General features: G+C 43.0%; 1 protein-coding gene across 3 annotated transcripts; it reads right to left on the bottom strand.

The window, feature by feature from the left end:
- Window positions 1-24,744: 24,744 nt before the first annotated feature.
- Window positions 24,745-91,557, bottom strand: RBPJ (recombination signal binding protein for immunoglobulin kappa J region). Of its 3 annotated transcripts, XM_075849487.1 has the most exons (12): window positions 80,394-80,470; window positions 49,811-49,914; window positions 47,565-47,603; window positions 42,052-42,147; window positions 36,263-36,428; window positions 35,767-35,941; window positions 33,590-33,727; window positions 32,327-32,439; window positions 31,851-31,991; window positions 30,460-30,615; window positions 27,327-27,430; window positions 24,745-25,206 (listed from the first exon to the last, which is right to left on the bottom strand). In XM_075849487.1, the coding sequence occupies exons 1-12, from the start codon at window positions 80,406-80,408 to the stop codon at window positions 24,891-24,893; spliced, it is 1,563 nt and encodes a 520-aa protein (XP_075705602.1). In that variant the 5' UTR covers window positions 80,409-80,470; the 3' UTR covers window positions 24,745-24,890. The 3 variants fall into 3 exon arrangements, with proteins under 3 accessions (XP_075705602.1, XP_075705625.1, XP_075705626.1); XM_075849510.1 differs by lacking the exons at window positions 49,811-49,914; window positions 80,394-80,470 and adding an exon at window positions 91,527-91,557; XM_075849511.1 differs by lacking the exon at window positions 49,811-49,914 and having other exon boundaries at window positions 80,394-80,460.
- Window positions 91,558-144,179: the final 52,622 nt, after the last annotated feature.

Raw genomic sequence — 144,179 nt, 5'->3', positions numbered from 1 at the left:
AACGTGTATAGGGCTTTTCCAGTCCTCTCTTGAAGGCAAGTGTCGGAGGAAAGAAGGATCAGGCGCGTTGGATTTTAACAAGCTGATCCTTTGTTCCTGCGGGAGACAAGCTGCTGCCGGACTCCTCCGGCAGCATCTTATTCCCCTCTCCCCATTGAGAACATAGGTGCACTCCGCCGAGCCAAGCGTGCATGTGTATGGCGGAGTCATGTTGGACGTATCACAAGACCTGGAGAGACTGAAGTCATACATGGAAATATCCACCTTCCTCTGCACAGCAAGATGAAGCTAAGGATCTAAGATCGCTTGGAAAAAAGGCCTTGTCATGGTCTTGTCATATTGTAATAAAAATTATTTGATGTTTACCTTGCCTTAGTCCACAGCCCGTGTCCACTGTACAACTCCAGACATAACAAGCCGAGATCTCATCCTCTCCTGCTGGAAGATCTGCAGAGGTCTCATGTTGGATGCCATCAAAGTCTTTAGTATATGGTCATTATTTTCCTATTAGGCCCGGGCTATGCTGAGAGTTTCTGTAGCGCAACTGATTGATTTTGACTCTTGAGTGACAGCTGCAGTCCACAAGATCGCATGCAACTCAATGTATTCATGTGGACTGCAGCTGTCGCTCAATAGTTAAAATCAATCAGTAGCGCTAAAAAAAAGTCTCAGTATAGCCCTGGTTTACCAGACCAACATCAGGTAAGGCCGGGTTTTACAAGGTACAGGTGGTGCTGTTAATAAACCCTATGTAACTATCCAATTGATTCTAACTGTAATTATTTCAAGATTTTTTGGGATAGTCACAAAAAATATAAAAACAAAAAAATATGTTTAGAATAAAAACCTGATTTAAATAATATGTCATCTGATGATACATTCCTTTTAAGCCACCCTATGCAAAAATATGTGACCTAGTACATGCAGAAAGTTGGCAAAGGGAATATATTTGAGAATAGAGGAGGAAAGAGGGTAATTTTTCTATCTCTCTTGTGGGCACCAACAAACTTGGAAAATCCCCTTTAAAAAATATATGGTGTATGTACAGCGCAGTATTATGGTCTAAGGTCAGAATGCACAGGACTATATAACAGATCCCTGTGGTATGGCTCTATAATGCTGCACACAATGGGAAAGAAGTATGAAAACGACTCTGCAGGTGGCTGTACGGAGAAGACTGTAGTCAACTCAGGTCTCATTTACTAACTTTTAATCATATGCATAAAGTATATATAATAGGATGGCTGTACAGAATGGTTATGTCTCCTACATGGGACAGTGTTACTAAATACATTGCCCCCAGCTGTGCCAGGTAATTAGTTCACCAACTAAATGTATGAGCGTGCTAATAATCGCCAGCGCGACATTCTTCAGGAAGCAGAAGTGCTGTAATGGAAGCGGAAGAAAACCACATATTATGTAATAAAATAATTGTGATGAATTTAGAGCTAGATCTATAATAATAGACTCATTGTGCAATTGCTCCTTATTTTGGATGCCAGTCTTGAACTCTAAGGCCTCATGCACACAACCGTAGCCGTGTGCACGGTCCGTGATTACAGCATGGACGGCCCGAGGAGTTTCATCCGCGGGCCGCCCACAATTACGGACCGTGCACAAACAAGATGTGCATTGACTTAAAGGAGTAAAATGACTGTCCTATTTTTTTGCAATCCGGGCAACACACGGACTGTGGAAACCATGGTCATGTGCATTGGCCCATAGGATAGAACGTGTCCTATACGATCAGCAATTGCGGATTGTATGTGGGCCGCAATGCATGGTCATGTGCATGAGGCCTTATGGAAATGCAGTTAGACTGTGTTCACATACAGTGGTAATGGTGCGGCTGAAAGATGCACCACAAAACTGCAGCAGCATGCTAGAAGTGTTTCTATAAGGGTATGTTCACACGCTTAACAAAAAACGGCTGAAAATACGAAGCCATTTTCAATGGAGAACATGTGATTTTCAGCAGTTTTTTAAACAACTAGCGTTTTTTGCGGCCGTTTATGGAGTTGTTTTTCTATTGAGTCAATGAAAAACGTCTCCAAAAACGGCTCAAGAAGTGACACACACTTCTTTTTACGAGGCGTTTTTTTACGCGCCAGTATTTAAAAACAGACACGTAAAAAACACCCCCCGTGGGAACGGAACGCCATTTTTCCCATTGAAATCGATGGGCAGATGTTTTAAGGCATTCAGCACCCGCATTTTTCGAGATGTTTACGGCCCGAAAAACGTCTGAAAATGGCCCGTGTGAACATACCCTTATACTGCATATAAAAAAAATGCATGTAATCCATTAGAAATGACACCAAAGCTGCACTGTGTGAATTCAGCCTTATGGCTCACGTACGTGGGCGTATTATGCCTCTGTTTTGTATGGAGCTATACATAAAGGGTGCATGAGGCCTCTACTGTACCTCTATATAACTCTGATTTCATCATTCATACCAAATCCCCTCCCCCACAAAAGAAATCACAACATGTTCTATTGGATGCTGTATGTATAGAGGTAGAGGGAAGCATTACTTCTAGGGCAGAATATCTCCATACATATGGCACCCCAGTGAACTTGTATGGCAGCACACGGCACATACTAAGTTCCCATACAGCACCGTACAGGCTCCATGCACACGGCTGTGTTTCACATTAGTGTATTTGTAAAATTGCATCAATATTACAATTCTGTAACACTAATGGGCAGGAAAGTGCACTACATAAGACAGCGCGCCTGATGGATGTAATACTGATGACATACGGAAAATATACAGATGACATCTGAATATACATATTCATCCTTATTTTTAGCACTTCTCAACCCCTTCCCTCTGCTCTTGAGTGATAGCTCCAGCAAACAGTACGTTAAGACGCAGGGGGACCGCTAGAGCCGTCACTTAAGAACGGAAGGGAGAAGTTGGGAACAGCCAAGAAGCCAAGACACTACGCTGCCCGCTGAACACTTAGCATACGGCACGTGAGTGACTAAAACGTCATTTTCCTAGTTATGCTTGAAGTATAATCGCCAACATAGGTATATAGCGGTGTTAGCATTTTGGGGGGAGGGGGGGGGTGGTAAAAAAGTGGTGACCCTTTAAAGCATGGATATTTTCTACTCCAGATTTAAAATTCGTCAGTAATTCCTCACTGAGGCCGTAATGTGGTTTCAACACCCTGGCCTGCTGACGGTTTTACTAGACAAAACTTATATCACCCTAGGGTTCTAGGTTCCCGATTATGTGGCTGTAATTCAGACACTAAAATGAGGCCATATTACAGACATGTGCAACCACACCAATTTTTGGTTCAAATGTTGGTGTACATGTACGCCAGCCATAAGGAGTTGCCTGACATATCCATCAAGTTATGCCACAAATATTATACCATGTGTTCCAGTTTAGATAAAGTTGCAGCAATTTGTGCCATTTCACTGACTTCATAAATCTCCCCCTGTATTTGAAGTTACTTTCCATAAAGTATTAGGCCAAGTTCAGATGTAGTGGAATTGCTGAAAATTTGTGGTGCGGATTGCGCCCTGCAAATCTGCAGCAAAATACAATACTTTACATTTCTATGGGATTTTCAAAGTCAACACAGATTTGCCACGTTTTTCAATCCGCACCACAATCTGCTTGTAACATACGATTTAGTCACGGATTTGCTTTGAAATCTGTGATTAAAAAAACAGTCTACAGAATGTCCGCAGCCTTAGGGAAATGCGTAAACTATTGTAATAAATACAAATGTGAAGCATGGCCGCTGATCAAGGACGTAGCTATAGGTGGTGCAGAGGTAGCACTGGGACCCAGAATCTTCACATTCCATCTCTGTAGGAAACGTTAAGTTCCATATGGGCGCTCTGAGTTCCCGTCAGCATTCTAAAATCCACCATTTGCAGCACATGGAATGCAGATTACAGACTGTTGCTAAATACTTTACACCTGGATGACAACATTCCATGGAGAATTTTTATCCAGATCATTCTAGCTGCTCCCTGTACTGAGTTTATTAGTCTAGAAAAAGGCATAAAACAATAAATAGAAATATATTCGGTAATTACCATTTATGCAATTCTTTAATATCCTATCAAAAGAACCTCTAAATTATTGATTCCTTCAAGAACTGAACCCTGTCACAACGGTGGCAAACGGAAACCATCAGCAACGTTTCCTTTACCATTGAGCTCAATGGTGAGGGAAAACGGAAGCTGAGGTTTCTGTTTGCCTTTCCGCTGAGGGGGTTAACCCAATGGAAACCTCTGACGGAACCCCTAAACGGAAGGGCAACGGTGATGTGAACAGGGCGTTAAGCTGTAGAATTACTTTTAGACTCATTTATCAAAGATCAAAAAAGGCACAAATGTACAGCTGCTTATAGAAGGGTTAAAAAGACATTCAAACGTCAGACAATTCCAAATGCACCAGATTGATTAGGATGAATGCGTCTTTGATCAATTTGGTGCAGTTCTCTCCAACTGTCCTCTCCGATTTCATTGGTGTAAAATCCAGAATTATTAACAAACATGGGCCATTGCTTTTTATGTAAAATTGTGTCCTCCTGTCCCAATTTCTAAAACAGGGTTTGTTGCGAAAGCAGCTCACATTGACAATATCGGAGTTATAGCAATTGCAGAAGACGGTATGAAAGGCACTCCAGGCAAAATAATGGAAAGTCAAGCTGTTTTGATGTTCCCTACAGAAGTTGTTATGTGCCATTAGCCTTAGGTCAAAACATACTGAATCCGTCGCTTTCTATGGTAGAGAAAAGCATTAATGTGATTGGTTAGAACCAGAAGATAGACGGCAGAGCTTGTAATAATTGATACACAGTCTTAGGCCTCATTTACACGAACGTAATATACGCGCGTGCGACGCGCGTGCTTTGCACGCATGTCGTACGCACCTATATTAGTCAATGGGGCAGTTTAGACGATGCGTGAATTGCGCTCAGCGCGTGTGCGCAGAAAAAAACTCACGACATGTTCTATAATCGTGCGTTTTTCGCGCACTCACGCACCCATTGAAGTCAATGGGTGCGTGAAAACCACGCATGCCGCACGGAAGCACTTCCGTGCGAACTGCGTGATTCGCGCAAGAGCTGTCAAACTCCTGAATGTAAACAGAAAAGCACCACGTGCTTTTCTGTTTACAAACATCCAAACGGAGTGTCAAATTCGAGATGAGCGCACCGAACTTCACCGGGTTCGGCCAAACTCGTTTTGACCGAAACCGGTAAAAAATGTTCGGGTACGCGACGTCAGGAGACAGTCACTGTCCACGGTGCTGAAAGCGTTAAACTGGTTCAGCACCATGGACAGTGACTTCCGTTCCGAAAATCCATGAACCTGTAAAAAAAAAAAGACGTTCTGACTTACCGATAACTCCGGTCCGACCTCCCGGGATGACAGTTCAGTCCAAGTGACAGCTGCAGCCAATCACAGGCCAAGCACAGGCTGCAGCCAATCACAGGCTGCAGCGGTCTCATGGACTGCGGCGTCATCCTGGGAGGTGGGGCCGGATGACAAGAAAGGGACGCGTCACCAAGGCAACGGCCGGGAGCCCGGACTGGGGGAAGCAGGAAGTTCTTGGTAAGTATGAAAGTCTTTTTTTATTCACAGGTTGGTGTATATTGTGATCGGAACTCACTGTCGAGGGTGCTGAAAGAGTTACTGCCGATCAGTTAGCTCTTTCAGCACCTTGGACAGTGACGGGCGTCGACTAGCCTCATCTCTATGATGGCGGCTGCGCGAAAATCACGCAGCCGCGCATCACACACGGATGACACACGGAGCTGCCAAGTGCCTTTTGCGCGCGCAAAACGCAGCGTTTTTTGCGCGCGCAAAACGCACACGCTCGTGTAAATGAGGCCTTAAGTAGATTATCAGCAGTGAATGTTACTAACAAACCTAAAGTGTCTTGGCTGGAGAATTATCTGTTCTTCTAGTTATTTCCATTCCTAAAGGCAAAACACAATGAAAAAAGAAAAGAAAAACAGATTTATAAAAAACAGTGCAAGGAAAGGGGAGCAGTTGTCCATGGCAGCCAGTCATGTCTGAGTTTTAGTACATTAAAGTGAAAGATGAGAGCAGGAATCTGATTGTTCGGCGCACTCACTAAGGTTAAAGGCTATGTAAACCTTTGAAAGGCAAAAAAATAATAATTCAATAAAAAGGTGTATCAGTGTGTTTTGTGTAACATTGTAAATACTTATTAAAAATTATTCTTACTTTTTTATATACAGCTGCTCTGTATTCTCTATACAGAGCAGCTGTATCTAGCACTATTCACTGAATCGGTCGGTCCCGCGGACATGACGGGTTCAGCCTTGGCGGGTCCTGCATGTTTCTGAAACACAGGATCAACCTGTAATCTATCGCATCTAGAAGGATCCACCTGTAAACTATCGCATCCAGGAGGATCCACCTGCAAACTATCGCATCTAGGAGGATCCACCTGTAAACTATCGCATCCAGGAGGATCCACCTGCAAACTATCGCATCTAGGAGGATCCACCTGCAAACTATCTCATCTAGGAGGATCCACCTGTAAACTATCACATCTAGGAGGATCCACCTGTAAACTATCACATCTGGGAGGATCCACCTGCAAACTATCGTATCTAGGAGGATCCACCTGCAAACTATATCATCTAGGAGGATCCACCTGTAAACTATCGCATCTAGAAGGATCCACCTGCAAACTATCGTATCTAGGAGGATCCACCTGTAAACTATCGCATCTAGAAGGATCCACCTGCAAACTATCGCATCTAGGAGGATCCACCCGCAAACTATCGCATCTAGGAGGATCCACCTGTAAACTATCACATCTGGGAGGATCCACCTGCAAACTATCGCATCTAGGAGGATCCACCTGTAAACTATCACATCTGGGAGGATCCACCTGTAAACTATCACATCTAGGAGGATTGACCTGTAAACTATCGCATCTAGGAGGATCCACCTGTAAACTATTGCATCTAAGAGGATCCACCTGCAAACTATCGCATCTAGGAGGATCCACCTGCAAACTATCGCATCTAGGAGGATCCACCTGTAAACTATCGCATCTAGGAGGATCCACCTGTAAACTATCACATCTGGGAGGATCCACCTGTAAACTATCACATCTGGGAGGATCCACCTGCAAACTATCGCATCTAGGAGGATCCACCTGTAAACTATCACATCTAGGAGGATCCACCTGCAAACTATCGCATCTAGGAGGATCCACCTGTAAACTATCGCATCTAGGAGGATCCACCTGTAAACTATCGCATCTAGGAGGATCCACCTGTAAACTATCACATCTGGGAGGATCCACCTGTAAACTATCACATCTAGGAGGATTGACCTGTAAACTATCGCATCTAGGAGGATCCACCTGTAAACTATTGCATCTAAGAGGATCCACCTGCAAACTATCGCATCTAGAAGGATCCACCTGCAAACTATCGCATCTAGGAGGATCCACCTGCAAGCTATCGCATCTAGGAGGATCCACCTGCAAACTATCGCATCTAGGAGGATCCACCTGTAAACTATCACATCTGGGAGGATCCACCTGTAAACTATCACATCTAGGAGGATCCACCTGTAAACTATCACATCTGGGAGGATCCACCTGCAAACTATCGTATCTAGGAGGATCCACCTGCAAACTATATCATCTAGGAGGATCCACCTGCAAACTATCGCATCTAGGAGGATCCACCTGTAAACTATCGCATCTAGGAGGATCCACCTGTAAACTATCACATCTAGGAGGATCCACCTGTAAACTATCGCATCTAGGAGGATCCACCTGTAAACTATCACATCTGGGAGGATCCACCTGTAAACTATCACATCTGGGAGGATCCACCTGCAAACTATCGCATCTAGGAGGATCCACCTGTAAACTTTCGCATCTAAGAGGATCCACCTGCAAACTATCGCATCTAGGAGGATCCACCTGCAAACTATCGCATCTAGAAGGATCCACCTGCAAACTATCGCATCTAGAAGGAACCACCTGCAAACTATCGCATCTAGGAGGATCCACCTGCAAACTATCGCATCTAGGAGGATCCACCTGCAAACTATCGCATCTAGGAGGATCCACCTGTAAACTATCACATCTAGGAGGATCCACCTGTAAACTATCACATCTGGGAGGATCCACCTGCAAACTATCGTATCTAGGAGGATCCACCTGCAAACTATATCATCTAGGAGGATCCACCTGCAAACTATCGCATCTAGGAGGATCCACCTGTAAACTATCACATCTGGGAGGATCCACCTGTAAACTATCACATCTGGGAGGATCCACCTGTAAACTATCACATCTGGGAGGATCCACCTGCAAACTATCGCATCTAGGAGGATCCACCTGTAAACTATCGCATCTAGGAGGATCCACCTGCAAACTATCGCATCTAGGAGGATCCACCTGCAAACTATCGCATCTAGAAGGATCCACCTGCAAACTATCGCATCTAGAAGGAACCACCTGCAAACTATCGCATCTAGGAGGATCCACCTGCAAACTATCGCATCTAGGAGGATCCACCTGCAAACTATCGCATCTAGGAGGATCCACCTGTAAACTATCACATCTGGGAGGATCCACCTGCAAACTATCGTATCTAGGAGGATCCACCTGCAAACTATATCATCTAGGAGGATCCACCTGTAAAATATCACATCTAGGAGGATAAACCTGTAAACTATCGCATCTAGGAGGATCCACCTGTAAACTATCACATCTAGAAGGATCCACCTGCAAACTATCGCATATAGGAGGATCCACCTGTAAACTATCACATCTAGGAGGATCCAACTGCTAACTATCACATCTAGGAGGATCCACCTGCAAGCTATCGCATCTAGGAGGATCCACCTGTAAACTATCACATCTGGGAGGATCCACCTGCAAACTATCGCATCTAGGAGGATCCACCTGTAAACTATCACATCTAGGAGGATCCACCTGTAAACTATCACATCTGGGAGGATCCACCTGCAAACTATCGTATCTAGGAGGATCCACCTGCAAACTATATCATCTAGGAGGATCCACCTGCAAACTATCGCATCTAGGAGGATCCACCTGTAAACTATCGCATCTAGGAGGATCCACCTGTAAACTATCACATCTAGGAGGATCCACCTGCAAACTATCGCATCTAGGAGGATCCACCTGTAAACTATCACATCTGGGAGGATCCACCTGCAAACTATCGTATCTAGGAGGATCCACCTGCAAACTATATCATCTAGGAGGATCCACCTGCAAACTATCGCATCTAGGAGGATCCACCTGCAAACTATCGCATCTAGGAGGATCCACCTGTAAACTATCACATCTAGGAGGATCCACCTGTAAACTATCGCATCTAGGAGGATCCACCTGTAAACTATCACATCTGGGAGGATCCACCTGTAAACTATCACATCTGGGAGGATCCACCTGCAAACTATCGCATCTAGGAGGATCCACCTGTAAACTATCGCATCTAAGAGGATCCACCTGCAAACTATCGCATCTAGGAGGATCCACCTGCAAACTATCGCATCTAGAAGGATCCACCTGCAAACTATCGCATCTAGAAGGAACCACCTGCAAACTATCGCATCTAGGAGGATCCACCTGCAAACTATCGCATCTAGGAGGATCCACCTGCAAACTATCGCATCTAGGAGGATCCACCTGCAAACTATCGCATCTAGGAGGATCCACCTGTAAACTATCACATCTAGGAGGATCCACCTGTAAACTATCACATCTGGGAGGATCCACCTGCAAACTATCGTATCTAGGAGGATCCACCTGCAAACTATATCATCTAGGAGGATCCACCTGCAAACTATCGCATCTAGGAGGATCCACCTGTAAAATATCACATCTAGGAGGATAAACCTGTAAACTATCGCATATAGGAGGATCCACCTGTAAACTATCACATCTGGGAGGATCCACCTGCAAACTATCGCATCTAGGAGGATCCACCTGTAAACTATCACATCTAGGAGGATCCACCTGTAAACTATCACATCTGGGAGGATCCACCTGCAAACTATCGTATCTAGGAGGATCCACCTGCAAACTATATCATCTAGGAGGATCCACCTGCAAACTATCGCATCTAGGAGGATCCACCTGTAAACTATCGCATCTAGGAGGATCCACCTGTAAACTATCACATCTAGGAGGATCCACCTGCAAACTATCGCATCTAGGAGGATCCACCTGTAAACTATCACATCTAGGAGGATCCACCTGCAAACTATCGCCTCTAGGAGGATCCACCTGCAAACTATCACATCTAGAAGGATCCACCTGCAAACTATCGCATCTAGGAGGATCCACCTGTAAACTATCACATCTAGGAGGATCCACCTGCAAACTATCACATCTAGCAGAATCCACCTGTAAACGATCACATCTAATTTATAAACTTAGATGTGATAGCTTACAGGTGGATCCTGTGTGTCACTGAACGCATCAGGTCCGTTGGACTGACTGATTCAGTGAATAGCGCTAGATACAGCTGCTCTGTATAGGGAATATATAGCAGCTGTATCTTAAAATAAAAAAAATAAAAAGTAACAATTATTTACAAAGTTACACAAAACACACGGAGGCACATTTTGATGAAAAAAAAAAAATTGCCTTTCAAAGGTTTACATAGCCTTTAAAGTTTTAGTCTTTATGACCATGATTTCCAACTTTATCATGTGGGAACCGCTAAAAATAGTTTCCATTCCCAGAGAACCCCACCTTCACATTCCTACTCAACCAATTCCAAAAGTGTCTCCCTTCTCACTAACCTTACATATGAACAGAAAGTGAGTGCCCATTTTATAGTCTTTGAATTGGAAAGCTGGTACAGCCCAGGCGAGTATTCCCACCACTTCATATTGTCTGTCTCCCCGCCCCTTTGTTTTTGAGATACAGCTGATGTGTATCCTGTATACAGAGCAGCTGTATTCTGCACGGAGACCTGAATCCATCAGGTCAGCGGCAGTGACGGGTTCAGTGTCAGCAGGACCTGTGTGTCGCTGATACGCAGGAATCACCTGTTCTCGATCACATCTAAGTTATAAGGAGTACATAGCCTTGAAGGTGCCATAGAAAAGTCATCTGAACCAGTTGATTGCGACAGGAACGGCCAAATATCTAACGCGTATAGGAATCTCCTGGCCTTTCACTTATGATTAACAGGAAAAGAAAGGAGGATCGCCAGCAGGCGACAAGCCCAATTTCCCAACTACCAAAATGATTGAATTAAACGTTATTAGCTACGTATAGCAAGACAGACCACATAAACAATTTTAAAATTATCACTACCAAGGACCGGACAGAAGGTAGTTTGCCTGTAAGGTACATGCATACAGTAGGTACTGGTAAAGAACGTATTCCTAAGTTCAGCAAGTTAGATTTTCAAATTGGCTAGGTAGATAGTAGGTCCGGTCAATGGTAGGTATTAAAATATAATTAGAAGCCCCCCCGACATGTTTCGCTAACAAGTAGCGTCCCCAGGGGTACACGGGGCTAATGGTGGCGCGGCGAAATAGAAGCTCTTAATATGGACAGGTCAGTTGACGTATGGTGGGGGTGTGTCAGAAAGAACGACCAATCGCGCCAGAGAAGACAGATCTGTGGTGTAGAGGAAGAGGATCGACAAATGGAAAGCAAGATAAGGTAAGCCAATAGTGAACGGATTGGAGCGCAGGCGCAGAGGCTCAAGCATGGGACTCAGTGTATACATTGCGTGCCGAGTCCATGCACGCATCCACCGGCGCATGCGCAGATGCACTGTTTTGTGACTTAGACCATGAGTCAAAGAAAACACTAGTAGTAGTCAGCGGTCGTGCTGGCAGGCAATAAAGGAGCAACATTTCCCATCGGATTAACAACAGAAAACGGCGCAGGCGCATCAATCCAGTATGTCGACTTAGAAAAAGGAAAGGGTTCTACACAACAGCCGTAAACAATAGAGACAGAATTTCTGTCATTGATACCACAGAAAGTAACGTAGGCGCACTGATGCAAGGTAAGTATTAAAAATAATACATCCTATATACAAAGACTGACATTTTGAAGAAAATCCCTATCATAGGGATATCTAGTCCATTTAGAGATTCAAGAATTATGATTGTCATCCATATTAATATACATATGCCGCCATATTCATATAGTCAATGTCATGAGATTAGATGTAATTAGCGTATTCAAGACCTTCACATGTTAATGTTCACATGAGAGTTAGTCAATTAAAGGCGTAGGATCATAAAAAAGCACTGAAGGTAAAACCCTCGTTCAGACCTAAGGGGGACATAGTGTTCAGGCGGTAGATCCACCGTGCCTCCTCCTGTAGGAGTCTACGGTCAAGATTACCAGCTCTGTGACCCATTTTGATCTGGGTGACACCCCAGAACTTAAGTAGCCTTGGATTGCCCCCATGATACTCATGGGTGTGTCTTGAGAGGGTTGTATCTTCCTTATGGTTGATGGTACTAATATGTTTAGATACACGTCTTCTCAATTCTTGCACCGTTTTTCCCACATACAGCTTAGGACAGGGGCATCTGGCAATATAGATGACCCCTTTACTCTGGCAGTTGAGAAACTGTCTAATAACATATAGAGTAAAAGGGGTCATCTATATTGCTAGATGCCCCTGTCCTAAGCTGTATGTGGGAAAACCGGTGCAAGAATTGAGAAGACGTGTATCTAAACATCTTAGTACCATCAACCGTAAGGAAGATACAAGACACACCCATGAGTATCATGGGGGCAATGCAAGGCTACTTAAGTTCTGGGGTGTCACCCAGATCAAAATGGGTCCCAGAACTGGTAATCTTGACCGTAGACTTCTACAGGAGGAGGCACGGTGGATCTACCGCCTGAACACTATGTCCCCCTTAGGTCTGAACGAGGGTTTTACCTTCAGTGCTTTTTTATGATCCTACGCCTTTAATTGACTAACGCTCTCGCTAGTAAAATATCGCGGATACATCAAAGCCACTGTGCTTCTTTACTCTATATTTTTCATCTTTTTCCTGCCCTATACCAATTAAATCTCAATATCTTCATTGATCATTTGGATTGATCCTACACATTAACATGTGAAGGTCTTGAATACGCTAATTACATCTAATCTCATGACATTGACTATATGAATATGGCGGCATATGTATATTAATATGGACGACAATCATAATTCTTGAATCTCTAAATGGACAAGATATCCCTATGATAGGGATTTTCTTCAAAATGTCAGTCTTTGTATATAGGATGTATTATTTTTAATACTTACCTTGCATCAGTGCGCCTACGTTACTTTCTGTGGTATCAATGACAGAAATTCTGTCTCTATTGTTTACGGCTGTTGTGTAGAACCCTTTCCTTTTTCTAAGTCGACATACTGGATTGATGCGCCTGCGCCGTTTTCTGTTGTTAATCCGATGGGAAATGTTGCTCCTTTATTGCCTGCCAGCGCGACCGCTGACTACTACTAGTGTTTTCTTTGACTCATGGTCTAAGTCACAAAACAGTGCATCTGCGCATGCGCCGGTGGATGCGTGCATGGACTCGGCACGCAATGTATACACTGAGTCCCATGCTTGAGCCTCTGCGCCTGCGCTCCAATCCGTTCACTATTGGCTTACCTTATCTTGCTTTCCATTTGTCGATCCTCTTCCTCTACACCACAGATCTGTCTTCTCTGGCGCGATTGGTTGTTCTTTCTGACACACCCCCACCATACGTCAACTGACCTGTCCATATTAAGAGCTTCTATTTCGCCACGCCACCATTAGCCCCGTGTACCCCTGAGGACGCTACTTGTTAGCGAAACATGTCGGGGGGGCTTCTAATTATATTTTAATACCTACCATTGACCGGACCTACTATCTACCTAGCCAATTTGAAAATCTAACTTGCTGAACTTAGGAATACGTTCTTTACCAGTACCTACTGTATGCATGTACCTTACAGGCAAACTACCTTCTGTCCGGTCCTTGGTTGTGATCATTTTAAAATTGTTTATGTGGTCTGTCTTGCTATACGTAGCTAATAACGTTTAATTCAATCATTTTGGTAGTTGGGAAATTGGGCTTGTCGCCCACTGGCGATCCTCCTTTCTTTTCCTGTTAATCATTATCGTGCCTGCCAACTACCTTGGCCCCCCCCCCCTTTTTCTTGTGGCCTTTCCCTTATGGCACACGTTGGGGGTAGGAAGAATTGGGAAAGTTGGATTTCAACATGCCCAAATATTCGTTCCCACAGAATATAAGCCTCTTCCATTAAAAAATAAATGTACACCTGGCCGAACCAAGCATGCATGTGTATAGAGGCGTCGGGAGAAATAACTGTTGGCATACAGCTAATGTATGTGTATGGGCAGCTTTGGTTATAGCTTACTTATAAGGATTAACGCTGGCCCTACACATGAAATAACTGCCTGCACAATGATCGCTTGACTGAGAACTATTTCTTTGGACTCCACCATAAACTTCCTGAAAAAGCAAATCGACACGGTAAAACAAGGACTCCCCAGCAATTCTCACCATTTGTGGTGAAATTGAGGCGTACAACGACTTGCTCACAACTTCAATTTTTCCCTATAGGAAAGAAAGTTGAAAGCAATCACATCCGATGTTTTCTATGAAAAACTGCTACTAATCTGCACTTCCATTCATTAGGTACCGTATTTGTGAACGTCTACGAGTTCAGCATGGTGTTATGTACGTGTACTCTAGTGGTTTCAAAGTATTTCTTACTTACACCCTGTCCTTGTTACCATTCGTTTAGGGGAGATATATAAGGTACTATACACAGATCAGATTTTTCATTCTCCATTGTTTTCTATGGTGGCAAATCATCAGTCAATGGAGCATGGGATAACCTTTTACATGTAGCGGCACAAGAAGTGCGTATAAAGAACAGCGGCACACAGAGGTATAGAAAACCCCATGGTATAACCTAAGCACTGTGCTAGGGCTGGGCCCCTACTAGTAGAGGAATAACCCAGTGACGTGAACGGTGCCTAAGTTGTCCATATAATAAACTGCTGTCTGTTTTACTAATGTGCACATAACATGGGTGACTTCTTTCTCCAGAACAGATATGGATGTAGTGACTAGATCGCTTTGCTTTATACATTAAAGGGGGAGGGGAGCAGAAGCCAGCAAGCGCAGTATTCCTATCTTTCCGCAAGCAGCTGTTGTCACTTTTCCAGCCAATAAGAGTGGATCATAGAATTTTCCACTGATTGAACCGCCAGAAATTTATCGGTAGAGGAACCTGGAAGCAAGTTCAATTCCCCTGCAGCGTCACCACAGGAGAAATAGTCTGTGTAATGCAGAGAGGTACAGGGACCTCCAGAACGAGAGCAGCACTTTCCACTCGGGGACAATAAATGAGGGTCCTGACTGGTGTTGACTTTATTGCTTTTTTGGAATACATATATGCATTTACAATTGCTGGGGACACAACAGAGCAACAGCGCCTTTGAAAGCAAGGGGTTTTCAGACGTAATTTGCGCGTTTTCCGCCTCGAATTACGCCTGAAAAACCGGCTCCATTATGCCTACAAACATCTGCCCATTGCTTGCAATGGGTTTTACGATGTTCTGTTCAGACGAGGTGTAATTTTACGCGACGCTGTCAAAAGACGGCGCATAAAAAGACGCCCGCGTCAAAGAAGTGCATGTCACTTCTTTGGACGTTTTTGGAGCCGTTTTTCATTGACTCCATTGAAAAACAGCTCCAATTATGTCTGTAATGGATGCCTCAAAAAACGCACGTACTTGCAAAAACGTCTGAAATTCAGGAGCTGATTTCGCCTGAAAACAGCGCCGTAACTTCAGACGTAATTTGTTAAGACGTGTGAACATCCCCTTAGGGTATGTTCACACGGCCTATTTTCGGGCCGTAAACTCGGAAGCAGAAGCTACAACGGAGCGTTTTTCGCTGCGTTTTTTTACACGTACATGGCCGCGAAAAAAGTGCAGGACACTTCTTGGGACGTTTTTGGAGCTGTGTTCCATAGACTCTAGTGGAAAAAGCTCCAAAACCAACAGTGAAAAATGCCGCGAAAATCGCTAGTGGCGCAAAAAACATCTGAAAATCAGGAGCTGTTTTCTCTTGAAAACAGCTCGGTATTTTGAGACGTTTTTGACTCTGCGTGTGAACATACCCTTACTGTTAGGTTTCAGAATAATTAAGTCACCTTGCTAGGGGGAGCAGCACTTCAGTTCACCTATAAAATAATGTGGTCCCAGATATACACTGTTAGGGGAAGGACTATCGTAGCGTGTTTTTAAAACACATGTAAAAAATAAAATTACACAATGAAGCATTGGTCTGCAGTCTTTACATGGCTTTTTAGCTGGGTCTTTTGTGTAATTCGTTACAAATGATAATATATATATATATATATATATATATATATAAATATATATACACACACATACATACACTATATAATATATATATATATATATATATAATATATATATCACACACACGCTTTTTTTTTGCCCCCAGATAAAAATGAACAGCACTCCAACACCGCTAAATATTAGGCCACATGGACATTACCAGAGGATGAATCCGTTCCCCAACTTGAATATAGGAAGACCTTAGGAAAAAGGAACGGCACCAGGACTTCAATGAAGAAGAAAACCGGCTGACTTATTCACCTCAAGTGAGCGACGTTTCGGTTCACCACAGATCCTCTCTAAACCTAGCTTCAACACAGGCGCAATCCGAGTGCTTTTTTTGCACGAATATGCAACACCCGGACTCCCACGGTTAATTAGAACGGGTGTTAGAGCACCATAGCCTTTTTTGATGCTCTAACTTCCAATCTTACAAACCAAGAGTTCCGGGTCCGTAATATGGGTGCAAAAAAGCACCCACATTAAGCTCATGTGATAGCAGCCTTATCGTCACGGGCAACTGAAGTCTTCCTTTAAGCTGGTTTTAGACAATAGACATTAGGCTGACATGCGAAGACCATTTATAGAATGTAAGCACCAGCATTCTGCATAAAAAGGAATATCACACACATGTCTGTGGAAATAGAGCATTAACAAAATTTAATGTGTAAAATTGTCAAAAATATATACACAAATAAAACAGTTACAAGGATTAGACACAATGGTATAAAAATGTAACCTTGCTGCCAAGGTCTAGGAGAAGAGTGCACCTTGAATCCAGACTAAAGATCCGGCTCACATTAAGCAAAACTAAAATGACGGCAAGCTCTTAACAGCGGTTAGTCACTCTGTATTATGTGGCTGTGCTTTATGTAATCATGATAAAACATATGAAGTAATAACACGCAACCTGTTTGCATTTAACTTTTATTGACACTACCCATATAGCAGGACAAGATTTTCTTTCTTGATGAAAATTAATTTGAGCCGAGTCTTAAAAAATAAAAATAATAGTTGCTAAACTATTTTATTGCTAAACAGGCGCACAGTTGTACAATGTAACTCCTCGTAGACTGGAAATAAAAGTTGGCTTCTTTATAAGACAAGTTTTACAAACTTTGTAGCAGTCTACCCAGCCAACTAGATCACACACAAAGCTAGGGGAAAGAAACAAGACACATTTAGTTCTGAAAGGGTTACCCAGCAACCCCACTCGTATTTAACCCATTAACATTGCCAGAGATGCTGTAAACCGGGAGGATTTCTTTTTCCAGCAAACCAGGGATTTAAAGTGGACCGGTCACTTATGTACAGTGGAGGCGGCAATTTCATACGATTAATAATATTCACGAGAATGTAACAATTCACCAGGAACTAGTAACTTGTGAATATGTATCAAAAATTGCCTTAGGGCTGGTTTACATGGGCAGATTTCTGCCCATAACGTGTGCCAATTGACAATATAACAAGCCGATCGGTGCTCGTTGACAGGCCCTTTTACACAAGCCGATGCTTTTTGTATGGAGATGAGCGATTAGTAATACGATCGTTCGGCCACCATCAGTGTGTCGGCAGAGCATCCCGGGGAGATGTGCTGCCGACAACTATTACTTCATAGACTGCGTAAAAAGTGATCAGCTGACAAGTGAGCGTTTGCTCGTTTGTCAGCTGATCACTGCCCTGTGTACATGGGCCAGTAATCAACAACGCTCGTTTGGCCGATTATTGGACCTTGTAAATGGACTTTAAGGGTTTCATGCACATGGGTTTTACCGAGCCTTAATAAAGCACCCATAGACTTCTATGGGGCCCTACAGCACCTCCATATGTCAGATTTCATACAACTGCATAAAGAGGTTTTTCTTTCTGTTGGATTTCATATAAATCCAACAGAAATAAAATAAAAATCATGCAATGCCCCATTCAGCCGCCATATTCTGGAGATATTCTCCATTGCTTCTACGGGTAAATTTCGCTGTAATACGGAGCTTCAGAGTACCATATGGCAGCACAGAGTCTCTGTACTATGGAGTGGTTTGGACTCTGCGTGCTGCAGTATGGTATATAGTGCATGATGCCTTAGGGTCTTCTTACATGGCCCAACAAAGGCCGTGTAAACGAGCACCGATCTACAAGACAGCTCGTTGATTGGCATGGTTCGCTTCTATCACAAAGGAGCTACCCATGGGAACGATCGTTCGTTACTATGAACATTTCTATAATGTCGGTAGTACATCGCCCTGTTTACACAATGAGATGTGCTGCAGACAACGATAATATTTCTTGTAGCTTAAACGATACAATCAGCAGATGAACGAGGGTTTGCTTGTTCATCGGCTGATCGTCACCCCGTTTACACAGGTCAATGATCAGGAACGAGCGCTCTGTGAATGTTTGTTTGCTCGATAATTGGACCGTGTAAAAGGGCCCTTAGTGATAAATTAGATTTTTATCAAACCAATAGGCTGCATACTCTTGTACATGCCACGCTCCACTGCTTGTGGCAGGTCCTTTCCAGGCCTTATTTACATGACCTTATGTAAGGAAAACCAAACTCAGATATGGTCAGGTAAATGATACCTACAGTCTGCTCGCTGCGCTCATGTAACAAAAGCAGCAGTTTTATTGACCAGGACAATTCACAGCTTATTTTGGCTAGGGCTTAGATGAACTAAGGGCATCCCTGAGGTATGAAGACAATTAGTGGTTCATTCCACGGAGATGCTTCTAGAACAATGTTGGGTTATATTCTCAAATACATTGGGAGACCGAATATCTGGCAAAGAAAAAAAGTTTATACGTTTGTTCATTACATAAAGGAACACACACAAAAGGAAATGAATACAAATCTATCTTAAAAATGAATTATTTGCAAAATTATTTGGTATATATATCAAGCTTCCATAATACAACTGCTTGGGTTTCATACTAGGGACCTGCAGACCTATAGTAGTAAAGAAAAAAAAAACGATTTTCCTTGGCGCTGGAGTGATTGGCAAAACGTACACAGACACGTCTGACGCTTGAACATCGAAGGGTTATTGGTTAAAGGCGTTAAGAAAAGGGAGCTATTGAAGTACATATAACACAAATTGCCCAGTAGCCGAGTAAAACATGGAGAGTACTAACCATCCAGCTTTAAACAAAAAAAAAAAAAATATTTGCGGACTAACTCACATAGAGGACCACACACAATTACAGTGCAGCAGACCATCAAGAGTAAAGTTGCCGGGAACACATTTACCATTATGGAGCACGGGCTACACAACGGAGATATAAAAGAGGACACAAACTATGGAAGACAGCCCTAGAGATACAGCATCATCATAATCTAACATTACACGTCAAGGTCTTGTAGTGTTTGGGTCATATCTGCTGGTGATATATACAAGAGACTTTGAACACAACATAAAGTAATATCTCTGCTGGTCTAATAGTCTAACCTTTAACACAAAGGTTTAAAAGACAAACCCCCCCCCCCCCCTAAAACCCAGATAAAAAAACAAAAACTTTGGTAATTATGATACATCCGTTTAAGTTAATCAAGGAACATTGACGACTTGTAGGGCTGAGTAGAGTTAAATCGGTGCACAGTGAAGACACGAAACACTTCCCCACAAGACTCATTCACATTACTAACGCAAAGGATAGTCCAGACAAGACGCAACATGAATTCCAGTAAACTATTCACAGAAAAGGAAAAGCCAAAAGATAAGGCCACAATGGACTCAGTTCTTGGTCACTGACAGAGATGAGGGCAAGGCAGTTTCTTTCTAGAAGCAACAAGCAAAAAAAACAACAAAACATAAAAATACAAGAAAGGCGAATGCCAAGATCTATTCCTGCAGATCAGACAGAAATTTCTCAGCCGTGAATGTATTTTTTACTTCACCTGCACCAAATATAGGTGGGACGCAAACGCACGACAACATATCCGATTATAATGCTCGTGAAAACATTGGATTTTTTTGCTGGTTAATGTCAGTAAGAAGCACACCAAGAAGGCACGTGATGCTACGGAAATTAGCAAAAAGACAAAAAATTCGGCTTAGTCGTATGACCATATAAAAATGCTTCTTATAATGGGATTTTTTTTTTGTGACAGGCACAGTGATAAGTAACGCAACAGAAGTAATAACAAACTATTTGCATTAATAAGAAAGGGGTAAAGAACCAGGAGGCCCATTAACATCCTGAGACTTCTACCAAAAACATAATGGACAGCCACAAACATGGTCTATTGCGATGTGCAGTCCCCACTGCCTGGAGGACAGATGGACATGTAAAAAGGCATAGTAAATCAGGCTCAACATACTAGGCCAGTGGCCAGGACTAATCTACAAAATCAAAGAGTCATTAAATAGCTTGACCTGCGAAGTATAATATCCTAATGGGACAAAGACAAAAATAGATAAAGAAAAAAAACAACATGTGTCTGTCCAGGATCCGTTATTTTCCAGCTAGAGGAAATTTCTAATGTGAATGTAGTTAAAGCAGCCCAGTCCCCCTCATAGGGAGCCATACTGAGGGGAGAACATAGATTCAGCTGGGCCCATCAATATAGAAGGATCTTGTGACAACACTAAAAAGTCTTCGTAATGTCTCAATTTCGCTGTGAATTGATAGTCTGCATTGTTGTGACTATTAGCGACTGCGCCCTCAGGGTACAACGACTGCGCCCTCAGGGTGCAACGACTGCGCCCTCAGGGTGCAACGACTGCGCCCTCAGGGTGCAACGACTGCGCCCTCAGGGTGCAACGACTGCGCCCTCAGGGTGCAACGACTGCGCCCTCAGGGTACAGGTGATGGGTCAGCTCTATGTAGCAGAAATTAGAACCCCCTCACAATGCTTTTATTCTCAGTATATGACTATTTAGTTAAGAAGTTGTAAAAGATTATACAAACATGGCTGCTGCATTCACTTTAATGATGCGGTGCTGCAATACCAGATACAGCTCATGGAGAAGAGTGGCGCTGTATTTGGAAGTAGCCTTTTTTGTTTTTTAATCGCACACAACCGCTTTCATTTGGCCTCGTTATTTCACTGAAGAGCAACTTCTCAGTGAATGTAACTGGGATCTAGTGCAACAAAAGTGACCTACCGAGTCACCGTGGATACCAAGGCTGGCAGTGAAAGCGTTAACAGCAAATTAGGAAATTGGAACTAGACTTCAAGGGATGATGCAACATTTATCTAAATGGTCTTTATTTACAACCATGCTTTCAATAGTTTTGGTTATCTGTAAAACACTGTCCTCCACCACCTGATTATTGATGGTCAAGGGTATTGTTTCTCAATTCCCATCCCCATGAAACCGTAACGGGTCATGATTTCAGATAGAAGCCGATGCGACTATTAGCTCATCACTCCGGGTCCAGCTTCTCATCACCCCCCCCCCCAGCCCCCCCCCCGCTTCACAAAGAACTTTTGTAGAGGGAAGTCGCGGTCAGATATACATTTCTCCCTGCAGTGGCCATTCCAGGGGAAATGCGGTGTTAGGCCTCATGCACACGACAGTATTCTGGTCAGTATTTTGCTTCAGTATTTGGAAGCTAAAACCAGGAGTGGGTCCAAAACACAGAAGAGGTACAAATCTTTGTATTATAGGTTCTCTCGGTTTACGTTCCACTACTGGTTTTGGCTTCCAAATAATAAAGCAAAATACTGACCAGAATACGGATGTGTGCATGAGACCTTACAAGCCGCAGATCCCCCTCTGACATCTATAATACCTCGGATACTGCACGGGTGATTTAGTATAACCATCAGTACTTGTCACAGTTATTCCCTCTTTGGGAGATCTTGAAAACATGAACGGTTGTTTTTTTTTTTTCTTCGAGACCTGGAATAGAGAAACACGGGTGTACAGGAACGTCACCCACAACACTGAGCATTTCTGCAGGTTCAGGGTGCTAGGCAGAAACCTTGGTCATCACACGGTCTTCGTCATCTACTGTCCGTAGTCATGACCAAAACGGGGTAGTGGAGTAAAGTGCTTGACTAAATAACTATTTAAGTGCTTAACATGGTTGATAAAGACCAGCAAAAATGTTCCTTGGAGTGGACAGCAGAAGTCATTACTCTTTGAAGCAGCCATAAAACACTGACGGTCAGCGATATTTAACCAACCTCACCCACACATGGCACAGTTTAACATCACAGCAAAAGTTTGAGGAAACACTAAAGAAACTATTCATTTGTACTTGTGCGCTACAAGTTGCTAATGCAGTTCCTGTAAAATTAGAAAGGAAACCACCAATATAAAAATAAGAGAAATCTAGTACATAAATGGGGGTCCTTGTAACAGTGTCAACCCTCAGTATAGGGCACATGACCATATGTTGGAAACTTTTGGCACAACAAATATGGAGACGTAGGTGTCCTCCAAATTTTAGCACATGAGTATTCTGAACCTCATGGACTTGTATTGCAACATTAATAGGTCAATTGTTAAAGGCTACGTACCTCTTCTTTTTTTTTTTTTTTTTTTTTTTAATTGTTCTAATGCATCTAAAATGTAAAGCAATGTTACAAAAGGCCTTCATTAAAATAATTCTACCATTTTATCTAAAGCTAATATACGGTCCTATCCGACTACAACATGTACAGTCTGGTTCTGCAGCCATACTCTCAACCATCCTCTACTTCTTGCTTGTGTACATTCTGTAGGTTATCAAGACATAGGGCACAGATAAAAAGAGTATGGCTGCAGGATCAGACTGCACGGTTTGTAGTCTGTTACCATGGAAACATAGGTCTGCATAGGAGCTGTAGGCACAAAACAATGGATTTTTAATTAACTATTTGCAAAGTTGCTTCATTTTAGAAGCATTGAAACAATAAAAATATAATAATTTAATAGATTTAAATAAAACTATTAAATACTGGAGGAAGTATCAATTCAGCCTATCAATTCACGGAAAACAGGGAACGTGACAGAGGGTAGTCCACAGTCAACTGATAGGTGCGATCAGCTTAATACAAGTACAACCTAAAAAATGGCTCCCGAAAACCTAAGAGACAACAACTACTTTCTAACCAGTGCAGAAAGATATTTGGTAACCTGCTGACTTTTCAGCTCCATCCGTTTACTGTACAGGTTTTAAAGTCCCCGAGCCTAGTGCCAATAAGGCAGAAAAACAGCAAAAATAATGCCTTAGGGAGAAAAAAAAAAAAAAGTACTAAGACACTTAATTTACACTTAATACATGTTATGTACAAGATTTAAAAACCTGAACCTCAAAACATAAAATGACTTTTTTTGTTTTTGTTTTTTACATAAAAAGAATTAAATAAAAATATCCATATCTGATGAATGAATGGAGTTGTAAGATATGAAAGTGATTGTTTAAATGCCATGAGTATTTGTCATGTATTTTTTGGGGTATTCTGGACCATAAATAGTCTCTATAAATACACCAGCTTCTTCATCAGAGAGAGTTGTTATAAACTCATAGCAATAAAGAGGCTACAAGAAAGAAATAATATATACAATTACATACATTAAGGGGCGACTACCTAACGTGGGTCTTCAGTTGCTGCCCTACGAACATCAGGCATTAGCAATAGGAGGCGATCCTGTTCAGCAACAACTGGAAAGCCACAGGTTTACCACTCCTGAACTACAATAAAAATGACTGAATAGCGAGTACTATCCATATACACAGTCTGTATCACAGGCAAGGTAGAGGCATCTTTTTAAAGCTTTTGCACAAACTTCATATAATCTTAAAAAAAAAATACAAAAAAATGCTGGCCTTTACAAGGTTTGACATGCTCAAAAACCAATAAAAAAAATAAAAAAATAAAATAAAAATAAAAATAAAAACAAACAAAAAAAACAAAAAAAAAAATAAAACATTCCAGCCATTGACCAAAAATATATATATATATTTTTTCTTTTTGTAACTGGAAGATTATGATAATTAGATTACACGAGTATACCCAAGCTTGGAACCTGAATATACTTTAGAAAAACAAAAAAAATTATCAGAAAAAATAAACTATTTGGTAACAAAAGTGTACTATATGTTGTGATATAAAAAAGGGATGGTGAAAATGTACCTTTCACTAAAGCTTATACAAGTTTCTTGGTCCATAAAACTCTATTCATGCATTCTAGTTGGAGGTTTTACCTCCAAGCCACATTCGCTTTTTCTGGCCATTATTTTTTTATTCTCAAATGAAAATACGGCTAAAAAATAGAATTTCAGCGGTGATTTATATCTACATCATTTTTACCCATTTATTATCGTGGCTTAAAATTTTTAGCTCGGCACTTGCAGTTCAAAAGGTTCAGGCGATATGAACAATTATGGAGAAACAAAATTTCCCATGAAAGCTCAAAATTAAAAAAAAATAATTAAAAAATAAAAGAAAAACAAAAAGTTAATTATACATGTCCTTCCATGTAAAAACTTAAAGTCAGCTGAAGTCCAGGTACAAAAGCTCATGGTTACGACACTACCGCTGCTGCAGATGACGTGACATTGGTAGAATTTGTGCTGACATTTGTGTAACTTCCCTCGCTGTTCGTGCTTGGATCGTTGGTAGTCAGGAGGCTTGAGTTGGCTCGCAGGATTGCTCCAGCTGCGCTACAATGAGGCCGAGGTCCAGGCTCCGGGGTGTATGTGAAAGTAAGGCTGGTTGAATATATTATGCCATCATTCCGGACCAATGTTACTGGCACCTGCACCGGCTGGCGGACCCACCGCCAGCCCTCTCGGAAAGCAGAAATGTCAGGGACGACACATAGCATACTTTCTGCGCACCTGTAGGGAGAATACATAGAATATCATCACTGTAGTAGTTGCAAGATGGAATACTAAAAATGAACAGGCAATATATCATAGGACAACCCTGGGGGATTTACTTAAAACTACCAGCCCCAGCAAACACAATGTCAGGGGTAAAACAGAGGGCGCTCTGCCCCTTTATTTACGTTCATTAGATGCAGGGATCAGTAAGAATTGCAGAATCAACGGGGTTAAACACCTAGGATCTGATCTCAGGCGTTAAAGCAGGAGTGGCCCTGTCAATCAATGCTGGGCTGCCACCATCAACAGGACGTACCATTACATTTTATTGCGACCATATTCTTGCGATATGCCATTAGTTAAAAAAACAGTGATCACCACCTGCCAGTGATACGCTTAGGGTATGTTCACACAGGGCAGATACGCTGCCTAAAAGCACACAGCGTATCCGCAGTGGTGACGTTTTTCGGCCGGAACGTCCACTGTGGAAAACTGCAAGTAAAAAAAAAAAGTTTCCTACTTATCAGTAGCCATGGCGACGCGTCCCTCTCCTGCCCTGCAGCCCGGCGTCCTGGGATTACGTTTCATCCCATGTGACCGCAGCAGCCTGTGATTGGCTACAGCGGTCACATGGGATGAAACGTCATCCCCGAAGTTTAAGATTTTTTTTTCCCCCCGAGTTGCGACTTTTGAGGCAGAATAGAAGCATTTCCGCCGCAAAAACCGCAACATCTATTTGTTGCGGGTTTTGCCTCACCATTGAATTCAACAGGGAATACCCGAAACAGATTAGCAGCGAATACGCAAATACAATTGACATTTTGCGAATTAAAAAAACAAAAACCCACCACAGGTCAATTTGAGCGTTATTTCCGCTGATCATTTGCGCAGCGTGTGGACGCGATTTCTTCCAATCTCATCCACTTTGCCGCCACTGTATTATGCTGCGGAGTTTCTGCAACTAAATCTGCAGAACATCCTCAGTATTTATGCTACGTGTGAACCTGGCCTAAGGCATGGCATACTTGCATTGTATTTCTGCAGTCTAAACCTACGCTGGAGAAAACGTTATAATGTTTGCCTATGGGAAAAAATATTCTGCAATGCAAGAACTAGAGAGATCGGTCTTCCTTGCAGAATATTTTTGCCATGGGCTTACATTGTATTTTTACGCTGCGGAAATAGAATGCAAGTATGCCACGTGTGACACGCTTATATAATAGTTCTATAGTGGCAAAAAAATTTTTTTATAACAAGCGGAAATGCTCTTTAAACCTTTTACTGGCAGGACATGCACAAGTTTCTCTCTTGACATAAAACCTGAAATAAAAAGGAATCATACCAGACCCGCATTCCCATATATTTTATGAAAGTAGACGCCTTACACATTTTAAAAATGCCACCCAGCACTTTACACTTATGGGCGCCTTCATGCAGTTTTGCAAAAAAGTGTATAGGTTTTGACAAAAAGAAAAAAACCAAAAACAATCCAACCATAAATATTCATGTTGGCGGCTAAAAGCCTGACCCGAGGATGCATAACAACTCCCAAAAACAAAAGTTCAAGTTGTGAGGAGTTCATACACGAAACGTATATATTCACGCACAATCACCAAAATTGGAAAACAAAAACCTCAGCAATCGAGACGCCATAAACCCTTGTGTCACGCATGGTCCGATTAGGGGCACGGGGTGACTAGATGTTTAACTGCTCAAAAAAAAAAAAAAGCCTAAATGTGATAGAGCACATATCTTTTGGGGGGGGGGGGGGTGGGGGTGCTGGCGATGACAGTGACAGGCTTTGCTCTTTCTTCCTGCTGTCACTTGCACCTTCCCCCGTCCCACCCCGGCTCTTACAGAGAAACCGAACAAGGAAGTAGAACTTTTCGTCGTACTCCCCGAATTCATGAGTGCTGAAACCCGAATATTGCAAAGATTCTGGTCTTCAATATGATAGAAGATATACTCCTTATGTTAAAAAGTCATGTCCTTGGCAGTGAAAGGTTAAAAGGAAATCATCACAGTACAAAATATATATTTTATAGCATTCTAAAATGAAAGGCTAAAAGGATGTCAAAATGAACAAATGAATGTGTACCAAAAAAAAATCTACAAGAAATAAAAGTAGAACGCACCTATACATAGTCTCTGCCTCCACGTCCCCAAACCAAACTCGCAGATTTGGTGTGAAGTTCTGACCTGTTAGTTCCAACATTGCTACATCTCCACCACCATTCAGCTGAAAACACGGAGGGAAAGAAATGTCATTCCTAATCCTTTACAGACGGCAAACGCTACGTAGACAGAAGGTTGAGAACTTTATACATGGAGACCGTGTGCAGATCTACAAATACATCATTTTTTTAGGGCATTTAAGACTATCCAGCAATGCTCGGCACACAAAACATAAAAGGTCCTCACATGAAAGTGCTATACAGGCGAGGTGCTGGTGGCAGAATAAAGAACTAGATTGTCCAAAATAGGGACATCCCCTTATCAGAGGCGTATTATCTATAATTCGGTTTAATCTCACTCAAAGTGTCGATTTGCCAGCCTATTTAACGACCAAGCCATTTTTTACGTTTTTCCATCGTCGCATTCCAAGAGCTCTAACTTTTTTATTTTTGCGTCGACATAGCTGTATAAGGTCTTGTTTTTTGCGGGACAAGTTGTATTTTTTAATAGCACCATGTTGGGGGACATATTATTTATTGATTAACTTTTATTAACTTTTTTTTGGGGGGGAGGGGGGAGAATAGAAAAAACCCAGAAATTTCGCCACTCTTCTTTGCGTCCTAAATCTAAGCCGTTTACCGTGTGGTATAAATAACACAATAACTTTATTCAGCGGGTTGTTACGATTACAACGATACTAAATTTGTATAGTTTGTGTATGTTTTACTAATTTTACAAAGTAAAAACAAATTTTTTTTCAAAATTATTTGTTTTTGTGTCTCCATATTTGAAGAGCCATAACTTTTTTATTGTTCCGCCGATGCGGTTGTATGAGGGCTTTTTTTTTTTGCGGGACGACTTGTAGTTTTTATCGGTACCATTTTGGAGTAGATGCGACTTTTTGATCACTTTTGATCACATTTTTTTAAAGTCAGGATTCACAGAAAACAGCAATTTTTCCATCGTTTTTTACAGCGTTCACCGTGCGGGTTAAAGAATGTAATAGCTTTATAGTCGGGGTCGTTACGGACGCGGCGATAGCAAATATGTGTAACTTTTTAACTTTATTTTGGTTTTTTAATAGTAAAGCAGTTTGTAAGGTGAAAAAGTGTGTATTTCACTTTTTCTTTTAATTAACTTTGTTAAACTTTTTTTACTAGTCCCACTAGGGGACTTCAATATGCCATCCTCCGATCGCTTTTATAATACACTGCAATACTTCTGTATTGCAGTGTATTACTGCCTGTCCGTTTAAAACGGACAGGCATCTGCTGGGACATGCCACCGGCTGCCATCAGAGACACAGACACTCGGTGATCTTTTCGCTCCCTCCCTCTCTCCAAAATAACTCAGATGCAACGCGCGCTATTGAGCGCCGCATCTGAGGGGTTAAACGGGTAAGATCGATACTTCTATCGATCTCACCTGTTCGAGCAGGGACGCCCCCAGCTACATCTGGCAGCCGAGAGCAGGGAGATTTGACAGCTCCCTGCTCTGTTTATTTATTCTGATGCGGCGCTGTGAAAAGGCGTATGCATCAGAATAAAGCCTGTTAGTGGCCGCCGTGAAAAGGCGTATTGGCGGTCACTAACGGGTAAAAAGGGGTTGGTCGCTTTAGGAAAATCATGTTTCCAAAGCATTTCTTAAGATTTTCCAAAACGTACCGATAGGTCTAATCAGAAGTAATGCACCAATTTCTCTTGTGAGAGTCCTTATCTTCTGACCGTACGCCGTTCCCGTCCATATTATGGCCACAGATTAAGGAGCATCTGACCAGACACGTCACTCTGCATCCTGTATTGTAACACGCTGGGTGCAGGAAAGTAGTGCAGACGCAGTGTATTACAACAGAGGATGCAAGTCCATCTGCAGCCATATTATGGACGGAGGCGGTGTGCAGTTGGAAGATGCGGCTTTCATAACAAGGGTCATGGTTTGTGAACTGGCAAAAATGGTGCATTACTTCTGATAGACATATTAGCACGTTCGTAAGAAATTCATTGGAAACAGGATTTTAACAATTTTCTGAAAGTGACAAGCCCCTTTAAAAAAGGCCATTATTGCCACAAACATGGACACCACAACTTCAAAGCAGGATTATGAAGCCATATATTATTTATACAGTAATAGCCCCAACATCCATCAATGCCATTGTAAAATAAGGTGAATGATGCACAATCCTGTGTAGGGTCATGAATATAGGAAAATAAAGAACTATTCAGGTTAATGACCAAAAATTACCGACCAAAAATGAAAACCCTGAATGCTTATGCGCAGTAAAATAAATGTTATCTGGAATGCACCTGTATATTTATCGCCAGGAATGGGACTGGAACTCATCAGGACAAAGCAGAGAAACCTATTCCAGACTGAAAAAATTCAGGGAAAATTTTCTTGCTTTTCTCAAAGGAATCAGATCCCAACCTTGGCACCAAATATACGTCTCTAGTATGGAGTTGTACTACAGCTGTATGAACTCCGTGGTTTGTCCTCTTCAGTTTCTGAGACAGAAGTCCTGTACTTGATTAAATCTGTATGTGTAGAGTAGTGACCCCCAACCAGTAGTTTGGGGGTCATGTATTACTTCCCCAGCTGTTGGCATCTGCAGATACTATAGCGCTCTAGTGGCACCAGAGAGGTCTTAATACTAGAACCTGGTGCTACGATCTAAAGTTATATCGGTGGATGGTAACAATAGGGCAGAGGCCATATCAATCGGTCATTCCTTTAGAAGGATTTTTCCCTTTTAATGCTCCCTATGGCTTTACTCTCTACAGTAGAGATCCACCATTTTCTATAGGTGGTGATCCACTTTCATATATAAGAGATGCTGTTAAGCATGATCTGCTATCAGCAATGACCAAATATTGAAAGAATTTAACGTGACCATCAGGACATGGCGGACATACCAGAGCCTCCACCATGGCTTTTTGCCTAGAATGTCACAATCCTATTTTCCTGGTTACTTTAATTCAATACTTATATCATTCTAGATGTCCATGTGGTATAAAGGTCAGTGTGGTAGTGGCATTGATCAGCGGTTGTATGTAAGATATATATATACACACAGCACATGTTCCACAGGAGCCTTACCTGAAGACTTTCTACGACAGGCACCGGGGTCACGGGTGCGTGCACGGGTCCCATGCCTTCATAGAACGTGTATTCTGCCTTATCTGTGCTAATGATTGTCCATGAAGCGCCGTCGTTAATCATCTCTTTGTTTTGCTCTTTGGGACATGGAGTGGCCTTTTGTTTAGGGGGAAACAATGACATTTCACATTTAGAGATGTAAGATTTCAGAGTCAAATGGAAATGAGAAGAAAAGAACAGATACGACATCAGATAGACCCTTGGTCCATGGCAGCAGCCTTGGCAATACAAGCTTTCGGGAATCATGGGCACTGGTCTATAGGTTTGGAGATGCAGGATATATAGGATTATTGATTGAATATATCCCATTTGCTGCCACTCTACAACGCTATTGTACATGATGGTTACTGGGAGACGTGTATTTGGAGATGCATGAGATTTTGTATTAATAGATATTTGCGTTGCATTGTTTGAATCTGGGTTTGTAGGTTCAGGAATCCAGGCTACAAAATTCAACTGAAAACAAAGTGTTATCTTCTGACACGTTTCTATATCAAAGGATAATTTGAAAACAGAATTTCCCATTTAAAAGGGGTTATCTGCAAAAAACTTTTTTCTTTAAAAAATAAATAAATAAGCGGGTGTGGCGATCAGATTGAGTTTGGCTTCTCTATCCCCCGGTGATCAGCGGTTATTCTCAGCGAAAGCCCCATATTTCCCCTGAAGTGGCCTACAGCATTACCAGCAGACCATACAAATAAATGGCCGTCCGGAGGCGCATCCAGCGTGGTCCCGAGAATGGGACACCTCCATGATGTCACATGCCATAATAGGGCATATGGACAGGGGGTCGTGTAGCAAGGCAGTATATATATATATATATATATATATATATATATATATATATATATATATAAACCCGCTAACAATATAGAGCGCTTAAGATTGAACATTTTCTTCTTACTTATCGAAGCTCCACAAAGTATTCACTGAGCAGAAAGTGAGAAAGTGAGAAATTGCAATATCGGCATTTCCCCAAGTAATAGAAGATGAATTCTTTCTTTACAAGCAGCAGGTATCCAATAATAAATAACCCAGCAAGAATCTCATATTCCAAATCTTTCCCTGGCAAATACCATCAGCAGAATACAGATGCTATACAAAAGATAGATCTAACTATATAATCTCTACTTGGATATATCTATCTATATAGACCAGTTGCTGAGCCCAAACTACATAGAAAAACTCTATAAAAGAAGTATCCTGGTCACTGGGAGTCTTTACCTTGATTCGTGCCGTCCAGTTATTAGAATAGTTACCAGAGTTGTAAGAAGGGCAGTTACAGGGGAATGAACACAAGGGCTGGGAGGAATTACAAGGCAAACACTCACTTGAAATTGGATTATTCGTTCCTGAGAAAGGCATAAGTACATTCTCTCTGTGTCCTTCAGGTAGAACGCACATTTATGGAGCTGAGAAACCGGATCGTCTGCATCTAACAAAGCCGTCTGTTTATCCACCTTCCGGATAATCTGCAAGGAACAAAATACAGTGATCGACTACCAGAAAAATGAACGTTAGATTTACGAGGTAACCAGAGGAACGACCACAACTCCGCTATAGTTTTCTAAAAAATAATGGATTGGTGGCCAGGGATAACAAAGCGGTTTCTTGTCCCAGACCGTTGATACATGAGGGCTCCATTATGTATACCCATACTAGTCTAATACTAAGAAATGCATACAGGAGGATGGAAACGCCATTTTAATGTGGTATTGATATTGTAATAAATTCCAGATTAAATGAGTTAATCTCTGCAGGTAAAAAAAAAAAAAAAAAAAAAAAAAGAAAGAAAAGGACTACGTACCAGCCTAGGGAGTGCCATGCCAGTGACCGAACATACAAGTTTTACAGTCTGTCCATAATGGATGTAACCATCCCGCACTGTGAATTCCTCTCCTTCTGACTCCTCATCGTCCACTAGAAAAATCAAACAATGATCTTACAGATGTGATGCTTGCGGGGAATTGTAAAAGGTCTTATTCATATCAGCCTATAACTATTATACACTTGTTTATCTTCAATCAATTTTGCATTTCGGCATTACATAACTTAGCACAAGCAAATCTCCATGTGTGCACACTGCCCATGTAACCCAGGAGTAACTGCTGCCAGCATGTATCCGGAGCAACGTGGGTTACAGTTGTCGCAACCAACACCATAGGCAAGATCTGATATCTCACTTATTAATTATTTAGAGAGGATCCGTCACTAGTTTAGTAATGCCCTATCCCCTAGCTAACCTAATAGGCGCTCTCACACTGATAATGCTTGTGAAAAACGTGTCCCAAAATCTTTATTATTTAAAAAAAAGCTTTTTTTCTAAATATGCAAATGAGGCTATACTAGACAAGTGGGAGGTTACAGCGATTCTCCTGAGGTGGAGCTACCTCAATGCCTCTGACGCTGTCCTATCAGGATCAAGCTGCTTCACACAGTATGAGAGACTGAGGCTGGAGGGAAGGGGGATCACTTCAAATAGCCATATCTCTGGCTGTGGACCACCTAGAACAGCGGTTCTGGTGGCATATGAAAGATGAGATTCTATTCTTTCATACGGCACCAGATCTAGCTGTGAAACAAATCGGAGATATCACCAGTAGAGAAAACAGTCGGCAATGGAAGCTGTATACTATATGATCAGGCTGTGTTACCGAGCTGGGGAGAGGAGAAGCTGTATGATGATTGGACAGCGTCATACAGAAAACATTACACCGCCCAGAGTGGAGAGAAAAAAAAAAAATTTAACCTCCCATTTGGCAAGTATAGCCAAATTAGAATATTTAGAAAAATGCTCATAACTTTGTAAATAATAAAAAAAAAAAAGTTTTTTACATTTCACTGTAGTGATCATCAAAGCGCCTATTAGAATAGTTCGGCGATAGGGAATTAATAAACTAGTGACAGATCCTCTAACATACAAGGTGAATGCCAGCACAGGCCCAGGAGCTGCATGGTTATGTAATGACCATGGTCAGTGGTCCACGGTCATAGCTCAAACATATGTAAAGCTTGACTAGTTCTCATTGTGTCAGGATATGCCGTGACCAAAATACAACTCTGTACTTACAAAGATGGATGTAAAACGCTCCCCACTGTTGCGAACTCGCATGAAAATTTCCACCTTCGACGTGCAAATATCTTGTACTGACGGTCTGTGATCGCAGGCGGTTAAATAGTGCCACTTTTGTCCCTGATGCAATACATACTGCAAGAGAATAGTGAATACAACGTAACGAAGAAATATTGCACAGACTAGTAGACTTTAACCCCAAGTCATTTAGCAAATACATTCTTCATAATGAGGTGACCTTTTTGTAGGTTTGAAACATGCAGTGTACAAATTAAATGAATATATACCCTCATGGGTCAGGTTCCCAGGTCACACAAGAAATAATATAATGTTGCGGAATAAAAAAATGTTAAAAAATTGGCCACGTATTAACCAGCACTGCCCAATGTAACATGATAATAGAGAGCTAGGCCTTAGAAAGAGCGGAGTAACTTGAAAACGTTTCTGTGACCAAGCGAAACGTCGCACATTTGAGGTGAATAAATCCACCGTACTTTGTTCCGCGGCGTTGTGCGTGTCTCTCTCTTTATATATATATATATATATATATATATATATATATCTCAAAAGAGAGCAGCACTATAATGTCGTATATACGGGTGCCTGCCTCAGGGCTCCAACCTTCAGCCCTCTCACAGACTGCGTGCCTGCGCGTGTATATATACACACACACACACACACACACACACACAAACACACACACACACACACACACATACATATATCAATCTATCTATATACATATACACATTCAGAGAAATATATATAAAAAATAAATTACAAAAAAGTCTGCTCATAGAAAAAATTTAAAGTATGGAATTAAACTAATCTAGAAGATGTAAAAAAAAAAACAGAACAAAAAACAAAGTAAAAATAGTCGTGATATTCAAAGCGGTTGCAAAGTTATCGTTTAAAGAAGTGCATATCAGAAATGTAAAATTTGACCTGGACACAGGGGCGTCAATGACCCTTGGTCATGAGAGAGTTAAGTTTGCACTGCGCATTTGGGAATACATGACATGCACAGTGCAAATAAGGGAGCTCCGAGCCTACCACATCATGTAGGGGGTGGGGGATGCAAGGAAGAGAAGAGTGCAGGGATTATTTGACCCTTCAATCCTCACTCTCTGGTTCAGCAGCTCAGTCTTTCCTGCCGCTTGCCCCGGCTCGCTGTAAGTACGCAGCAGTGTACGAAGTTTATATTGCTGCCGCTGTGGCGTCTGATCTCGTCCTGTGTATACTATGATTGGAAACTACAAATGCGGCTCTGGAGTGACACGTCATCTGCTCAGACAATATTAATGTGCTCTGACATTTGGCCTCATCATTCAAACAGTTCATTCTTGAAAGTTTAGAACTGGAATAGATGGAGGTTGTGGCAGTGGGAGAGGATGGTCACCGGTGCAGTGTGACCGGTGCCAAGGCCGTTCCCTGGGTATAGTAGAGGCGTGTCTCCTGCCGCAACTTGTCTGACACTGCCGGCGCCGCTTCCTCACTCTACCTTCTGAATGTAATACTCTGGCAGCACAGACCGATGACATCACAGTTCTCTCCCGGAGCTGTAATATAGCGGAGCAGGTTTACAGGCTGGAAAGCGGCACCAACTCCACTTTGGGGAGCGCTAAATATCACAAGGCTGGCTGTATGAATCTGGAGAGTCAAAGAGTTAACACTTCTGTCTTAAAAGTGCCCCTCCATCTTTGAGGTACTTTACATAAACATTAGGGGATGGAATTACTAGGAGCTTCCTAATATATTGTGTTTAACAGAATGTCCCCCAAACATGTCGAAGTACTGCTGCAGGAAAGTTTAGGGAATCCCCCTATATTGTGTCCTCCCATACTGGCCAATGACATTTACCAGAAACACCTCTTCCAATTCTCCATTGCTTTCCTGTCAGCCTCTCTGCGGACTTTAGGCTTTTTTTTTTTTAAACTATAGTCTATGGTTTAAAAGGGTATTTTGAGGACGTGAAGGGGGGCTGCGTGATCTAGGCCTGTAAAAGTTTTGGTTCGTCCGGAATTTTTGTTTGATTTCCAGAAAAATAGGAGGAGGTTGACAACTGTGACACAATGCATGTGATAATGAAACATTGGATGAGGCCCATCCTGCAGGGCAGCTAGAACCACACTTCCTCCAGATGGCGGAGATAAGGGTTAACTAGTCATACTTACAGTCTGCATTTTTCAGCGACTGCTTCTTTTTCGATGGCTTCGAGATGACCTTGATACGTTTGCTTAGGAACACACCAATGTCGTCACTATTCCCATAGAACATTTTTACCGATAACATGAAGTGCTTTCTCTTGTCAGAGTCAGATATGTACAAGGTTTTGGCAGTGCAATAGTTCTGAGGACAAAAATGAGCATATTCACTAATAAATTAACAAAAACTTTAGCATTATACATAAAACAGACACCTCTGATGTTGTAACTAAGATCTCCAGCCAAACAACATTTTGCAGCTTAAATCCTCTGTGTGATAAAACAGCGAGGGTCTGCCAAATGACTTCCTGCCAGCAATATCAGTTCTGTTTTCAGAAGTTTACACCCCATGGTACTTTCACAGCACAATTACAGTGCCTTTGTGTCACCGATACCCCAGAACCCCCTAGGTCGGGTTCCTCACCTGTACGAATGACGTGAATGTCCGAACTCTTACTAGACTCACCTTTCCTTCCAAGTTCAGCTGCTGCATCTCTTGCTCACTGTTCCCGATGCCAATGAAGGCACAAGGCTGAGACTCCTGCTCCGTGCAGCCGTCTCTTTCCATCTGTTCTTTCTTTTTTTTCCATCCACTACCCATGAGATAGACACAAGGGGGAGGGCAAAAGAACCTGCATGGGGTAAATAAGTAGATTACGACATAGAAAAGCAGAGCCGGATCTATTCCATCCACCAGAAATATCATCCTGTGAAAGATACAGAATACAGGACTAGGAGCGATTCTATAGATGACATTTTTATGATGAAGCACCGAACTTCATTGCCCTTCACATAATAATAATCTTTATATAGCGCCAACATATTCCGCAGCACTTTACCATTCAGCGGGTACATTGTTCACATACACATTTGTCCCGGCAGTTTCCACCACCAGGGGGAACCATTCAGTATACGCTGGTCGACAGGAGACTATATCATTTAACCACTATTTACGTTTTATTTTTGGGGCAGGAAAACAAACAAAAAAAACAAAAAATAGCTGTGCCACAATTGTTTTTTGCATTTAAAATTGACACCATTCACCGTGAAGTAACAGGTTACCTTTATCCTTTTGCACAACAAAAACACTTTAGATAAATATAATTTGTTTTTGAAAAGCACCTTTGTACTTCTTCCGTCGATGTCGCCAGATGAGGGCTTGTGCTTCGTGGGACAAGATGTCGTTTTCTTTTGGTACCATTATGGGGGTACATGGCACTTATTGATTAACTTATTTTTATAGGGGATGGAAAAAAAAAAAAAAAAAGCAATTCCATCTTTTTTATCTACAGTGTTCATCATGCGGTTTATAAAGGGTTTATTGGTTTTGTGTTCGGGTCTCTACGTAACGGCGATGGCATAGATGTTTATTTTTTAAGTAAAACCATTTTTCCCATAAGAAATGGTTATTTTATTTTTACTGTACACTTCTGTTTTCATTATTTTATCTATCTATATGGAATACATTTTTTTGTCCCACTAGGGGGATCTTCATCGTATACCAAAGCATTACTGACGGAACGTGTAAAACTGGCGGAAAGCCTATTAGGACGTCTCTGGAAATCTTTAACATCCATCCAAATATTACATCAGAGCGGAATTACAGCCATTACATCATTTCAGCCTCGTCTTTAAATAATTACTATTATTTAGTATATTACATACATTTTTATGTTATAAGTAGTTATTTTTCTTTTTTTTTTTTTTTTTTTGGGGGGGGGGGGGGGTGACCCAAGAACGCTTGACCAAAGGGGAAAGAAAAAAGAAAAGTTAGGATGGAATTCAGGTCAGCAAGTGCCACTTTTATGACCACTAGATGGCACACTTGTTTAAACAATTATCTGTGAACTGGACGAGAAACTTTAGATTGGTAAATTTTGGGAACGAGACAGGGAGATAAGGAGGTTATTTTTACAAGGCTTTATTAGGAGAAGAAGAATGATGATTGCTGGATGTGGGATCCTAAACAGTCAATGACAGCTCGTTATGGAACTTATGATGCATTTCCTACACATTGGGGATAATAAAAAGTTAAAGATTCATCTCGTACTTCTGATGGGTAAAAGGTTTGCCATCTAATATTAGCCCTACACATAGGGACATACTCGACAATTGGGCGTTACCATTTCCCCTGTTAGTAAACACATTCATACTTTTCCAGGAGGAGTAACAGAGGAACCACATAGTGCAGAAAAAGAGAGACGCTCAAGAATTGTTACTTCATGGGAAATACAAGTATTTATAGGTGTCAGGAGAGATAAGCGTTCGGTGTCTCCCATAGCAACGGATTAGATTCCAGCTTTTGTTTTCCCTGAAAACGAATGCAGTCATTTCATTGCTTACAATAAGCAACACTGATACTTTGAGGAAATATTTTTGGACCTCGCACGTTAAAACTATTCAAAGGGGTTTTATAGGCAGCAGAATTTTTGTGAATGTGTAATGCCATAAAACCGTACATTAAGCTGCTTGTTGTATGAAAAAAATACATGGATATACTATCTACAGCCCAAGCTAAAATCACAAATCGCGGGACATGCACATGGCCGCGGCCATTATTTTCAATGAGCCCGGACCGCAGAAGACGGCCGTAATAAGACAGGTCCGTTCTTTCTGCGGCGTGGGCTCCCGGGCCATGCACGGACCGTAAAAACTACGGTCGTGTGCATGGCCCCATAGAAATGAATGGGGCTGCAATTCTCCCGTGGATTTTCGGGGGAATTGCGGCCCGCAAAAGCACGTTCGTGTGCATGGGGCCTAATACTTTCAAAAACTTTCTAATCCAGCGGATGGAAACAAAGCAAAAAAAATAATAGAAAAACTTCCCTCCACGTGACACAGCACTCATTCTTAAAGAGGCTCTGTCACCAGATTTTGCAACCCCTATCTGCTATTGCAGCAGATCGGCGCTGCAATGTAGATAAGAGTAACATTATTTTTTTTTCAAAAACAAGCATTTTTGGCCAAGTTATGACCATTTTTTATATTTATGCAAATGAGCCTTTCTTAAGTACAACTGGGCGTGTTTAACGTTAAGTACAAGTGGGCGTGTCTTGTGTGTGTAACATCTGGGCGTTTTTACTTGTTTTACTAGCTGGGCGTTGGGAATGGGAGTGTATGATGCTGACGAATCAGCATCATCCACTTCTCTTCGTTACCACCCAGCTTCTGGCAGTTCAGACACAGCTTGTCCTCACTCGTCCGACACGATGCAGGACCTGGGGCAGGAAGTGACGTCACAGCGTGATCTCTCGAGAACACTGCCAGAAGCTGGGTGGTAACGAAGAGAAGTGGATGATGCTAATTCGCCTCTTTAAAGTGTCCTACCGTATAATGTCTAAGGCCATGTTCGCATTTTGAATTCTGATGTATACAAAAATTATGTAACAGTCCTAAACCATGAACACAAGTTTCCAAATCACACACAGAGCAGAGGTTTAGCTCTAGCGGAATGTAGTGGCCTCCACGGGCAATCCCTCAAAGGATGACAACTATTCCGCCAGACAATCCCCACATGCAACCGTCTGGTTTTACAATTCAGACACAGAATAAAAAGATGATGAGGGCTCTCGGATCCTCTGCGCTCACAAAACCAGAATTCAATGAGACAAACCTAAACCAAGCGGAGGAATTTACAGCCAGCGACGTCCCTAGAGGTGATGCTATTAAAAAATACTCCACACACAATCCAGTGACAGCTGCAGTCCAGAGCTGCATGCAGAGCATGTTTACATGAATAGTCTTTTGTTGCCGTCGGTTTTTGCAAAAACCACGACCAAAAAACAACAACCCAAAACAAGAACTCGCGCTAACCTACTCTATGCATTACTCTAGTAGCCCAATAGTCCCGCGGCAATAAGGCCGGAGCCAGACGAGCACTTGTCAGTACGGCCATCGCTGGGTATTTCCAGTTTTTTATTTTGTGATACAAGTGATTTTACTTTTGTTCAATTTTCATAGAAGCATTTTTTTGTGTGGGGGGGAGGGGGGGTGTAGAATAAAAAGGTGTTGGTTTCTCCATCTTGATATCTTTAACAGCAAAAAGTTACACTAATAGAAAGTCTTAAAATAGGGTCTCCTCTCCAGTACAGTCATTTTGCTATACGATACATAAATTTATGACTCATCCGGGTGGGGCGAACACTATGGATTGGGCTGCCAAAAGCTTTTTTTTTTTTTAAATATATTTTCGTATAACGGAGCCGCTGCGGCTCTCGTTCTGGAGACATCAGCCTTGCGTACTACTACATTCTATAATGTGGACTGCCGGCAGCTTCCCCATAGATGACATTTGATTGCCAGGGACTCCAGTCGTCTTCAAGGTCTCTTGGACCCATTCATATTAAGACTCCATACAACTTGTACGGATCCATAACACGCCACCCATGGAAGTATATGGGGACATACTGAACCTCCGTACGTCTCCGATTTCAAATGTCTTTTTTTTCTGTCTAATTTTGGAATCCGAAAAAGAAAAAAAAGAAAAAAAAAAGTGACACGCTCCATAGGACTCCATATTACTGGCACAATATCACAGAGATGTTCTACCCTAGAAGCATTGAATCAAGGGTAGATTATCTACATGATATTGTGCCGTGTGGAGGAGCCAGGGAGCTTAAAGAGGCTCTGTCACCAGATTTTGCAACCCCTATCTGCTATTGCAGCAGATCGGCGCTGCAATGTAGATTACAGTAACGTTTTTATTTTTAAAAAACGAGCCTTTTTGGTCAAGTTATGACCATTTTTGTAGTTATGCAAATGAGGCTTGCAAAAGTACAACTGGGCGTGTTTAAAGTAAAAGTCCAACTGGGCGTGTATTATGTGCGTACATCGGGGCGTTTTTAATACTTTTACTAGCTGGGCGTTCTGACGAGAAGTATCATCCACTTCTCTTCAGAACGCCCAGCTTCTGGCAGTGCAGACACACAGCGTGTTCTCGAGAGATCACGCTGTGACGTCACTCACAGGTCCTGCATCGTGTCGGACACATCGGCACCAGAGGCTACAGATGATTCTGCAGCAGCATCAGCGTTTGCAGGTAAGTAGCTACATCGACTTAAAGGGGACAATGCCTCTGCTATATGAGCAGATTGCGGAGTGTCTGGCAGCTAAAATTGTGGGAGGCCGCACAGGAGAAACGCAGTACTACACAATGCCTATTCAAATGCGCAGGCGATCATGTAACACGTGGCCGTACAGGGGCCTCAGGGGCAGGAGCTGCTTTTTGAAGTAGCGATGCGCTCCTGCTAGTAGAGCCGATGACCCCCCTCTATGAATAACAGGGACCAAGGACAGGGGCTATTCCAACGCAACTTGCTCATGAAAAAGCGTGTGTAGCACGAAACGGCCACATCAAACAGACCAAGATCTTTATCAATAAAGAAGTTATTGCGCACACGGTGAGTGCCTCGATCTTTCTATTTTTTACTATTCTCCTGCATTGCTGCTGGGGGATAATATCTCTGTACACTTGGAGTCCTATCCACAGCAGTGCACGACTGATAGCGCCGTACTAAAGCCGCAGTACAGGCTTGTGCCCAGGGCCCTGCTGTGTGCATGAGACCTTACGCTTCTCTGAGCATGCTCCAATATACACGAGCACAAAAAAACTTTTGATACATCTTTAAGAAGTTTGTCGGACTAATGAGAACATTACAAGCTGCATTATAACTACTGTCCAATTATTTTCTGCACATTTTTTCTTAGATGCAACAGGTTTTCTCACCTCAGCACTTTATCCAGAAAAGCCTCCCTTCAATATGGATTTACCTTATAGACATGAAATGTACTATTTTTAGACTGCTTATGTTTATCCCCCCCCCCCCCCCCCTATTGCATTTGGAGTTGCACATAGACACTTATTGGTCGGGCACAGGGCGGCATGCCAGGAGCGGACCTACAGAATTATATAGGCGGAGGATAAACTGGCTGAGCAGTAAGCTTCCACGGAGACCATGACAACCAGGAGAAATGGGCCGAGGAAGAGAAGGACTGAGTGTACGGTCAAAAGCGATGTGCACCTCCAGTGGCCGCAGAAGATAAGAAGTCCCATTCAAAACTAAGTTGGTGGATTTCAGTTGTTTTTGAAAAATTTGTTAAAATTGCCGATTTCAATTAAGTTTGATAAGGTATGAATTTTAATATGATCTTCATAATTAAAAAAAACAACAATTGTCCAGAGACTTTAATGAATCCACAGCACTTTTGATTTTCCGAAAACGTAAAGAAATAAAATAAACAGATGACAATACGAACCTTTTCTCATTGCCATAGGACTTCTGTGCAACTTTAGCATGCAGGATGAGGACGGTCTGATCGCCTCGCTCTTTTAAATAGTTCCGCATTGCTTCCCTGCAACACAGAAACAAAAGCGCTCAATATTAAACAAGCAATGTTTGCTACAAAAGTGCGGTTTTCTGTATCTTTACTCCAGTGTAGTGATCGGCACGCTTGTACTGTGGTTTCTACAACCACCACTTTGTGTTGCTGAAGGCATCCAGGGCACATGCCCAAGTTCTTCTTCTCAGCTTTGTGGCTAAGAAAATTCTCACCTACAGATCGTCTCACATAAACCACCACAAACCAGCCGTGATTCCTCCAGGTAGCAGCTCTACTTCACCGTGGTTATTTGTGAGAAAGCAAATTGTGAGCAGAAAACATTCTGACCTTACAGTGATCACAGATGAGATGACAGGACCTGTATCAAGCGAGCAGTAAAGAAACAGAGTTTACGCTACGCTACAAATTGTTACAATGTCTTAAGGAGAACGAACACGGTCGTTTTTAGGGCCAACAATCTGTGCGGATTCAGGTCTTAATAAATCTTTGTCGTGGTCGTAACAGTTTTTCTAAAACAAAATAACAAAGCTCCAAATCTCCTGCCTTGCCATGAAGTTGAAGGGGTATTCCAGTCAGAAATATGTATCACCTATCCACTGGTGCCGTAGAATTTAAATGGAGGGACAAGGGGCATGCTCAACCGCTGCTCAATTCAAACTCCACCGAGCAGAGGCGGGTGGCTGGGGAAAATGGATGACCAGGGTCACCTGGTTCAAGTCCCCTAGGGGGACTAATTAATGGTGTATTAAAATAAAAAAATAAAAAAAGTTTAGAAAAAGTTAGTAGTGAAATTATTAAAAGTACCACAAAAGAAAACATTTTCCTATTTTTCCTCTAAAGTAAAAAAGAACAACAAAATTGGTATCGCTGCGTCCGTAAAAGTCTGAACTATTACAATATACCATTATTTAACTCGCACAGTGAACGCAGTAAAAAATTAATTAAAAATTAATTAAAAATTCCAAAAATCGCTGTTTTTTTTTTGGTCACCCTAGCTTGCAATATAAATGTATTCAAAAGTGATCAAAAAGTTGTACGTACCCAAAAAATGGTACTAATAAAAACTACAGCTCATCCCGCAAATAAGCCCTCACACTGCTCAATCCATGGAAGAAAAACAAATAAATAAATAAAAAAGTTATGGCTCTCAGAATGTGGTAAAACAAAATTTTTTTTTATTTTTTTTTTTAAAAACAAAATTTAGAAAGGAAAAAAAAAAGTTAATTTTTTTTCAGTTTCCCAGTACATTATATGGTAATTTAAATGGTGTCAATCGAAATGACAAATCTTCCCGCAAACCATAAGCCGTCACACTGGCTCTAGGTCCTTAAGGGGTTAAATTATCAAACTCTAGCAGGAGATTGCAACAGAAGATGACCGGGCCGCAGCTAATTTTCCCTTTCTGCCAGACATCCAATGTACATGGATAAACAGCTTTAGCCCCGCCCCTTCAAGCTGAGGATCGGTGGGGTAGATGATGGCATATTCTCTAGTAAATAAAAAAAACTCATTTAACTCTTTGGCTATGAAAGGGATATGACACACTGCATCAGAAACAGAGAATTTTAGACCTAGACTTAATATTGGTTTCTAAATTTTATTAGCTGGCTCCTACACCGGGTTAAGATTTGTCCAGACCTGCTGAAAGAGAACCTTTCACCTCCCCATACATGTGCAGCTGAGTGCAGCATGTAATGGGGAGGGATGAACAAACCCTGGGGCACTTTACATTTTTTTTCTACCTCCCTCCGTTATTTAGATAGCGGTCCCATTATATTTGGCACCCGATATTTAAATAACCCCCTGAACAGTCAACGGGGCGTGTACTGGCAAGGGGGCGTGTTACTATGGCTGTGGAACTGTCCAATCAGATATGGACAGTGCCAAAGCAAGAGCGAGGAGAGAGAGTGTGCGCGATTGCAGTCTTTTCACCCAAACTGGCAAGGGGCGTGTCACTGCTACGGACAGTGTAAGAGCTGGGGAGCGCTGTCCGTAGCAGACACGCCCCCTTGCCAGTTCGGCAGACAAAACAAGACTGATCTCTTGCAAGAGCTGAAGAGATGAGAACGCGCTATCCTCTGTCCAGCTCTTACACTGTCCGTAGCAGAAGCACTCCCCCTTGCCAGTTCGGCAGAAATCTTGAAAGCTGAAGAGTGAGAGTGTGTGCGTGCTCTATCTCTCTCTCCATCTCTGATTGGACAGTGTCACAGCCATAGTAACACGCCCCCTTTCCAGTACATGCCCCGTTGACTGTTCAGAGGGTTATTTAAATATCGGGCGCCAAATATAACAGCACTGATATCTAAATAACGGAGGGAGGTAGAAAAAAAAAATGTAAACTTCCCCAGGGTTTGTTCAGCCCTGCCCATTACATACTGCACATGTATGGGGAGGTGAAAGGTTCTCTCTAACACCATTTAGAAAGAAAAAAAAATACAATTACAAATGTAAAAAACATGCAGCCAGTTATTGGGAGGTCAGATCCATATCCAGACGTTTACTAGACCTACCCAGGTTAGAGCCTCACATCAGCGCCGGGCTTAAGTTAATCGGTTCTGTTCGACTTTATGTTCAGACAGAAAAGTTGAATGGAAACCATAGCGTCCGTTTTCATTACCATTGATTTTAATGGTAATGCTTCCGTTGTAGTGGGTTTCGGTTCCGTAATGTTGGGTTTTTTTTTCCCGCAGAAACAATAGCATAGTCGACAACGCTATTGTTTCCACTAAAAAAAAAAAAAACATTACGGAATGGAAACCAACGGCAACAAAAGAATTGCCATTCAAATCAATGGTAATGCAAACAGAAGCTATGGTTTCCGCTAGACTTTCCTTTCATTGGTTCCTCCAATGGAAAGGTCAAACAGAACCGATGAGGATGTGGCACCATGGCATATAAAGATTGACAAAAATATCTGTTTAAGATTTAGTTCCCCTATGCAGTTTTATGCCCACTACACTGTTGTACCAGGCAGGACTTGCGAAACAAAATCAATAGGAAATGGCAACCACATACACATAGCAACCAAACAAAGTATTTTTATATATATTTTTGGGAAGTTGGTTTGCTTTATAGAACATCATGCAACTGCCATTGCGAGTGCCCGGTCTATTATTGTTAAACTTAAAAAAATAAAAAAAAATAAAAATATTCTTCAAAATATATACAGTATATTTAAATAGACATATTGCCAGAGTCACGTACTAGTTATTGTAGCGGGTTTCATCAAATGAAAGCATATTAATCAATGTCTGAACAATCCCTACTTGCTGGAAGGGACCCTCGAGAATGAGCAGATCTCAAAATGTCATCCTGCTGGGATCCCCAGCAGTCTGCTGTAATCTATGTGGAAACCTGGCAGTAAATCTTCAATTTACCTGCAGCGCCGCCACAGGGGAAACTAAGCATTACACAGTGCTCATTCATATCAATGGGTTGTCTGTGTAATGCAGGACAGGGCAGGCCCTCCAGAGCGAGAGACACTCATTGTAACCGATTTCCACTCTGGCCAAGAGATGAGGATCCTGAATAGAGGAGACCCCTTTCTATTCACTCAGAATTCCCAAATAGGATATATGGAAATGGGTTTTCTAAACTTTAAAATAAAAAAATCTCCCGAAATGAACACAAAACCCCCCACATAAAAACCACATTTCTTTTCAGACAGGTAGGCATGGTGGAATATCTATATGAACAGTACCTCACAGAAAGTGTGATGTGCATGTGATAAGGTCGATATACCGCCACCACAAAAACTTTCAGTATTATTGTCAATGTCACATATGTCATCACAAGGGTATATGAAAGGAACATCTGGCAGAAGGCAAGGTTTCAGATTGCAAAATGAAGGGGAATGAAAACTACCAGTTCTGAAAATACACACATATAGTTGACACATGAACAGGATTTCCAGGGCTGAACAGATCCAGGTAGTCCACGAGGCAAAAATGTGACACTGGAACCAAACAATTGGGTTGTATTATCTTGCTGCTATAAAAAAAACAAATCAAAAGGGGTTTTCCAGCCAATAAAAATGGATTGCCCATCCTCAGGATAGGCCATCAATAGCTGAGGGGTCGGGGTCAGACTGCCGGGACCCCATCCGATCAGCTGTTTTGAAGGGGACGCAGTGCTCGTACAAACGCTGCTACGCCTTCATTCCAGTCCCTTGCTCACACTGTGAATCACAGACACCGCAGTAGCGACAGTTCACAGTATTTCAACCTTTGAAGTGAATGGGAGAAGGCTGTAATACTGTGAACTGCCACTAAAGGCCGTATCGGTGATTCACAGTGTGAGTACGTGACCGGAATGAAGGGAAAGCAGTACTCGTACGAGCACGGTGGCCCCTTCAAAACCGCAGATCTGCAGGCGTCCTGGGAGTCTGACCCCGACCCATCATTTATTAACGGACTATCCTAGGGATAGGCCATCAATTTAAAATTGGCTGGAAATCCCCTTTACAAACGTACTACTGCTACTAAGAAATAGGCTTTTAGAGTGGTCTAACCAACTTCGAAACACTGCTCTATTTCATTTATCCCCGAATCCTTTACTAGTAACGCTAAGTTCACATCTGCGTCAGGGCTTCGTTCCGACGGAGCCCTGACTGACACAAATGGAAACCATTGATTTCAATGGTGACGGATCCGGTGCCAATGGTTTCAGTTTGTCTCAGTTGTGCAGGGGTTCGGTCGTTTTGACAGAATCAATACTGTAGTAGATACTGTACTCTAAACGACAGAACCCTTGCACAACGGAGACAAACGGAAACCATTGGCACCGGATCCGTCACCACTGAAATCAATCGCGATGTTTGTGTCAGTCAGGGCTCCGTTCTGACGGAAAGCTCAGACGGAACCGAGCCACGACGCAGATGTGAACTAAGCCTAAGACTGGTAGAAAAAGTTCCGGGTAACAGTATCACTTGGGGCCAGCAGAAATACAAGATATATACTATCCGGGCTCAGAAAGTAGGGTTGCAAGGAGACTCTTATATTTTGTGCCGATCCACTGTGAATTACATATATTCTCGGTTCTGACTTTTTGCTATAAAATGCAACACAACTGACAAAACAAGACAAAACATCTTTGAGTATTGTCAAGGTAGGAAGTCAAATTTTGGGAATTCGTAAAAAGTTTAATTTTCCCTCAGCTATAACTCCAGGAAGAGGTAGCCGCCATTTTAGTATTAAGGTGCGGTGCTTTAGTTTGAGGTCAATCTTTCGCACATACCACTGTTTGTTTAGCGGTCATGTTTAATACAAACCACAAATTATGGAGCAGAAAAACAAGGGTGGGAATAGAGCAACGTGTGAAAGTAAAAGTCGCACATTTCGCAGGCATCATCATTCAACCTCAACACCTGTCATCTGATCAAGGTGTCAAATAAGACATCAGACAAATAGGAAACTGCAAATGAGGTTTACCTTGTGAGGCGTTTGGGTTGAGGCCGCTCCCCAAACTTCCTGCAAACAAAACAAACAAATCCATTAATGGCAGAATAAAATATTTTTTTTTATAATATTATATTTAGAATAAAAATTATAATCAGTGTTTCTGGTCTAGTAAAGATCTGAGGAACATTGCACATATCACCTGAAGTCTACACCTGATGTACAAGCACTTATGTGGCGGCTAAAGACGTGCTGGTACTTTGGCCCATCTAACCATTAACAAGCAGTGTTTTCTAACCAGGCACATGGTCGGGGCTCCTCAGTAGGGAGAAGAAGCAAGGGTTAATACTTTTACAGTAGGAATAGTAAACGGTTTTCATCCTGCCCATAGATGCTTGGCAATGAGGCAGACAATACAGTCAGGATCACACCTGTAGTTTTGATGCCGTTTTTGGCCCTGTTTTTTCAGCCAAACACCGGAGCGGAAATAAAAAAGTAGATGCAACTTTTTTTTTTGAACTTTTCCTTTCTTCTGGACCAATTTTTGGCTAATTAAAAACTGTGCGTAATCTGGTCTTAGAATGCTTTTACCTAACCCCCAAAAACTCTGATTTAGGAATGTGAGGGGTAGCATTGGTTTGGTCAACATTTTCAGAGGTCCTCTAATGAGAAGGGTTGGAATCGCAGGCTTATGAGGTGACAACTATACCATCCGGCAGAAAATGAATCTACATTTTCTTGCCTGTTAGATTTCAAAGGAAAAGAATGACAAGAATGGTTATGGTAGTTGAGCGGATGATGAGTGATAACCACCAAGAAGAGGATGTGGGATAGTGTTAGGGTGCTTTGCTGATAACAATGGCTTTTTTTTAGAAATGAACCAGTGTGGCTACCACAAGTCATCTCCATCTGATTGGTACATCATTTTGTTTCAACAGGACTATGACCCAAGGGTGGTGCAAGAACTAATGGACAAAGAAGGAGAGTGATGGAGAGCTGGCCTCAGATGACCAGGCCTTCAGTCATCTGCTCTAAACTTAAAGAAATCTCTTAAGATGAGATGGACTGAAGTAAAGCAGGATATATGGAAAAGTCTTCAAGCCTGATGCAAAAGTATCAACAATGACTACCTAATGAGTACAAAGCGGTGACCAAGACAAAGGATGGGTGCAGAATTCCAGCTGTGTTATGGCATCGTTGTAATATCTTCACATGCTAAAATGTGGCCAACAGCAAGACCAGGTTTAGACGTGTCAGAAAAATCAGCCGCGAATCCGCAGCAAAAGCTGAATGTGCAACATGCGGATTCTGCTCCTGATTTCACAGCATATTAGAGCTCCCCTCTACATTGAAAGGAGTGAAATCCACAGTAGAAATTGACATGCTTCGGATTTGATAATCTGCGCCGCAGGTCAATTTCTTTGTAGAAAAATGTTGCCTCATGTGGATGAGATTTATTCAAATTTCAGACACACACAGGAATCCGCTGCAGATTTTCCATGCACAAAACTACTAAAAACTTGCAGCATTTCCGTTACGTGGGGGACCCAGCCTAAAAGTAAGGAAAAACCTTCCTGTGTGTGGGTCTATGCAGACATGTGACTGATAGGGGTATGTGCACACGATAACGTCAATTACGGCTGAAATTACGGAGCTGTTTTCAGGAGAAAACAGCTCCTGAATTTCAGACGTAATTGCTTGTACTCGCGTTTTGCGGGGCGTCAATTATGGCCGTAAATTGGAGCTGTTCTTCATTGAAGTCAATGAAAAACGGCTCAAATTACGTCCCAAGAAGTGTCCTGCACTTCTTTTGAGGAGGCTGTTATTTTACGCGCCGCATTTTCACAGCGACGCGTAAAATTACAGGTCGTCGGCAGAGTACGTCGGCAAACCCATTGAAATGAATGGGCAGATGTTTGCCGACGTATTTGAGCCGTGTTTTCAGGCGTAATTCGAGGCGTAAAACGCTTGAAAATAGGTCATGTGAACCCAGCCTTGCTGTATATTTGCAGGACCTCAGCTCAAGGCCAAATAAAGACCACTCTGGGGAGGACGGCTCATGGAGGCTTGGCATTACTCCAACCATGGGTGGTATTCACCAGGGTACCAGGCATAGAAGCTGCGCTGGGTCCCAGCACCTAAGGGGTGCAAATAAGTGACTATGGATTATAAAAAGGGCTGTATTTAAAAAAAAAACAACAAATTGATGAGAAATTAAGGAAAGGAAGAAACACAGAGGACACAAGAGACCAAAATAATCAACCCTATCATGTCATGACCTCGCTTGCTGCAGTTGGTGGTTATGGTGGAAAGGAGCGCAAGTTTTGCTTTGGGGCCGCATGGTTACGTCCTTTCTTCTTTTGGCAGGACTTCTCACGGTCATCTTCATGCGATTTTGTTAAAAATAAAGCAATCATTACAGAAAGTTTACATCTCCATAGCACAGCCCACTCCTGCAAGCTACAGACTGAACACATTCTACCCACACATCGAAAATCATTTCTCCCCACATTAATGCATAAAGTCAATGGTAAATAAAGTCCTTGCGTTGACCTCTACTATTGCGTTCTTAAAAACACTCCATAGTAATATTCATTTCTGGGGCAGCTGGATGATAAACTGCCCTCAAGGAGCGTTCAGAAACCCGAGTGACGAATAACCCAACTATGTACTGCTGTAGAACTAGGCAGATATTGCGGTTTAGGACCCTAGAAAAGATGGGTGAATTTTTAGAAGCTAAATAGGGCAGTTCGATGGCAAAGAAAGTAATAGGAGACTATTCTCTGCCACTTAGAAAATTAATTTGTCAACTTCTGGTTAACTGGGTCACAAATACACCACGACTAAGAATAGAAAAAGTAAACAAATCAAAAAACACACAGACCACAAAGCCATTATAAAAATACGCATGTGCCCCAAAATGGAACCAATAAAAATTACAGCTCATTCCACAAAAAACGCACCCTCACACAGCTCCGTCACCGGAAAAAGAACACGTTAGGACTCTCAAAACGCAATATGATGTTAAATGACGGCCCAGACTCATTTTTTTAGGTCCAGTAGAATTTCACTAAATACTCCACATCGTCATTTGCTGGACCCCACAGGTGGACCCCGTAGATGTAGCGGAGATGAGGACACTTTAGGGCCTTGTGCTGCTTATAAGGCTAGTGAAGAAGTCAAAGAGTAGGCAATACTGGAGCGCAGATATTTTGTATAATACCCAAGGATTGGTTCAAAGCGCACCACACCAATCCATGGATTCATTCTCCCCATTATTACATCATCCGATTATGCCCCGATGCACTCCGCGCAGCTTACATATACCCCGATGCACTCCGCGCAGCTTACATATACCCCGATGCACTCCGCGCAGCTTACATATACCCCTATGCACTCCGCGCAGCTTACATATACCCCGATGCACTCCGCGCAGCTTACATATACCCCGATGCACTCCGCGCAGCTTACATATACCCCGATGCACTCCGCGCAGCTTACATATACCCCGATGCACTCCGCGCAGCTTACATATACCCCGATGTACTCCGCGCAGCTTACATATACCCCGATGTACTCCGCGCAGCTTACATATACCCCGATGTACTCCGCGCAGCTTACATATGCCCCGATGTACTCCGCGCAGCTTACATATGCCCCGATGTACTCCGCGCAGCTTACATACGCCCCGATGTACTCCGCCCAGCTTACATATGCCCTGATGTACTCCGCCCAGCTTACATATGCCCTGATGTACTCCGCCCAGCTTACATATACCCTGATGTACTCCGCCCAGATTACATATGCCCCCATATTATAAGATAAAATACCACTAAAGTACCAAGCAAAATCTGCGCTTCAAAAGCCAATTGGTGGTCCAACTGAGCCTGGCAGTGTGCCCAAACGACAATTTATGACCACATATGGGGTATTACTGTATTCTGGAGAACGCGCTTAACAATTTATGGGATGTGTGTCTACGGTGGTACAAGCTGGGCACAACACATTGGGCACTGAAATGGCATAACTGTGGAAAACGGCAATTTTCAATCTGAAACATCTATTGTGTACTCATTTTTGCATAACACTTATTCGGTCAAAATGCTCACTACAACCCTAGATAAATTCTTTGAGGGATCTAGTTTCCAAAATGGGGTAATTTTTCAGGGGTACCACTGTACTGGTACTATAGCTCAATGCAACATGGTGTCAAAAACGAATCTTGTAAAATCTCCACTCCAAATACTAAATGGCGCTCCTTCCCTTTAGAGCCTTGCTGTGTGTCCAAATAGCAGTTTATGACCACGTGTGGGGTATTTCCCTACTCTGAAAATGTTTTAACTAATGCTACATCTTATTGGAAAATAATGTAGTATTTTATTTTCACTGCCCATTTCTAATAAAAATCTATGACACCCATGTGGGGTCAAAATGCTCACTACCCCCATAGATGAATTCCTCAATGGGTGTAGTTTCCCAAATGGAGTCACTTTTTGGTATTTTCCACTGTACTTGTACCTAAGGGGCTTTGCAAATGAGACATGCTGCAGAAAAACCAATCCAGCAAAATCTGCTCTCCAAAAGCCAAATTGCGCTCCTTCCCTTCTGAGCCCTGATGTGTATTCATACAGTGGTTTATTACCACATATGGGGTATTTCCGTACTCTGGAGAAGTTGCTTTATAAATGTTTCCTCCTTTATTTGATGAGAAAATGAAACAATTTGACCTAAAGCTACGTCTTAGTGGAAATTTTTTTTTTTCATGTTTACTGCCCAATTCTAATGAAATCTATGAAATACCTGTGGGGTCAAAATGTTCACTACACCCCTACATGAATTCCTCTAGGGGTGTAGTTTCCCAAATGGAGTCACTTTTGGGGGGTTTGCTTTGTTTTTGCACCACAAGACCTCTTCTAACCTGACATGGTGCCTGAAATATAATTTAAGAAAAGGAAGGCTGAAAAATCCACTAGGTGCTCCTTTGCTACTGGGGCCTTTGTTTCAGGCCCGTAGCAAACTAGGTAGGGTCACATATGGGATATTTCTAAAAACTGCAGAATCAGGGCAATAAATATTCAGTTGTGTTTCTCTGGTAAAAACCTTCAGTATTACAGGAAAAATTGATTAAAACGGAATTTCTGCAAAAAAAAATAATTAAATTTTCAAATTTCCCTTCCACATTGCTTTAATTCCTGGGAAACGCATAAAGAGTTAAGAAACTTTCTAAATGCTGTTTTGAATACTTTAAGGGGTGCAGTTTTTTTTAAATGGGGTGAGTTGTGGGGGTTCCTAATATATAAGGCCCTCAAAGCCACTTCAATTCTGAACTGTTCCCTAAAAAAATAGGCTTTTGAAATTTTCTGGAAAATGTGAGAAATTGCTTCTAAACTTAGAAGCCATGTAACGTCCTAGAAAAATAAAAGGATGTTCAAAAAAATGATGCAAACATAAAGTAGACATATGGGAAATGTTAACTAGTCACTATTTTGTGTGGTATAACTATCTTTCTTACAAGCAGATACATTTGAATTTAGAAAAATGCAAATTTTTGCAAATTTTCTCTAAATTTTGGTGTTTTTCACAAATAATATTGAACTTATCGACCAAATTTTTTCACTAACATAAAGTACAATATGTCACGAGAAAACAATCTCAGAATCGCTTGGATAGGTAAAAGCATTCTGGAGTTATTACCACATAAAGTGACACGTCAGATTTAAAAAAGGAGGCTCTGTCATTTGGTCCAAACGTGGCTGCGTCCTTAAGGGGTTAAAAAACGAATTAGAATAAATCTAAAATTGCTCATAACTTGCTGAAATGACAGTACTCGCTACATTACAGCGCCGATAATATTATGTAGGAGACAGGGCACTTATAATCTGGTGGCAGAGCCTCTTTAGATGTTCGTGCACGCAGTGTATAATGGAGTATAGATTCTGTTAGCCTGTTTCATGCCGGGAACAGGTTGACAGAAGTTATAATCAATTAGATATACATTTTCCGATAGTATTTCTGATCGAGTATTTGCAGAGGTTAAGAGTTGTGAAGTTACGTACAATTATTATGGTAATATATGTTAAAAAGTTATTTATATAAAGAAAATAATTATTAAATTATCTCTTGCCAATTTTTTTTTCAGTTTAACAGTAATAAGAAAATATAGATTCAAATCGAAAATCGCCCATAGGGTTGAAAAAAATCTAGATTTTATTTTTTGGCAAAATTGCCTAGCCCTAGTGTATAAGCGCTCTCATATTTTACCATAGATGCAAAGCAACATCCGGCCGCATCATTTTTTGGGGGGAAATAAAACCGAAGACGCAAGTAAGGGCCCGTTCACATCAGCATTCGGTTTCTGTTGATGGGTTCCGTCAGATCTTCCCATCAACGGAAAAGGCAAACGGAAACCATAGCTTTCTGTTAGCATTACTATTGATTTCAATGGTAATGCCACATGCGCTAATGGTTTCCGTTTGTCTCCGTCCGTAAGGCTTCCTTTTTTTGACGAAATCAAAAGTGCAGTCGACTGAAAGGTCCGACAGAACCGATCAACAGAAACCGAATGCTGATGTGAACAGGCCCTAAACGCGGTGTGTGAAGCAAGCCTTAAAAACTTGCAGGGAAACGCTTTTAACAGCCTTTTCTAAGTAAAAAAATGAAAAATACAAATTTTAGGTTTCAGTCACCAAAAATGTGTACGTGCTAAAATTTGGAGAGAATTTTTACATTGTTACATAACGAAGTTAAATGTCCCTTTAGTAAGCGTGCAAGCACAACTCCACTTTATTTTTTTGCTTTCAAGATAAAAATGGCTTTGGAGTAAGGGTATGTCCACACGGCAGCCTACGTTACGGCTGAAACTACTGAGCTGTTTTCAGGAGAAAACAGCTCCGGAATTTCAGACGTAATGGCATGTTGCCGGCGTTTTTCGCTGCGTCCATTACGGACGTAATTGGAGCGGTTTTTCCATGGAGTCAATGGAAAACGGCTCCAATTACGTCCCAAGAAGTGACAGGCACTACTTTGATGCGGGCGTCTTTTTTTACGTGCCGTCTTTTGACAGCAGCGCGTAAAAAAAATGACCGTCAGCACAGATCATCGTAAAGCCCATTCAAATGAATAGGCAGATGTTTGCCGGCGCATTGGAGCCGTATTTTCGGACGCAATTCGAGGTTAAAACGCCCGAATTACGTCCGTAAATAGGGTGTGTGAACCCAACCCAGCCTAAGACTGGGTTCACACAGCTTTTTGCAGGCAGAAAATCTGCCTCAAATTTCCGTTTGGAATTTTGAGGCAGATATTGCTCTACCTGCATGCCGATTTTCGCTGCGTTTTTCGCCTGCGGCCATTGAGCGCCGCAGGCAAAAAGCAAAGCGAAATGCGCTTTCTCTGACCTCCCATTGATGTCAATGGGAGGTCAGAGAAGTAAACGCCTGAAGATAGGGCATGGGGAAAAAACGCCTCCGCCTCCCATTGAAATCAATGAGAGGCATTTCCGGCCATTTTTCGGCGCATTTTTCAACGTGGTGAACTTATCCTAAAACTTCCTTACTGATGACAGGAAAAATAAAACGAAAATCCAGAATAAAAGCCTCATACTATGACAAAGAATAAATTCAAACACTAAAAGGACGGACTCGATCTAGTCCTGGCCATCAACGGAGAAGTGGTCACACACGCATGGTAACTTTTCACAGAAATTGATGCACGCGGTATCACGCACGCAGACGTTTTGTACGGAGCCGTAATAAGACTCCCGGAGAGGTACATATACTGTACCTCTATATGCCTCCAATATCATATAAAGGCAAACTTCGTTTTTTTCCTATTTCATTGTGCTCTGTGTATCCGGAGGTATTCTCTCTTCTAGTGGAGAATAGGTCTATACATACGGCTCCTGACAGAGCTTGTACGCAGTACAGAGAGACCATCAGAACGGTGCCTCGTAAGCTAGAGAAGCCCAAGTCCAGGGTGCTCCCAAACATTTTGGGTGGATTCTCCCTTTAAATTTTTTATACACTAGCAATGGCATACCCACAAGGTGCGACACATGAAAGGCATTTTTGAGTTTATTTTTAACAGAGGAACCAGATCACGTAGTAAAAATCTTCTATTATCCCTTTCAACTTGACTATATACGGTAAATATAAAAGATGCAAAGTCAAGAGAAAATGCCCAGCTTTTAAAGATAAAAAGGAAGCTTTTCAAAATGTTATAATGATATTTTCAGTCATTTCCTTTCTCCTCAGCTGGCTGGACGACACACACATTATATATATATATATATATATATATATATATATATATATAAAAATGACAAAATGTAAACAATGGAGGAAATATAAAACTTATTTAAGTCAGACCCATAAAACCCAAAAGTGTAGAAATAAAAAAAAAACTTCCTTAGGAACTTAAGGAGCAAGGGACGATTATCAGCCGTAGATAACTGAAGTTTTCGCCTTGGCTTAAAAGTCATAGGAGCAACAAACCCAAGATGGCGATCACTAAAACATAAGTACAAATTCGGATTCATAGAAATGACTGAAACCATTTACAAACATCTGCTGATATATGTGGTCAGGTGGTGGAGGTGGAAACATCTGAAACACTGTATTTCTGGTGTTCAAGAAGCAAGAATTTAAAAAAAAACACATTGAAAACTGATCTAACAGCAATACTAAAAAGTTCAACATTTTTAAATCAGCAATTTGCAGACCGGACAAACACTAAGGATGAATGGAGATTGCCACATTTCTACAGCGGTAGCCAAACCTAGTGAGTCGACAACCAATATTAAGGCCACATTTTTATTATATATATTTTTATTTTTTTAATTACTGACTGATGCCTAATATGTTTTCAAGACGTTAATGATAATATTAACCAGATGGGACAGTCAGGCAGCTTCTACAAGACAATTCAATTATACCCCAATCAGAAACGGCTAGCCGCAACACACAAAAACCCCACCGTAGTCTAGAACTAGAAGTACCAAATTTACTACAAGCTCCTATATATTATCCAACAATCACAAACTACATAGAAACCTAAAACCTCAAGGGCAATTAAAAAAATTAATAAAATCAGAGATGAATATAATAAATAAATACATAAATAATAAAGGTAAAAAAACACTATGAATATACAAGATGATTTGGGAAAAACACACTTGTGTCTCCTACCTGAAGCCATTTCTGACCAGACTATGGAGCCTCCAGTCCATGGTCACCCGCTGTCTGTCCAGCCAGTTCATTTGTGGCGGTCAAATTCAATATCAGTTCAGCTTCACCAGAGCTGCTTGAAATCTAACCACATATCGTAAGTGGAAGCGTTTCCTCTTTACTGAGAATCAAGGCAACTAACCAGACACGACGGAGAGATGAAAGTAAAAAGGTCAAGAACTGCTCATCTTCAGGAGAGGAAGAAAGGATGTGTGTGTGGCAGGTGTCAGCGGGCTCCACAACCACCATCCGTTTTCACTTTGCAAGCAATAATGTACACAAAAACAGTAGATCTGATGAGCTCGTGTACGTCAAGTTTCTATTGCGGCTTTTTATAGTTAAGAAGCATTTGTAGTCACCAAGTAAACGTTAGATTTATGTATTGTAAATACGAGCATCAGTTTGAATATATTTATATTATGTAAAAGCAGAAATAGAGACTATGGTTTACACTAGGCTGCACTATTGATGGGATACACACAAGAAAGCATGAAAAAAAACCCGCCTCCTGAAGGGTCTGTCTACAATATTAGTCCTCATAGGAACACAAAGTGGTAATAAGGAGGAAGGAGGCTCAATAGGCCACAGCAAAGAGACTGTCGCCTAAATAGCTGCTTTAAGGGGAGAATACGACGCCTCACATCCCTCGGGAATGTGCACAAGGCGCATGAAATGGGCATGTCACTAAGGTACTAGATAAAGGTCAACATGTGGTCCAAACGGCCTCTAAAAAGTGAAAGGTGGAATCGGATTGCTTGCTATATGCAACGTCACTACTTTTGTCTTGCACTAGTTCTGATAATTCTTACCCATTGAATGCTGAACAAGAAACTGTGGTCAAAGCATCAAACTATTGGGGGCCTCTTTCTTAACAATTCCTTTTTAAAAGTAAAACCGGCCTACCAATCTACTGATCAACTCCATCCAGTGTCATAAACCCCCAGCGATCAACTCCATCCAGCTTCATAAACCCACAGCGATCAACTCCGTCCAGTTTCATAAACCCCCAGCGATCAATTCCGTCCAGTTTCATAAACCCCCAGCGATCAACTCCGTCCAGTTTCATAAACCCCCAGCGATCAACTCCGTCCAGTTTCATAAACCCCCAGCGATCAACTCCGTCCAGTTTCATAAACCCCCAGCGATCAACTCCGTCCAGTTTCATAAACCCCCAGCGATCAACTCCATCCAGTTTCATAAACCCCCAGCGATCAACTCCGTCCAGCTTCGAAAACCCCCAGGGATCATCTCCGTCCAGCTTCGTAAACCCCCAGGGATCATCTCCTTCCAGCTTCGCAAACCCCCAGCGATCAACTCCTTCCAGCTTCGCAAACTCCCAGCGATCAACTCCTTCCAGCTTCGCAAACCCCCAGCGATCAACTCCGTCCAGCTTCGCAAACCCCCAGCGATCAACTCCGTCCAGCTTCGCAAACCCCCAGCGATCAACTCCGTCCAGCTTCGCAAACCCCCAGCGATCAACTCCGTCCAGCTTCTCAAAACCCCAGAGATCAACTCCGTCCAGCTTCTCAAAACCCCAGCGATCAACTCCGTCCAGCTTCTCAAAACCCCAGCGATCAACTCCGTCCAGCTTCTCAAAACCCCAGCGATCAACTCCGTCCAGCTTCTCAAAACCCCAGCGATCAACTCCGTCCAGCTTCGCAAACCCCCAGCGATCAACTCCGTCCAGCTTCTCAAAACCCCAGCGATCAACTCCGTCCAGCTTCTCAAACCCCCAGCGATCAACTCCATCCAGCTTCGCAAACCCCCAGCGATCAACTCCGTCCAGCTTCGCAAACCCCCAGCGATCAACTCCGTCCAGCTTCGCAAACCCCCAGCGAGCAACACCGTCCAGCTTCGTAAACCCCCAGCGAGCAACTCCGTCCAGCTTCGCAAACCCCCAGCGATCAACTCCGTCCAGCCATACATTTCCCCTGCAGCGGTAATATTACACGCTGGACATTCAAACATAATACATGGACAAGGCAAGAGCCAATGTTTGGCGAGTCTCTCCACTCCTGAGCCCCCCTTATGTCCTAATGAGATACCCCCTTTACAGCTCTGTTCATACTTGCATTATGGTGGGTTAAAGCAATGACTGTGATGAAGGATCTGTTTTTTAATTCAATTTCGACAAACCCTCATAATGTTGCAACAGAGCCCAACAAGTTTCATAGGGTGGTCAATAAAATGTGATTTAAATCTATTAGGAAAATTAATTGAGACACTTAAAATTGTATTGTCTCATCACGTCAAGAATACGGTTTTGCGTTTAACCACAGGCTGGCGTTTCAGCGCTGGAAAGCAGTAAATCACAATATTTACTTATGTCTCAGTTTCTATGCACAAGAAACCCAATGACGTAAAGCCATGTTTCCCAGAGACAAACAAGGGGTCCTGACTACCAACTCGACAATGGAGACAAGCCGGAATCACGGGCCAGGACAGGACTTGCTGCGAGAGTGAACAAACAAGTCCCAGATTACATACAGTAAAGATACCCTGAAATCAATACCAAACCTGAAATCCAGTCACTAGTAATCATTCCAAGCCGCCTTTATAATAATTGGTGTCCTGTAAGTGCATATTAACCCCCTAATGGCGTAGCTCAAATTCTACACCACTCTGCTTTCTGGTGGGTGTAACGCCTGGGGTTTTTATGGAAGAAGTAGTACATACTTTATTAATTTTATTTACCATTTAATTATATATTATATTTTTTAATTTTTTATTTCTTACCACCTTACAACCACTTATTCACCACTAGGGGGAGTGTACTGCATACAGATTTATACAGCTCCCTTGAACTTGAGAAAAGTAGAGATGAAGCTGCACAATGAGAGAACCTTCTCCGGCGAGTGCTATAGCTTCAAGGTAAACGACCACTTCACCTTCTTTACACAACTTCAAACCACAGATGGAAGAAGCAGCACTCCAAGTACATCGGTCAATAAAAATCAAAGCGTTCACGGTAGCAACATTACACCCTCTCAGTGAGAGCATTCTCCCTTGAACTCAATGCTAGCTGTATAAATCCGTATACCACAAGCTCCCCCTAGTGGTGGCTGCTGGCAGAGAATGTTTTAAAGGGATTGTCCACCTATTTAATACCTATTTATTTATTAAATCTCAGACAACCCCTTTAACTAATTGGAGAATTATGGGGGCAGTGTGCCAGGAGAGCCACTAAAGAAAATAAAAAGGTCAGTAATTTGGGGCAGTACAGAGGAGTGATAGAAATGAAGGAGAGGATTTCGGACACAGATGAGGAGCAGGAGGGGAAGCTACAAATTACAGAGTGCAGCCCCCCCCCCCCTCCTGTGGTATCTAAAGAGAAGATGAAAGGAGAATTCTACCTAAGCTTTCTTTTACTTTATTTGGGTCAGTTCACACATAGTTTTTTTTAGCTGATTTTGACACGAAAACCGGGTTGGAATTAGCGCCAAAAAGTCCGAACACGCACTCGATTTCAATGGGAGGCAGAGGCGTTTTTCTTTGTTTGGCCGCTCGCAGGAAAAGTGGCCTGCCCTTTCTCGTTTCTGATCATTTTTTGCGGCTTTTTTTGCCCACAGTCCTTGCATTAGCTTCGAATGGACGCAGGAAAAAAAATGCAGGCAGTTCAAAATCTGCCTTAAAATTCCTGAAGGAATTCGGAGGCAGATTTTTTTTCTGCCTGCAAAAAAACCTCTGTGTGAACAGGGCCTTTCAGCTCCTTTTCCCTCAGCGTTTGCGGAGAGGAGGGTGTGAAAGGAAAATACATTTTACTCAGAAATTGTGTCTAATCTGCTAAGTCACATTATCTATTAACCATTTGCACCCTGCACGTCAGTTACTGCTCCACCCTGGAAAAAAGTTCCATCTCTGCTCCACACAGACCCAGGAGTAATATTAGTCAATGTGAAAGCTAAATTCGGGGTGACAAATTTATCAAAACGGGGACACTCGTGAATTTGTCACTACATACAATAAAACGTGTTTACCTTCAACTTAGACATTGGCTAAAATAACGCCACTTTTGATAAATCTGGGCCATAGACTATATTTTCTGACTGTCAAGACAGTTCAAAATGTGCCAAATTTATTAACCCATGAAGGACGCAGCTATTCTGGGCCTTGGGGACGCAGCACTTTTTGGTTTTATCACCACCTCGTTCTGAAGGTCAAAACTTTTTTATTTTTCCGTCGACATAGCCGTACGAGGGACGAGCGGTATTTTTTAATAGCACCATTTTTGGGTGTATATATTAAATTAACTTTTACAAAAAAAATTGTGGGTAGGGAATGGAATAAAACAGTTATTCCAGTAATGTTTTTCACGCTTTAAATTGACACCGTTCACTATGCAGGGTAAGTCACATGGTACATTTATTCTGCGGGTCAGTACGATGATGTCGATACCACATGTATAGGTTTTTGTAGTTTTACTAAATTTGCACAATAAAAACCCTTTTAAACAACAATAATGAGTTTTTACATCGCTGCACTCCAGGAGTTGTAACATTCTCATTTTTCCATTAATGCAGCCACATGTGGGCTTGTTTTTTGCAACACGGGGTGCAGTTTTCATCGTTACTATTTTAAGGTACATAGGACTTATCTATTTACTTATTATATTTGGGGGGGGGGTGTGGAAGAGAAGCAATTTCACAACTTATTTTTTTTTTTTTACGGCGCTCACCATGCGGTTTGATGTGTTAACTTTATTTTTTCTGTCGTTACCATCGCGGCAATACCATATATGTGTACTTTTGTTTTTTACACTTATGGAAAAAAAAAAATCTTTTATTTTTACTGTTCATATTTGTATTATTTTTTCCATAAACGTTATTTAACAGTTTTAAATCTTTTTTTTTTTAGTCCCACAATACGATCTGATCACCAAAGCATTACTGCCTGTTAGTGTAAAACTGACAAGCAATCCATTAGGTCATATCCTCTGGCACGGTCTAATAGGCATAAAGCCAGTGCAGGTCTGGGGGCCTTCGTTAGATTGTCGGTCAGCCCCCTCCCTCTGTCAAATCATTTAAATTCAGCGGTCGCTATTGATCATGGCATATAAGAGGTTAAAAGACTGAGATTGGAGGTTTCTCCAATCTTAACCATTGCAGCGGGAGCCCGGCTATCAGTCACAGCCGGCTCCCGCAGTGATTGCCCGGGCACAGCTTCTGTGGCCACGCAATCACCACCACGTACATGCACGCCATAACGCGGGAAGGTGACCATTCCCATGCACGTGAAAACTTGCAATGGGGTTAAGGGCATGCTTTTTTTTTTAAAAAAATTTTTTTACATAAATAACTCCAACTATCCCATGAGTCTATGTAAACGTGGGCCATCGAGGCACAAATCGCAAATCACTTCTAGCATGAATTAGGATGGACCACGGTCTATAGGAACCCTGACCGATGCTTTCTGTCTTGCTAGTGCCCCCTACTTAGCTACTTAAGGTGGCCATAGATGTTATAAAAGTCGGCCGAATCCACCGATTGTCATGTGTCAACTCACAATTCAGTTCATGAATATTGCTATATTAAAAGCGTTTTCGGAGATCCCCACCCCACCACTGACCGCAGTGAAGGAAGGCGCCCACATAACGAAAAGTCACTAGTGACATGCCGTATACTGGTCTAGAGTGTCGGCTCCTAGACCATGTGATTGCTATACGGTACATGCAACAAACGTGCCGTGAAGAACCGAGAACGGGTGCACTTTCGGAACTGTAAATACATAACTTTGGTGTGGGGCAGAGTATAGAACCAGTGGACATACAAATTCTCAAATCGAAAAACCCCTTCAAGGATCTGTGCATAAACTGAATACTTTAAGGATGGGAAAGGATATAAAGGCTTTCCTGATCTCCCAGGACAATCAGATTCCCTCCTCGCCATGTAACTGTAATACGGACATGTGCATGCGCTACTACCGTCTATTTATATGGTTGTCTGATTTAGAAAACCCATTTACAAATACCCTATGAATGAATTTTAAATCAATGGCTGTGGGTCCTGTGTTCATGACCCTCATCTATGAGTGGAGAGCGACTACAAATAATGTCTAGTCAATACACTACACTGACGGCCTGTTTCTTTCTATGGGAAGTGTGTAAAGCTTCATAGGTCCTGTGTTAGTGCTGCCAGGGAATTGATCACTTCGGGGCCTATTACAAAGCCCGTTATGAGCCGTGAAAATGAGCACAGATCACGCTTTTTTGCTTCTTTCACGAGGAGATATGATGCATGGGACGAGCGATGGATACTACAATCGTTCTTCCCTATACATCTCTATCACGTCAGCAGAACAGCTCCCTGTTTACACAGGCAGATGAGCTGCCGACTACGATAATATTTAATGGTGCAGAAACCAGCAGATCAGCCGACGAACAATCGTTTGCCCAATCATTGGCCCGTGTACAAGGCGCCCTTACTGCCAGGTCCCTCCATAGACTAGATCTGGCTATAATCAGTTTGTTGGTAGAGGACCTTTCCAACAAAAGAGGATTGTTCAAAACAGATCACTTAAAGAGGCTCTGTCACCACATTATAAGTGCCCTATCTCCAACATAAGGAGACCAGCGCTATAATGTAGGTGACAGCAGTGCTTTTTATTTAATAAAACAATCTGTTTTCACCACTTTATTAGCGATTTTAGATTTATGCTAATTTTACTTTAGACCAAGTGGTCGTTGTACAGAGGAGTGTATGACGCTGACCAATCAGCATCATGCACTTATCTCCATTAATTTACTCAGCGCATAGGGATCCTGCTAGATCCTTATGTGCTGTCTTATACTAACACATTAAACAATACTGAAGTGTTTAGACAGTGAATAGACATTCCATGTGATGTCTATTCACAATCCCTGCACTTCGTTACTCTGTCTGTCTGTGGTAGTTACAGCAGAGGACGCGTAATCTCGTTGTAACCTGTAATTTACCGCGTAAACTCGCGAGATTACGCGTCCTCTGCTGTAACTACCACAGACAGAGTAACGAAGTGCAGAGATTGTGAATAGACATCCCGTGGAATGTCTATTCACTGTCTAAACACTTCAGTATTGTTAATGTGTTAGTATAAGACAGCACATAAGGATCTAAAAGGATCCCTATGTGCTGAGGAAATGAATGGAGAGGAGTGCATGATGCTGATTGGTCAGCATCATACACTCCTCTGTACAATGCCCACTTGGTCTAAAGTAAAAACACACCCACTTGGGCATTAAGCAACTCATTAGCATAAATCTAAAATCCCTAATAAAGTGGTGAAAATAGATCGTTTTATTAAATAAAAAGCATTACTGTCACCTACATTATAGCGCCGATCTCCTTATGTAGAAGACAGGGCACTTATAATGTGGTGACAGAGCCTCTAACTATAAACTTGTTCTTACAACTGCTCCTATAGAAAATCAGTCAAAATGGAAATAATGGAACACAAATCCAAAAATAAAGTATGCTCCAGTATACAGAAAAAACAAAACACGCACAGCATCTGTCTTCTGGGGTCAGTACAACGTCAGGCCGGATAGTAAGAGCTTATTCAGACTAACGTAAATATCGTCCATGGATGGGCCGTTGTTTCAACAGCTATCACACAGCTGCATGTATTTTAACGGGGCGGCTCACACGGCCGTTGTTTTAACACACCGTGTGAAGGGCCGTGAAAAAATAGGACAGTTTACACTCGTTTGTCTGAATAAGTCCTAAGGCTTTGTTCTATGATGCCCTGAAAGAAATTTCCAGCTCTGCAAACCATTACACCTCACAATCGTCCTTGTGTCCTATTTTCCTCTGACACATCCACCCCTAAAAGGTCTATAATTTGGCCAAGCAGCCCAACTATTTGAGAGCATATTTATTTATTTTTATCGCACAGGTTAAAGAGGCTGTCACCACATTATAAGTGGCCTATATTGTACATGATGTGATCGGCGCTGTAATGTAGATTACAGCAGTTTTTTTTATTTAGGAAAACGATCATTTGTGACTGAGTTATGACCTATATTAGCTTTATGCTAATGAGTTTCTTAATGGACAACTGGGCGTGTTTTACTTTTTGGCCAACTGGGCGTTGTACAGCGGAGTGTTGACGCTGACCAATCAGTGTCATTCACTTCTCTCCATTCATTTATACAGCACATAGCGATATAGTTATATCGCTATGTGCAGCCACATACACAAACACTAACATTACTGCAGTGTCCTGATAGTGAATATACATTACCTCCAGCCAGGACGTGATGTCTATTCAGAATCCTGACCACTTCTCTGAACTTCTCTGTGATTTATAGCATAGCTGGCAGTCTCGCGAGATTACGCTGTAAACGGTCATTCTCAGCGAGAACTCACTGTGCGATGCTGTAAGTCACAGAGACGTGCAGAGAAGTGGTCAGGGTTCTGAATACACATCACGTCCTGGCTAGAGGTAATGTATATTCATTGTCAGGACACTGCAGTAATTTTATAGTGTGTTTACGTGGCTGCACATAGTGATATAGCTATATCGCTATCTGGAGAGAAGTGTATGACGCCGATTGGTCACGATTGGTCAGCGTCATACACTTCTCTCTACAACGCCCACTTGGTCATATAGTAAAACATGCCCAGTTGTCCATTGAGAAACTCATTAGCATAAAGCTAATATAGGTCATAACTCCGTCAGAAATGGTAGTTTTTCTAAATAAAAAACACTGCCGTAATCTACATTACAGCGCCGATCACATCATGTACAAGATAGGCCACTTATAATGTGGTGACAGAGCCTCTTTAAACTCAAGATTTCCTCACTGAGTGAACCACCAGTTTCTATGTACGACCTAATAATCTATCACTTCCCTTTATGAAAAGGTAACTGCTAACTTACAATGCCGCCCATATCATACCACTGACCCCAGAGACGTACAAGCTGTACAAGTGGAAGGGAAAAAAACAATCCAGTGGAAGAAGAGACAAAACATCCCTGGTGCAGTGTGGGAAAAGCGGACTGTAGGGACCGACCCAGACAGCGAGGGGATTATTCTGGCATTTGTGCAGTCCTGGATGTTGTCAGGCCACAAAGTAGTGGTTGTGGCATGCCGGCCTTTATACACAGTACCCTTCCTAGTAGACAGGTAGAATAGTAGTGGGTGGAAGTGCAAAGAACTGTAAGTGTATGTTCACACGGCAGCATCCGTTACGGCTGAAATTACGGGGCTGTTTTCAGGAGAAAACAGCTCCGTAATTTCAGCCGTCATGGCATGTTGAGGCGCTTTTTCGCTGCGTCAATTATGGATGCAAATGGAGCTGTTTTTCCCTGCAGTCAATGGAAAATGGCTCCATTTAACGTCTGAAGTAGTGACAGGCAGCTATTTGACGCGAGCGTCTATTTACGCCCCGCCTTTTGACAGCGGGGCGTAAAAAAAAAATGACGGAACAGAACATCGTAAGAGCCATTCAAATGAATGGGCAGATGTTTGCCGACGCTATCGAGCCGTATTTTCGGACGTAAATCGAGGCGGAAAACGCCCGAATTACGTCCGTAAATAAGCCATGTGAACATACCCTAAGTCCTTCCCAAACGCCATTATGTGACCCACCAGGCCCTCTGCCAATGCCTGAAAATTCATCCACCACCAAATCAGATACTCAAATAAAAACTGGCATTAGACTATAGCAGAAGGGTTTGGCCTAGTTCACCCAGAATTTTTCAGAAAAAGTAGCCTCAAAAATCCTTCAGGATTTGAGATTTTGAAATCCAAGCATTTTTTTTCCCTGCTTTTCTTCCATTCAGCAAATGCAAAAAGCGTGTCATAAAAACGCACCAAACGAGCAGTTTGTTTGTTTTTTTCCACCTCCCATTGGCATGACTTTTTTTACCTGAGAGGTCAGAACCCGCCCGGGAGAAGGAGAAAATAAATGTCTTAATGTAATCACCTTCACTGCTCCCCCACGGCCTCCCGCAGTAACGGTTTAGACTATTACGTGATGAAGACGTGTCGGCCAAAAGCAGGACATGTCACGTGATTGGCCAGCCCACTGCACATGATTGCAAACAGCAACGTAAACGGATATGACAGGGGACCAGAATAGTCACAGAGGGGGAACAGGGAAGAATTTAAAAAAACGTTCAAAAAATTATTTTATAATACGGGAGTTTTGTACAAGGGGACAGAGGTCGAATTTTCAATAAACACGTACGAGTAAATTGATGTCACTCGTCCAGGACAGTCCTCTGAACAACTAGAAATTAAGATACTACTAACATGTGCTCTGAAATCTCCTAATGCGAATACAAAGACCCCAAAAACCAAATAGGTCAGTGGGGCAAAATACTGACAAGTGTCAAACAACAAATCAGCTCATCTTACCCCCTAGATTACAAGGTGGAGGCGCTTTAGAGAGTGGTTCAGGCACATCGCTGAGCTCCATGACCGCAACAAAACATTAAAAATAAATAAATTTAAAAAAATAAAAAAGGATGTATATTGCACATTGACTATGATTTTAACTTTGACCTGTGGTTTGCCATGAAGCGGACGTCGACCTCACTTATTTCCTGTGGCCAGATAACAAAAAGGAGAAGTGTTGGCAGAAAACAAAGCCATAGGAAGTTCTCCATAGAAACCAATATTGTCTATAAATAATACGATTATAGAAGAGAAGGATTAGTCCTGGCCACAACCAAGTGTAGGAAAATAGTAACAGTATAACAACGTAATAACAGAAAAAATAAAAATGTAAATGCCAAAAAACACCATTAACTATACACAGTCTCTGATATTCCTTCATGAAAGCAGTAAATATACCAGCCCGGCACAAGATCCCCATAAACTACCACAATGGTTTTCAGGAACACTAAAATATAGTCCTCTTCTTGCCATAAGGGAAGCAGTTCATTTTATTTCTCTATTTCATATTTATATAGATATGACATTGTAACCTTTCATTACTTATCGGCGGAATAGATGATAAAATGTTAGATCTGTAGTAAATCAGATCAATGGGGCTACCACCAATCGCAAGAACATGGGACCCCGACCTCTCCTTGCCAGGAGACCGTAGTGCTTAGGAGTTCAATGCAGAAGTGAGTAACTTTGCGCACCTCACATTATGGGAGATACATGCTCAACCTTGGGGGGGGGGGGGGGGGTGCACATAGGAGAGACCACGGCTACTGAACACCAATTTTGGTGGTTGCATATAGGAGAGAGCTGACAACTTCTGCTGTTTTTTTTCCCTTTACAGAGGGGTTACTGAACTTCTACTGATCACCAGGAGAGAGCAACACTTCATTATGCGCTTGGCGACGCTGAACACCATGAGAGTGAGCAGTGCTGCATTGTGTTCAAGCAGTGTCAAACGCAAGGAAGCGCTGCCCTCTCTCCTGGTGATCTGCGCCGCCAAGCACACAACAGCGCTGGACACCGGTGCCACACGTTGCGGACCCCTGGTCTAAGGGGACATGCATAGACCGTGCATATTTGCCCGCGTCATTTACAAATTCTGGAGGGCTAGAAGATAAATATTAAAAACTTTATTGAAGTGATTCTCTGGCCCCAAACACATCTAGTGGGGAGCTTATTAAGATCAGTAGGACATTTTATGTGAAGCTTTTACTTACATCAGATCACGGGGACGCTTAGGAAGGTGAAATCATTCAGCAACTACTAGAGGCTTCAGTACAAGTCATAACGGGGGAAACAACGTGATCTTACAAAATGTGAACCTGCTGCACGTACGTATTGAACATGTGCAGCCGCTAGTAAGGATTGTGGAGAATGGAGCAGAAGTCAAATAGGAAACCGTGAGGAAGATTTATTACTACAGTGCACCAGATTCATCAAAAGGGCATGACCAGTGGACGTTCTTAGCCAACGCCAAATGGGACCTCCCAGTGTTTTCCACTATTGTTCTATGAAGAAACGTGACAAAAGATCCTTATGAACAAGTTGTGCTCAGCAAGACTCTGACACCCTCGCTACAAAGTAGACAGAGCTAGAAAGTTCGGCTTGAATCTATGGGCTGGTAAACCGCTATTAGATGCTGGAGCTGAGCGGTTGTTGGGGTACGTCCACACATAGCATAGACACTGCAGAATTTACGTACGAATTTTCAGTGCAGAAATTCTGCAGCATTTTCGCAAGAGAATTTAACATGCTGCAGATTGACAATCCGCACCGCAGGTCAATTTCCGCACGTCTTCTCTGCTGATATTTCTGGCAGAGTGTGTATAAGATTTTCCGCTTTGCGGCTACTATAATACACTGCGGAATTTCCGGTCGGAAAATCCAAAAGGAAGTTCTGGTCGGAAAATTCAAAAGGAAGTTCCGAAGTGTTTTTACGCTACGTGTGGCCGTACATTTAGACAGGGAAGATTCATCAGACGGTCAGATAATCTGAATCGGGGATGAGTCATATCCCAGCCTCTCAGTATACAGTACAATACTGGACATTACAACCTATGGAGATGGGCAAAGGGTGATCAAAGAAAATAGTAAAACCACTTGGACAACCCTGCGGTGGCACTACAGCAAGATCTGTTATAAAAGAGAGGAAGAAAAGGATGTACCACTAATCCCAATATCATTTAACGTACTATATCTATTTTGGCTTTTAAATAAATCTTCAGTATTCTGAGCCATACATGTTCTTCACAGACAGATCTGATATGTATACATATATATATATATATATATATATATATATATATATATATATATATATATATATATATATATGGTCTGTTCTCATCCAAAACCCACAATATCAATGCATCGGACAAAGAAATCAGGTGAGAAATCAGTCACCAAAGGGAAGGGAGAGGCTGCTTCTTATCACTGGACGATCACGATGTTCTATAACAAGCCATTTGGTGTTCCCAGCTCGTGTGTGTGACCAGATGACATATTTACTGGGAACTAGAAGCGATAAAATGTTCTTTGAGTCCATTTATTACAGCACACAAGCTGTGGTAGTTACTTAGCAGGACCATTGGCGGAATGAAACACGCACATTTCTTGGAAACAATGTCGATATTCGGATTCCCAACGCTACTCACAAAATTGGGAAACGAGAAACTTGACTATATTCCAGGTACAGACATCCAACTGCTCCAAAACAGGACAAAACACACACGGCTTCTTTTACGTGGAGGGAAAGACATCGATTTCAGGGCGAACGGATGAGCTTCAGTAGTCCAGTAACAGTATATAACAAGTCTTTGGAGGAAAAGAAGGTAGAAATAGTTCCCAGCTATGTGGAGCCGTCGGCAAAAATAGCAGGAAAGGAGAAGACCGTAAGTTATGCCTAATAACACTGATTAAGAGGGATGTGGGGAGCCCCGATCTCTGCGTAAAGGGACAAAAAAAAGAAACTACTATAAATCACTGGGGGAACCTGCCGGACTGCACGACTCTCCAGAGACCAACCGTTATCACAGAGAAAATGGGGGGCCAATTTCTTCCTCGGAATACATTGTAAAAAAAAAAAAAAAATTTGTAAAATAACTTCTCTCTATTCCAACCCTAGATCACATATAGAAGTCTTCTCTCTACCAGAAGGATACGACTGGATCGATGTGTTTTGCCACAGGTTTGTGAAAAACGCAGCAAAATTGCAAAATTTTGCCACGATATTCATGAAAAAAAAAACGCATTTTGGCCGCAACGTGAAAACCCAGCCGTCTGATAATGGATAGAACAAGAAAATGAGGTCATTGTCAATGCTCCTAGGGATTTTTTTTTTTTTTATGTGTCTTGTTTTTTTACTTTTAAAAACCATGCAATTAAATTCACGAGTTACACGCAGATTTTCATGTGCAGTCACGGATTTAACCCTTTGCATTGCAATCTTGTCTCATGGGCAAGGTTCTTTGGAAAGCAAACGTCAAAATACCATATAGTCACTTAGCCGGTGTAAACAATGATGGGATTGCGGTGCTCCAACTCCTTCATTCTTCAAATCAATGGGGATCCAGGGAGTTGGACATCAAGTTATTCTAAAGATAGGACATCAAAGTAAACCCCCTTTAAAGGAACAGTGTCATCACAAATTATTTTTTTATATGTTAAAGATGTTAGTGCTTTATTAAAAACGTTTATATTTATTTGTGTGTTTGTGTTTTACTTTTTCTTATTTTTACACTTTTTCTTCCCTATGGGGGCTGCCATTTTTTGTTCCATTTCTGTATGTGTCGATTAACGACACATACAGACATGGAATACGGCAGCCACAGTCCCATAGGGACTGTGAACGGCTCCCGTCCCATTCACTTGTGTGTACGGCGTCTGTGTGGGAACTGCGCATGCGCCGCTCCCACACAGTCCAATTTGAAATTGGCGCCGTCCGGCGCCATTTTCCTGTGGACCGGAAGTCGCGGCCGGACAGTAATATTACTACTTCCGGTCGCGGCTTCCGGACTTGTGCACTTGCACCAGCGGCAGCAGACGGAGCGGACGGGCCGGAGGGAGCCGCGGCGGCAGGAGCAGGTAAGAGATTTAAATGTATGTTCCGTGTTTGTGTGTGTTTACTACTGTATGTAAACCTACTACACTGTGTGTTAGCTCAAAAAATGGCGACACACAGTGTAGGAGGTTACACCGTTCAAACCCCTCGTTTATCCCGGCACTAGCCAGGATAAAGGAGGGGGGGGATGCTGAGAGCTCACTAGAGCGAGGGCTTTTCACCCAATGTTGCAATGCTGCAATTTTGGGAATAGCTCCATCTAGTGACCAGAAATGGGTAATATTATAAATTAGAATTAATTTATAATATTTCCTGACTAGTGAAAAAAATAAAAAAAATTTGAACAATGTTTAATCACCCACACACTACATGTTTAATTTAAAAAAAAAAAAACATGTTTTTCTGGCAACACATTGCCTTTAAGTTGTATTCGCACAGGCCGGTATGTCATGACAGCGTGCCGCGTAAAATTCAGAGTAGCAAAACAAGGTGTGTTCTTTTTGACCGCATGGTGGCCACAAGTAAAATGTGTGTTTCACCTCGAACCATCGCAGAGAAAAAAAAAACGCTGTAACTTACTGTAAAACGCACACCGTGTTGAAATCCAGCATACTAGCGGCGCATAGCGGCACGTGGAAAAATACCTTCTATGCATTCGAGTCAAATATGGAGTCCATGTTTCTGCCACTAGAACTGAAACTGAGAAAGCAGTGGGCACTAATAAAAACACGATCACATGTAACAAAACCGTACCCGATAAGACATCACAACAATTTAGCTTGTTCTGATGGAAATTTAGGATTTAAATAACAAAAAACACCTGCTTAGGATTTTCGGTCTCAAGTTTTGATATAAAAACAAAAAGAAAAAAAGAAAAACACCACGTCACAAAGACAAATACAGAACTACAAGAAAATAAAACATTGTGCGTTTTCGTTCCTTTTTTAAACGCTGCCAAAATAACCGCATTTGTAAAAACACGACTAGCTTTGAATGTGAGGCCCTGTTCACACGGAGTATTTCGACAAGCTTTTTGGAGCGGAAACCGCTCCGCAAAACTCGTCAAAAACCGGCCGAAAATGCCTTCCATTGATTTCAATGGGAGGCGGGGGCGGTTTTCTCCCGTGAGCGGTAATACCACCTCGCGGGAGAAAGGAGGAACATGCCCTATCTTCGCTCGTTTACGCCTCTGACCTCCCATTGACATCAATGGGAGGCAGAGAAAGCGTATTTCGGGGAGTTTTTTGCACGTAGCACTCAATGGGTGCGAGTGAAAAACGCAGCAAAAATCGCAGCAAATGACATGTAGGAAGGAGAAAATCTGCCTCAAAATCCCAAATGGAATTTTGAGGCAGAATTTTTCTCCTGCAAAAAACTCCGTGTGAATGAGGCCTAGGATTACAGCTGAAAAACTGTAAAAATATGCTGGTATTTAAAAAAACAAAAACCAATGCGTTTTGGCAGCGTTTGAAAATGCAACTAAAATGCACAATGTGAAGCGCACACGCTGGATTTGCAAGACAAACCCACATCAAAATCCACAAGATCCTGAGCAGATTTGCTTTCCACTGTGGAATTTGCTGCTGGAGATTTTCCTGTGGATTTCACGGAGGCTGGGTCCACACGTCGCGAATTACCGGAGTTGCAGATTTGATCTCACCCTTTTGCATTGCAAATGGTAAAAATTCCAATGAGAATTTGCAACAAAAAAAAAAAAAGTTTTTTTAAAAATAAGTCTGCGGCTGCGGATCAGCAGGTAAATCGGCAACACTGGATGCCTTGCGTTTTTTTCATCCCCATTGAAGTCATTGGGAAAAATGCACAGCAAATTAGGGTACAATGAACACAATTGACGTGCCAGAATTATTAAAATCTGCACCGCAGGCCAAACTCCGCGCACTGAATTTCCACAGCGTGTTAATAAAATTTTGAAAAAAGGTCATCCACTTGCCTCGTACTGTATTCTGCTGCAGATTTTACCTGCGCAAATCTGCAAGTAAAATCCTCAGAATTTCCACCGTGTGTTACCATTGGGTTCATTCAAATGATGCGGCGAAATTGCAATCCAGCAAAACGCTTTAAAAAACCGCAGCATTTCGCTGCGATTTCACAGTGATAAACCGTGATTTGATTGCACATCTGAACATGCCCGTTCACAGGGGCAGATTGTGGCTTTCTTCTTTTTTTGCAGCAATTTTGTGATAATTGCAGCAAAGAAAAAAAAAAAAAATACCCTAAGGGCTTGTTTAGACGAACATACAAATGGCGTGTGTATCTTTGGGGCTGTTCACAAGCCTGTTGTTTTAACGGACCGTGTGAAGGGCCTGTGAAAAAATAGGACAAGTCCTATTTTTGTCAGATTTCACGGATCCCTCAATAGACAAGTCTATGAAGGATTAATGAGAACGGGCTCCACGCGGGTGCGAATCAGATGGCCGACTTCGCACATGTTCGTCTGAATATAGCCTAAAAGCTCCATTCACACTGTGCTTGCAGAACACGGCATGGACTCCAATGGGCCCAACATATGCCAATAGTGTCCTTTGGCATCAGCTGGGCTGGTAGGGCAGAGTTTGCACGTCACAGATATGTTGCGGATTATCGCAGATTTACCCTTTGCACTGCAAAACTGCGAGATCTTTGTCAAATTCACAACAAAATCCGGGACGTGTAGATCCAGCCTATATGTTTGTATTCTTTTTCTTTTTTGGAGTGAAAAATGCAGATTGCAGAAAAAAAATATAGGCGGCATCCATCAAACAAACGTCTGACAGATGGCATACACCCAGTAACAAGAGAGCCTTAGGCCTCATGCACACGACCGTAGTGTTTTTCTGGTCCGCAAATTCCAGGACCGTGTTCCGTGAAATGTCCTCCGCAGTTCATCCGTATGTAATCCGCAAAATGCGGATGAAAAAAAAAAAGCCTAGGTAAAACAGGACGACGACAGAACTCATTCCCGCTCGTCGCCTAGCAACACTTCCGCAAATCCGCAAACTGCGGATGACACACGGAGGTGTATCCGCAATTTCCACGGGCCCATTGACTTCTATTGGCATGTCCGCATCGAATTTGCGGCCCGTAATAAGACATGTCCTGAGTTTCTGCGGCACGGATGTGCGGACATGCGGAGACCCGTGAAAACACGGATAGTGTGTATGGGCCCATAGAAATGAATGGATCCGCAATTCTCCCGTGGATTTGCGGGAGAATTGCGGACGCAAAAACACAGTCGTGTGTATGAGGCCTTAAGGTCCTCTTACACCGGCCAATTTTGGCTGGCGCAACGACCGCCATTCAACAAGACAGCTCATTGATCGGCGCTCGTTTGCTCCAGTCACAAGGAGCTATGTATGGGGACGAGCGGTTGTTAATGCGATCGCACGTCCCCATACATAATCATGTCGCAGCGCGTCTCCTTGTTTACACTGGTAGATCTGCTGCCGGCAACAATAATATTTTAGTTTTCTAAATGATGCAATCAGCAGATGATCGAGCGTTTCCCCGTTCATCTGCTGATCGTTCCCCTGTTTACACAGGGAAATTATCGACAACAAGCGTTCTACGAACAATCGTTTGCACGATAATTGGCCGGTATAATAGGGCCTTTATACACAGAATTGTGTCCGGCAACGAGTGCGAACAGACCATAAGACGTTGTTCGTTTACATGGAGCATGAGTATGATGCCGAACGGTTGTTAATATGATCGCTAATCCTACAGTTTGCATCTTGTCGGCACCAATTCCCGTTTACACGGTTAGATGTGCCGCAGACAAGGTTCATATTTAGGAAGCAGAAAAGATCCGATCAGTCAACAGACTTGTGTTTGTTCGTTTGCCGGCTGATCGCCGCCATGTTTACACCGGCCAATGATCGGGATAAAAGTGCGCTCATTCGCCAATCATATTTAGTAATAACCTTTTCCACATCAAAAATCTGCTCATTTATAAGCTGCGGACCTTCTCCTGTCCACTAATAAATGCACAGGAGAACAGTCCGCTATACAGCACCCCCATGTGACTAGCCGGCAGGTAGGGAAGTGTTTTTGACGTGACAGTTCTGCGTAGAGAATGAGGTTTTAGTCAGTATGTATTAAACAGAAATAAACCCATTGAATTGTGATTTGCCTACAGGGTCATCAGGTGTGGCCGCAAAAACAACTCCCTGACCTGATGATTCACGGACATCCCAAAACCAGGCTCATTACCAACCAAGAACGTCTGGCACAACGCCCAATAAAAAGTCAGCTTGATAACATCACCAGACCCAAATGACTTCTAACTGCAAGACGATTCTCAAGAGATTGATAAGGCTCACGACAAGCCCGATCCATGTTTTATAAAAGCATGTGGACATTGTTGAGGGGGTCCCGAGCAGGGGTCCCCTATAGAGGTGCCAGAACAGAGAGCCGCCTTGGTGGTCAATATGTGATACTACATTACTTCTAGAAGCAGGTTAGCAAAGCCGATTACTGTGTCAACCCTTTTTAAAAAGAAGCTATCGGCTTTGCATAATCCTTTATGTTAGAAGGATCCCCCAAAAATCTGTGGATTACAAGTTTATCCTACTACTGGAACCCCCAGTGATCAGAACAGAAACCTGGTAGCAAGTGTTAAATTTGTATGCGAGATTCCCTCCCACATTTACAGAAGCTGTGAGTCCGGTTACTTTACCTTATTCACCTTGCTGTAATTCTGGGAAGTGCTCCCTCTGGTGGCCAACATAGGAAAACACGTCAAATTTGTATTTAATTTTGTATACATCCCACCATGTGGAAGAAAAAAAAAAATATAGAAAAAAAACTTAAATATAATAAAAATAACTTGAAGTTAAAAAAAAAAAAGTTCCCTTTAAAATAAAAACATATATAGTTCAATAGTGCAACTGCCGCTAGTTTATTAATTCCCTATCTCCTAACTAATCTAATAGGTTCTTTGATGCTGATAACTACAGTGTCATTTTTTTTCCCCCAAAAACTTTTATTATTTGCAAAGTTCTGAGCATTCTTCTAAATATGCTAATTTGGCTATACTTGTCAAACGGGAGGTTAGGCCCCACGCACACGACCATATTTTTCAGCCGTAATTGCGGATACATTAATTTCTATGGGCTACTGACACCTTTCCGTATATTTATGGATGGGTGTCCGTTCCGTAGAAATGTTCTATATTTTACGGATCATGTCCTATTCTTCTCCGTAATTACGGCACAGTCTCCCCACAGAAGTCTATGGGCGCTTTCGTAATTCCGGACAGCTACGGAAGCGTTGGTAGGCGCCGCCAGGTTTGCAGATGTTGCACATCATTGTTAGGGTATGTTCACACGAGGGCGTCCGTAACGGCTGAAATTACGGGGATGTTTCAGCCTGAAAACATCCCCGTAATTTCAGCTGTAACGGCATGTGCAGGCGCTTGAACGCCGCGTCCATTACGGACGTAATTGGCGCTGCTATTCATTGGAGTCAATAAGTAATGGCTCCAATTACGGCCAAAGAAGTGACAGGTCACTTCTTTGACGCGGGCGTCTATTTACGCGCCGTCATTTGACAGCGGCGCGTAAAATAAGCCTCGTGTGAACAAACGTCTGCCCATTGCTTTCAATGGGCAGATGTTTGTCAGCGCTATTGAGGCGCTATTTTCGGACGTAATTCGGGGCAAAAACGCCCGAATTACGTCCGTAATTAGTGCGTGTGAACATACCCTTAGTTTTGTTTTTGCCAGATCAGTATATACGGATGCACTACAGACCATGTTTGCGGATACCGTTCCGTATATGCGGAAAAGTTGCAGATGACTACGCATCCGTATGTATGGACAGTATTTATGGATAGATGAAAATACGGTCGTGTGCATGGGGCTTAACGCTTTCTTTTTACTGTATGCGGTGTAATGTTTTCTGTATGACGCTGTCCAATCATCATACAGCTTCTCCTCTCCCCAGCTCGGTAACACAGCCTGATCATATAGTATACAGCTTCCATTCCCGACTGTGTAATCAACTGGCGATAACTCTGCTTGTGTCACTGCTAGAACTGCTTAGTCTCCTCTTTCATATGCCAGCGCTGTTCTAGGTGGTCCACAGCCCCAGATATAGCTATTTGAAGTGATCCCCTTCCCTCCAGCCTCAGTCTCTCACACGGTGTGAAGCAGCTTCATGCTGATAGGACAGTGTCAGAGGCTGTGAGGAGGCTCCACCTCAGGAGAATCGCTGGTATTGACACCCATTTGTCAAGACTCATTTGCATATTTAGAAAAAAGCTCAACTTAAAATAATGAACATTTAGGGACACAATTTTCACGGGAATCAGTGTGTCAGAAGATTGGGCATTACTAACTAGTGACAGATCCTCTAACTGTATTAGAACACAATTAAGGCCCTGTTCACATCCGCATTGAAGGCTTCGTTATGGGTCTCTGTCCCAGATTCCGTTGTTTTTGCAGTACAAGATAGCGCAATATGCAGAACTGTTTTGTCCAACAAAATTATGGAAACCCGACAAAACCCAATAAAGTCAATGGGTTCCGTCAGGCGCCGTTGGTTTCATTTATGCGACGGATCCGGAGGTTTTGGTATCCTTGTTCTGCTCCTATGATGGAGCAGAACTGAACCCGGATTGCAGATCTGAACATTTTTTGGACAGAATGGCTGTTTTGTCAGGATGCGCCACCTGGTGGCTGCAGCTCAAAATATACCAGAAGTCATTTTACAAAATATCAGGCAAATTCTTTGATTGGTCCTTCCCAAAATTGTGTGTTCTGTAACTAACATTTAACAAAATATCTTCATTTTACAAAATTCATAAGACAAAAAAAAGTATTGACTGCAAATAGAACTCCATCTACCAGTGGTGCGGGTTGTACTAGTTTTGTGCAAATAAGGCCATGATCTCATGGGACAGAAGAAATAACCGCAATCCGTGGCAATTCTGCATGCGTTACTAGTTTTTCCGTGCTTTTATGGGAATGTGCACATAAATTGGATTAACTCCAGATGATCCACAACAGATTTTGTTGAAGAAAATCCACAGCATATTAAAGTAGCGGCAAAGTGGATAAGATTTGAAAAAATCTCATCCACACGCTGAGAGGGGGGGGGGGGGGGGGGAGAGAAAAAAAGCTCCTTTTTTCTCGACTGTTCTCCATGCAGCCCGACCTCCTTTGATGACATTTCATCCCATGTGAGTGCTGCAACCAATCACAGGAGATCAGGCTGCACAGAGACCAGAGGTGGGGAGCAGGGAGATGTTGCTATGGCAACACCAGTAAAGGGAAGTGTTGACTTTTTTTTTTTATCCACAGTGGCGAGTCCGGCCGAAAACTGCAGCACATTTTGGTGCAATCTTTCAGCCGAAATTCCCAAGGTTCTAGCTAATATGCACTACATACTTTTCTGCAGCGCATCAGACCTGTGTGAACATGCCCTTGCCCATTGATTCACAAAAGGGTGAAATGTGCAGCAATCGCTCTGTTGGGTTGCGTGGACCAGTCCTGTAGTGGATCCTCACTGACTCCTAACTCTCAGATTGACCTCCTAGTCCTGGATAAGATTTGTCCAGCCCTGCAGTAGTGGAGTACTAGTCCCAGATCTGACCTGCAATAATTGTTCAAGGTTACTTGACAGCAAGGACAAGTCCACAAGGGCCGAAAATGCTACAGATTTTTCCATCTGGATTTGTGGATCTAAACTCCGCAGCAGAATGCAGTAGCACGCAAGTGTTAACAAATTACACCTAAGTGTTGCAGAATTTTTGAGCACAAAAATTGACCTGTGGTGGAGATTTTTAAATGGACTTCATGGGGGAAGTTAAAATCCGCAATCAAATCCTATTGATGCAAATTACGTGTGGATCTGCAGCTAAATCCATAAGTGTGGATATGGTTTAAAATAAAAAGTATATTTCCTCACCAATCCCCTGGCGCTCCTGTGGTGACTCTTCCCTGGTCCCACGCCAGCAGTAGTTCGGTAATAGGACAGTCTACAGAACCCAAATAATTGAACGCCAGCAGCAAACGTCACAGCCCATGACTACTGTACTATGGTCACAATGTAGACACAGGGCTGCTTATTTCTAAGAGATTTACCAGATTGCTCTGAATGACTCAATATTCAGTAAACCACAAGCCATAGTCCGGCTGGAGGTGATAAATGTCTTTACTTTATATTCTGCTTGTTGCTGGGTTTACTATGTAGAAGGAGCTGCTGTGGGAATCCAGCAGGTGGTCGGCGCAGAATAACACGATTGATCATTTTCCTATCAACACCTCGATAAGGAGAACATACCATCACTCACACAGCAAAGCAGCAGGTCGTGCCACACAGTCAGCCAGCGCCCGGCACAAACACTGGCCCAACGTCCCCAATACGTACATGGTTTTCTGGTTGTAAAGCTTTATAAAGATTCTTCAACATTCTAATATACTTTGTATTTCAATTGATTGTCGTTTTCAAGATCTCTGTTTGCTGCCAGTGAATAAGGAGGATGCGGAAAACCTGTATATATAGCAGCAGACTGTATTCTGTGCGGAGTTGTAGCAGATTACAACCGCCCCCTTTGTGGTCTCCATTCAAAGAATAAGGATAACGTGATGTGTATCAGTAATACCATTCCCGCGCATCAGAAACTGGGGGTATTTAAACGCATTTGTTTTTACAGTATTTCCAATAATGACAGCCAGAAAAAGTTCCTATTGTATTTACACACAACACTCGTGTGAATATACCCTAGTCTTGTTCTCCAACCCGGCTTTTTAGCTATTGCAAAACTACAACTCCCAGCATGCCCAGTGTACAGATCTATAAAACAAATATGACAGTAAATACCAGTATAGCAACAGGTACCACAAATCCACGGCAAGTCTGCCATATCTAAACGTAACAAATTGCACTCAAAGTTTTAAAGAAATATTTGCCAGGACTAAACATCTGGTTGATTTGGAGCGGTGGAAAGTATAATTATAGACTGGGGATATTGGCGTTTTTGCGTTTTCATTTTCTATGACAGCGCTGTACAAAGCAGGTGCAAACCTTTACAAACCACTACAAAGAACTAAAGGACCACGGTGTGCTGCTTTTTTACCACAAACCCTGGGTGGTTAAAGATGAAGTGGAGGAAAAGAAAATCCCGGTAGAACTCGAAAACGCACAAAATACACTTTTGTGCAGGGGGGGGGGGAATAAATAAATAAAAAATAAATCCACACCTACCCCTGCCGTGGTCATGGCGACATGTCCCTCTGTTGTCGTGCAGTCCAGCCTCCTAGGATGACACTGCAGTTTGTGATTGGCTGCAGCAGTCACACAGGATGAAACATCCTAGGATGCCGGACTGTAAGAACAGAAGAAAGTGTCGCTATGACAACGCACGGGTGGTAAGTATAAGCTTTTAGTTTAGTTACAACACTTTGCTATCTGTAGTGGGTTTTGTATCCTCATTGAATTCAACGGGGAAAGCCCGCAAAAGAAAACGTACCATCAATTGACATGCTACAGATTTAAGATCCGCGCCGCAGGTCAATTTATGAACGTTTTCACTGCATTTTTTTCCCCCGCAACATGTGCATTCGATTTTCTAAATCTTATTAACTTTGCTGCTCCTGTAAATGCTCCTGAATTTCCACTCAGAATTCCAATGTGGAAATTTTGCAGCGTTTACACTACATGGGAACCCGGCCTAAAATGTTGTGGCTGTAATAAGGACCCTAAAATAGAGCCATCTAAAATGGATCTACGGGGGCTTTACATGCCATAATCCTGTGTGACATTGAATTCTTTTGAGAATTACTGCCATTGTAAATTCAATTGTTCTGATCAGATAAAAACTTGTCCTGAGAGGCCGCATTGTAGTGCTCGCTGTGTACACAGCAGTCTCTGGATCACAGTATTGATCACTCAATGTCACTACAACTATTATACAGGAATCACTTGTCTCCCAATGAAGATGGATTACGTTTAATATGTCCTTTCACAAAATAAAATGGTAAGTGGTATCTGCACAAAGCTGTAGCTAAGGCAACACACTTGGGCTCTATTCACGCGTGTCGGCCGATGAAAACGGACGTTTTGCACCGGTTCCTTTCCGGGCCGTGTTTCCGTTTTTAACGGACGATTTTGACCGGTTTTGCATCTGTTTTAAAAACGGATGAATTCCATTTGTAAATTTTTTGCCACACACTGCCCCCTGTAGATAACGCCACACACTGCGCCCCTGTGGGTAACGCCACACAGCATCCTTTTACATAGCACCCCCCTCATAGATGGCACCCCCTACCTGCCTGTAGATCGCGCCACTGTAGGGAACCGTTCCAGGAGAAGACCCTGACGTTCATGTATGGAGAGTGAAGTCAGGGACTTCTCCTGGAGCGGAAACACCGGCCACAGAACCGGGGATTCCACTTCAGAAGACCCTGACAACACTGTGTCCATATATGGACAGTGAAGTCAGGGACTTCTCATGGAGCGCAAACCCCGGCCACAGCTTCGGCAATGCTGTGGCCAGGGATTCCGCTTCTACAGGGAGCAAAAAATACCCTCCTCCTCCTCCTCCTCCTCACATGCACTTCGCACTGTGAGAAGAGAGCAAGCGAGCGCCAGAAAGCTCGGCCGTCAGTACGATCACATCCAAGTGACAGCCGTTCTGTGCACGGCTCCATAGACTTCTATGGGAGCAGGGCGCCCGGGAGAACGGCCGAAAATAGAGCATGTCCCATTATTTGATGGCCTGGTAAAAAATCGGCCTTGTGAATAGCCCGATTTGGGGTCTATTGTACCTACTGCGGCCGTGTGACGGCCGTTCAAAGAACTGCCGGGAATCCCTGTCATGTGAATAGGACCTTGGTCCTGTGCCGGTTGTACATGGCCGCAGCTGTGTTTACAGTCCACGGACGGGCTGAAGAGCGTCATCAGAGATCTGCATTCATTTTAATGAGCCTCGACCGCAATTACGGACCGTATAATAACGCGTCCTAATTTTTTTTCCGGATAGCATACGGCCACAAAATAACGGTCGTGTTATGAGTCCTGCCTGCACCTGTGGGTCCATCACATGATCAGGCCAATTCTTTAGCCCCTGGAAGTAACCAATGAAAGTTCCTATTCAATGATTACAAGCGGAGATCCTGAAAACTGTGAGGAATAGATACAGAAAGTATATTATAAAACTGAATAACGTTTTATTATACAAGGAATAACATTTTATTGGCTAAGACTGGACAACCCCTTTAAGAAGCCTGTATTCTGTGAATGAGGAGAGCAGGGCATCTGATTCCACATTACTGGCACGTTACATTATTGACATTGCTCTCACCCATACAATACGAAGACATGAGGGAAATACTGGTCATGTAATGCTGTAATATATACGTCATTGGGATTATAAGGCGCTTCACGTGAAATACTCCATCCTCAGTTTATTTTGCAGCCATTAAAGGGAAGGTGTCGCAAAAAAAATAATTTTGTATCAATTTGCTTTTAGTGTTTTATTAAAGTAAATTTTATTTATTTGTGTGTTTGTGTTTTACTTTTTTTTTTCTTTCTTTTACTTCACTATGGGGGCTGCCATTTTTTTTTTCATCTCTGTATGTGTCGATTAACGACACATACAGAGATGGAATACGGCACATACATCCCCATATAGAATGTGAACGGGAGCCGTTCCATTCACTATGGTGTACGCCGTCTGTGTGGGAACGGCGCATTGCTCCGCTCCCACACAGTCCAAAAGGAAGGTCTTCGGCCGAGCGACATCTGGCGCCATTTTCATGTGGACCGGAAGCCGCGGCCGGATAGTAAGTTGACTACTTCCGGTTGCGGCTTCCGAAGCAAGGACTAGGAGCGGAGAGAGCGGACGGACCGGGGGGAGCGGCAGGAGCAGATAAGTTGTTTGTGTATGTTCGTGTTATAACCACTGTATCTAATCCTCCTACACTGTGCATTCACTCAAAAAATGGCGGCACACAGTGTAGGAGGTTTGAACATTCAATACCCTCCTTTCTCCTGGCACTAGCCAGGATAAAGGAGAGGGATTAATTGAGCACACTAGAGCGAGTGTGTCTTCTCCAATATTGCAGCATAAAGTAATGTGGTTGCTTTACCACATGCCAATGCTGCAATTTTGAGAATTGCTCCCTCTAGTGACCAGCAAAGGGAAATGTTATAAATTAGAATCTAATTTATAATATTTCCTGACTTGTGAAAATATTAAAAAAATTAGAACAATGTGTAATCATGTATATAATAACTGTTTAACTAAAGAAAAAAAAAAAATTTCTAGCGACGCATTCTCTTTAAGCTCCTCACATTCTTTTAAAGAGTATCTCCACAGTAATTAAAAACTTTTGATAAATCACAGAGCCATATTAAAAGTTTCAATCGGTGAGGTCCGGGTGCAGAGACACTCGCTATCGATGAAACAAAGGTGCAGAAGCGCCCAGCTAAGCACCCTACAACATCGGCTGTGATCATCGCTCCGTTAGGCTGAAGATGGCTCACAAACATCTATGAGCCCGTCTTCAGCCTAAGGCTAGATTCACAAAGGCGTTGGGCATCTTGGACGTGTTCTGCGCTGCGGTATGCGACGTCATGCATCCCCATAGACTAGTCTATGGAGGGATGCGTGCCAAAAATAAGACATTGAATTATATAGGTCCGTGTGACAGCCGCTGTTTCAACGGGCGTCACACGAACATTTAAAACGTTCGTGTGAATAAGGCCTAAGGCTATGTTAATACAGGGCTGATACGCTGGATAAAAGCACGCAGAGTATCCGCCCTGGTCGCCGCAGGGAATTCCAGGGTAACCACCGCGTCACGTCCCGCTGTCATCCTGCAGCCTTGGCCTCCTGGGATGTTTCATTCCATGGGACCGCTGCAGCAGTCATATGGGATGAAATGTCACCCCAAGAGGCCGGCCTGGACGAAGCAACACAGAATTCTGGGTAAGTATAAGATTTTTTTTTTCCGAGTTGCAATTTTTTGCGGTGGAATCGCAGCTTTTCCCTCAAACGTGTAAACAAGGAGAGGCGCTGCCGACATGATGCACGAGGACGAGCGATCGGAGTAACGACCGCTCAGCCCCATTCATAGCTCCATCTGGGAGGAGCAAGCGAGCGCGGATGAATGATTCCTCATTGATCGGAGCTCGCTGCACCGACCGAGTGTTGGCCGGTGTAAAAGGGCCTTTATATGCCGAACACATGCAACTGTATGCCATGTAGTAACGAATGAAGCCTATTGTCTTCAAATTAAAGAAACATACATCACACAGTATTGTATTTTTGTAGTCTGTCCCAGTTTATAGATGTTTTTTATATCAGTGCTTGTTGGTAATCCTCCGTAGACTCCAAGCGGATCCATTTTACCTGCTCTGATACATCAGGGCAGGAGAGATAGATTCGTGCTGCTGAGCTGTCATTGTCTAGACGAGATACACTGAAGCAAACCCTCAGATGTGAGAAGCATGAAGTATCTTATTTGTTGGGAAATTCAAATGTTATGCAAAACTTTGCGTTTTAGTCATCTCTGTCCATCAAAACGGAGTGCTAAGTATTCCAGCAGTACGGTGACTGGGGGGGCTATCCTCCTCCAGAGCCGCCACACAGGAGCGCTGAAAGGGGCATAAGGTGGTCATACAAAGGGTAAACTTGCAGTGTATTAAAGTACTGGCTAATAACAAAACCGCCGTATGACCTGCTACAGGTTATTCTGCTATAGAAACAGCTTCCTGTCGTAAACACGTAGAAATAACAAGACAAATACTGTCAAAACTCTACAGGCTCATGAAACAACGTACAGATGTGAGTCGCAGCATTTACACACCATCGCGTGGCAACTTTCCAGTATATTTTACTAGAGAATACCAGGCCAGGAGACGTATAATAGTGGATCACCATGGAGCGGGTCACAACAGAGCATTATTATGTGACCGACAAACATCATCAATAGTTCCATCTGGTCCCACAAGCGAATATTAACCCCCATCCACCAAGAAATAAACTATAAACCCCCCTCTCCTACACTACCGCACCAGAAATAGTGAGATTAACCCCTCCACTACCCACTTCTATTAAAAACCGCATGTTAAATCGACCCTCTGGTCCCAGGACAACATCATAAATGTGATGGGGTATATGGGAGTAACATTACCTGGTGCCCTCCAGAGGTGCCCCTCTACCGTGGATCCGCCGTTTTAGCTGTCACAAAATGACCGCAGTGCTTCTCAGACTAAGACATTCCCACTGTTCTCTGATTGGCCAGAGCTGCTCACGTGAGCAGTTCTATCCAATCCAAGAGTGGGAGTGTCTTAGACTCAGTCTGAGAAGCATTGCGGTGCTACTTAATGAATTTCCAGATATCGGTCCATAGCCAATAGATAAGCGCACACACAGCGTAAATACTGCGGATTTTCTGCAACTGTTTTTCCTAATACAGTAGAAGCAAAGTGGATGGAATCTGAATAAATCTCATCCACATGATGCGTAAATAATGAGTGGAAAAAATTGTTTACCCGGGGTGCGTTTTTTTAATCCGCAGCATGTCAATTGTATTAGCATAAATCGCTGATTTTTTCTTGCTGGTTTTCCCAACTGATATTAATGGGGAGGTAAAACCCGCAACAAATAGCAGATGTTCCTTTTTTTATGGCGGAAAAGCTGCGATTCGGCCACATAAAACGCAACTCAAAATTAAAAAAAAGTAAATAAATAATACAAGATTTATTCTTACCCAGAATTCTGTGCTTCTCTCATCCAGGCCGGACTCCTGGGACGACGTTCCATCCCATGTGACTCCTGTATCGGTCACATGGTATAAAACATCATCCCAGGAGTCCGACCTGGAGAATGTCAGATGTATGTATGTATGTATGTATGTATGTATGTATGTGTGTATGTATGTATGTGTTTGATTTTATACGTGCATTTTTCCACAGTGGACATTCCAGCCAAAAAACTGCACCACGATTTGGCGCGGTTTTTCAGCTGGAATTCCCTGCGGCGCCCAGGGCAGATACACTGCGTACTTTTACGCAGCGTATCCGCCCTGCGTGAACACAGCCTATAGGATACAGTTTACGGAGCTCCATAACCTGCAGGGAGTATAAAGACTCCTGCACCGACAAATAAAGCTCAATTCATTTAGGGAACAACTATTTAAGCAGTTTCCCCATGGAATGAATCACCACCATCCCAGCGACAACTACCGGGACTAGAACACCTTACAGCATTGTGTGCTTTATCTATATCTACATAGACCAATGTCCTCACCAGGAACAACCAGTCATTCCGGGCCCATCGTGACGATACGACATGAAGAAAATGACTAGAAATACATTTATTTTCGCTCATCAGCTGAACGTCATTTGGTGAAGCTGTGACCATGACAAATGGAAAGCGTTTTTCCCAAGTAAGCCGGGGACATACACACGGTGCTGAGCTGACCGCCACACAGACTTTCCTAGAATTGGTAAATTAATTTGATCATGTGAGAAATAAAATTATCCAGCCGCTAGAGAAGCCATTATAACCAGCGTCAACAACCGTCCAATCCGATCCAAGCGTACTGCAGAGTAAAGTCAGAAATAAGTAACGGCCCTTTAATACAGGCAGATCCACGATAAGAACATGGATCAATGATTGAAGTCCCCATAGTCTGCATATTGGCGGCAGCCCATGCCGTTTACATGGGGAGATGTGCGGACGACCATTTTTATGGCGTTTGCTCATTCGATGGGTAATCGCTGCACTGTAAACACGGGCCGACAAGAAGGGAACGAACACTCATTGGAGCCCTTGTTCGCCCGATAATCAGGAAGATCAATCAAAAGCAGAGCAAAGGAAAAGTGGAGCAGCGGCTCTGGCAGCTTTCATTTTCCATAAACATTGAAGCTTGAATCTGATTGGTTGCTATGGGCAACTGCTCCACTTCAACGCACTCGTTTTTCTACATCTCTGTCTCCTACCAGACTTATAATAGCTGAATATTGATCTTTAAGGCCTCGTGCACACTTCCGTGTGCCGCTGAAGAGCCGCAAATGACGGTTCTGCGAGTGCGGACCCCACACGGATGGCTTCCGTGTGCAGTCCGTTGTTTCACGAACCTAATCAATGCAAAGGCCGAGACTGTTCCGTCAAACGGGAAGGAGTAGAACCGGCCCCATTTTTGACGGATGTGTGCATGGTCCCATTGAAATGAATGTGTCCGGTTAAAAAAAAACGGATAGCACCCTGACAAAAAAAAAACTGAAGTGGACATGAGGCCTTAAGCCTTCCTTCAGTTCCAGAAAACTAGAGACATGTGCAAGACTGTTATTATTGGTGGGGGATTCTGGCACAGACACCCCTCATCTTTCTGGCGGAGATTTACCATAATGGTGCAAAGGAAAAGTGGCGGAGTTGCTCATAACAACCAGATTCCATCTTCCATTTAGAAAGCAGGAACACGATTGGTTGCCAGGGACAACTACTCCACTCACTTTGCACCAGTTTTGATAAATATCCCCCATTGTGTGGTTTTACCAACCCTGTTCTCTACAAAGCCCAAAATCAGATAAGTGTGAACATACCTCAAGAAAGAAGCTCTTAGGAGATTGTGGTTACAAATGAAGCAATAAAAAAATATTCAAAAAGAGCAATAAACTTTAAAAGGGGAATGTTTCTAAGCGTGCATTAGATAGACTGCAGATCTAAAAGTAATCCTATTGATGAACATTACAGTCACCCCAACTCCCAAGCCTGGAATGGCTGATAACAGGAAACAATAGATCCCATTCAACCATAGAACAGCATCACAGCAGGGAGAACAGATAGTTGGTCAGTACAAGCATACGTGTCTGCAGTGACGAGATTACCAGCACGTCTATGCCCCCCCGGCACACAGTCCAGATAGCAAGTCCACATATTATTCATATTATAACCCAACTCAAAAGTATAAGCCATTGGATAGACAAAAAAAACTAAAAGCAGTAAAAAGATCTCATCCATTAGAGGAACACTCCTGGAACACGAATACCCCGACATATACCTAGCGCAGGGCCAGAGTCCATGCGTCATACACGTGTACACCCGGAGTGCTCCTATAAATTGTATACGATCCTCAGATAAGTACAACAAGGAGATCACATGGTAAATACACAGCCGGTCTCAATCCCTGGAACAACACACAATAGTCAGACGTTGGATTGTCGGCTGATGCTGGATCCAATAAATGAAATCTAACGTGACAAGTGAGGTCTGATTCAGGGAAAAACATGGAGTCGGCAGGATGGATGTTTCCAGCCCAATCCGTTTGTTTCCACAGGAGATAAGCAACAGCAGGTATCTGACAGCGCTGATCTCCCCTGCTCAAAAAAATAAACAAACAAGCATATATGTCAAAATGGGGCTCAACTCTTACCATATCCCTACTTTGCCCCTGTTTGTCTCCCTTCTATCTCTTTCTTCTCTTGTCTATGTGTGTGGGGCGCCTCGCTCCCTGTGATAGCGCTTATAGGATGCACATATTTCTGCAATGCTCATGTTCACACTTGCTGCTGTTGTATACCGCCGTTAATCATGGGACGTGATGCCCACCCTCTTGTTTGGGCTTTGCCCTTGTTGTTATTTTATTTTCAATGTGTGGAGGCCTCCTCTCTAAATGTGGTTTATACTTGTTTGATTCAAAACTAATAAAAACTTTGAATATGAAAAAAAAAAAAATTGGGGCTCAACGCTGGACGACTGTAGCCCACTAAGAGACTCCAGGCCACCAAACACACACCCCAAGAACAATCCTGCATCATATTTACGGGGCTTACAGGGGTTTGGATACCACCTAACCATACTGCAGATACCCCTGCACGCAGCTGATTGTAGAAGATATCCGCAAGGTGGTTGACGTGTAAATGGTGAGTCTTTGTAGGTCTACAGCAGGCAAAAAAGCCATACAGGACACCCCGTGACTGCAGCAAGTATAACAGCCATACAGGACACCCCGTGACTACAGCAGGCAAAAAAGCCATACAGGACACCCCGTGACTACAGCAGGCAAAAAAGCCATACAGGACACCCCGTGACTGCAGCAAGTATAACAGCCATACGGGACACCCCGTGACTACAGCAGGTAAGACAGCCATACAGGACACCCCATGACTACAGCAGGGAAAACAGCCATACAGGACACCCCCTGACTACAGCTGAGAAAACAGCCATACAGGACACCCCATGACTACAGCAGGCAAAACAGCCATACAGGACACCCCATGACTACAGCAGGTAAAACTGCCATACAGGACAGCCCGTGACTACAGCAGGTAAAACAGCCATACAGGACACCCCATGACTACAGCAAGTATAACAGCCATACAGGACACCCCGTGACTACAGCAGGTAAAACAGCCATACAGGACACCCCATGACTACAGCGGGCAAAACAGCCATACAGGACACCCCGTGACTACAGCAAGTATAACAGCCATACAGGACACCCCGTGACTACAGCAGGTAAAACAGCCATACAGGACACGCCATGACTACAGCAGGTAAAACAGCCATAAGGGACACCCCGTGACTACAGCAGGTAAAACAGCCGTAAGGGACACCCCGTGACTACAGCAGAGAAGACCGCAATACAGGACCCCCCTGACTACAGCAGGGAAAACAGCATTAGAGGACACCCCCTGACTACAGCAGAGAAGACAGCAATACAGGACACCCCCTGACTACAGTAGAAAAGACAGCAATACAGGACCCCCCTGACTACAGCAGGGAAAACAGCATTACAGGACACCCCCTGACTACAGCAGAGAAGCCAGCAATACAGGACCCCCCTGACTACAGCAGAGAAGACAGCAATACAGGACACCCCCCCCCCCCTGACTACAGTAATACAGGACACCCCACCCCCCCTGAATACAGCAGAGAAGACAGCAATACAGGACCCCCCCCCTGACTACAGCAAAGACAGCAATACAGGACACCCCCCCCCCTGACTACAGCAATACAGGACACCCCCCCCTGACTACAGCAGAGAAGACAGCAATACAGGACACCCCTGACTACAGCAGAGAAGACAGCAATACAGGACACCCCTGACTACAGCAGAGAAGACAGCAATACAGGACACCCCTGACTACAGCAGAGAAGACACCAATACAGGACACCCCCTGACTACAGCAGGTAAAACAGCAATACAGGACACCCCATGACTACAGCTGAGAAGACCGCAATACAGGACCCCCCCCCCCCTGACTACAGCAATACAGGACACCCCCCCCCTGACTACAGCAGAGAAGACAGCAATACAGGATACCCCCCCCCCCCTGACTACAGCAGAGAAGACCGCAATACAGGACCCCCTGACTACAGCAGGTAAAACAGCAATACAGGACACCCCCTGACTACAGCAGGTAAAACAGCAATACAGGACACCCCCTGACTACAGCAGGTAAAACAGCAATACAGGACCCCCCTGACTACAGCAATACAGGACCCCCCTGACTACAGCAATACAGGACCCCCCTGACTACAGCAGGTAAAACAGCAATACAGGACACCCCCTGACTACAGCAGGTAAAACAGCAATACAGGACACCCCCTGACTACAGCAAGACAGGACCCCCCTGACTACAGCAATACAGGACCCCCCCTGACTACAGCAATACAGGACCCCCCTGACTTGACCGGAGCGCTGTGGTCCTCCAGAGAGGAGGGTTTATCATGTTGCCAGCTCTGTAGTGAGGGGATCCTGGCTGGTTGATCCCCTATCAGTGGCATATACTGCAATAATCCGGTCCCCTATAATGGTACACAGGCTATGCATCTGATAACATTATGTCGTGATACAGGTTACTTTACGATAAGGATATAAATCTCAGTATAGTATAGTAAGGGGGGGTCACATGGACGTGCAGCGTGTGACATTTCTATGTGGGGTGAGGATTATACATGGAGGCGCAGTGGTAGATCCCGGAGTGGACAGTGCCGGGGCAGCAGTGGTCTGCAGTGAGTGCGCCCAGCAGGAGGTGTCTGCACTAGTGGGACGGATCACAGGGAATATGTACACGGATCACATGGCGTCCACACGGAGCAGCACACGGATGTAGCGATCAGCATAGAAGAACCACTGCGGCTCCTCGCACACACAGGCGGCCAGACAAAGACTCGTTTCCCCCACAGACAGTACACGGAGCGCACAGCTCCGGCAGAGCCCAAGCACCGAGCCACAGCAGAAGCTGAATAACGCCGCCGAGAACCCCGGGCCCGGAGTCTCATCCTGCCCCCCGGACCTAGTCCGCACAGGCTCTCCACACCAGAGCTCCCCTCCAACCATCCAGCTCCCCCTCACAGCCGCCCCGACTCCCCAGACTTACCCTGTCACAACAGGCGCCATCTTCCACAAACTCTCGCCAAAACTCCAAACCTCGCGAGAGCCTAGCTGTTGTTTGATAAAACGCCCCCTGCTTGACGCCCGCCCCCTGAATGACGCCCCGCCCCTAGAAAGCTTGACCACGCCTGCCAGACGCTTGCTACTAGGGTTTTGTACGACGTACTGCCACGCCCCTAGAAAATCCACTATTCCCACACCGCATCCTACGTACAGTATATGTGTGTGTAAAGTGTGTGCGCAGTATATGTGTGTGTGTGTGTGTGTGTGTGTGTGCGCAGTATATATATGTGTGTGTGTGTACAGTATGTGTGTGTGTGCAATATGCGTGTACAGTTTGTGCGCAGTATGCGTGTGTACAGTATATCTGTACAGTGTGTGTGTGTGTGTGTGTACAGTATGTGTGTACAGTGTGTGTGTGTGTACAGTATGTGTGTACAGTGTGTGTGTGTGTGTACAGTGTGTGTGTGTGTGTGTGTGTGTGTGTGTGTGTGTGTGTGTGTGTAAAGTATGTGTATGGTGTGTGTGTGTAAGGTGTGTGTGTGTGTGTGTGTGTACAGTATGTGTGTGCAGTAGGTGTGTGTGTACAGTGTGTGCGCAGTATGTATGTGCACAGTATGTGTGTGTGTGTGTACAGTATATGTGTGTGTGTGTGTACAGTATGTGTATGTACAGTGTGTCTACAGTATGTGTGTACAGTGTGTGTGCAGTAGGTGTGTGTGTACAGTATGTCTGTACAGTTTTTGTGCGTGTGTGCAGTGTATGTGTGTACAGTATATGTGCGTACTCTATGTGTATGTACAGTGTGCGTGTGTGTGTACAGTATGTCTGTACAGTTTGTGTGTGTGTGCAGTGTATGTGTGTAGTGTGTGTGTACAGTATATGTGCGTACTCTATGTGTATGTACAGTGTGTGAGTGTACAGTGTGTATGCGTACAGTATATGTGCGTACTCTGTGTATGTACAGTGTGTGTATGTGTGTAGAGTTTGTATGTATGTACAGTGTGTCTGTACTATGTGTGTGCAGTATGTTTGAGTGTACAGTCTGTGTGTGTGTGTGTGTGTGTGTGTGTGTGTGTGTGTGTGTGTGTGTGTGTGTGTGTGTGTGTGTAGTATGTATGTGAAGGAGACCACATGCCACAGAAAATAAGACACGTCATAAGTATATATATATATATATATATATATATATATATATCTCAGCATTCATATACAATAATCTTCCCCCAACCTAATACAATTATAATTCATAGAATTGTGGAAACCCTGAAAAGAGATTCTAATCTCTAGGAAACCATACAAATAAATTTTTTTCAAAAGAGAAAAAAACAAAACATAAATAATACGCAAGTATAAAATATATAAATCAATGCACAGAGGAAAAATATTTTTTATTTGTAAGCAGAATTATAAATCGACCATAGCCCCGAAACTAAATCAGACTCCAGACCAGCCCAAAAAATTAATTAAAACCCCAGACCAGACCCCTAAATTAATTTAGACACCAGACCATCTCCTAAAAGAACTTCAAACCCCAGACCGGAACCCTAAATTCCTTAAGAACCCAGATCAGACAAAAAATAAATAAAAATGTATATACATATATATAACGAAGAAAAACAGCAGCACTCACTTTAGGAAGGAATTGTATGTATATCTGGGTGCCCAGCAAGTAGTCCCGATCCTTGGACTAAGTACAGATATAGATAATGAAAATCTTGCAGCACTCCAATAAGCAAAATCGTGAAATGTATTCAATCCACATCAGACAAAGGTGCAACGTTTCTGTCCTACAATAGAACCATGCTTGAGAAAGGTCCTATTGTAGGACAGAAACGTTGCACCTTTGTCTGATGTGGATTGGATAAATTTCACGATTTTGCTTATTGGAGTGCTGCAAGATTTTCTTTATCTCTCTCTCTATATATATATATATATATACACACAAAAGCAGAAATCTTGCAGCACTCCAAATGTGAAAAAATGGTGGTTTTATTCAGCCAACAAACAGCGACGTTTCTGTCCAACAATAGGACCTTTATCATGCTTGATGTGTGAACATACCTTAAGGCCCCATGCACACGAACGTAAAAATGCCCGTAATCACGGGCCATAATTACGGGCCCATAGACTTCTATGCTTACGGGAAGGTGCCCGTGCTGTTGAAAAATATAGAACATGTCCTATTTCAGGCCGTAATAACGGCACGGGCAGACCCATAGAAGTCTATGGGGCTCCCGTAATTACGGGTGACTACGTGTGTGCACCCGTAATTACGGGAGCGTTGCTAGGCGACGTCAGTGTATAGTCACTCTCCAGGGTGCTGAAAGAGTTAAACGATCGGCAGTAACTCTTTCAGCACACTGGACAATGACTAACAATCACAATATAGATCAACGTGTAAAAAAAATAGAAGTTCATACTTACCCAGAACTCCCTGCTTCTTCCTCCAGTCCGGCCTCCCGGGATGACGTTTCAGCCCATGTGACCGCTGCAGCCAATCACAGGCCAATCACAGGCTGCAGCGATCACATGGACTGCCGCCTCATCCAGGGAGGTCGGACTGGATGTCAAGAGAGGGACGCGTCACCAAGACAACAGCCAGGTAAGTATGAATTTCTGTTACTTTTACTGCGGAAAGGGCTGTCTCTTTTCTCTATCCTGCAATTTTGCAGCGAAAACGTGCCCGTAAATACGTGTGGAATACTGGTGACACCGGACCCGTATTTACGGGCACGGGTCCGTAAATACTGGTGCAATACGGGTCGAATACGTGTGACCAAGAACCCGTATTTATGCCAGTATTTACGGGTGGAAAAAAAAACGTTTGTGTGCATGAGGCCTAAGAGTGTAGTGCTCGTTCTTAGCCGATTTCTGTCTTTCTCAAAACAATTTTGGTAGGGGGGCCCTGAGGAAATTTTATTTTTCCAGTGCTGCCTCGAGTCCGAAAAGGTTGGGAAACTCTGTACTAAGCTACAGGATCCCGTCGTTGAGCAGCTCAGTTCGTCATGGGAACGGGGCCTAGGTGAGTACAATTTTTGTTTTTGTTTAGGGGCACTGTTTACAAGGGGGAGGTGGGGGACTGTATGGCACTGTCTACAAGGGGGAGGTGGGGGACTGTATTTCACTGTCTACAAGGGGAGGTGGGGGGCTGTATTTCACTGTCTACAAGGGGAGGTGGGGGGCTGTATTTCACTGTCCACAAGGGGAGGTGGGGGGCTGTATTTCACTGTCCACAAGGGGAGGTGGGGGGCTGTATGGCACGATCTACAAAAAGGAGGTGGGGGATTATGGCACTGTCTACAGGGAGGCTATATGGCAAAATCTACAGGGGGGCACTATACTGTGTGGGGGCCACTAAGCGGACATTATACTGTGTAGGGGTACTACAGGTGGCATAATACTGTGGGCACAATTAGAGGACAAAATACTGTGTCCTTGAAGGGGTTGTAATATATTATTAAATATTATTATTATTATACTGTATGGGGGCATAAAGGGGCATTATAATTTTTTTATGGGGCATTTTTTTTTAATGATGGGGTGGGCCGCCGAAAGATCATTTCGCACAGGGCGCCATCTATCCTAGGGCCGGCCCTGTGTGTGTGTACAGTATGCATGTATGTGATGGAGACCACATGCCACAGAAAATAAGACAAGTCATATATATATATAATCAGCATTCATATACAATAATCTTCTCCCAATGTAATTTTTTTTTGCGGTTCGGGGTTGTTTAATGGCACCATTTTTGGATTCAGAAAAAGCATTAAACACTTTCATTTTTTTTGGGCATCATGGAAAAAATTCGATTTCTCCATTGTTTTTGGCTGCTTTTACAGCATAAATTGTGCACAATACATAAGATGTTATTTTTTTTCGGCGGGTTGTTACAATTACAGCAATGCCAAATTTACAGTATATATTTTTTTTATGTTTTTGTATTTCTGCACAATAAAAACCCTTTTTTAAAAAAATTATTTATTTTTGGGTCACCACATTTAGGCCATGTTCAGACGTGGCAGAATTTTTCCGCTGCAAATGTTGGTGCAGATTTGGGGCAATTACTCAATGAATCTGCACCAACATTTGCATATTTGACAGGTAATTCAGATGTTGCAGATATCACAGCAGACTTGCCACAGATTTCAGTTTTTGCATTGCAAAGGCTGAAATACGCAGTGAAATTCCGCTTCTCCGCAACAGACATTGCATGCTGCGGAGGGAAAATTCCGCACCGCAGCCTAATTTCCGCACAGTTATTTTCCACAACGTCTGAACTAAGTTTAATAAAAATGTATAGAAACAAATGTAAAAAACGGCCGCTGCAGAATTCCACTGCTTTTTTTGGATGGCTTTTTTATTACATTGTTTACTATGTTGGACTTTAATTTTAATCCCTGTTCACACAGAGTTTTTTGTAGGCATAAAATTCTGCCTCAAAATTCTGTCTGGAAATTTGAGGCAGATTTTGATCTGCTTGCACGCTATTTGCCGCTTTTTTTCTCCCGCGGTCATTGAGCGCCGCGAGCAAAAATGCAGCGAGAAACTCTTTCTCTGCCTCCCATTGATGTCAATGGGAGGTCAGAGACGTAAATGCCCAAAGATAGGGCATGTCGCTTTTTCCCGTGAGCCAGTTTTACCGTTCGCGGGAAAAAACCGCCTCCGTCTCCCACTGAAATCAAAAGGAGACGTTTTCGGATGTTTTTTCGCACGTTTTAAAAAAACGCTGTATGAACAGGGACTTATAGTGCAGGTCGGTACCAATTATGTGTAGTTTTTTATTTTTTTACATTTTTCACTGTAATAATGCATTTTGAAAGTTTAGAAAAAGTGTTTTTTTTGGGGGGGGGGGGGATTCAGCGGTGATGAGGACCAGTTGTCTGGACCCCGCAAACCTGCCTTCATAAATGCATTAGAGGAGAGCAGTATATCCTACAATGCATTTATGACGGCAGGTCTACCGACATCAGTGGCGGAACTGCCCCCACCTCCCACACAAGGTCCTGACTGTCTAAGAGCCCATTCACACGAACGTGAATAACGGCACATTGAAATCACGCACAGCACATGGATCTATTGATTTCAATGGGGCCGTTCACACATGCGTGAGTTTTCTCACAGCGAGAGTCCGCTGCGTGAAACTCGCTGCATGTCCTATATTGGTGCGTTTTCATGCACCTGTGTGCCCATTGAAGTCAATGGGTGCATGAAAACCACACACAGCACATGGATGCACATCCGTGTGTGATGCGCGATTTGCGCATCAACACGATTGAAAAAAAAAAAAGATGTGCTTTGCGAGTGTGTGAAAAACGCGTGTGTGAAAAACGCATGCCACTCGCAAAGCACACTGATGCACTAACACTAAACACACGGACCAGATTCACGCGCGTTTTTCACATGCGTGAATCTGATCCGCTCGTGTGAATGTAGCCTTAGCCACAGCGAATGTGCAAATTATGCTGCAGATTTCATTGAGAATTTTACCCCTCTCATTGAAAAGGCTGAAAAACACTGGAAAGCAAAAATTGTCATGAAGCTGCAGATCTTAAAGTCCGCACAGCAGGTCATTTTTGGTGTGGAAAAATTCAGCAGCATGTAGATGGGATTTGTTCAAATATCGTCTACATGACTGGTACTGTATTCCGCTGTAAATCCGCACCGAAAATCTGCAGCTAATTCGCAACGTTTGGCCTAATTTTGTAAATGTTTAGTTGTTAATTCAAATTTGTCTTAACCCCCTCAATGACCAGGCCAGAAAATTCCTTAGGCCCCATGCACACGAACGTATTTTTTCAGCCTCAAATCTCCCGCAAATCTGCGGGTGAATTGCGGCCCCATTCATTTCAATGGGCCCATGCACACAACCGTGGTTTCCACAGTCCGTGCATTGCCCCGGAGCCTGGACCTCAAAAAGATAGAACATGTCTTATTACAGCCGTATTTTGCGGTCCAGGCTCATAGAAATGAATTCACGCGACCATGTGCACGGCCCGCGATTTGTGGGCGGCTCGCGGGTGACACTCCACGACCGTCCGAGCCGCAAATCACGGCCATGCACATCACTTCGGTCATGTGCATGAGGCCTTAAAGGCTATCTATACCTGTGTTAGCATTTTTTTATTATTATTAAATCAATGTCTTATGTGTTTTTAACCACTCGCAGACCGCCCATTGACTATAAACGTCCGGGCGGTCTGCAAATAACTCTGCAGGGACGTTCCAGAACATCCTGCAGATATACATTCTTTGCCGCTCTGTAGCAACATTTAGCTCCGTGATACAGCTATCTCGCGACATTCCTGCCCCTCCTCGCGTCACCCCCCCCCCCCCTGTAACTTCTCCCACTCCTGGCAGGCTGTCAGGGAGAGAGAACAGTGTATAATAAAACAATAAATACTATATATTCCAATAAATAATTTTTTTCTATCCATCTATCTAATATATATTGATATATAGTATAGTTTCATGGCAAATGCATGCGTATTTTCAAAACCGCAGCATGTTAATTTATCTTGTGGGTCCGCTTGCAAATTCTATCCCTGTAATTCTACAGAAATTCGCTGCAAAACCCACAGAGATTTAAGCAGCAAAATGTAAAAAAAAAATCGCACCTAAAAAAGCGCACCTTCAGCTGCCTTTTTTTCCTGCGAATTTCTTGCGGTTTTGCTGCATATTTTCTCGTAGCAAAATACGCAACGTGTGCATGTAGCCTTAGGCTGTGGCTACACGCCGACTTTGGCCCCGACACAGGTTGCACGGCCACAGATCACTATGTTCCGTAGCCTACATGGCAAATAATGATGGTGAAAGTGGTCGCGGTAATTTTACTGGCGATGTAGGCTACCAGACAAAGCGATTTTTGGCCATGGGACCTGTGTCGCGGCCATAGTCGTCGTGTAGACACAGCCTAGGATAGATAGATCTAAATTGCTATTTTTTTCTTGTGTACAAATAAAGATTATTATTATTTCTCTACCTGTCTCTTTATCTATATATATATTGATGTATTGTACAGTTTTAGGCTGGGGTTACACTGCGACTTTGGGCGTGACACTGGTCGCGTACACAAAGATCGCTTTGGAACCAGCTTTGGAAAATTTGCTCTCCAAAAGCCAGTTTGCGCACCGTTCATTGTGAGCTCCGCCTTGCGCCCAGCGTGTATGAAATGCGCACATATTTGGTATTGTTGGAGTCAGCAGAAGTTGACAAATATGTATTCAGGTGTGTTTACCCAGAGGCATACACCCGATGTAAAAAAAACATCATCTAATATCACATATTTACTTTTTTATTATTATTTACTTCACTTTTTAACTTTTACATTTTTTTAAAAGTAAAATATATCTATTATTTTTTTTACACAATATGGAAGCTCAACATGTTCTGGAAAAAAAACCAAGACCAAATACATGTAGGTTGGAAGAGTAATAAAAGAACAATTAGTTTTAACCCCTTCCCGCCACAGCCCTTTTTCAGATTTTCATTTTCGTTTTTTTTCTCCCCACGCTAGGTCAATACGATTACGCCGATACCAAATATATATAGTTACTTTTACAAGTAAAAACCTAAGTGTAAAAAAGAAAATTTATTTTGTGTCACCAAATTCTGAGAGCCATAACTTTTTTATTTTTCCATCGATTAAGTGGTATGAGGGCTTATTTTTTTGCGGGATAAGCTGTAGTTTTTAATAATACCACTTTGGTGTACATGCGACGTTTTGATCACTTTTTATTTCATTTTTTGTAGGAGATGAGGTGACCAAAAAATAGACATTCTGGCGCTTTAATTTTTTTTTTTACGGCGTTCACCGAGCGCGTTAAATAATGATATATTGTAATAGTTCAGACTTTTACGGACACGGCGATACCAATTATGTTTATTTATTTTTTTTACTATGCTCTAGGGGGAAAATGGGAAAAGGTTTTTTTTTTGAACTTTTAATTAAATTTATTTTTTTTTACATAAAAAAAAAAACAACTTTATTTAACGAATTTTTACTTTTTTCATTAGTCCCCCTAGGGGACTTCAACCAGCAATCGTTAGATCGCCTGCACGATATACTGCAATACTAATGTATGGCAGTATATCGTGATTCTGACAGGCATCTATTAAGCCCTGCCGGAGTCCCCCAGGCAGCCATAGAAACCATTGCCCCCCCCCCCCGAGATTGCGTTGCGGGGTGCGCGATGAGCTGTTAGAGGGGGTCCCCCCCTCTTTCTAACGATTTTAATGCTCCGGTCGGTATTGACCACAGCATTTAACGAGTTAAACGAGCGGGATCGCGCCCGAGCACGATGCCGCTCGTTGCTCTGAAGTGAGCTGAGACAGGCATCGTATGGAGTGGGTTCACTCCGTGAGCCCCTTCCATACTTCCCCTACCCGACTTTGGCCTATGGATACGTCATATGTCGGGAAGGGGTTAAATTGGCACATGGCTAAAACTTGAAAATGGGCCTGTTCAGGAAGGGGGGGGGGTAAAGCCTCTGGTCAGGAAGTGGTTAAGCAACTTTATCATTCGGTCTCAGTCAAGTGCGTCAGGTAATTTCAATGATTTTCGGCATTGTTTTTTTGTTTATTTTTTATGCCGTTCACATCACTAATTAACCTGTTCAAATAATTATTTGGGTTATTACGATTATGTGGATGCCTAATATGTGCAGTTTTTTTGTTTTTATGTAATTTATGGGTAATAAAATATCTTTTTTGCTAAATAACAACTTTTTTGAGGATATCCCTTTATTGTTATTTTTTGCTCCATTGTGAAGGGATAACTTTTTAACAGGTCCTAGCTGGCGTAGATCTTAACTCCATAAGCCTTAGAAAAGTAGAGGCTCACGCTGGGCCCCACACTTTGCCTCTCGATCAGACTAAACCGGCTCATGATGCCGGGCAGTGCCAGGACGATGTATGCGATGCAGCACTGATGACGTTCAAGTGCTGTGTTGAACGTGAGACCCTGACGCAGCTCGGCATCAGGTCCTTGTATGAACGGCCCTAGAATGATGGACCCAGAGTTGTGAAGAGGAGCGATGAAGTGAGTATGTTTGTATGCGCGACGTGGGGGGACTGTATGGCGCATGGCTGTGGTCGATGCGCTACAATTGTGGTGCAAGGTCCAACCAAAATATAGAACACATTTATTAAGAGGCTTTTTAATAAATGTCGCACTTTACTCCAAATTTTCTTTCTATTAAGGCTGGTGTATGAAACGCCAATACTAATAAATGGGCCCATAGTGTTTCCTGTGATCCCAGCTGTATTCAGAAGGCTGCTCAAAGAATAGGAGCTGATAGGTACATCTTATGCTTAGAGGATGAGCGATGACTGGAGCGCTCAAAAGCCTTTTCAACAGCGTTGCCAAAAGACATTGCTGTGAACTGCGGACTGCACCGCCTTCCGTCAAAAGACAGTGGGGGTTTGGGAACAGGTTGAAGAGTAATTCTACTTTGGCAAAACTTTTGCTATCTCATAGAGGCATATCAGAGGTTTTGATCAGTGGGGTTCCGGGTGATGAGACCACCATAGCTGAAACAACGCTCCGTGGCGCTCCTCGTTAGGCTGAAGACGGGCTCATTGACGATGTACGTGAACCGATTTTCAGGCTTACAAGGACAGCTGATAACAGAGTATTAGCTGAGGATTTCTCATGGGGATATACCGACAGAAAATCTGCAGCGGAATATAGTAGCAGCCATGTAGACGAAAGTTGAACATATCACATCTCCATGCTTTAGCATTTTTCTGCACGCAAATTGATCTGCGGTGTGGATTCTAAGGTCCACAGAATGGCCATTTCTGCTATCACTGCGGATTATATCCCTTTCTGTTAGGGCTCATTTACACGAGCGTGTTATACGTCCGTGCAACGCGCGTGAATTTCACGCGCGTCGCACAGACCGATATTAGTCTCTGGGGCTGTGCAGACAGGTTCGTGATTTTTACGCAGCGTGAGTCCGCTGCGAAAAACTCACGACATGTTCTCTATTTGTGCGCTGTTCGCGCATCACGCACCCATTGAAGTCAATCGGTGCGTGAATACCACGCATGTAACACGGAAGCACTTCCGTGCGAACTGCGTGATTCGCGCAACAGCACTGAAAAGGATGAATGAAAACAGAAAAGCACCACGTGCTTTTCTATTTACAAACATCCGAACGGAGTGTCATAATGATGGCGGCTGCGCGAAAAACACGCAGCCGCGCATCATATGGTGATGACACACGGAGCTGTTAAGTGCCTATTGCGCGCGCACACGCTCGTGTAAACCCGGCCTTAGAGGGGTGAAATCCACATGTTACACTACATGGGCGGGTACTTCCATTATCTAACTTGTTGTAATATATGTGGACGTTATATAATTAAAAGTTATTTTTCTGCATTTATGTGGCAAGAAAAGTACCTGAAATCTCATCATATTTACCTTTGGATCAGAAAACTGCAATTATTTGTATTGTTAGCGAGTAGTATGTGTCTTACCCCATGATTAAAGGGAATGTGTTGTTAGCAAAAAATGTATTATTTTTTTTAGTTAAACAATTAGTGTGTAGGTGATTAAACATTGTTCTAATTTTTTTTATTTTTTTCACGAGTCAGGAAATATTATAAATTGGATTCTAATTTATAATATTTCCCATTGCTGGTCACTAGATGGAGCAATTCCCAAAATTGCAGCATTGCATGTGGTAAAGCAACCACATTGCTTTATGCTGCAAAATTGGGAAAAAAGCCCTCGCTCTAGTGAGCTCTCAGAATCCCCCCTCCTTTATCCTGGCTAGTGCCGGGAGAAACGAGGGGTTTGAACGGTCTAACCTCCTACACTGTGTGTCGCCATTTTTTGAGCTAACACACAGAGTAGTAGGTTAACATACACTAGTAAACACACAGTAAAACACGAACATACATAGAAATCACTTACCTGCTCCAGTCGCCGCCGCTCCCTCCGGTCCATCCGCTCCGTCTGCTGCCGCTGCTCCATGTGCACAAGTCCGGAAGCCGCGACCAGAAGTAGTAAACTTACTGTCCGGCCGCGACTTCCGGTCCACAGGAAAATGGCGCCGGACGGCGCGAAGTTCGACTTGGACTGTGTGGGAGCGGCGAATGCGCCGTTCCCACACAGACGGCGTACACCATAGTGGATGGAACGGGCCCCGTTCGCATTCACTATGGGACTGGAGCTGCCGTATTCCATGTCTGTATGTGTCGTTAATCGACACATACAGAAATGGAAAGAAAAATGGCAGCCCCCATAGGGAAGAAAAAGTGTAAAAATAAGAAAAAGTAAAACACAAACACACAAATAAATATAAACGTTTTTAATAAAACACTAACATCAAACTGATATAAAAAATTTTTTTGGGGTGACACTGTTCCTTTAAGCAATATGACGTATGATATTACTGAACACTAAGGGGGAAATTTAGCAACTTTTCTATGCCAGTTTTGTGGCGTAGAAAAGTCGCAGACCGGTCAAAGGATTGCAACTTTTGGGCCATTTTCGCTGTTTTCGACACTTTTCTAAAGAATAGATGGGGCTTAACAGAAGGAGTCGGGCCACTTGCGGCCCAGAGCATTTACTATAAGGGTATGTTCACACGGCAGCGTCCAATACGCCTGAAATTACGGAGCTGTTTTCAGGCGAAAAGAGCTCCTGAATTTCAGAAGTAATTGCTCGTACTCGCGTTTTTCGACATGCACTGCTTTGACGCGGGCGTCTTTTTACGTGTGCACAGAACATTGTAACCCCATTGATTTCAATGGGCAGATGTTTGCCGGCGGTTTGGAGCCGTATTTGTGGACGTAATTCGAGGCGTAAAATGCCCGAATTACGTCGTAAATAGGGCGTGTGAACATACCCTAATACTTCCCATATAATCATGCTTAAGGGCTCATTCACACTTCCTCTTTTCTGATCCGTATTCATTAGTCGAGTTTTTTTTCTTTAAAAAAATTGTGGAACTACATTTAAACAATTTTTTTCAATACGTAGCATCTTCCAATGAATCCGAATTGGTACAATTTTTAGTCAATAAAAATCAATAGGTTGAATTTAAAAATTGCATGTTCCGTTTTTGCATATTTCGCATGTGGGTATTACAATAACAGCATAAAAATAGTTAACCCTTTCAGGACCGAGCTCATTTTGGCCTTCAAGACCAGCCCCATTTTTTTCAAATCTGACAAGTGTCAATTTATGTGGTAATAACTCTGGAATGCTTTTGCCTATCCAAGCGATTCTGAGATTGTTTTCTCGTGACATATTGTACTTTATGTTAGTGGAAAATGTGATCAATAAATTCATTGCCTATTTGTGAAAAACACCAAAATTTAGAGAAAATTTGCAAAAATTATGATTTTTCTAATTTTAAATGTATCTGCTTGTAAAACAGATAGTAATACCACACAAAATAGTTACTATTTCACATATCCCATATGTCTACTTTATATTTGCATAGTTTTTTGAACATTCTTTTATTTTTCTAGGACGTTACAAGGCTTAGAACTTTAGCAGCAATTTCTCACATTTTCAAGAGGCTATTTTTACAGGGACCAGTTCAGTTCTGAAGATGCTTTGAGGGCCTTATATACTAGATAGACCGCATAAGTGACCCCATATTAAAAACTGCACCCCTCAAAGTATTCAAAACAGCATTCATAAAGTTTCTTAACCCTTTAGGCGCTTCACAGGAATTAAAGCAAAGTAGAGGGGAAATTGACACATTTTATTTTTATTGCCAAGATTTTGCAGTTTTTAGAAATATCCCACATGTGGCCCTAGTGTGATAATGGACTGAAACACCGGCCTCAGAAGCAAAGCAGCACCTAGTGGATTTTGGGGCCTCCTTTTTTTAGAATATATTTTAGGCAACATGTCAGGTTTGAAGAGGTCTTGTAGTGCCAAAACAGTGGAAATCCCCCAAAAGTGACACGGTTTTGGAAACTACACACCTCAAGGAATTTATCTAGGGGCACAGATAGCATCTTGACCCCACAGGTCTTTTGCTGTATTTATGGGAGTTAGTCTGTGAAAGTGAAAATCTATATTTGCAAGGAATAAATAATAAAAAGCACCCCAAAAATTGTAAAGCTACTTCTCCCGATTATAGCAATACCCCATATGTGGTACTAAACTGCTGTTTTGACCCACGGCAGGGCTCAGAAGGGATGGAGCACCATTTGGATTTTGAATCGCAGATTTTTCTGGATTGGTTTTCAGTGCCATGTCGCGTTTGCAACGCCCTGGAGGGAGCAAAACAGTGGAAATCCCCCAAAAGTGATCCCATTTTGAAGACTACACCCCTCAAGGAATTTTTCTAGGGGTATAGTTAGCATTTTGACCCCACAGTTTTTGCTGAATTTAGTGGAATTAGGCCGTGAAAAAGAAAAAACATAGAAATGTTTATGTGGTAATAAACTGCTGTTTGGACCCAGAAGACTCAGAAGGGAAGGAACAATATTTGGCTTTTGGAGCTCAAATTTAGCTGGAATAGTTTTCGGGTGTCATGTCGCATTTGCAAAGCCCCTGAGGTACCAAAACAGTGGAAACCTCCCAAAAGTCCCTTTAGGGGACTGGAACAAGCGATCATGAGGTCGCTGGTACAATACACTGCAATACTAATGTATTGCAGTATAATATCATTTTTACAGGCTCCTGTAACAGCACGATCGCTGTTCTTGTCCGTTAGTCCCGGGTGTCAGCTGTAATACACAGCTGACACCTGCAGAATATGGAGAGGGCGCAGCGCATGAGCCCGCTCCATATATAACCCCCCCCGCACCATAACATGCTATTAAGTCGTGGTGCGCGAAGGCGTTAATGCGAAGCGGATGGTGCAAAGTGAAAATTAACATTTTCCACTGATATGTCATTTTAATGCACAATATGTTGTGCCCAGTTTGTGCCACTGAAGACAAATACCTCATACAATGTTGAGCGGGTTCTCCCGGATATAAAATATCATATATGTGGACGTAAGCTGGTGTTTGGGCACGCTGTGGGGTCAGAAGGGAGGGAGCGCCATTTGGCTTTTGGAGCGCAGATTTTTCTTGCGAACTGTTCTGTTTGGGGTTTTGCTGGTATTTCGGTTCATAATGTGGGGGCATATGTAAGCTGGGCAGAGTACATCAGGATATAATAAGAGGTTATAATAATGGGGTAAATAAATAATAATCCGCAGATATGTGGCCAATGTCGCACTGATAAATGGTGCCCGATCTTATCCGCTTTTGGACACTGCACAATTTCTGTCGGAGCCAAAACTTTTTTTATTTTTTCTTCACCGGAGCTGTGCGAGGACTTATGTGTTGCAGAACAATCTGTAGTTTTCATTGGTACCATTTTAGGGTACATGTGATTTTTTTATCACTTTTTATTAGATTGTTTGGCAAGGAAAGTGACAAAAAAAATGTTTTTTGCCTTTTTTTGTTACAGTATTCACCGTGCGCTATAAATGACATTTTACTTTATTCTGCGGGTCGATACGATTACGGCGATACCATATGTATATCGTTTTTTTTATGTTTTGTGGCGTTTGCGCAATGAAATCACTTTTCGATAAAATTATTTCTTTTTTGTGTCAGCATATTCTGAGAGCCGTAACTTTTTTCTTTTTCAGTCAAAAAAGCTGTGTAAGGGCTTGTTTTTTGCGGAACGGGTTGTAGTTTTTATTGGTACTATTTTGGGGTACATACGACTTTTTGATCACTTTTTATTCTATATTTTGGGAGGGGTGGTGACCAAAAAATAGTGATTCTGACATTGTTTTTTAATTATTTTTTTGTGGTGTTCAGCGTGCCTATAAGGGCAGATTCACACGAGCGTTGCGTTTTTGCGCGCGCAAACAACGCGGCGTTTTGCGAGCGCAAAAACCATTTGACAGCTGCGTGTGTCATGCGTGTCTGATGCGCGGCTGCGTGATTTTCGCGCAGCCGGCATCATAGAGATGAGGTTTGTCGACGCCCGTCACTGTCCAAGGTGCTGAAAGAGCTAAATCTTTCAGCACCCTCGACAGTGAATGCCGAACACAACAGCGAAAAACCTGTAAAAAAAAAAGATAAAGTTCCTACTTACCGAGAACTTCCCGGCCGTTGCCTTGGTGACGCGTCCTTGGTGACGCGTCCTTGGTGACGCGCCTCTCTTGACATCGGGCCCCACCTCCCTGGATGACGCGGCAGTCCAAGTGACCGCTGCAGCCTGTGATTGGCTGCAGCCTGTGCTTGGCCTGTGATTGGCTGGAGCTGTCACTTGAACTGAAGTGTCATCCCGGGAGGTCGGACTGCAGGAAGGAGACAGGAGTAATCGGTAAGTTAGAACTTCGGTTTTTTTTACAGGTTCATGTATTTTGGGATCGCAAGTCACTGTCCATGGTGCTGAAACAGTTTAACTCTTTCAGCACCATGCACAGTGAATCTCTCCCGACGTCGCGGACCGGAATTTTTTTGCCGGGTTCGGCCAAAACGAGTTTGGCCGAACCCGGTGAAGTTTGCCTCGGTTGTCGGGGTTCGCTCCTCGCAAAGACACTCCGTTTGGATGCTTGGAAACAGAAAAGCACGTGGTGCTTTTCTGTTTCCATTCATCCTTTTGACAGCTGTTGCGCAAACACGCAGTTCGCACGGAAGAGCTTCCGTGCGACCTGCCTGGTTTTCACGCACCCATTGACTTCAATGGGTGCGTGATGCGTGAAATACGCAGAGTTATTGAACCTGTCGCGTATTTTGCGCAGCGAACAAACGCTGCGCAAAATACACGGACTGTGTGTACTGCCCCATAGACTTCTATAGGGCATTGCGTGCCGCGCGAAAACCACGCGGTCTACACGCTGCCAAATCACGCTCGTGTGAATCCCTCCTAATAAGTCTTTTATTAAAAAGCATTTTTTTTGTTTTTGTAACTTATAACTTGTTTTTACACTTTTATAAAACATTTTTATTACTTTTTTTTTTACTTTTTACTTGTTTTACTTGAAGACCTGCAGCACTGATGGCTGCTATAATACATTACACTACCTAGGTAGTGTAACCTATTATAAACTGTCAGTGTGACGCTGAGAGTCACACTGACAGGAAGCTTATGAGGACCGGCCTCCGGCTGGTTCTCATAGGCTGCCGTGCATGACAGACCCGAGGGCTGTTGTATGGCCTCCGGTTATGCCTTTTAACCGACTGCAGCACCCACAATCGGTCCTCGGGAAAGTTTGTTGTAGCAACAAACTTTCCAATTCGTTGCTACAACAAACTTTTCCTGCGATCACATGACCGGGACCTGAACCAATTAGGTCCTGATCATGTCTCCGGGACCAGAGGCAGCGGATAACAGCGCGATCCGGGTGTCAGCGCTACTCTGAGACACCCGGATCGCGCTTTTAACACCCACCGTTAATTCACGTTGGCGCTGCACAGAGCCCAGCAAGTGCCGACGTGAATTTACTGTGGGCGGTCGGGAAGCGGTTAATAAAAAAAGGGAACAAAAACAGATTAAAATTGACAACACATAACAAAATACAGAGGAAAAGCAGATACAATATGGAAAAAAAACATAACATATGTAAAAAATAAATAAATCCATATTTCGCATACATATTTGATCTTTAGATACATACGCAAGTATGATGGAGCCCTTAGTCGCAGATTCCTTTATATTTGCCAAACAAAATAGCACAGCATGCAAAATGACTGAAATTCGACAGAACTTAATATTATAAGTTACGCCGGGTGTTTTCAGTGTCTGTCATTTGACGGATACAGCGCTTCCATTATTTTCTTTATATGGTTCCTATGATAGTACAGAATGTGAACATAGCTTAATCATGTGCACGGCCGAGGGCGGAGTATCAGTATTTCCTATCAGCCTGGACCGCAGAACATGGCCGTAATAAGATATGGGCTCCCGGGCCAAGAGAAAACAGCTCCTGATTTTCAGACGTTTTTTGTGCCACTCACGATTTTCGCTGCGTTTTTCACAGCGTTTTTTACGGCCGTTTTTGGAACTTTTTTCAATAGAGTCTATGGAAAACGGCTCCAAAAACGTCCCAGGAAGTGTCCTGCACTTCTTTTTCGCGGCCGTTTTTTTATGCGTAAAAAATTGCTGCGAAAAACGCTCCGTCGGAAACAGAACGCCGTTTTCCCATTGAAATCAATGGGCAGATGTTTGGAGGCGTTCTGCTTCCGATTTTTCGGCCGTTTTTCGGGCTTTTACGGCCCGAAAAACAGCCGAAAATAGGCTGTGTGAACATACCCTTTGGTTTTTACTTGTAAAAGTAGTAAAATATAGAAAAAACTATATATATTTGGTATCGTCGTAATCGTATTGACTCACAGAATAATGTTGTTTTAATTGCACAGTGAATTCCGTAAAAACGGCGCGCAAAAAACCATGGGGGAATCGCTGTTTTTTTCATTTTCTACCCCACAAATAATTTTTTTCCCGTTTCCTAGTACATTATATGGCAAAATAAATGGTGCTACGAAAAACTACAACTTGTCCCGCAAAAATCAAGCCCTCATAGGACTATATTGCCAAAAAAAAAGATGTTATGGCTTTTGGAAGGTGGGGAGGAAAAAACGAAAATGAAAATCTGAAAAAGGGCTGCGTCGGGAAGGAGTTAATGTATTTATCACCAGTCTCTGAATGCAAAAAACAAGAGTGTACACAGTTCTTGCCAATGTACCAGATACTAATGATCAGAAGTGCATGAGAACGATGGCATTGCAGGTCGCCGGCAGTACAGCGCAGTTATATCGTTTGTAATGTTAAAGAAAGACACAAGTCCATCAAGTTCAACCTATTAGTTTCATGCTGTGTTGATCCAGAGGAACAGAAGACAACCAGCAGGAAAGTTCATGACAGAGCTGCTAGCCTGCAGCAAGCTTACTAGGAGGACGGGTGGGGGATGGGCAGCAGGATTCTCACAGCCTCAGACACAACAGGCGTGGGAACTTTTGCGGTCTCGCGTGAACTTCGACATTCCTCTGCTTACAGTACAGATCTCGCGAGAGGCAAGTGAAACAATAAAACTAGAGGAGACAGTCGTTACACAGTGCAATGACCGCTGAATGTCTCACAGGACCAGTCGTTTCTATACACACCACAATCTGTATTTTTAAACGCATTACATTTTTATGCCGTTTGTATTCATCTGTAAAAACATACATTTTTCTCACGATTTTTGCACGATTAAAACTTTCAGGAATGGATTCAGTGAAAAAGCATAAAAACATTTTTGCTCACCAATATTGCGTAAGATTTACTCATGGCCAGATGTATATCCTGATAATCTTAATTATCGAATCCTCTGTTCTTGTAGCCTTGTTTGCATGGCAACCTTTAAGGCCTTGTTCACACTGTGCATTTGATGCAGATTTTGCCTGTATTTTTTAAGCCAAAACCAGGAACAGAACCTAAAGATACGCTGCGTAAAACGACAATGTATGCCTAAGGCCCCATGCACACGAACGTGCTTTTGCGGCCGCTATTCCCCCGAAAATCCACGGGAGAATTGCGGCCCCATTCATTCCTATTGCGCCATGCACACGACCGTGGTTTTCACGGTCCATGCATGGCCCCGGAGCCCGGACCGCAGAAAGAACGAGCAAGCCTTATTATGGCCGTGTTTTGCGGTCCGGGCTCATTGAAAATAATGGCCGCGGCCATGTGCACAGCCCGCGATTTGCGGGCGGCTCGCTACTGCTGTCACTACGTGGCCGGCCGACCCGAAAATCACGGCTGTGCACATGGCTACGGTCGTGTGCATGAGGCCTAAGGGAAAAATATTCTGCATCTCTGACAGTTTTTTCTAGTTCTTGCATTGCGGAATATGTTTACGCTGCGGAAATACAAAGCAATTACGCCACGTGTGAGTGCACCCTAAGGCTGGGTTCCACCGGGACGGATATGCTGCGTAAAACCCGCAGTACGTTCCATCCGAAAACCGCACCACATTGTGGTGTGTTCTTTCGGACGGAATTTTCGCTGCGGAAAGCAGCAGCAAGCACCGCTCATACTTACGTAGGCAGTTGTTATGGCGACGGTCCCTCCTCTGCAGTCTGGTCCGGCCTCCCTGGATGACGCTGCAGTCCATGTGACTGCTGCAGCCTGTGATTGGCTGCAGCGGTCACATGGGATGCAACATTATCCCAGGAGGCCGGACTGCATGAAGAAGGGCGTTCTGGGTAAGTATGTTTTTTTTCCGTAGTTGTGATTTTTGTGGCGTAATCGCTGCGAATACGCTGCAAAAGTCGCAACACTTGGGTTTCCGTTACGGGTTTTGCATCCCCATTGAATTCAATGGGGAAAACCCGCAACGGAAAATCAACAAAATTTTCAGCATAAATTGATATGCTGCAGAATTAAATTCCGCACCGCAGGACAATTTATTAACGTTTACTCTGCTTTTTCATCTGCGTGGGCATGAGGTTTTCCATCCACTTCTCATCCACTTTGCTGCTACTGTAAATGCTGCAGAATTTCCGCACAGAATTCCGTTGAGGAAATTCCGCCGCGTTTACGCTACGTGGGAACCCGGCCCATGTATTGTACTTAACCTTAAAGGAGTTACCCAGGATTAGAAAAACATGGCTACTGTCTTCCAAAAACAGTGCCACAGCTGTCTGGAGGTTGTGTCAGGTATTGCAGAGCAGCCCTATTCACTTTATTGGGGCTGAGCTGCAATACCACACATAACCTGTGGACCCTGTTTTTGGAAGAAAGCAGCCATGTTTTTCTGATCCTGGACAACCCCTTTAAGCCCATAATATACGCGTTTGCGAGACAAGTAAGGCATGGGAATTTCATGTTAACCACTTTGTCAATAACATTTGCTGCCCTGGGGCACACAGTCTAATGAACTGTCCACTTTTTCAAAACCGTTGTACATGACATATTTCGTTCAGTTTAATAAAAAAAAATAGACAGATAATGCTTTGTTCACATCCCATCAAAGCCTTCTGTCAGAGGCAGAGCCAGCTCCGGGATTACATGGGCCCTTGGGCGATAGAGTCAGTGTGGACCCCCTTATGGCTCAATTTCTTTCATCCACCCAGTATACCACACTGATGTTTTTGTTATGTTTTTTTGTGGTGTTTTATGTGTGTGTGATTTTTGGAAAAAAATATAAATATATTTTCCAGTCATTTCTACCAGAGAACAAAAAAAAACAAAACGTGTAAACATACCCTAGGAAGGAGAGAGGCAGCTGTATTCTGCACAGTTTATAAGTTGAAGGTGATATAAACCTTTGAGCACATATATATATATATATATATATATATATATATATATACACTACCGTTCAAAAGTTTGGGGTCACCCAGACAATTTTGTGTTTTCCATGAAAACTCGCACTTATATTTATCAAATGAGTTGCAAAATGACAAGAAAATATAGTCAAGACATTGACAAGGTTAGAAATAATGATTTTTATTTCAAATAATAATTTTCTCCTTCAAACTTTGCTTTCGTCAAAGAATGCTCCATTTGCAGCAATTACAGCATTGCAGACCTTTGGCATTCTAGCTGTTAATTTGCTGAGGTAATCGGGAGAAATTTCACCCCATGCTTCCAGAAGGCCCTCCCACAAGTTGGATTGGCTTGATGGGCACTTCTTACGTACCATACGGTCAAGCTGCTCCCACAACAGCTCTATGGGGTGGAGATCTGGTGACTGCGCTGGCCACTGCATTACAGATAGAATACCAGCTACCTGCTTCTTCCCTTTATAGTTCTTGCATAATTTGGAGGTGTGCTTTGGGTCATTGTCCTGTTGTAGGATGAAATTGGCTCCAATCAAGCGCTGTCCACAGGGTATGGCATGGCGTTGCAAAATGGAGCGATAGCCTTCCTTATTCAAAATCCCTTTTACCTTGTACAAATCTCCCACTTTACCAGCACCAAAGCAACCCCAGACCATCACATTACCTCCACCATGCTTGAAAGATGGCTTCAGGCACTCTTCCAGCATCTTTTCAGTTGTTCTGCGTCTCATGTTCTTCTGTGTGATCCAAACACCTCAAACATCGATTCGTCTGTCCAGAACACTTTTTTCCAATCTTCCTCTGTCCAATGTCTGTGTGCTTTTGCCCATAATAATCTTTTCCTTTTATTAGCCAGTCTCAGATATGGCTTTTTCTTTGCCACTCTGCCCTGAAGGCCAGCATCCCGGAGTCGCCTCTTCACTGTAGACGTTGACACTGGCGTTTTGCGGGTACTATTTAATGAAGCTGCCAGTTGAGGACCTGTGAGGCGTCTATTTCTCAAACTAGAGACTCTAATGTACTTGTCTTGTTGCTCAGTTGTGCAGCGGGGCCTCCCACTTCTCTTTCTACTCTGGTTAGAGCCTGTGTGTGCTGTCCTCTGAAGGGAGTAGTACACGTTGTAGGAGATCTTCAGTTTCTTGGCAATTTCTCGCATGGAATAGCCTTCATTTCTAAGAACAAGAATAGACTGTCGAGTTTCACATGAAAGCTCTCTTTTTCTAGCCATTTTGAGAGTTTAATCGAACCCACAAATGAAATGCTCCAGATTCTCAACTATCTCAAAGGAAGGTCAGTTTTATAGCTCCTCTAAACAGCAAAACTGTTTACAGCGGTGCTAACATAATTGCACAAGGGTTTTCAAGTGTTTTCTAATCATCCATTAGCTTTCTAACACAGTTAGCAAACACAATGTACCATTAGAACACTGGAGTGATGGTTGCTGGAAATGGGCCTCTATACACCTATGTAGATATTGCATTAAAAAACAGACGTTTGCAGCTAGAATAGTCATTTACCACATTAACAATGTATAGAGTGTATTTCTGATTAATTTAATGTTATCTTCATTGAAAAAAACTGTGCTTTTCTTTCAAAAATAAGGAAATTTCGAAGTGACCCTAAACTTTTGAACGGTAGTGTATATATATATATATATATATATATATATATATATACAGTCCAAACAAAGATGAACACAGCACTCCAACAAAACGGAATGTTAGGACATCTGCACGTTACCAGAGGATGAATCAATTCCCCAACTTGAATGTAGAAGAAACCATAAGAAAAGGAACAACACCAGGACCACAATAAAGATGAAGCACAGTTGATTTATTCACCTCAAGTGAGAGACGTTTCGGTTCACCACAGAACCTTCCTCAAGGCTTAAGAGAGGTTCTGTGGTGAACCAAAACGTCACTTACTTGAGGTGAATAAATCAACCGTGCTTCATCTTTATTGAGGACCTGGTGTTGTTCTTTTTCCTATGGTTCTTGTGTGTGTGTGTGTGTGTGTGTGTGTGTGTGTGTGTATGTATATATATATATATATATATATATATATATATAAAATGCAATGTTTCCATTCTACAGTAGGGCCTTTCCCAAGCTTGAGAAAGGTCCTACTGTAGGACGGAAACGTTGCATTTTTCTTGATGTGGACTGAATAAATTATACCTTTTTATTGGCTACCGGAGTGCTGCAAGATTCTTCTTTTGAAATATTGGTATTTAGTCCAAGGATCGGGACTACTTGCTGGGCACCCATATATATTTTTTCTTGGGGTGAGTGCTGCTGCTTTTCTTCTTGGTCTTTATATATATACGTGTATATATTTGTGTACATATTTGTGTGTATATATATATATATATATATATATACATCCCACCTGCCCACCTCATTCCGGTTAGGAATGGTGAGCAGAGCTGGTGTGACCGTCTGTGAAGCCATACTTACCGAATCTGAGGCCTTCTGTGCTGCGATCCTGCTGTGACGTCTTCATCCGACTGCTTCCTGCAGAAGAGTGAACCGTCATCATCATCATCTGTGCTGCTGTTGATTTTTTTTTTTTTTTTAGCAGCAGCACTTGTTTTTTCCTAAACTTCTTATCCCTGTACCCTCCCCCTCTTTCCCTATTTACGTCCTGCGGCCGCTGAGTGCGGATCAGTGACCGCCATCACTGAACGCCAATTTTTGTCACAGGACTTTCTTTTTTTTTGTATTTTTGCACCTCCCTGTGTGCGCCCTGCGGCTACTGAGTGCTGAGTCTAATAATTAGCCTCAGTGGTAATTTGTTTACGCAGGTTTTTTTTTGGCCTTTTTTTTTTTTTTTTTGTAAAACTGTAAAAAAAAATGAGTAGCATTAGAGTAGCGGACGTTTACTGACGTCCGTTTTGTAAAAAACATATATAGCAGAAGTTATAGCTATATATTTTTTTATACAGTTTGAATAAATTTGTGATAGCGTAGCGACACAGTTGTATCTCAATTTTTTTTACAGTTCTATATTAAACGTTGAATAAATTTCTTTCTCCTACATTTTTCTTATTCTTCTCATCTTTTTCTTCTTCTCTTTTTTTCCTATAAATTTCATATTACACGTGTAAAAGCACAACATACACAACCACCTCTATAAAGAATATTACACGTGTTGAAGCACTACATACCCCCCTAATAAAAATGTCCCAATCATCTCAAAGGGTCTACTCAGCTGAGGAGGCATACGCCATCCTGGCCTCTGACACTGAATCGGCCAGCGAGGGAGAAGAGGAAATTGCCCCATTCATCTTGACCTCATCATCCTTATCCAGTGATGAGGAACCCCCACAAAGACGCCCCAGGATATCAGCTGAGGCAACCCCCCAAATGAGTGATAACCTGTGGAGCCCACCCCCTGATAATTATGAGCCTCACATTCCAGATTTCACAGGGAGCTCAAGAATTCGATTTGAGACTGTAGGCCTCGCAGAAATTCACTATTTCAAGCTCTTTTTCACTGAGGATTTTGTTAATGTAATGGCGGCCCAAACAAATTTATACGCCCAACAATTTTTAGCCCAAAACCCCACGTTATCATTTGCTAGGTGGACCCCCATAGAGGCAGCGGAGATGATGACATTTTGGGGCCTTGTCCTACATATGGGCCTAGTAACAATACCAGAGATTAGGCAATACTGGAGTGCGGACATTTTATACAGCACCCCATTATACCGCATGGCAATGACCCGGGCACGATTTGAAATTATTCTGAAATTTTTGCATTATAATGATAATGCACAGTGCCCGCCCTGTGATGACCCCACATACGACCGCCTATTCAAAATCAGGCCAATGATTGATTATTTCTGCACCAAATTTCAGGAAGTGTACACCCCCGAAAAGAACATAGCAATAGACGAGTCCCTTGTACATTTTAAGGGGAGACTAAAATTCTGCCAATACCCGCCAAGCAAGAGGGCGAGGTATGGAATTAAAATGTACAAGCTGTGTGAGAGCAGCTCAGGGTACACCCACAGGTTTCGGGTTTATGAAGGGAAGGACACCAGGATAGAACCTCCAGAATGCCCCCCTGTCCTGGGAGTTAGTGTAAAAATAGTGTGGGACTTGATGCACCCACTGCTGGACCAGGGTTATCACCTTTACGTGGATAACTTCTATACCAGCATGCCACTATTTAAATGCCTCTCCACCAGAAGTACTGTAGCATGCGGCACCGTGCGCAAAAATCAGAGAGGTCTCTCTAAAAATCTCATTGGGCAACCCCTAAGAAAAGGAGAAAGCAGGGCACTACACAGCGATAACTTGTTGCTGGTCAAGTATAAGGACAAGGGGGACGTCCTTATGTTGACCACAATACACGGTAGTGGCAGCACCCCTGTCCCTGTCCGAGGTAGCACCACAATGACCCCCAAGCCAGATTGCATCCTGGGCTACAATAAGTACATGGGAGGTGTTGATCTCTCTGATCAAGTACTGAAGCCGTACAGTGCCATGCGTAAAACAAAGGCGTGGTACAAAAAGCTGGCCGTGCACATGGTACAGATGGCATTGTATAACGCTTACGTGCTATACCGATGTGCAGGCCGGACAGGGACATTCCTTCAGTTTCAAGAAGCGGTTATCAAGGCCCTTGTATTTGGGAACCAGGAAGGGGAGGGCCCCAGTACTTCTAGATGCGATGGTCCACGTATTGTACCAGGGCAACACTTTCCTGGCGAAATCCCCTTCACTGCTAAAAAGGGAAGGAGCCAAAAAAGGTGTAAAGTGTGTTACAAAAGGGGGAGAAGACGAGACACAACTTATCATTGTGAAACCTGTCCCGACAAACCTGGCCTGTGCATAAAAGAGTGCTTCAAAGTTTATCACACATCCATGGATTTTAATTGAAACATTTTTTTTAAAAGCTCACTATACCCCTAGATAAATTCCTTGAGGGGTGTAGTTTCCCACATGGAGTCACTCTTGGGGGGTTTCCACTGTTTTGACCACTCAGGGGCTTTGCAAATGTGACATGGCCACGGCAAACCATTCCAGTTACATTTGAACTCCAAATGGTGTTCTTTCCCTTCTGAGCCCTGCCGTCTGTCCAAACAGCAGTCTATGACCACATGTGGGGTACTGTTTTACTGGGGACAAACTGCTCTACAAATTTTGTGGTGCATTTTCTCTTTTAGTCCTTGTGGGAATGAATAAAAATTAGCTAAACCTACGATTTATTGGGGAAAAATGTAGATTTTCATTTTCACATCCTTCTTCCAATAATTTCTGCAAAAAACCTGTGGGGTCAAAATGCTCACTATACCCTAGATAATTTCCTCAAGGGGTGTAGTTTCCAAAATGGGGTCACTTGTGGGGGGTTTCCACTGTTTTGTCCCCTCAGGGGCTTTGCAAATGCGACATGGCCTCCGCAAACCATTCCTGCTAAATTTGAGCTCCAAAAGCCAAATGGCGTTCCTTCCCTTCTAAGCCCTGCCGTGTGTCCAAACAGCAGTCTATGACCACATGTGGGGTACTGTTTTACTCGGGACAAACTGCTCTACAAATTTTGTGGTGCATTTTCTCTTTTAGTCCTTGTGGGAATGAAAAAAAATTAGCTAAATTACGTTTTATTGGGAAAAAATGTAGATTTTCATTTTCACATCCTTCTTCCAATAATTTCTGCAAAAAATCTGTGGCGTCAAAATGCTCACTATACCCCTAGATAATGTCCTCAAGGGGTATAGTTTCCAAAATGGGGTCACTTGTGGGGGGTTTCTACTGTTTTGGCACCGCAAGAGTCCTTCAAACCTGATATAGTGCCTAAAATGTATTGTAATAAAAACAAGGCCCCAAAATCCTCTAGGTGCTCCTTTGCTTCTGAGGACGGTACTTCCGTCCATAAGCACGCTAGGGCCACATGTGGGATATTTCTAAAAACTGCAGAATCTGGGCAATAAATATTGAGTTGCATTTTTCTGGTGAAGCTTTCTGTGTTACAAAAAAAAATGGATTCAAAATGAATTTCTGCAAAAAAAACTAAATTTGTAAATTTCACCTCTACATTTCTTTAATTCCTGTGAAACGTCTAAAGGGTTAAAACACTTTCTGAATGCTGTTTTGAATACTTTGAGGGGTGCAGTTTTTAAAATGGGGTTTCTAATATATAAGGCCCTCAAAGCCACTTCACAACTGAACTGCCCCCTGTAAAAATAGCCTTTTGAAATTTTCTTGAAAATGTGAGAAATTGCTACTAAAGTTCTAAGCCTTGTAACGTCCTAGAAAAATAAAAGGATGTTCAAAAAACAATGCCAAACTAAAGTAGACATATGGGGGATGTTAATTAGCAACAATTTTGTGTGGTATAACTGCCTGTCTTACAAGCAGATACATTTAAATTGATAAAAATGCAAATTTTTGCAATTTTTCACTATATTTTGGTGTTTTTCACAATCAAATACTGAATGTATCGACCAAATTTTACCACTATCTTAAAGTCCAATGTGTCACGAGAAAACAATCTCAGAATCGCTTGGATAGGCTTAAGCATTCCGACGTTATTACCACATAAAGTGAAACATGTCAGATTTGAAAAATGAGGCTCGGTCAGGAAGGTCAAAAGTGGCTAAAGAGGGAAGGGGTTAAATTAGTATGGGTTACATACAGAAAAAAGCAATTGTGTCATTTTTATTTACAACATTTACAGATCAAAATAATGAATGTGTTCACTGTAATGTACAGGTTGTTACGGTTATAAGGACACCAAATATGTCTATGTTGTGTACTGGATGGCAACTTTTATTTAATAGTACCAGCACATCATGATCTTAATTTTGGAGGAGATTTTGTGGTTTAGGAAAGCCCTGCTGACTAAAACAGTACCCCATATTATACCCAGTTGCAAGTTGACCCATAGTACATCAAGTGACTCATACTTCTGACATTTCATAGTGACAGACACAAAGGGGCACAGCACTCAGCTGAGGATTTCTGCCACTTTGATCAAGCGATGGGTGTGGGTCCCAGCACCTTGACCTCCACCGATCACTAAGACATTTCAAAAGTTTTACCAAACAATAGTGACACTTCAATGGTTGACATAGCTACTGTGGGCTGTTGGAGGATTGTGCTTTTTCCAAATCTTCCCATCACATGCTACTCAAGTCTACAGCTTCAGTACATTAATTTATGAAAGATTTCTCCTTAGAAAAATGGTTGTGAACAATAATGGGGACTAGCTGTGTTGTCCAACTCCTTCCATCCAGTCGACGCCCTTCTCTCCAGAGATGTCTGCACATACGGCCGTCCTGTTCCACAGTGACCACCAGGGTGCGCTCGCGAGCTCAGTCCAGACTTAAGAAGCCAAAGCGCACGCAGGTGGGAGATTGAGCTGATTGCTCCCAGAGCACCCTGGGCTATAAGAAGGGCTGTGCCCCTCCCTGCAATGGCTGAGCGTTGTTTGTCGTATCCAAAGTTTGTCTATGCAAATCGTCTCCTAGTGTTTTCCAGTTCCCAGTGTTCCCCGAACCTGTATCCTTTATCCCGTGCTATCCTGGTCAAGTGCCGTGCTGAGCTGTAGTCGTGCTGTGCTGTATTCCACACCTGTCCTGCTACTCCACGCCTGACGTCTACCTGCTGCCTAGTCCCAGCCGAGCCTGCCATGCTTCTGTCCGAGCTGCACAGTTACACTATACGAACTATAGACTATGACCTGCACCCTGTTGGCCAGCTGCCATACCATCAAGGTGGTACGGCCCATGTGATCGATGCAGCAAATCACAGCATTTCGCAGCGAATTTATTTGGATCGAATTTCCGTAAATTCGCTCATCTTTAGCTGTGTCAGATTTCTAGCAACATAAATCTCTGAGCAGTATCAAAGGGGTTTTATTCTGCAAATCAGTGGCCATCCGAGTTCATAGGCATCATCAATGTGATCCTACCGCATGCATCTATAACATATCAGACAAATATTTTTACTTACTTGCCCTTTAAAGACGATAACTACTGATGGGACGTCATATAATAATGGAGTATGTCACTTTGTGACTCTGTAGCTCCTTTTTTTGTTTTTCAATAGTAAAACTATTTTGAGGGGTCCCTAGAGTACCAAAAATTGCAATTAAAAAAGTCTGTACATTTAGAGGGGTCTGAAGATAGAAAAAAGGGTCTTCTTTCTCTTCTAGAAACAGCTCCCCATCTTGTCCATGGGTTGTGTCTTGTATCGCTGCTCAGCACCATTCACGGGCTCAGATAACCCCTTAAGGCTCCCTGCACACGCCGCAGATTTTGTGCTACCGACAGAAACAACCCAAGTCGGATGAATGGTACTGGTTTTCAGTCACAGAAATTTATGCAACAAAATCTTCCACATATGACTGCACCCTTAGGGCATGGCCAGACGTGGCGGAATTGCTCTGGAATTCTGCTGCGGCCAGTCCGCTGCGGAAATCCGCAGCTGACATTTTCTCCATTGGTTTCCACACCTTTTTAGTTCGGTTCGTGCACACGTGGCGGAAAACTCCGGTGCGGACCATAGGCTGCGGTGCAGAATTTGGTGTCCGCAGTATACACTGGCTGTTGCGGACGTGTAGCGGACTTGTTGCGGACTCATTGCGGAATTTCTCCATTGACTTCAATGGAGATTCAAAATTCTGCAATGAAATCCGCAGATGTTATGTGTGTTGCGTTGCGTATTGGTTTTAAGAAAAGGATATTTCATCATTCTGGCTGGACCTATGTATTTCTAGGTCTATAGCCAGACTGAGATGAAATGTTTTAAAAAAACAGCAGGAAGTACTTTTCACCTAAATATGCAACGGCTAATCCGCAGCATTTTACTGCACATTTTAGGCAAAGCTGCAATAGAATCTGCAACGCAGATTATGTGCGGCATTGATGTGGACAGTGTCAGCAGAAATACGCCACGTCTGGCCATGCCCTTAAGGTCCTTTTGCATGTGGCAATTATTAGGAAACTAGCGTTCATATGAACGCTCGTTCCCAACCATTGCCCTGTGTAAACATCAGCCGATGGACGAACAAACACTCATTCATCTGCTGATCGTATAGTTTATAGTAATATATTTCAGTAAGAAATATGGTTTCATTGTCAGCATACAATGGATCCTTTAAAAAAACAGGTGGTAATGCTATGGAATTTCCTGCAGGAGGTGGTGATGGCAGAAATATTAATAATCATTAGGATATAATTGTTAGCAGTAGCTCAGCAGTTAAGGGAGCTGACAATTTGACCCACATGTTGAAAAATTTACAGGATACCTAGGTGCAGATGTCATTCTTACTGTGTCTTCCTGTGTTTCAGCTGCCAAACTCTATAATGTGCGCTCGATAGAGAGAACGGGAGAGACAAAAAAATAAAAAGTTATGTACAGATCCAAAAATTACACTATGTTCTTTAAGATGTATTTACATGTACAAATCTCTGTCCAATTTCTTTCCAATCCATCAGACCAATGACAATTATCATTTACTACATTTTTAAAAAAAAACTCCAAAAAGTGAGAGGAACAATCCACTGTTGTGTGCTATGTTGGCCTCTTTTTATCCATAACTCCCATACTCACAGAACCGTTCACCCGGAAAAATCCACCTTGACGGATCAATTTTCGAACAGATCATCTGTCATCTGTCAACAGAACGAAGAAAACATGACAGGATTTTGCCCGAGTAACATCGGAAGTGGTCAGTATATACAAATGTTGAAATTTGTGAAACTTATTGACATATGTTGTGACAAATTTATTACTGCATCACTGCCATAAACTTTGACACCGGAGTAGGGATGTGACTTTTTTTCTCATTTGCGACTGTTTGAAAAAAAAAGTTGTGTTTCATACATGTTTTTATATCTTGGCCATGCAGTAAGCCATGCCCACCTCTCACTCTGATATAAATGTAAAGATTTGGCTACCATATTATAAACGGTCTAGTCTTTTTCGTTTTTTAGAATTGGAAAACCTGTGGGAAAAGAGCATACACAAAAAAATATTTCCCACAACATGAACGTTGTATTTTGAAAAATATCATACATTTGCATTGACCCACATATATTTTTCTTGTATAGTAGTAAAGAAAAATCTAGGGCCCACATTTATCAAAGTAGTTGCACTTTTTTTGGTACATTTTATTCAAAATGTTTTTTTTTTTTTTCTGTATGACAATTTTTATTTCCTTGACGTCCTCAGCAGCAGCACCCATGGGGATATTCTATCCTCCTAGAATATAGGACAGGTGGTATCAATTTATTTGAAATAATTGGCTACCCTATAAGAGCCAGCCTCACAGCTGGTCACATCGTGTTTTTTTCTTCTGTCCTTTCTCTGAAAGGACAGGTGGTGTCTCTGACCGAGAAGCGACAGGACTGGGAAGTATATTTTGATTTTTGCTCTATTTTCTTCCTTGTTATTGTGTACACTTATGCATGTGTGCATTTGTGTGTGTTGCTTTTCTGTCCTCTCCTTGTTCCCTGTCTTGGGATCTTTCTAAGACCAGGGAAAGGAGTTGCCTGTAAACTTATATAAAAAACCATCAGGATTACCTGTATGCTTCAGGAGGTGAAACTTCCACTACCAGACGGCCACCTAGCAGTTTTTCTCCAGGACCGTGTCCTGATGAGGACATTACCTTATTTCACCCCAAAGGTGCCTTCATTTCAAAACATTAACCAACAGATTGAGTTACCCGTGTTCTGTCCAGAGCCATCATCAGAAGAAGAATGGAAACTGCACTCATTGGATGCCGGTAGAGCCTTAAAAACATACATTCATCGAACCAAAGAGTTTAGAAAATCAGAAAATCTTTTTTTATCATTTCAAGGCCAAAATAAGGGCCAAAAATCATCTAAGTCATCCCTGTCCAGATGGAAAAGGTAAGTGATTACTATCTGCTACACGCAGGCTGGTTTACAGACTCCGCAGAGCCTCAGAGCTCACTCTACTAGAGCCGTATCCAGATTTGCAGAACAGCCTCGTGGATCTCTCCACATACGTTTGTAAAACATTATAAGCTAGACATCAGAAAAGATGGAGAAACGGCTTTTGGTCGAGCGGTCATTTTGTCCGCAATTCAAGAAGACCCACCTAAAATGGTTACGTGCTACATCCCCGTGGGTGCTGCTGCTGAGGACGTCAAGGAAAGTGTAATTTCTACTTACCGTAAATTCTCTTTCCTTTAGTCCTAGCAGCAGCACTGCTCCCCCCCCCCAACAAAATGTTTAATTCGGTGTGTTTTTTTTTCCATTTACTGTTATAAATACACGATGTGATCAGCTGTGAGGCTGACTCTTATAGGGTAGCCAATTAATTCAAATAAATTGATACCACCTGTCCTATATTCTAGGAGGATAGAATATCCCCATGGGTGCTGCTGCTAGGACTAAAGGAAAGATAATTTACGGTAAGTAGAAATTACACTATCTTGTGCCAAAATGTAATGCCATTTGCACCATGCACATAATGTTTGTAAGAAGAGTGAAAAGAGGCCGCGACTTATTGCTTAGAGACATTCATGAAAAGCAACTTATTAGAAAAAAAAGATTAACGCCTAAGTTAATCCACCTCCAGTGGATATAATTCTGTCCATGGTCATGTGATAGACACACAGGTGCACGGCTCATTACAGTTACAGTATGTGTATCAGAGCTGTGTCTTCTAATGATTCCAGCACCTGTGTGTCCATCACATGACCATGGACAGAATTTTATCCACTGGAAGTAAAAATAAATGTTTCTACTGAATAACAACAAGCAGAGATCTTGAAAACCGTGAGGAATTAATACAGAAAACGGATTTGAAAACTATATAACTTAAAATTTAACAAAAAAATAACTTCATAAATTAATGTGCTGAAACCGGACAACTCCTTTAATGTTAATTGCTATGCCTCTGGCCAGCTTTAGAATAGTATTGAACCCCTCATTGTACAAGCGTGTCTGCCAGCACGGCATGGGCCAATTAACCAGAAGATATCTCACAGATCATTTATGGTTTTTATGCTTTATATATTTATTTTACCTGAGTGGTATTATCATGTGTACTCTGCGGACATATTTTCCAGTTATAGCTGAAAGAATTATGATCTATCCTCTAAAGCAGAATGGTATCAGTCGAGATTTCATATTAACCATGTCAGGCTCATGTAGCTTGGCATTATCAGCTATGGTTTTGAGCACTGTATTTCTGTAATGATTGGAACCTGTAACGCCTAAGGACGTGTTAATGTCTGAGCGTAAGCAAATACATGAAGGCAGAAGTAAGGACAGAGCTCCAGGTGCTGATGTGCGTCTGAGCCTGTGTGCTCTCTACAATATATTCATATCTACAAGCTGTGACACTGCAGCGAGCGCTTATGTCAGCAAAAGCATACAGTGTGAAGCAATTAACTGAAGGGTAAGAGCCCGAGGACAGAAAATCTCCCCGGCACGTCTCGTCTTCTGCATCCTTCACTTCGTTTCTTGGCTCAAGTCACAAGTTATCAGCATTTGACACCCGCTGTGAACCGTTCCACCCAATTTTCTGCATAAACATTCTTCATGAAATCACTTTCTATTCATAGATTATGATGGTTCTTTGCCTGTTTACATTTTTTTTCCATTTCGACACCTAAAAGTTCAAAATAACCAGATGAACAACAAATTGACTGAAAACCGCTTCCAATTTCCGAGGTGAAGCATATAATTTCTAAGATGAATTCTGAAACATGAAACAGTCTGAGGCCAATTGTATTTCACCTTAACACAGTTGGCATCGGTCATTCCCTTATAACGGGCACAGTTTCTAAATACAATATATTCTTTTATATCTAGATCTTCAATAAGACCTTATCTTTATTAGTACACACTAGATTTAGGATACTAAATCATAATGTTATATATTTTAAGGCAGTAATCTTCAACCGCAATGCCCTGACAGACACAGGGATTCGATTATACAGGTACCGCTTTTCCATGCCTGTTGTGTCCAATTCCTAAAGATATGTAATTCATATCTATCACCTCTAACTTGAGCTGAACAAGTATGATAAGGCTATGTTCACACGGCAAGAAAAAAATGGCTGTGACATACAGAGCTGCTTTCAAGGGAAAACAGCCTCTGATTTACAGCCATTTTTTATGCATCAGGCGTTTTTCGATGCGTTTTTTACTGCTGTTTTTGGAGCTATTTTTTTATTGAGACAATGAAAAAGGCTCCAAAAACGGCTCAAGAAGTGACATGCACTTCTTTTTTACGCAGCGTTTTTTTACGCCACGTTTTTACAAACGGCACATAAAAAAACGCCCCGTGGGAACAAAATGCTGTTTTTCCCATTGAAATCAATGAGCAGATGTTTAAAGAGGCTCTGTCACCAGATTTTGCAACCCCTATCTGCTATTGCAGCAGATAGGCGCTGCAATGTAGATTACAGTAACGTTTTTATTTTTAAAAAACGAGCATTTTTGGCCAAGTTATGACCATTTTTGTAGTTATGCAAATGAGGCTTGCAAAAGTCCAAGTGGGTGTGTTTAAAAGTAAAAGTCCAAGTGGGCGTGTATTATGTGCGTACATCGGGGCGTTTTTAATACTTTTACTAGCTGGGCGCTCTGAAGAGAAGTATCATCCACTTCTCTTCAGAACGCCCAGCTTCTGACAGTGCAGATCTGTGACGTCACTCACAGGTCCTGCATCGTGTCGGCCACATCGGCACCAGAGGCTACAGTTGATTCTGCAGCAGCATCAGCGTTTGCAGGTCTTACCTGCAAACGCTGATGCTGCTGCAGAATCAACTGTAGCCTCTGGTGCCGATGTGGCCGACACGATGCAGGACCTGTGAGTGACGTCACAGATCTGCACTGTCAGAAGCTGGGCGTTCTGAAGAGAAGTGGATGATACTTCTCTTCAGAGCGCCCAGCTAGTAAAAGTATTAAAAACGCCCCGATGTACGCACCTAATACACGCCCACTTGGACTTTTACTTTTAAACACACCCACTTGGACTTTTGCAAGCCTCATTTGCATAACTACAAAAATGGTCATAACTTGGCCAAAAATGCTCGTTTTTTAAAAATAAAAACGTTACTGTAATCTACATTGCAGCGCCTATCTGCTGCAATAGCAGATAGGGGTTGCAAAATCTGGTGACAGAGCCTCTTTAAAGGCATTCAGCTTCTGTTTTTTCAGCCATTTATCAGGGCGTTTACAACCCGAAAAATGGCTGAAAATAAGCCCTGTGAACATACCCTTAGGGTATGTGCACACGATAACGACAATTACGGCTGAAATTACGGAGCTGTTTTCAGGAGAAAACAGCTCCTGCATTTCAGACGTAATTGCTCGTACTCGCGTTTTGCGAGGCGTCAATTACGGCCATAATTTGGAGCTGTTCTTCATTGAAGTCAATGAAAAACGGCTCAAATTACGTCCCAAGAATTGTCCTGCACTTCTTTGTCGAGGCTGTTATTTTACGCACCGTCTTTTAACAGCGACGTGTAAAATTACAGGTCGTCGGCACAGTACATCGGCAAACCCATTGAAATGAATGGGCAGATGTTTGCCGACGTATTGGAGCCGTGTTTTCAGGCGTAATTCGAGGCGTAAAACGCCTCCATTACGCCTGAAAATAGGTTGTGTGAACCCAGCCTTACAGTCTTTCAGCAGCTTTAGAATATGCTGCTGCTGCGGCCATATTTATAATGTTTATAATGTTTTTACTTTTTTAGCTATTTTTTTCTGGTAATATTAAAGTGCTACTTAAAATGGTCTTTTTATTTGTGATATTGTCATTGTCTACTGTAAATTTTATATATTACATGTCTATTTTTGGGTGAGGGCTAGACAAACTTTGGAGGGGGGGAGCTTTTTTGGGGAGGTATTTTATGGGTGTTTTTTATTTAATTTATTTGTGTTTTTTACTTTAATTTTTTATTATCATAACCTGTACCGCAAAGATCAGAAAAGATCTTTGGGGTACTTTATTTTTACACTATACTTTTCTGACTGCCAGGCACCCGACAATAAGCTGCCCAATCTCTCAGGCAGCAAGTTTAAACTTGCGCTATATATAGAGTTGTTTGTTCCTCAAAATATTTTATTTTTGCATCATTTTATGTCTCGCATACATCGCATGGGAAAAGTAAACTTTTCTTATGTCATCTACATTCATTGTATAGTTGAACCCATTATTTGCTGTAAGTTTCAGTAATTTCAGACTTTAGCAAAGGTAGACTGTTCTTCTCCTCAATATGTTTACTGAAAGGATGTTCTTAAAAATGATCCACATGATCAATACTCTAATTCTGGGAACCTCCAGAAACCTGTCGATATGCAGATTTATTCAACTTTAGGTACCTTATGTTTAGCGCTTCTTCATTAAGGTGGGGTAGATGGTGCCAGCGTATGGTGACGCCACACGTGGAGCTTGAGAATGTGTGTGGGGACTATGCTAGATGGCTCTATTTGCTCCTTTCCTAGAGCGGAGTGCCTATTAGCATGTGAGAGCTTTGTGAGCTACTATGGATTAATGGTTAGTATGTAGTGAGCATGAATTTTGTGCACTTTTAAATTCCATCACATTTTGCAATATTTAATTGTATCTTGCATTTGTCAATAAATTTGTCTATTATTTGATGTCTGGATACTGCAAGGACAGAGGCTGCACTTTAGTTGTGCTAGAAAAGGCTATTACGATGTCAAGACATAATTAAAGGTGTTTTCTGCTGTAGATTAACCCTTCCCATATGTTCTATAAGATTATACAGGGGCTCCTGTGAAGAACATCATAGGGGCTCCGACCCCTATTTATCTAACTTCTAATAGTAAGAGGTACTAGTCATAGATTAGCTCCTTTGTGGCTTTGAAGAAATTCCCTTACTGATCTGCCAATGCACTAGTAGTTGTGAGCCGGTTATAGAAACCCTTACCGTAGCCTGTTCCATGCATCTAATGGACAGTAAGGAGCTGTACTGCAGCCCTGCTATGCCTGCTCTTGGTTAGAACGGTTGTCTGATTTGGATTGCCACATTCAGATTGCAGGCCGACTTGATAGAAATGTATGGGGACAAGTGATCGTAGTAACAATTGTTCGTCCCCATACATTACTGATCATAGCTCCTTGTGAAAGAAGCAAATGAGCTGTCTCGCTCATTGGCACTCGTTTACACGGCCCATGTCGGACTATGTGAGAGGACCCTAATAGATTGAATGGTGTCCCAATTACCATCTAGTAGAGTAGCTACACATGCCCTTAGGGGGTTGTCTGAGCGTTGTATGAACTGAACAACTATTGAGCTGATAAAGGTGGATCGTTCACTCAGAACCCCCTTCGTTATCTACAGCAGAATATCAATGCAGCCGTCTAGTCAGGAGGACTGCTGGTGTCCATTCACAACAATAGATTTCAATAAGTGCTGTGCAATAATATGTTTACCCTGCAACACCTCTTAACCCCTTAGTGACTGGCCTCTTTTAGGCCTTAAAGGAACAGTGTCATCATAAATTATTTTTTTATATGTTAAAGATGTTAGTGCTTTATTAAAAACTTTTATATTTATTTGTGTGTTTGTGTTTTACTTTTTCTTATTTTTACACTTTTTCTTCCCTATGGGGGCTGCCATTTTTTGTTCCATTTCTGTGTGTGTCGATTAACGACACATACAGACATGGAATACGGCAGCCACAGTCCCATAGGGACTGCGAACGGCTCCCGTCCCATTGACTGCAGTGTACGGCGTCTGTGTGGGAACTGCGCATGCGCCGCTCCCACACAGTCCTATTCGAAATTGGCGCCGTCCGGCGCCATTTTCCTGTGGACCGGAAGTCGCGGCCGGACAGTAATATTACTACTTCCGGTCGCGGCTTCCGGATTTCTGCACTTGCACCAGCGGCAGCAAACGGAGCGGACGGGCCGGAGGGAGCCGCGGCGGCAGGAGCAGGTAAGAGATTTCAATGTATGTTCGTGTTTGTGTGTGTTTACTACTGTATGTAAACCTACTACACTGTGGGTTAGCTCAAAAAATGGCGACACACAGTGTAGGAGGTTACACCGTTCAAACCCCTCGTTTATCCCGGCACTAGCCAGGATAAAGGAGGGGGGGATGCTGAGAGCTCACTAGAGCGAGGGCTTTTAACCCAATGTTGCAATGCTGCAATTTTGGGAACAGCTCCATCTAGTGACCAAAAATGGGTAGTATTATAAATTAGAAATAATTTATAATATTTCCTGGACTCGTGCAAAAAAATAAAAAAAATTTGAACAATGTTTAACCACCCACACACTAAATGTTTAATTTTAAAAAAAAAAAACATGTTTTTCTGGCAACACATTCCCTTTAAAGAGGCTCTGTCACCAGATTATAAGTGCCCTATCTCCTACATAATCTGATCGACGCTTTAATGTAGATAACAACAGTGTTTTTATTTTGAAAAACGATAATTTTTGAGCAAGTTATAAACATTTTAGATTTATGCTAATTAGTTTCTTAATGGACAACTGGGCGTTTTTTAACTTTTTATCAACTGGGCAAAGTAAGGGCAGATTCAGACGAACGTTGCGTTTTTGCGCGCGCAAAAAACGCAGCGTTTTGCGTGCGCGTCAGCAGCGTGTGGCATGCGTATTTTAACCATGTGTGCGTGTATTACGCGCGTAAGACATGCGTTTTTTCTGCGCGTGTAAAAAACGCACGCAGCTGTTCTGTTTACGCCAGCATCTAAAAAGGCCAAGAATGCAACACCCCTGCTTGATGTGTGCACCTGTGTTTATTCATTTGTGTGCTTTTGGTGCAACCCAGTGTTCCAACCAGTATTTGCGGTTACTTTGTATGCCACACTGCATTGATGCCACCTAGCTCTCTGGCCCGTGTCCTATTAGCATGGATGCTATCCCGGAGGTTTGGGCAACGCGGTAGCATTCTACAGCCACACCGGCGGAGATCAGGTAGGATGTGGGTTCACCCAATAGTGGCCCAACGCACCTCTAAAGGGCATTTTCATACCCTCTTTGCTGACATCCGTCGTCACCCTGAAAAATTTCGCTCCTTTTGCCGCATGTTTGTGCCTGCCTTTGATATGCTGCTGGAGCTGGTTCGGCCTGGAATAACCTATCAGGACACCAACATGCGGCGCTGTATTTCCCCAGAGGAGCGTCTCCTTGTCACCTTACGGTATGTGCTGTTTTGTTATCCAGGTTACACATTGTTTTAGGTGCTTTATGTCCTACCTAACATGTTGGCTTTGTGGTTTGTTTTCATGATTTCCTGTAGATTTTTGGCGACCGGCAATAGCTACCATTCCCTTCATTTCGAATTCCTTCTTGGAGTGTCCACTATTTCCGGCATTGTCCCAGCAACCTGTGTGGTCCTGTGGCTGAGATTGAAGAGCAGCGTGATCCCTCAGCCTACGGCCCAACACTGGCTTCGAATAGCGCAGCAGTTTGAAACCGACACCCAATTTCCCCACTGTATTGGTGCACTCGATGGGAAGCACATCCGTGTCCAGAAACCCCCCCAACTCTGGGTCTCGATACTTCAACTACAAGCAGTTTTTTTCCATAGTCTTGCTGGCCTTGTCGGACTGTAATTTGTGCTTTACCATCGTGGACATCGGGTCCTATGGAAGCTCTGCGGATGCCCGCATTTTTCGCTCGTCCAGAATTTTCTATTGACATAGCTGTATAAGGACTTGTTTTTTTGCGGGACAAGTTGTATCTTATAATAGCATCATCTTGGGGTACATATAATTTATTGATTAACTTTTCTGAACTTTTTTTTGGAGGGGTATAGAAAAAAAAACCAGCAATTTCACCATGCTTTTTTGCATCTTAAATTTACGCCGTTTACCGTGTGGTATAAATAACATAATAACTTCACTACGAATGCGGCGATACCAAATTTTATGTAGGTTTTTTTTATGTTTTACTACTTTTACAAAGTAAAAACACTTAATTTTTTTTTAATTATTTGTATTTGTGTTGCCATATTTTAAGAGCCATAACTTCTTATTTCATGCGGACATAGATGTATGAAGGCTTTTTTTTGGGGGGGTGACCTGTAGTTTTTATTGGTAAAATTTTGGACTACATATGACTTTTTGATCACTTTTAATCCAATTTTTTCAAAGGCTGGAAGAACAGAAAACAGCAATTCTGGCATTGGTTTTTTATTTATTTCTTTTACGCCGTTCACCGTGCATGTTAAATAATATAATCGTTTTATAGTTGGGGTTGTTACAGATGCGGTGATACCAAATATGTGTACCTTTTTTTACTTTATTATAAAATAAAAGCATTATGTAAGGGGAAAAAGTGGATTTTTAATTTTTTTTTTACTTGTTATTTTTATTTCTTTCTTAGTAACTTTATCTAGGGGAATTTACTATGCGATCATTTGATTGCTTTTATAATAGGCAATAATACAGTGCAATACAGAAGTATTGCAGTGTATCAATGTAAAACTGACAGGTATCTGTTAAGGCCCTTTTACACTGGGCGATTATCGTGCAGACGAGCGTCCATATAATGCTCGTAGCCGATAATTGCCCTGTGTAAACAGGGCAGCGATCAGCCGATGAACGAGCAAATGCTCGATCATCTGCCGGTCATATCGTTCTAAAAAACTTAAAGATTATCGTTGTCGTTGCACTGATTTAGTCTGATGCAGCTCCGTAAAAAAGGCTACTGCATCACAATAAAACCCACTGTTGACCGCCGTAAAAACACCTATGGGTGGTCACTAATGGGTTAAAGAGGCTCTGTCACCAGTTTATAACTGCTCTTTCTCCTACCTAAACTAATAGGCGCTTTATTGTAGAAAACAACAGTTGTTGTTATTTTTTAAAAATGTTTATTTTTGACCAAGATATGATCATTTTTTGTTTTATGCTAATTTGTTCTAAATACACAACTGGGTGATTTTTTTCTATTCACCTAGTGGGCGTTGTAAAGAAAAGTGTATGACGCTGACCGATCAGCGTCATACACTTCTCTTCATTCATGCCCATCTTTATTTACAGCACAGCGTGATCTCGCCAGATCACGCTGTGACGGGACTTCCTCCCGCAGGTTATTTACCGGAGAGACGGAAGAGTCAAAAGTCATCACCTCCAGACGTGCCAGGACGTTTATCCGAATTTGCAGCGGCTGGAGGCGATGTCTGTTCAGTTTTCCATCACTCCGGTGAAGAACCTGTGGGAGGAAGTCACGTCACAGCGTGATCTCGCGAGGACAAATTAGCATAAAACGAAACATGATCATAACTTGTTCAAAAACAAACTTTTTTCAAAAAAACTAAAACCTGTTGTTATCTACATTAAAGCGCCTATTAGATTAGGTAGGAGATAGGGCAGTTATAAACTGGTGACAGAGCCTCTTTAAGGTGGTTTTACAAGGGCAGATATTCACCTGTTTGCCACCTTTAACCCGTTAGTGACCGGCCCATCGTGTTTCTACGTCGGTCACTAACGGGCCTTATTCCGATGCCATAGACTTTTTACATCGCGGCATCGGAATAAGTAAACAGAGCAGGGAGCTGTCAAATCTCCCTGCTCTCAGCTGCTAGAGGCAGCTGAGGGCTGGGAGCGTCCCTGCTCTGCGTGTGAGATCGATATTAGTATCGATCTCACACGTTTAACCCCTCAGATGCGGTGCGCAATAGCGAGCACCGCATCTGAGTGGTTTTGCAGAGAGGGAGGAAGCTCCCTCTCTCCCCCACCGACACCCGGCGATACGATCGCCGAGTGTCTGTGTCTCCAATGGCAGCCGGGGGTCTAATAAAGGCCCCCAGGTCTGCCTGGAGTGAATGCCTGCTAGATCATGCCGCAGGCATGACCTAGCAGATGCCTGTCCGTGTTAAACGGACAGGCAGTAATACACTGCAATACAGAAGTATTGCAGTGTATTATAAATGCGATCGCAGAATCGCATATTATAGTCCCCTAGTGGGACTAGTAAAAAAGTGGAAAAAAGTTTAATAAAGTTAATTAAAAAAAAAATGTGAAAAAAATGAAAACCCCAGCTTTTCCCCTTACAAACTGCTTTACTATTAAAAAAACAAAATAAAGTTAAAAAGTTACACATATTTGGTATCGCCGCGTCCGTAATGACCCCGACTATAAATCTATTACATTATTTAACCCGCACGGTGAACGGCGTAAAAAAAATAATAAAAAACTATGGAAAAATTGCTGTTTTCTGTGAATACTGACTTTAAAAAAATGGGATAAAAAGTGATCAAAAAGTCGCATCTACTCCAAAATGGTACCAATAAAAACTACAAGTCGTCCCGCAAAAAAAAAGGCCTCACACAACCGCATCGGCGAAAAAATAAAAACGTTACGGCTCTTCAAATATGGAGACACAAAAACAAATAATTTAGAAAAAAAAGCGTTTTTACTGTGTAAAAGTAGTAAAACATACAAAAACTATAAAAATTTGGTATCGTTGCAATCGTAACAACCCGCTGAATAAAGTTATTGTGTTATTTATAATAATTCACTGAATTTTGACGATATATATTGTGCTCCCACAAATATGAACAATTGGAAATTCACTGAAGTGATAATGAGTAAAATGTATAACTTTTATTTCATAGCTATCTAAAAACAGTTGTACAATCACCACTGTGAAAAGCCCAACCGTGTATTTAAAAACGTATTAAACAAAATACTCCAAGTCCTAGTTCGTTTGCGAACCCTTTATGACTGGGTATATAACAGAGATATCAAATTGTGGAATCAGCATTTGAACATTGGTGTAGCAGTGGTTTAGACCCTCGTACATACAGGAGCCTGCGTTAACCGCGCCTGAATCTCCCAATGTACAGATGCACAACAATGCCACTGCCCCCTACGCAAAATTCCCTCACTTCACCCGACCCTACGCGTTTCTATACTTATCATCAGGGGTCTGTCAGTCTGGCCAGGATGCCAGCGATATCTCTTCAGCAGCAGGTATTCTACTGCACAACACGGAAGCATGCACGCATAGATGTCAGCGGCATGTTCAAACGCTGATTCCACAATTTGATATCTCTGTTATATACCCAGTCATAAAGGGTTCGCAAACGAACTAGGACTTGGAGTATTTTGTTTAATACGTTTTTAAAAACACGGTTGGGCTTTTCACAGTGGTGATTGTACCCCTGTTTTTAGATAGCTATGAAATAAAAGTTATACATTTTACTTATTGTGTTATTTATACCACACGATAAACGGCGTAGATTTAGGACGCAAAAAAGAGTGGCGAAATTTCAGATTTTTTTCTATTCCCCCCCAAAAAAAAGTTAATAAAAGTTAATCAATAAATAATATGTCCCCCAAAATGGTGCTATTAAAAAAAAAAAAACTCATCCCGAAAAAAGCAAGACCTTATACAGCTATGTCGACGCAAAAATAAAAACGTTATAGCTCTTGGAATGCGACGTAAAAAATAGCTTGGTCATTAGGGTCCAAAATAGGCTGGTCGACAATACAGCGGCTCCATTCAGACGGAGCAATAATCGTTAGTATGGGAACAAACTATCATCACTATGATCGTTCGCTTCCGGGCAATTGCATCATGTTGTCACAGGGAGATGTGCTGCCGACAAGCGATAATTTCTTGTGCGGCATAAGGGATGTGATCAGCCAATGAATGAGTGTTTGCAGGTCAATGATTGGGAACGAGCTTTCGTATGAATGCTCGTTCACTTGATTATTAGCCCGCGTAAAATGGCCTTTACAAACTGATTCACCTAAAGACATCAGCCGATTACAGTGGGTCACAGCAGGATTTCTTGTGATCAGCTGGTTTTAGGAGGAACTGCAATAGTTATTGCCCACAGTATACATGTCAAGCATATGTGCTTAGGATCCCTACATAGGTTGTAATATTGATATGATGTTTACTATTACAAAAAGTATTAGGAAAAGGTCAATTTAGATGTTTAAACACATTTATTAATTCTTTCCTCCAGCTACAAGTAAAAACCTTTTCCTAGGTGGACTCTATCCATTTTTTTCACTGTCACAGAGAACTGACCCCTCCAGTTATTGCGCAGTTCGGCTAATATCACTCTTCCTTTCAAGTGATGCCAAGGTTTAGAAACACAATACAAGATACTTAGTAACATCTACTTTGGGGACATTCTCCATTACATCCTGCCAAACAACGGCTTCCACTGCAGCTGTGGTTTAGGTTGGACCATTTCATTTCACTCCACCAGCTATGATGTAATGCACACATTCCGGGCACCTTCCATTCTGAATAACTGTGCGACAGGGTTCTGTGTGTGTTTAAATAACACAAGTCTCTTTTCATAGGAAAGGACGTGACACCACAAGAGAAAGTTGGTTTTATCAGACAGAAAATACCCAGCTTGTTTAGGTCAACATGTTACTACTGTATGGCATCCATTATTTATAGGGCACCATACACAGTAATTGTGCATTTAAAGGAGTTGTCCACTAGCGGACAACTGATGACCTATCCACCAGATAGGTCATCAGTATATAATCTGTGGGGGTCCAACACCCGGATCCTGCACCAATCAGCTGTTTTGGCTGCCTGCGGGCACCGTATGCACAGTATGCAATGTACGGAGCCGGAAGCAGTTGGCTCCGTACATTGCATAGCGACCGTGCTGCCGAACTGCAGCTCTGCTCCTATTCACTTGAATAGGAGCAGAGCTGTAGTACGGCCGATATTCCGTGGCCACAGCCATCTGCTACCGGCATTGACGTCCAGTGACTGGAGGCAGCCGGAGAAGCTGATCAGTGCGAGTCCAGGTGTCGGAGCACTACCGATCATATACTGATGAACGGTAGTGGACAACTCCTTTAAGGATATGTACAACTTTGAAATGTTTTTAATTTTCTTTTTTATAAATCAATCTGAAGTGAATTTTTTTAAAATAAATCAATGTTTTATAAGATTTTTTTTTTTTTAAATAGATTGTTATTTAAAAATAAGTCTTACCTTTTAAGGTACAGCTTCTATGTATCCTTTATACATAGAAGCTGTATTCTTCCGTCAAAACTGGTTCAGTCAGCTCAGCTGCACTGACAGCTCCGGATAAAGCTGGTTCTGCGTGTCTCTCTCTGACACGCAGAATCCAGCTGATAGCGATCACATCTACGTTCATGAACCAGCTTTCACCAGAGCCGTCAGTGCAGCTGACCTGACTGAACAGGCTTTGACGGAAGAATAAGGGCATGCCCACACGTGGCGGATTTCCTCCGCAACTGTCCGCATCAATGCCGCACAGAATCTGCGTTGCAGATTCTGCAGCGGATCTGCCCAAAATGTGCATTAAATTGATGCGGACTAGCTGCTGCGGACTGCGGTAAAAGTGCTTCCCTTCTCTCTATCAGTGCAGGATAGAGAGAAGAGACAGCACTTTCCCTAGTAAAAGTAAAAGAATTTCATACTTACCGGCCGTTGTCTTGGTGACGCGTCCCTCTTTCGGCATCCAGCCCGACCTCTCTGGATGACGCGGCAGTCCATGTGACCGCTGCAGCCTGTGATTGGCTGCAGCCGTCACTTAGACTGAAACGTCATCCTGGGAAGCCGGACTGGAGACAGAAGCAGGGAGTTCTCGGTAAGTATGAACTTCTTTTTTTTTTACAGGTTGCTGTATATTGGGATCGGTAGTCACTGTCCAGGGTGCAGAAACAGTTACTGCCGATCGCTTAACTCTTTCAGCACCCTGGACAGTGACTATTTACTGACGTCTCCTAGCAACGCTCCCGTAATTACGGGAGCCCCATTGACTTCCTCAGTCTGGCTGTAGACCTAGAAATACATAGGTCCAGCCAGAATGAAGAAATGTCATGTCAAAAAAGCAAGACGCATCCGCAGCACACATAAAATCTACATAACATCTGCGGACTTCATTGCGGAAATTAGAATCTCCATTGAAGTCAATGGAGAAATTCTGCCATGAGTCCGCAACCAGTCCGCCACAACTCCGCAACATCCAGTGCATGCTGCGGACTCCAAATTCCGCACCGCAGCCTATGCGGATTAACGCTGCGGAGTGTCTGCAGCGGAATTCAAGAGCAATTCCGCCACGTGTGGCTTTGCCCTAACGCTTCTATCAATACAGGATACATAGAACCTGTATCTTAAAAAGTAAAATTAATTTTTTAATAAAAATCTATTTAAAAGAAGTATAAAATCAGATAAAATATAGATTTATTTTTTTTTTTTTTACTTCAGAAGTGTACATATCCTTTAAGTAACAGAGCGGACACAAACAGCTTGACATAAACAAAACATGATAGACAGGGCTGGGGCAAGTAGTAGACAAGGTAGACACCTGCCCTGAGCACAATATTAATGAGCACTTAGCATTTAAATACAGTTAGGTCCAGAATTATTTGGACAGTGACACAATCTTCATGATTTGGGCTCGGCTGCCACCACATTGGATTTGAAATGAAACAACTGAGATTCAATTGTAGTGTAGACTTTCAGGTTTAATTCAAGGGATTGAACACAAATATCCCATGAAAAGTTTAGGAATTGCAACCATTTTTCTATACAGCCTCCTCATTTCAGGGGCTCAAAAGTAATTAGACAAATTAACATTACCATAAATAAAATAGTTTTTTTTTAAATACGTTGTAGGGAATCCTTTGCAGGCAATGACTGCCTGAAGTCTGGAACCCATGGACATCACCAAACACTGGGTTTTCTCCTTTGTGATGCTGTAACGTCCATGGTTGCTGACCACAAACTCCTTCCATCCAGTCGACGCCCTTCTCTCAAGAGATGTCTGCACATACGGCCGTCCTGCTCCACAGTGACCACCAGGGTGCGCTCACGAGTTCAGTCCAGACTTGAGAATCCAGAGCACAAGCATGTTGGTGATTGAGCTATTTGGTCCAGAGCACCCTGGGCTATAAGAAGGTCCCAGCCCCAGCCCCATCCTCCCACGCCTGAGCTTTGTTGTTGTATTCCTAGTCTGTCTTGCAAATGGTCTCCTAGTGTTTCCTGCTCCTGTTCCTGTAACCTGTATCCTAATCTAGTGCCATGCTGAGCTGTAGCTGTGCTGTATACTTCGCCTGTCCTGCTTCTCCACGCCTGACGTCTACCTGCTGCCTAGATACTGCCAAGCCTGCTGTAATGGCAGGGGGTAGGGAGACGGACAAGTGAGCCCTAATCTACCCGCCACTCTGTCCCTGCCTACTTGCAACGACCCGCCCTAGGCGACGGGGTACAACTGGGCGGCGGTCCCTGCACTCAGTAAGTGCACGACAAACACGGCAAACATACAAAGGAACACAAGCAAGGAAAAAGGGGCCGTTGCCCACGGCAACACCGTGAGCAACCAGAGTGGTGAACGAGCCGAGTCAAGCCAGGAGTGTGCGAGGTACAAAACGAAAAGCAGAAGAGTAGTCGGTAAGCCAGGGTCTGTATGGAGCAGGATCAAAAATAGCAGGAGCTGTAGCTGGGCCAGGAAACCACAAGGAAAGAATCACAAGCACCGAGGGACAGGAAGGGCAGGCTTAAATAGACCGAGGGCGGGAGCTAGCTGAGTCTGGCCAGGTTACGATAGGCTCTCCCACTCCTAAGCCTGCCAGCCTGAATGGTGGAAGCAGGAGTCAGTCTCAGGGATGTATTCTCAGGTGCTGACTGATTAGTTCTGGGAATTAACCCCGAAGCTGTGCCTGGCAGATCCTTTACAGTACCCCCCCTTTTATGAGGGGCCACCGGACCCTTTCTAAGTGGACCTGGCTTACTGGGGAAAAGCAGGTGGAACCTCCTGACCAATACCCCAGCGTGAACATCCCGGGCGGGTACCCAAGTCCTCTCCTCGGGCCCGTATCCTCTCCAATGGACCAGGTACTGGAGGGAGCCTTGGACCATCTTGCTGTCCACAATCCTGGCCACCTCGAATTCCACCCCCTCAGGGGTGAGGACGGGAACAGGAGGTCTCCTCGAGGTAGCCAAGGACGGGGAGCAGCGTTTGAGGAGGGAGGCATGAAACACGTTGTGTATCCGAAAAGACGGGGGTAACTCCAGCCGGAAGGAGACAGGATTGAGGACCTCAATGACCTTATACGGCCCAATAAACCGGGGAGCAAACTTCTTGGACGGAACCTTGAGACGCAAGTTCCTAGACGACAACCACACCAGATCCCCGACCATAAACAGGGGGTTAGCAGAACGTTTTTTATCAGCCTGAGTTTTTTGTACACTCTGGGACACCTCTAGGTTTTTCTGAACCTGGGCCCAGACTGTGCACAGTTCCCGATGAACGACCTCTACCTCGGGATTGTTGGAACTACCAGGTGAAACGGAGGAGAACCGTGGATTAAACCCAAAATTACAAAAAAAAGGAGAGACCCCTGACGAGTTACTGACCCGGTTATTAAGGGAAAATTCGGCGAGGGGAATGAAAGAGACCCAATCAAATTGACAGTCAGAGACAAAACACCTTAAGTATTGTTCTAGAGATTGATTAGTCCTCTCCGTTTGCCCATTGGTTTCAGGATGGAAGGCAGAGGAGAAGGACAGATCAATCCCCAACTTCATACAGAAGGCTCTCCAAAACAATGAAACAAATTGTACCCCTCTGTCCGAAACAATATTGACAGGGACCCCATGGAGACGCAGGATGTGTTTGACAAACAAGGTAGCCAACGTCTTGGCGTTGGGTCGTTTCTTGAGGGGCACAAAGTGGCACTTCTTACTGAAGCGGTCCACCACCACCCACACCACCGACTTGCCTTGGGATGGAGGCAAATCGGTGATAAAATCCATGGAGATATGTGTCCAAGGTCTCTGGGGAATGGGCAACGAACGCAGTAAGCCCGCTGGTCGGGACCTGGGAGTCTTGGAACTAGCACAAACCTCACAAGCGGCGACGTAGGCCTTAACGTCTTTAGGCAACCCAGGCCACCAATAATTTCTGGTAATGAGGTGTTTGGTACCCAGGATGCCTGGATGGCCAGATAGTGCGGAGTCATGATTTTCCCTAAGTACCCTTAGCCGGAATTGCAGGGGAACAAACAGCTTGTTCTCAGGAAGGTTCCCGGGAGCTGCACCTTGATCAGCAGCAATATCAGAGACTAAATCAGAATCGATCGAGGAAATGATTATACCTGGAGGCAAAATACAAGCAGGATCTTCCTCCGAAGGAGGGCTGGCCATGAAGCTACGCGACAGTGCATCAGCCTTAATATTTTTAGACCCAGCCCTATAGGTAACCAAAAAATTGAATCTGGTAAAAAATAACGCCCATCGAGCTTGTCTCGGGTTTAGCCTCCGGGCAGATTCTAGGAAAACCAGATTCTTGTGGTCGGTAAGGACCATTACCTGGTGCCTAGCCCCCTCCAGGAAGTGGCGCCACTCTTCAAATGCCCATTTAATGGCTAAGAGTTTGCGGTTGCCAATATCATAGTTACTTTCAGTTGGCGAAAACTTCCTGGAGAAGTAGGCACAGGGGCAGAGATGGGTGAGGGACCTGGTACCCTGGGACAAGACAGCCCCCACTCCCACCTCAGATGCGTCAACTTCCACGATAAATGGCTCCATTTGGTTGGGCTGAACCAGCACCGGGGCCGAGACAAAGCACTTCTTATGGACCTCAAAAGCCTGGACAGCCTCAGGAGGCCAGTGGAGGAGATCAGCACCTTTGCGAGTGAGGTCCGTAAGGGGCTTAGCGATGACCGAGAAGTTAGCAATAAATCTCCTGTAATAATTAGCGAACCCCAAAAAACACTGTAATGCCTTCAGGGAGGCAGGTTGGACCCATTCCGCCACAGCCTGAACCTTGGCGGGGACCATGCGGAATTCATGAGGAGTGAGGATTTGACCCAAAAATGGAATCTCCTGTACCCCAAACACACATTTTTCGGTTTTGGCAAACAGTTTGTTTTCCCGAAGGACCTGGAGCACCTTCCTGACATGCTCAATGTGGGAGGACCAGTCCTTGGAAAACACCAGTATGTCATCAAGGTACACTACCAGAAAAATCCCCAGGTAATTTCTCAAAATCTCATTTATGAAATTCTGGAAGACCGCAGGGGCATTACACAACCCAAAGGGCATGACGAGGTATTCGAAATGGCCTTCGGGCGTGTTAAACGCAGTCTTCCACTCATCCCCCTCTTTGATGCGAATAAGGTTATACGCCCCCCGTAGATCCAATTTAGAAAACCATTGGGCCCCCTGAACCTGATTAAAGAGATCAGGAATCAAAGGAAGGGGGTACTGGTTCCTTACCGTGACCTTATTCAGGCTACGGTAGTCAATGCATGGCCTAAGACCACCATCCTTCTTCCCCACGAAGAAGAAGCCAGCACCTACCGGAGAAGAAGAGGGACGAATGTAACCCTTGGCCAGGGATTCCTGGATATACACTCTCATAGCTTCACGTTCGGGACAAGAAAGATTAAATATCCTACCCTTAGGAAGCTTAGCTCCTGGTACCAATTCGATAGCGCAATCGTATTCTCTATGAGGAGGTAACACTTCGGAGGCCTCCCTAGAGAAAACATCAGCGAAGTCCTGAACAAACTCGGGTAGCGTATTCGCCTCCTTAGGGGGAGAAATAGAATTAACAGAAAAACATGACGTACAACATTCATTACCCCATTTGGTTAGCTCCCCAGTATTCCAGTCAAACGTGGGATTATGCAACTGCAACCAGGGAAGACCTAGAACCAAATCGTACGATAATCCCTGCATCAACAGTACAGAGCATTGCTCCAAATGCATGGAGCCAACAAGGAGTTCAAAAACAGGGGTATGCTGTGTAAAATAACCATTAGCAAGAGGAGTGGAGTCGATACCCACTACCGGGACAGGTTTAGGCAAATCAATCAGAGGCATAGCAAGGGACATAGCAAATTCCACAGACATGATATTAGTAGAGGACCCTGAATCCACGAAGGCACTGCCGGTAGCAGACCTACCACCAAAAGAGACCTGAAAGGGAAGCAAGATCTTAGTACGTTTCATATTTACGGGAAATACCTGTGCGCCCAAGTGACCTCCCCGATGATCACTTAGACGCGGAAGTTCTCTGGCTGCAATCTTACGCTTAGGACAGTTGTTCACTTGATGCTTGTCGTCCCCACAGTAGAAGCAGAGACCATTCTTCCTGCAGAATTCTCTACGTTGTTGGGGGGACACGGAGGCCCCGAGTTGCATAGGTATCTCTGAATCTTTCGGGGAGGAACGAAGCAACGGAGCTTCGGGAGGCATCATGGGGGAGTCGGAGGAGAAAACACATAAACGTTCACGTTGTCGTTCCCTGAGACGTCGGTCAAGTCGTACCGCTAAAGCCATAACCTGGTCTAGGGAGTAAGAAGAGGGATAGCTAACTAGCAGGTCTTTCAGGGCATTCGACAGACCCAACCTAAACTGGCACCTTAAGGCAGGGTCATTCCACCGAGAAGCTACGCACCACTTCCGAAAGTCAGAGCAATACTCCTCAACAGGTCTCTTACCCTGACTTAAGGTCACCAGCTGACTCTCGGCAAAGGCAGTCCTGTCAGTCTCGTTATAAATAAGTCCGAGAGCAGAAAAGAAACAATCAACGGAGGAAAGTTCAGGGGCGTCAGGAGCCAAGGAGAAGGCCCACTCTTGGGGCCCTTCCTGGAGCCGGGACATAATTATACCCACCCGCTGGCTCTCAGAACCTGAGGAATGAGGCTTTAAACAAAAGTAAAGCCTACAACTCTCCCGAAAGGAGAGAAAAGCCCTCCGGTCCCCTGAGAACCGGTCGGGCAACTTGATTTGGGGTTCAAGAGGTGCGGTGAGGGGAACTACCAGGGTAGCATCAGGCTGGTTGACCCTCTGAGCCAGGGCCTGGACCTGTAGGGAGAGACCCTGCATTTGCTGAGCCAGGGTCTCACGGGGATCCATAGTGGTGTCAGGGACCAGGGGTAGACTAGGTATGGGCTTGTGATTATGTAATGGCAGGGGGTAGGGAGACGGACAAGTGAGCCCTAATCTACCCGCCACTCTGTCCCTGCCTACTTGCAACGACCCGCCCTAGGCGACGGGGTACAACTGGGCGGCGGTCCCTGCGCTCAGTAAGTGCACGACAAACACGACAAACATACAAAGGAACACAAGCAATGAAAAAGGGGCCGTTGCCCACGGCAACACCGTGAGCAACCAGAGTGGTGAACGAGCCGAGTCAAGCCAGGAGTGTGCGAGGTACAAAACGAAAAGCAGAAGAGTAGTCGGTAAGCCAGGGTCTGTATGGAGCAGGATCAAAAATAGCAGGAGCTGTAGCTGGGCCAGGAAACCACAAGGAAAGAATCACAAGCACCGAGGGACAGGAAGGGCAGGCTTAAATAGACCGAGGGCGGGAGCTAGCTGAGTCTGGCCAGGTTACGATAGGCTCTCCCACTCCTAAGCCTGCCAGCCTGAATGGTGGAAGCAGGAGTCAGTCTCAGGGATGTATTCTCAGGTGCTGACTGATTAGTTCTGGGAGTTAACCCCGAAGCTGTGCCTGGCAGATCCTTTACACCTGCCTTGCTACTGTCCGAACTGCCACAGGTACCCTATATAAACTATATACTCTGACCTGCGCCCTGTTGGCCAGCTGCCATACCGCCGAGGCGGTACGGCCCAGTGGGTCCACGAACCCTACGTGACAGATGCTTTGCCTACTGCAGCTGTCTTCTGTTGTTGCTTGTTGGTGGGTCTTTCTGCCTTAAGTTTTGTCTTAAGCAAGTGAAATGCAGCTCGATCGGGTTGAGATCTGGAGATTGACTTGGCCGTTGCAGAATATTCCACTTCTTTGCCTTAACAAACTCCTGGGTTGCTTTTGCAGTATGTTTTGGGTCATTTTCCATCTGTACTGTGAAGCGACGTCCAATCAACCTTGCTGCATTTTGTTGAATCTTAGCAGAAAGTTTATCCCTGAACACTTCAGAATTCATCCGGCTGATTCTGTCTTCAGTCACATCATCAATAAACACTACTGACGCAGTGCCTTTGGCAGCCATGCATGCCCATGCCATCACACTGCCTCCACCATGCCATCACACTGCCTCCACCATGTTTTACAGAGGATGTGGTGTGCTTTGGATCATGAGCCATTCCAAGCCTTCTCCATACTTGCTTCCTCCCATCATTCTGGTACAGGTTGATCTTAGTTTCATCTGTCCATAGAATGCTGTTCCAGAACAGGGCTAGCTTCTTTAGATTTTGTTTGGCAAAGTCTAATCTGGCCTTTCTTTTTTTTATGTTGATTAATGGTTTGCACCTTGTAGTGAACCCTCTGTGTTTGCTCTCATGAAGTCTTCTCTTTATGGTAGACTTAGATACTGATACACCTACTTCCAGGAGAGTGTTCTGCACTTACAGTGAAGGAAATAAGTATTTGATCCCTTGCTGATTTTGTAAGTTTGCCCACTGTCAAAGACGTGAACAGTCTAGAATTTTTAGGCTAGGTTAATTTTACCAGTTAGAGATAGATTATATTA

Source organism: Rhinoderma darwinii, chromosome 1 (genome assembly GCF_050947455.1).
Source record: "Rhinoderma darwinii isolate aRhiDar2 chromosome 1, aRhiDar2.hap1, whole genome shotgun sequence".
NCBI lineage: Eukaryota > Metazoa > Chordata > Amphibia > Anura > Rhinodermatidae > Rhinoderma > Rhinoderma darwinii.
The sequence above is the reverse complement of the archived record's forward strand: the minus strand, read 5'-3'. Positions and strand labels throughout refer to the sequence as shown.

What these genes read in the sequence shown, in the direction of transcription:
- RBPJ (XM_075849487.1), bottom strand. An exon ending in CTGTCGTAGAAAGTCTTCAG is followed by an intron (nt 27,431 to 30,459) that starts GTAAGGCTCCTG and finishes CCGTGTTTTCAG; the next exon opens with CTGAATGGTGGTGGAGATGT. An exon ending in GAGGCAGAGACTATGTATAG is followed by an intron (nt 25,207 to 27,326) that starts GTGCGTTCTACT and finishes TTCTCCCTACAG; the next exon opens with GTGCGCAGAAAGTATGCTAT.